This window comes from Cnephaeus nilssonii, assembly GCF_951640355.1.
Source record: "Cnephaeus nilssonii genome assembly, chromosome: 24".
Lineage (NCBI taxonomy): Eukaryota > Metazoa > Chordata > Mammalia > Chiroptera > Vespertilionidae > Cnephaeus > Cnephaeus nilssonii.
Window position 1 is genome coordinate 15,760,680 of NC_137095.1, and position 139,440 is coordinate 15,900,119.

Consider the following 139,440-nt stretch of genomic DNA (forward strand, 5'->3'; position numbering starts at 1 on the left):
AATGTTTTGTTTTATAACATATGCATTGATAGACAAAGGTGACTTCTGTTTTGGCAATTAAATTGCTATACTATGTCTAGTCGACATGTATTGTTTGGGGGGGGGTTATTGCCTTTGTGTTGTATTTTTTTTTCAGTAGATATCTTTGTTAAAGTGTAGAAATCATTGTCATTAATATGTTAAATGTGTAAATTTTTTCTTTCAATTTAGTTTTTGAATGTTAAGTTCTGGAGCCGAGCAGGGAGGTATCTGACTGCTGTATGTATAATAGACAAGCTTCTTATCACATCTTCACTTCCTAGGTGTATAGAAGAAATACCCTCTCTACATGCGCACATACGCGCGTGCACACACACGCACACACACAGAGTACATATGTTAATGTTGAACTATGGTAAAAAAATGTTTTGTTACCAATAGAAGTGTTACTTCACCCCCTAGTGTTTGATATCACTTGGGGTGAATGGGGGTGATTAATCTGACAAGATCTTTGTTTTTCTACCGTATACTCCTGTACATGTGCAGAGATTTCTGTCATTTTTAAAAAAATCTATTTCACCTGGAATTATAGCACATATGCTTCACATGCTTTTTTTTTGCTTGCTTGAAATGGTTCACCAGTCCTGCCTATTGTAATCTTCAAACTGTGTATTTATCTTTTAAAACGCCTGTTCATTGCTGATATACTTTCTAATATCAAACTTTTTGTATAATTAGATTTTTTTCTCTGAATATTGAACAAGGTTAGTGGATGTTTTCTGACCTCATCTAATATTTCTTCATATCTATTTTTGGTTTATGTCTATGACACGTAATCTGTCTATTGCATTGCATGTGGACCACCCAAAGTCAAATCCTCTTCCATCACCATATATTTGGCCCCCATTTTCCTTGACTACCTCTCCACCCACTTCCCAACAACATGGATGGACCTTGAGAATAGTATGCTAAGTGGAAAGTATTTTTACCTCACATTTTTATTTAGGCGTACAAGTAGATAGTAACCATGAAATTGTCATTTTATAGAAAAATACCTCAATTTAAGGGCCATGTTGTTATATATTATTTTCCCAGATGTGCTGAGGTTCATGATGGAATTCTTTTTTCTAAAGAACATTTACAGAATCTCTAAAATATATAATCCTGTAAATATTTTATTGTATATTTGTTCCTACCATTGTCTTTCAATAATAACACGGCAATAAAATTAAATGTACAACATACAATTAATTTACCCCAATATGGAAGAATAGTCTGGCCATCCTACCGAGTATGAATTTAAAACAAGATACAGTGTGAATTTGGTGTTTTTTGGGTGTGCCAAGTTTCCCAGTAGGTTTCTATTATTTTTTATTAAGATACTTTGAAAAGCGGTTTTAAATTCATAGCAAATTGAGGGGAAGGTACAAAGATTTCCCATATACCTCAGTCCCCACTCACATGCAATAATCAGCCCAACACGTAGGGTAATCATGCCTTTTACATCCATAAGGTGACATTCTGACATTGACATATATCCATTATGATATTTGGGTTATTTTCATTACCCTAAATCCTCTGTACTCTGCCTATTCATCCTTCCTTCTGTATTCTTTCTCTTTAACATTGAAGGAATTAGTTGCCTCATTAAACGGATTTTATACTACCTCTTGGAACTATACATAGTTGTGTATGTGTTCCCTTGGTCGCATGACAGTATTCAAGACAACTTTGTAAATAACAGGCAGATACACTTTTTAATTTCCAACATCTAGTCTTTCCAGATGTATATATTCTCTCCAAGTATGCTCTTGTAAATAATTCATTGTACAATTTCATGCTTTTATATTCTTGGAATGTGTGGTGGTTTCTTGAGCTGTATATATCCTTGCTCTTTGTGCATTTGCTAGGGGGCGGGTAAGAGGGAGTGGCCCTACACTTTTTGAAATAAGGCATTGTTTAGTGTTGTATTCTACATCAAAGACCTCAGTCCTCACTTTGTGGTTGTGTAGCTGATAGGGCATTATGTATTTTAATCATGGGACATGTATTTTAAAAGAATTACACAGCCACAGTCAGGACAATTTTGTAAATAGGCATATATATATACATACACATTTTAAACATCTAGTTTTTCTAGATGCACAGGGAGATTCGCAAAATTTTGTAAATATTTCATTGCATACTAGCGTAAGTTGGCTTCTGGTATGTTTGGCAATGTGTACTAGGTGGTGGTTAGTGATCATTTGATTCCCAGGCTGTGCGAACATTCTGGTGTGCAATGAGTTCCTGGAAGTGGGATCCTGAGATTGCCTTCATGTCTTCATCTCGTTAGGCTCTCGTGTAGAAGGAAAGGCTACACCGGATATGGACAACAGCAGTGGCACACCAGACATGTGTTGTGAAGCTTTAGGGAGAAAGGTGTGTGACGAGACCTGTCACTTTGTCACATTCAGATGTTCTCAGTGATGGAATCAGACATGGCAGCAACGCACATTGCTAAAGGAATTGCTATGTTGCTAGGCTAGATAAATAGGAACATATGCACATATGAAACATTAGTTTTAGGGGTATATATCTGGTAATGCTTTTTTTTCTCATTAGCTTATTGATTTTCATTTTGCTATGAAAGTTATCGATACCGTATTCTTACACTTCTAAAAGCCAGCCTCATGTTACATGTAAATGTGTTAATTTTGTATACGATAATTAAGCAACTCCCTATCTATTAATGTTTTCATTTATATGCCATCTGTATAAGAGAATTTCACTAGTTATGAATATTTTAATTCTCTGAGACCTCTAGAATTTTTCTGGTGAATTGCTATATTTGAATGTCATGATTTAATGTCAAAAGTGTATTGTATCTCAGTTGCCTATAATGTACATTATGAAAGTTTCTTAGAAAGATGGTCCAATCCAGTGTTGATTAAAGTATAAATCATCTCTTTGAATAGCATCTTGGCAATGACAATCAAAAGTGAATGCGTAAAACTGACTGCTGTGATTTTATCTATTCCAATTCAAATTTACAAAGTTTGAGAGTACATTATAAATTGAAAGAAACTTTGAACAACTGAAATACACGTTAGTTAAAGATAATGATTATAGTTTACTTAAATGGATATAATTTAAAGTGATAAAACTTTCTTATGTGGATGTGTGTTTTAAATTGATACTTAAAATTGTCATTTTTGAACAAAGATCAACAAATGTCTATTGACAAGGAGGTGTGTCCATGGGCCTCTACGTCATCTACCAGAAAAGCTAAGGGCAATGATTCAACATCAGTGTTACTATCATGGTGATGGTTTCGACCCTCTTTGGAATTTTTGTGCATGTGCTAGTTAAATAGTAAGCATCGCTCATCCATGTATTTGTATGTTGCTACATGACAATCTAAAGTGACTGAGTATGGAAGAGAAAGTTGTCTGGCCGACTATGGCAAAATCTCAATGTACAGACAGATGTGAATGGAAGGACTGCTTCTACTTTGTGCATTCAGAATTTTAAAAGTATTTCAAAAGGAACACTTAACAACAGGAATGTTAAAGGCACCGCTAACTTGTGCCTGTCATCCATCTTGCCTGTCAACACCTTGGGCATGTGTGGCCGTGGTGTCCGGCCTTGTATTGCCATTGGACCTGATTAATGCTGTTAAGAGATCAAGACGGCATGTGACTCAGAGACGAATGCAGCACAGAGCTGTACCGTGTGAGGAAGAGGAAGAAGGAGAATCGGTGACCCAAGGAGAGAAGAAGGGAGATTGCAGGTATGTGCTGAACAGTCGCATTTCTGTTGACAGACAGGCAGAAAACATTCATAACAACTATTGAAGATTGGGAGGATGGTTTTATTTTTTTATTGTAGTTCAGTCTGTCAAGGATTTCAAGTAGGCCTTTATCTAATTTGTATCTAAACTTGCCTATACTGTCTACTACGCAGGAGTGAAAAAGGAAAAGAAACTGAATTTGCGATAATGTGAGGACAACTAACATCGGGAACATTTGTCTTTCGGTGGAGTTCCTTGTTCCTTGAGGCTCAGCTGAACCACAGGTAAGAGGTTCTGGAACAAGAAGTGCTGTTGTAGGATGAGGCTCTAGTTGCAGGATTTCCGGCCCTGCCTGAGAACTAGGGAGCAGTTCTACCAGCGGGGTGTGAGCCTTGCCTTACAGTGTTTCTCTTCCCACCAGGAGAAGATGCATCGTTCTCGGGAAGGGCTCCACCACCCCGTCCTCACGCCGTGCCCCACTTCCATCCCTGGCCCAGGAGCGTCCCGGAGACATGCATGTAAGACAGACATTGATCCGAGTTTGCGCTGCCCTGGGACCCGGTGCCATAGGGCGGTTCTGACCCGTTGTCCTTTCCTCCGTGGCCCAGGGGATGCCGCGACAGAACAGACGCGTGCCAGTGCTTCTGCCAACACCTGAACACCGCCGTCTTCAGAGCGGCTCAGAGGTGCCCCTGGGCGTGGCCGTGGACACCGCCTGCCAGCTCGACGGAGTGAGAACGCTCCTGTCCAAGGTGACCTCGCGGGTGATGGCGAGAACTGTAAGCAGCATGTTGACTGTTGTCCTTGTTGCTGTGGGACTGGAACCAGGAGATGGAAAGCTGGAGACCTTAATACCGAAGCCCTGGACGTGCCGTTGCGAGGCCTCCTCCAGGGCTCCCATATATTTTATTTTACTTATTATAGCGTAGATTTACAATGTATTCATTAAAAATAGTCTTCTTTTTTAGATTTTAGGCGACATAGAAGTTTGTTAAGTATGTAGTTACTACCTTATGTACCTTTGTTTTCCTTTTAATTTTACCCTCCCCCCATGTCATATGTCTTTTTATTTTCCATTTAGATTGCATTCTATATTATTTTGTATTAGTTTCAGGTATACTGAAAAGTAACGTGTCCCCTCAATGTTTCTGGTACCCACCAGGACCCATATATACGGATCACAGTACGAATGACTGTACTCCCTACGCTATCATCTACTAATAGAGTTAGTGCGCACCCTTGTGGTGGTGCTCAGACATTGTAGGCAATTAGTGCTTTAGGCGCTTACACTGGCCACACATTTTCTCTGCATTAAACACGCTTTTATATCATTCCTTTTGAATTTATTCAACTAACTTGTTGAAAAAATTCCAATGAATTGGAATTTCTCTGGCTAAAAATACTCAATTTATATATAGACTCACGTTAGCTTTCCCCTCACTCTAGGTCCTTCTCATTAATCTGCCTCCCGCTGTTTGAGTTCAAACTGCACAACACTGTTCAGAGCTGTAGACTGTGAGGTGTCAGTGTCTTCATTCTGCTCACTGACCGCAGAGAAGCTCTTCTCAGCACTGCTCAGCACAATCACACGCTCACTGCTTCCTCATCACCTGCACCTTTGCATTTCATTTTCCCAGTTTCCTTGCATTATTAGTGTCACTGGTTTTTAAGAGCTTGTTTATGACTAAAGATGTTAACCATTTCTCATGCATTGCAAATGAAATACCATGTTTTTGTTACTATTTTACTCTGGTGTTTTACTTTTTGGTTGTATCAAACTTGTGTATTAAATATAATCATATGCTGTTTTATGCCTTTTGTGTTGGTGTTTTTCTTTTTAAAAACATGTTTACAATAGTATACATTTATGTCTATTTCCTTCTCCTTTTCGTCAGTTTTGTCATTTTATTTCTTTTTACACGCATCATTGCTACAGTTTTAAAAGCATTCCATACTCAAATTACGCACCTTGACCTAAACAGTTAACCACTGGTTTTAAATTCTGCCCTATCGTTGAAATCCCAAAATTCAGTCTGTTGACTCTGTTTCTGATCTCCTATTGATGCTTCAAAATTACTGATGCCTGTGACTCTTACCTAGTCTATTGAGTTCTATCTCATTTCTTTTCTTTTTCAGAATATTCCCTGTCTATACTCGCACTTTTTCTGTCACTTGATGCTTAAAATTATTTTGCAAGTTGGGAAAACATGCAGTTTTATTTCATTTGCACCAAACTAATTAGATTAACTAGGAGACAATAATCTTTTAAGTGAGACTTCCTATACAACTACAGGTATGTCTTTCCATTTTTAATCAATTTGATGTGTTGGCATACTGCTATTGTAGATCTTATTGTTGCCCATTTCCAAGCATTTCATAGTTAGGTAGTGATGTGATGATGCAACTCAGGTATTATTTTTTTACTGTTCTATAAAAGCCATTTGTGTATACTTTACTGGTGGCCTGTCATTAGTTCCAAAATTATGTGTATTCTTTTCAAAATACCTACGTATGGGATTTTTTTGAAATACATCCCGAATAGAATATGCACAGGCACTTTTACCTTTCAGTCTCCCATCCAAGAAATAGCATGTAAGACCTAGTTTTGTATATTATATATCAGTCTTTAGGAATGCCCGTCCTCCAAGTTTAATCATCAAGCAACCTGCTGAAGAGTAGAAACTAGTCACTTCAGAGTATCCCCTATGAAATACTGTGTTGTGTCTTAAAAGTTAGGTTCAAATCAGCCCGTGAATCCAGCATTCCATTTTGCGTGTTAATTTATCATGCTTTGACTCTGCAAACATCCTTGGGTGTTTTTTGTTTTCTTTCTTGATTTTTGTGGAGGAAATCAGGCCATTGACCCTGTAGAAATTAATGTCTTCCCTCTAGATAGCATCCCTGTGGTTGTGTTAACTGTTTTCCTCCATTCTCTGTGGTAGTTTTAAATGCTTTACTGGGCTGGTTTTGTTAATTCTCTTACCATTGATGATAGGAATATTACAGGAATGCATCTCATTGTAGTTCATTATAAGATCATTCCTGTATCACATGTTTTGAATCAACCTTTCACTTATGAAAGGTTTTCTTTAAAAAATCATAGCATCTTCATTTCATAATTCCCTCAAAGAGTAAAATCAAAGTATAAACTCGAAAGGATATATAGGATGAATGCTTTACCATTAATAATTATGGAATATTGAAATTTATATTACTGTCTGTCCAAAGGTATTTTGCTAGTATAACACTAGTATTACAATTACCAAATTACAGGATAAATTTTTACATTTCCCTATCTACCTAAATATCAAATAATAGGATTAGGACTGTCAACATTGAGTTCCTAGTTTGTGAATGTGGCCACTCTTTGTTTTATATCTTTATAACATCCTTCTGAGAGAGCTAATTTTACTAGCCGTTTCCAAAGTGCATTCATCTCAGAGTTCACTCAGTATCACGTGATTTATTCCGCACAAACAGCTAAAAAGGGCGCCTGGCCTAGCTGAGCACAGCACAGCTGCTTTTTCTGCCCTTGGTAGCACTTGAGGGATTCCTCCAATACCGGGAGCAGGCTATTGAGGTAGGACATAAGGACATAGACTTGCATACAGTAGGGGTGGAAGAGGTGTTGGCTATAGATACCAAGTGTTAAAGACCAAGTTATCTTCAATCATGGGGGTGGGGGGAGGCGGGTAGACAAATCAGGGAAGATTAATATATAGTCAAGATACAATGAACTCGGCTCTCAGTTTATTCACAGTAATTTCAGAGGTGTGGTGGCTTGAGTCCACAAAATCGTGGTGGTGGGAGTGTAACAGGTAAAGCTTGTATGCATAGGCATTTAGTATCCAGGGAGTTAATCTGCAGTGAATGCAGAGGACATCTTGTAATAGGCAGCCATAGAAGGGGTTGATGAATGTAATGGTGACGTCTGAAGGTATGAATGGAAGTGGTGGCAAACTGGCACATAGGAAGTGAAGCGAGCAAGGTGGCACTTACGGTGCTTTGATCACAAACACGAGGGTCCCTGGGATGCCCTCGGCGCTGGCTGAAACAGGATAGGACTTGGACCAGTTTTGTCAAACACAAGGGAGGGAATTAGTTGTGAATTGAACGTGTGATTATTATGGAATCAGAAATAGGACGGAAAATTTGCCTAATTACAAAAATCACCTTTTTAGGGGGATACTGGGAGTGGGGAAGGGATATAAGCCATCTCTATCAGGCCTTTGACAATTTCTAAAACTAATCTGGAGCTTCTCTATGCTTTTCTTTCCCCTCAGAATGATTTTGGGTAGCTCTTTTTAGGGCGATTTAAAATATACATATAAATTGCAAATCATAAGGGAGATGTGGGAGATTCTATGTAATTTTACAATCGTATGTCAAGAAGGTCATTGAAGTTGGCCCAATAGCCAGGCTGGAAATTTTTAAGGAAAGTCTGATTGGATAAAAGGCTAGAGAAAATCGGATGCACAATTGGGTGGATGTACACATGGATGGAACTATATACATCAGGGGGCCATTGAATGCACGGCTATAGAAGGAATGTTTTGAAAAGCAATGGGAGACGTGGATTGATGCACAGATTGAGAGATTCAATATATCAAGTGAAGGCGGAGATGGTTAGTGGTGTGTAGAAGGGTATGTTGGATGCCTGAACCTTGTCCACATACAGATTTATATGTGATTGCCAGATGGCTGGGTATTCATGGGTGAACATGGGAATCAGTGCATAGTTCCTCTAATTACATGCGTGATCGCATCATGGGTGGCTTTCAGGTCGTTGGACAGGTGGTTTGATGAATAGATTGATCTATGGATGGTATAAGAAGTTCATCATTGAAAATAGACACTGTAAAGTCACATGTAAAGTGGAATGAAAAGTGGAGGGGCTATTGAGGCATACCAGCTTAGTTTTTTTATTTATAAAATAAGCTTAGTGATGGGGTTCTCAAAATATTGTGATAAGAAAAAAGAAGCCAAAACCCTCAGTAGCAAAGATCACAAGAATAGTTTTAACAATGATTTTTAAAAAATATTTTAATATAAAAGTATTGTAATATCTTCTAGGGGAGGATCCAACAGCGCACTTGACCTTGTATTTGACGTTGGTGTATGCATGTGTCACATTTTCCCATATCTTCCACAGTTATAACTGAGGTGTTCCCAGTGTAAGACGTGAGACATCTTAGATGCTGACATTCCTAGATCAATCCAAATTGTAGTTCTTGTTGATCAGTTCTGTGGATTTGATCTTCGGAAATGCTGGTAAGAATCAGTATCGGTGGTGTACTGTGTCTGTGTTGTCCAGTGTGATGTGGAAACCCAGTTTTTTGTTTGTAGTCGTTTAAAATCTAAAACTGTACATGAGACACTGGGGGAGGGGGGTGGGATGAGGGCATGTGCCAGGTGGTAGGGGAGGCTGGGGGAAGGTCAATGGGGGGAAAAAGGAGACATATGTACTACTATATGTAATACTTTAAACAATAAAATAACATTAAAAAAATAAAAATAAAAAAATAAAACTGTATGTGAATTCCATACAGCCTATGATTGTCAAATTATAGAGTGCTTGCAAATCAGATACCCTAGAACCGTGGTCGGCAAACTGCGGCTCGCAAGCCACATGCGGCTCTTTGGCCCCTTGAGTGTGGCTCTTCCACAAAATACCACGGCCTGGGCGAGTCTGTTTCGAAGAAGTGGCGTTCGAAGAAGTTTTTAAGTTTAAAAAATTTGGCTCTCCAAAGAAATTTCAATCGTTGTACTGTTGATATTTGGCTCTGTAGACTCACGAGTTTGCCGACCACTGGGCTAGAAGGTATAAGAAGCCTCTTACCTCCTCACCATAGAATGTGATACTCTCTAGGCAGAGAACATAACCTCTGTATGCTCGGTCAATTTTAAATTCGTTCAAATGTTAAGATATTCTGGCATAAACCCGTGAATCGTGGATGGGTCAAGGAAGAGAAGGAAGGATGTCAGGCAGGTGGGGGAAAAGGGCAAAGGGGGGTGTAAAAAGAGACCAGAAAGCAAATCGACAAGGAAGTAGAATCAGACGCAGTTCGGATGGGCCTTCGTGAGAAGATGAGTTCTCAGTGCATGAGCTCAGCTATGGCCAGTAGGGGTAGGCAGACGTTGAGGAATGCTCCAGAATATTGCCTTGGTGGGAGTTGGTTCTGACTCTTTCGTTTGATGAGTGCATGAAGATTGTCCAAACATTGTCAAGCATTCCCTTTTTTTTTTCTTCTTTTTTTTGTCTCACAAGCATCTTCCATAAGCGAGGACCAAAGAGATTTTTGACTGCAGGTAAGAGCATGAAGACTTATCTTCTCATGTTGAGATACCCTCTTGGCTGTGTTGGTGATGGGTTCGATTCTTAGGTCCTGAGTTACTTGACACTGCATTTGTGTTTTCCTCCAACCTATTGTGTGGCCTATGTGATTATGTTGAGGTTATAGCCTAACCCCGGGTTTTAGTTAGTAAACAAGACTAAGACTACAAATCAAAATACAAGGAGTGTTGTGTGTTTTTTTCCAAGTGAAAACCATCAAATTGTACAAGAGGCATTCAGGAAAGCAGGGAAAATAGATACTGTGGGTATTTCCCTAATGGGGTTAGATTTTTTTGAAAGTTTTCCATGAAATGGTATATATACTTTGCAGCAGATATTATTAACATTTTCTTGGTACAATGGTACATCATCATTCTTTAAAAATATATATTTTATTGATTTCAGAGAGAAAGGGAGAGGGCAGAGAGAGAGAAATATCAATAATAAGAGAGAATCGTGGATCGGCTGCCTCCCGCATGCCCCCTACTGGAGATGGAGCCTACAACCCGGACATGTGCCCTGACCGGGAATAGAACCGTGACCTCCTGGTTCGTGGGGCGAAGCTCAACCACTGAGCTACACACACCAGCCAGGCTGTCCCATCATTTTTTTATTTTATTTTATTTTCTAAATACGTTTTTATTGATTTCAGAGAGGAAGTGAGAGGAAGAGAGAGAGAGAAACATCAGTGATGAGAGAGAATCATTGATCGGCTGCCTCCTGCAGGCCCCTAGTGGGGATTAAGCCCGCAACCCGGGCATGCGACCTGACTGGAATCAAACCATGATCCATGACCTCCTGGTTCATGGGTCAACATCTAACCGCTGAAGCATGCCATCTGGGCCATTTTATTTTATGTTTAACCCCAAATTGAAATACAAATTGTGAATAAGGAACACCGAAAATGGCGGTTTCAGCAATGCATTTGTGGTTGAATGACCTGAAAATAATTAGGAACGGGAAGGTGGGTACTCAAATCACAGCTGGGGCGGCAGGGGGAGGGGGGAGGGCAAAAATCATGGTTTCATCATTTTTGTGCACTGAAGCAAGCTAAGTTTTTGCAGCTTGGAGAGACTTAGTACCAGGCTCCTGGGTGTTGTTTTCCAGGGACTAGCAGTAACATCCTGGACCGCCAGGTGACCTCCTTGTGGTAGGAGGCATGGCTAGCTATATATATAAAAGCCTAAGCCACCATTTGACCAGTCGCTATGATGCACACTGACCACCAGGGGGCAGAACTGAGGAATCTCAGAGGGAAGGGGAGAGGGGTGAGGGTGGGAAGATTAACCAAAGATCTTATATGCATATTAGAGGCCTGGTGCACAGATTCCTGCACTGTTGGGGGTCCCTCAGCCTGGCCTGTGGGGATCGGGCCCAAACCAGCTCTCCAACATCCCCCGAGGGTCCCTGAATTGCAAGAGGGCGCAGGCCAGGCCGAGGGAGCTCACTGGTGCACGAATCCGTGCACCGGGCCTCTAGTCTAAGATAACCCTGTTTGTTTTCATTCGCCATATCTCCCTCTGTCCTCTCCCAGGTGGTGGATGTGTGGACAACAGGACCCTAGGCACCTTCCGAAGTGACCCCACCCTCAGCCTCACCCAGATGCTGTCTCGTTTCCCCCTCTGAGAAGCTCGCTGCGTCTCTGTTTCTCAAAAGGCACGGCTTTCCTAGAACTGACCTGCTGGCCGGCAAGTAATTGCCTGGACTGTGGCGCCACAGTGCTTCTCTGTGCTCTGAATATATGTCATGTGATTACTTCTATTGTCTTCTTGACCCCGTTGCATTTTGGGGGGTGGGGGGTGGAAAAATTCGTGTTTTACTTTAGAAATGGGGGTGGGAAATGTAATTGTGTAACCCATAGACACCACCTTGGTGACCCCCCACACACACACACCTCCCACCCCCACCCCACGATAGTCAGGCTTTCTCACAAGCTATGTGTCTCCCACGGGCCATTTTGGTACCCTTTGGGACATCCTTTGTTCCGAATTGGAGCCCACAGTTTCTGGTGGTATTTTTTCAGAGGTGGCCCAAACAAGATCCCCTTCCTATCTGTGTTCCTGCGATAAGCGATGGGTTGTTTTCCCTGTTGAGGGAGCCTGGTACGTTGCATTGTAGACCAGGTGTTGACGTTGACCAACTCTTCCCCAACGGCCCACCCGTAGACCTGAGTGCCACCACCACGTGGGTTGTGTTCAGGGGGAGCCAAGACCATTGCCCTGGCATTTTGAACCGTGGTGATACCGTCTTGTAGATGACCGGCTCCTTGGTATCCCTGGAATGGTCGTCTTTGGGATCCCCGTGAACACCACAAAGGTACCGCAGCGATTTCAAGGTCAAATCTCCGTGGCCCTTGATTTCCACTGGTTGTCCGCGTCGCCTCCGCGGGTTGAATGGAGATGGCGGAGTTTTATCAGTCTGTTTTCCTTGTCTTGTTTCTGGAACATAAACTCCTCTGTCTCGAGGGAACACCTACCTGCAACGCCCGACTTATCTCAGTAACAGCTTTACGCCTCGTACATGGAAACGGGGGCCGCCAAGAATGAATGGGTTAAAACAAACAAACAAACAAAAAAGAAGGAATGGGTTATGACCCAAGTTAACGTCGCCTGTGGCCATTCGTCGTCCACCTTCCATTTCTAGTTCCGAGGGGTGGACCGTAGTTAACCATTTGTGGTGTAGTGATGAGTCGCTGCTCTCGGCGTATCTATACGTTTATGTTGGGTTTATTTCACAAATGCGCCACCGTGTGCGATGGCCTGTGTGTGGCCACTGTTAATGTGTTTTGTTTTTTTAAGTATATGGTGGACATACTCTCAAACTGATAAATCTCCTTTCCCTGTAGACCTTTTATTGGGTGTCGTGCATATCACCATGGGTTCACCCACTCCTCTACTTGGGGACACGTCGGTTAACTGTGTTTCTTTGTGTTTGCCGCTGCATATAATGTTGTAATGTATATAATTATAGATCTATATTAACGCGCTCGTGCTCCTGATTCTCTCGTAAAACAGACTTCTAGACGGGGCATTGTTGTACCCTTCGTTCTGCATGCGTTTGATTTCAGTAGATATTGTGAAATTGCCCTTGCCATGTTTTCCAGGCCCGCACCCAGCTCTGGTGCGATGGCCGTGCTAATTTTCATGAGGAATTGGACACGATGGGTGTGATCGACCATTAAGCCGATCTAATAGGTGAAAAAAGTTACGCCCACTTTTTAGACAGTAAATGGCCATCGATCAAATAGACCCAATAGTGATAGGTGATTCATTAACCAACTAACAAAAAGTAGCCCCTCTTTTTCCTCTAGTCCCAAGACTCATCCTGGTTGTCAGAGGTAAAATCCATTGCCCTTTTCAAAATAAGATGCTCCTTGGAAGTTCATAAACTTCCTACGTATACCTTATGCCAGTGTTTATTTCTTTGACTTTTTAGTGTGGAAATCTAGATTTAGAGTTTCAAGAATCATACAGAAGAACCCCCCACCACCACCACCTTGGTTTTTTTCCTACTGTGTTGTGTTCTCTTTCTCTTACTTTCCCTCCAACTTATATATGTTTTTTTTTTAATCCTTGCCCGGGGATATGTTCCCATTGATTTTTAGAGAGAGTGGAAGAGAGAGGGAAAGACAGAGAGAAATATCGATGTGAGAGAAACACATCGATTGGTTGCCTCCTGCACGCGCCTCAACCAGGGCCCGAGCCGGGGAGAAGCCTGCAATCAAGGTACGTGCTCTTGACCGGAATCGAACCCGGGACCCTTCCGTCCACAGGCCGACGCTCTATCCACTGAGCAAAACTGGCTTAGGGCCCAACCTACTTTCTAGCATTTTCTTTTGATGTGTATTCTCTCCCTAGAAAACACTTCTTTTCTCTGTCTCATGCACTCCTCTGTTTTTAGAGTTACCTTGGAAGAGGAGAGGTGCGATGGTAGCCCATTCTTGATATAAGGCGTTCCGTTGCAAAAATGCAGTCACTGGCTCGTGGCGACAAAATCGTACAATCTGTGTGGCTCACTTAAGTGAGACCCCCCCTCATGCCCCCAGAATACTGTGTTGATATTACTATCTTCAAACTCTCCAACTTTTAAGAATTCTCCCGTTGTGTATCTGTAGGCTAAGTGTGATGAGTGTTTGCCGGAGGGATGGTAGTTTGTTGTCTCTAAGAACCAGCTTCCGTCCTAGTATTGATAGTCAAGGAAGACCAGTCTACGGATGAGTGGTAGATGGGAGAGCATACGCTTGTCACCAAGAGAGATGCCAGGAAAAGGAGTCGGGATTGTACGTGAGCAGCCTTTCCCGTCCCGCTCAGGTTCGGAACGGCGAGAAGAGTAAGGAGACTTGATTTTATGGAGGTTGGGGAAGAGGTTAAAAATGACCCTAATCAGCAAGGGGGCTTCGGTGAATAGGTGATGTGCCCCCCTCTTGCTTTCCTTCTGCCTCTTCATCCGCTGTTGGGACTTCATTTAGGACTTCTTTTTTTTTTTTTTTTTCATTTAGGACTTCTTCTTCTGACTTGATCACCTTTTTAAAAAATATCGCTGCTGGTTCTATGTGGAGTAGGGATAGATTCAAACAGAGCCTTGTAAAAAAATAAAAAAATAGTGATTCATGGTTATCGTCATTCATAAAGACTCTAGGTCAGTGGTTCCCAACCTTTTTTTTTTTTTTTTGGCCATACCCCACTTAAGCATCTCTAAAATCCTGAGACACACACACTCCCCCCCCCCCCCGCCCTCGGCCTCCGTGACATAGAATTCTCATTATTCAAAAAGTGAACTCCTGTTCAAGTGGAGGAAGCCTAAAAGGCCATGAACTTGGTCTAAAAAAGCTTCCAAAGAACATGGCATCCATGAGAGAGAAAAATAAAAGGACCAAATTTGGGACAGTGGACGGACTGAGGAAGAAATCACTAAGGAATTGTTAAAAAAAAAAAAAAGTGATATGACAAAATAACAAATAAACTTTCAAAACACATCATCGAGAACTGAAATGCCTCAATGTGTCACCATGTATATTTATAGGCTGCATATGAGGCCCCTAGAACCATAAGAAATGCAAAACATTCACTGTGAATAACTCATTCTCAAATTGCCCCCCCTTAAAAAAAGTCAAATTGCCCCCCTGTGGGGCGTGTGCCCCACGTTGGAAACCCCTGCTCTAAGTTACCTTCCTTCATTCATAAGGCTCAGAGACATTCCCACCCAGACCCCATTCTCTTAGTGGAGAGAGGGCTGATGGGTAGAGAGCATCAGAATGGATCCAGGATGAGAAACGGTAGATGTGGGATGAGACCGCTGTTGGTTGGCATTGAGGTCTGAAGTGTCTCGGGATTGGTCCCTTCGGGATGAGTGTGCGGAGCTGATGCCACGGGGAGCCGTGGCTTTGCCAGCCTGCCCACATCCATGTTGTCTTTATATCCTTATCAGTCATCCATTTCCCCGTGTTGATTCCTTTTTTTTTTTTCCCCCGTGGTGTGTTCTGCCTCCTTTTCCCAAAATACATATCTAAGAGCTCCTAGTTGACAGGGACATTTCCCCCCCCCTCATTGTCGTATTTTGATGCTGGAATGTCAGAACGTAAGCATTTTGTGACCATTGGTTCAAAGAAGTCGGTGTAGGAGTGAGTGAGAGGGGTCAGAAGTAATGAGAGACTACATAGCAATAAAGAAGCAATATTACCATTCACATAGATACGTGAGGTGTGTTTTCATATGTCAGTGACCCCAGGCTGTGTTTGTCCTCCTTCTGTCTTGCTTATTTCACTTGGAACATAATGCCCTGGGCCATTTCATGAATTCCTTCCTTTGGAATTCCTTCCTTTTCCTATTCCTTGGCTTATTGTAAATAATGTGTATATGAACATAGTAGTGGTAGTACAGATAAAACTCTTGGAGATCTTTCCTTTCCTGTGGCCGTCGGCCCAGGGTGATTGCTGCATGGTGTGGTAGTTCCATTTTAACCTCTGAGGAATCTTCGTGTTGTGCTCCACAGTGGTCGTGCCCATGTATATTCCCACCAATCTCGTACGAGGGTTTTTCTCTGCATACGCGTGAGTATGTACCTCCTGCCTTTCTGATAATAGACATCCTAACAAGGGTGACATGGTACCTCACTGTGCCCTTGAATTGTCCTCTCGATTAATGATGTTGAGTAACTTTTTTTTTAAGTCCCGCGGGGCCATATGTATGTCTTGGGGAAAGAAGGGTCTGTTTAGGTCCTGGGTCCTTGTCCGTTTTTAAACCGGGGTCTGTTTTTTTTGTGGGTTTTGCCTATCCAGTTGAGTTCCTTGCATATGTTGGGTGTGAACCCTTGATCAGATTTGTGGTTAACAAATTATTTCCGTCCATTCTATCGGTTGCCTTTTCCATGAGGTTAGGGTCTCCTTTTCTGAGCAGATGTTTTTCAGTGTGATAGTGTCTCACTTGTTTAGTTTTTCTTTTCTTTCTTTGTTTTTGTTTTGTTTGGTTTGGTTTTTTTTGCTTTTGGTGTCAAATCCGAAAGATGATGGCTGAGATCCATGCCAGGGAATTTACTCCCTGTGTTTCCTCATAGGAGTCTTAAATATTAGGATCTCTAGTTGCTTGTTGTCGTTGGTGCAAGATCGGAGTCCAGTCTCGTTCTTTTTATTTATGTATGTATGTATGTATGTATGTATTTTCACTCCTTTTTAAATGTGACTGTCCAGGTTTCCCAACATCATTGACTGAAGAGACTACCCTCCCCCTATTAAGAATTTTCGGCTCCGTAGCTGAAAAATTACCTGGCCATATGCGCAGAGCGTTGATTTCTGGTCTCTCCGTGCTGTTGCATTGCATTGATCTCTGTGTGTGTGTTCACGCGCAAACAAACCATACTGTTTTGATTAGTGTAGCTTTGTCACAGCGTTTGAAATTAGGGAGTGTGATGCCTCTGCCTGTTGAGGCCTCACAGAAATTTCAGGATTGCTTTTTCTATTTCTGTGGAAAGTGCCATGGGGATTTTGATAGATTGCATCGACAATGTAGGTCGCTTTGGGTAGTATGAATATTTTAACAATATTTATTCTCCCAGTCCACACACACGGAGTGTCTTTCCACTTATGTGCGTTCTTTTCAGATGGTTGGTGTATAGAAACAGAACTGGTTTATGTATATTAATTTTTTATTTTGGAACTAAACTGAGATTATTCTTTAAAAAAGTTTGTTGTTTTTGTTTTTTTTTTTGGTGGCATCTTGGAAGTTTTCTATATACGGTCATGTGCCACATAACAACAGTTCACTTAACAACGGACCACCCGTATTTTGGGGGTCCCATCAGATTAGAGTGGAGCTGAACAACTCCTCGCTTAGTGATGTCATCGTTGTCCTGTCATAGTATAAATCATTACTCATGTGTTTGTGGCGATCCTCATGTAAATAAACCCACTGCACTGCAGTTACATAAAAGTAAAGCAATACTATTCCTGTAGTAGGCCATGCCATTTAGGGTTTCAGATTTTCACCAAGTGTCATGTTAGCTTTGGCCTTGTCTTATAAGACCTTCTTTATGTTCACGTACATCCCTTTATACCCACTTTGCCGAGAATTTTTGTCATAAATAGATGTTGTGTTTGGTCAAGTGCTTTTTCTGTGTCTGTTAAGACGATTTTACGACGGTTTTAATCTTCATTTTGTTAATGCGGATGTCTAAACATCCATGACCCATCCCTTTTAATAAATGTCACTTGGTAGTGATATATGGCCCTTTCAGTGTATTGTTGAATTTGGTTTGCTAATATATTGCTGAGGTTTTTGCATCTATGTTCACTTAGGGATATTGGCATGTGATTTCATTTTCTTGTATTGTTCTTGTCTGATTTTTGTATCAGAATAATGCTGGTGGACGTGTTCCATTCTCTTCCTCTTTTTATTATTTTTGGAAGAGTTTGAGAAGGATTGCTATGAATTCTTCTTTAATTGTTTAGTAGAATTTACCAGTGAAACCCCTCTATTTCTAGACTTTGTTGGGCAGTTTTTTTATTGCTGCCTTAGTCTCCTGTTATAGTAATCGATCTATTTAGATTTTCTGTGGTTTTTTTTTTTGTGGTTCCGTTTTGGTAGGTTGTATGTTTCTAGGGATTTATCTATGTCTTCTTCTAGGTTGTTGAATTTGTGTGGCTTATAATTGTTCGTAGTGTAGTCATGTACCTCGTAACGATCTTTCGGTCAACAATGGACCTCCTATACAGGGTGGTCCCCTAAGAATATAGGAGAGCTGAAAATTCCTATTGCCTTGTGACCTGGTAGCCTTCCTAAAATTGTAGCATAACACATTAATGTTTTCTGGCAGTCTCAGCCTACAGAGAGTGGTACTTTCAGCTAGAAATGCCTTGAGGGCGCTTCACCTGGGACCCGTTGAGCTTCCCACAGCTATCTTCCCCTTGTAAACCAACGGTCGGATCCTCGTGGTTCTTGTGCAAGATGCTTTGCTGCGGTAACGCGTCAGAACACGTGAAGGAAAAAGGAGTTTGTTACTTAACAGGCCCCAGAGCAGAGAAGTCCCGTGAGAGGGCCCACAGTAAGTCCTAGGGTAGCGAGAGAGAAGCATGAGTCTGGGCTTCCGTTTTTCCTGCGGGCGTAGGGTTTTGCAGGCTCACTCACTCTTTCGTGGTGTATCTACAAGGTCAGAGCGAGAATTTAACGCATGGGAAGAGAAAAAAGCAAGGGGCCCAAATGGTCCGTTATCAGACTCAAGGAAGACCTAAAACAAAGGAACCTCCATTGGGGCAGGTGGTCTGGGTCTTTATCCAGTGTGTGGCCAGCAGTGTCTTTAAAAATAAGTGAACACGCAGAGAAGAAGCAGAGACCGTTTTGACGGTTGTCAGATGGGAGGGGCGTTGGGGAGATGGGTGAAAAAGGGAGTTAACAGCATAGTCATGGGGGTGGTCAAGTACAGCATAGGGAATCGAGATAGTCATATTCTGATAACTAGGTCCAGTGTCAGATGGTGAGGAATTTTATCCAGATGGTCACTTAGTAAGTTATGTAATGTCTATCATCTCTGGGGTGTACACCTGAAACTCGTAATATTGTATGTCACCTGTAACTGAAAATATTTAAAAAAGAGGATTATGTCAGGCACTTGCATTACCCAAAAAAATGCCAACTGTTGGGGCTCACACTACATGACTGTGGTGATGCTGACATAAAGAAGCCTGCTGGGCTGCCAGTCCATAAAAGTATATAGCGCATACATTCATAGTAGTAGACCATATCATGATGTCCGCGCAATAATAGTCTCTTAAGGACACATGTCTCAGAACATATCCTCCTCGTTAAGTGGCACATGACCGTGGTCTCTTGTGGTCCTCCGTGCTGTCAGTTGTCGTGTCTCTTCATTTGTAATTTTATTTGCGTCTTCTCTCTTATTTTCTTGGTAAGTATATGTAAACCTTTTTCTATTTTGGTTATCTTTATAAAAAAACCAGCTCTTCATTTCATTGATCTTTTCTATTATCTTTTTTTTTTTTGCCAGTAGACAAATTTTATTTTTTAAAATCTTCTTTTTTTAATCCTCACCCGAGAATATGTTTCCATTGATTTTTAGAGAGAGTGGAAGAGAGGGGGAAAGACATAGAGAAATATTGATGTGAGAGAAACACATCGATTGATTGGTTGCCTCCTGCACGAGCCTCGACCAGGGCCCGGGCCGGGGAGGAGCCTAAAACTGAGGTACATGCCCTTGACCGGAATCGAACCCAGGACCCTTTGGTCCTCAGGCCGATGCTCTATCCACTGAGCCAAACTGGCTAGGGCTTTATTATCTTTTTAGTCTCTCTTATTTTTTTTCCTGCTCTAATCTTCGTTACTTTCTCTTTTTTATTATATAAATTCTTTATTGTTTAACGTATTATATAACTCTCCTTTTTCCCCCATTGACCTCTCCCCAGCCGCCCCCACCCCCTTTGTTACTTTCTTCTGCTAACTTTGGGATTCATTTGTTTTTATTTTTTGTAGTTTCTTGATGTGAACTTAGTTTGTTTGAGATATTTTCCTTAATGTAGGTGTTTATTACAATAAACTTTTTTTTTTTTTTACAATAAACTTCTTGCTTAGAGCTATGTTTGCCGTGTACCGTACACTTCGGTACGTTATGTTTTTGCTTGCCTCAATATATTTTTTATGTCTTGGTTTCTTCTTTGATCCATTGGTTGTTCCCTCTCTTTTAATTATGAAAATTGACTTTGTGGGCTAGAGTGATCTTGGTTGGCAGTGTTTTTTTTTCCAGCACTTTGTCTACATCATCCCGCTGCCTTCCTGTTCTGCAATGCTTTTGCTGAAAATCGTGCTGCTGGTCTTAACAAGTTGCTTTCTCTTGCTGCTTTTAAGATTCTTTGCTACTCTTTCGCTTGTGACTAATTGATTATATATACGTCTTGGTGTTGGGTCTCTTTGGAGTCCTCTTTTTCAGTGCCTTCGGGATTCCTGAAAGGGAATGCCTATTTCTTATATGAGTTGTGGTCTGTAGCCAATATTAATGTAAATAGCCCTAATGCCCCTTTCTGTATCTCTTCCTCCTGGACTACTGTTACATGTGCATGAGTCCATCGGTTGGTGTCCCATAAAATCCCTTAAGCTCTCTTCACTTTTCATTCTATTTTTTTTTTCTTTTGGCCTCTCCGATTGGATGAATTACACGGCCCTGTCTTTCGCCCGTCCTCTCTTCCACGTCATCCACTCTGCTGTTGAACCCCTCTCGCGAACATCTCAGTTTAGTCGTCGTGTTCTTTAATTATGGGATTTCTGTCTGATACTTAAAAACTTCTCTCCCCGTTGGGCCACCCTCATTGTGTCTCTGCATTGCTCTTCTGACCTCAGTGAGCCTCTTCATGAACCTTACTTGTCAACTCTTACCAGGTTATGAATCTTATTTTCAACTCTTAACCAGAGACGTCCCTTCCCGCCATCTTATTAAGATCGGTGCCTGGAGGTTGTCCTTTTGTTTGGAACATACAGTCATGGGTTTCTTAATGTCCCTCGCGTCTCTTGTGTTGTTTCTGTGGGTTAGGTAACGAAGCCACCCTCCCAGTCTTGACAGAATGGTCTGCTGTAGGAGAGGAGCCTTGGCCATCAGCCCTGTCCCAAGTTCCTGGTTATCTCTCCACCCTTGGTGATGGTCCAAGTGTTCTCCATGGCCCCCGGTATTCGTGGGTGTGTTGAGGCTCCTCAGTGTTCCCAAGGGGAGATTCCCAGTCACCACGTGAGGGCAGACCGAAGAGAAAACTGTCCCAAGTGTCATGGGCCCACCCCATAGCCTTCTCTTGGAACGTAGCCGATGGACGGATGCCATCTTGAGCCCGATGAAGCCGTGTTTTTCCAAGTTGGCTCTTGCTTGTTTGTTTATCTGCATTGGAGGGTTTCGGGAAGAGAAAGAGAACCAACAACCTGCTCAACTTAAAGTGAAACGGGCTACTTATTTGACAGTCAATTAAACTATAGCTGTATGGTTCCTTGAGACGTATATGACCAAGTTAGGGTTAATCTTCTATGAAAAACTACCCCAAATTAATTCTTAAAAAAAAGGCAAGCATCCCGGTATCAGTGCGGCCAAGCCTGTAAGTGATCAACTCCTAAAAGAAAAGGTATTGTGAATGGCCAAGAGCATATAAAACAATGCCCAACCACATCCATGATGAAATAATTACAGATATCGAATAATAATTATAAATAGATACACACACACAATGAAACAAATCCACCATTGGTTGTCTTTTTTCACCTATTAGATTAAGAGGTACAAAGTGTGGAGAAATTTGGACTCCTGGTATGTTACCAGGGGAAATAGGCATTGGATGGAAATTAGCACGTTTTGACTCACAATTTTAGTCTTAGAAATTTACCTATAGGATGTAATAGGTATTGTTCAAAAATGTGTGTAAACTCAAGGGTACTCCCTGCAACCTTAGTTATACTTGTGAACGTGTGAGTTAACCTGTTTAACCCAGTCGCCATGCTTGGTGACCTAGTGATGATTCATTTATCCAATTGGCTTGTGTTCAGTTACTTAATAGTAATATGTGTTCTAAGTAATTGATATGAAAATCCAGGTGGTTGTTATTTTCCAAACGTTTGTTTTCCCACCAGTGATTGAGTTCCTGTGTTTCAGGCTTCCACCTTGTGTTTTGTTCATGTGAAATGATATATGTATGCGCTTCTTCGGATATGGTCAATAAACTAACTTTATAGGAAGAATAGTCAAACATGGTGATAGTTTGAGTTCTGTTCATTTTTTTTTTTTACTGTTTTATTTGTGGGAGTGTTGTGCGCCGTTTCAAATATATGTATTTCAGTTATATAGATAGCGCTTAATTGAGTTCTTAGTCGATGTACCACATGCTGAGATCAACACTATTTCACGGATTACTTCATCGAATACTTACAATAACCATGCTGAATACTTATAATAACCATTATCCCTTTTTAAAAAAAAATAGAGGTTAAGTTTGAGGTTGAGTTTGACGATACACTTCGTCCTGTTATTCACAACTTACTACAACCCACATCACATCACAACCTCTGGAAGGTAATCGTGAAACACATCACTATTTTGCTAAATTGATGGCGCGAAACCATCAATTTTGGGGAAACCCGCACATTTCCGAGGTCGTGTTCATTCTCCCTTGGCCTTTAGGGTCAGACCCATGAGAATTCCCAAGTGCAGTCCCTCGGGCGAAGAGGTGTAAGTAATGAGATGTGGCGGGAACAGGGCGTTGATTTCTGGCAAATTTTGTGGTGTCAAACTACAAAGAACGAATGACCTTCTAGAGCTGGGGGGCAGGGCAGTGCTTAGGAGGTGGGCCGCTGGGTTCCTCAGGAGAACAGGCCACAGAGCCCTGGGTGCCATGGGGACACCGGTCAAAGCCCGAGAGAAATGGCCAATAAGAGGAGTGTCACTCAACGAAAGACCACCAGCTTCGGAATAGACAGGGTGACAGGCAACGCCAAGGCCAATGCTGCAGAGAGCGGGGGTGGGTGGGGGGGAGCCGACCAGGATCTCCGAGTGAAGACGCAACCCCCACCCTTCAACACCAACTTCAACGTCATCATCTGTGGGAATATTTTTCCAACTGTGCTCGATGACCACACGGTCTGGATTCCCTACCCGCTTCGTGTAGGTTTCCCATAGTTATTCATCCCCCTCCCCTTTCCCCAGTTCTCTGTATTCATTCCAGCACTTTTCTGAACATCACACGTTGTGTCTTGCAAGGATAATGACTGGGGACGTCTGATCTGGCAGCTGAATCGTTGGCCCAAATGATAACCAGGGGAATTAAGACGTAAGTGTCACCCGGCGATGTCTCAACGGGGGCTAACGTATCTTTAGACATTGGACTGGTTCATGAAAGTCAGGAAGATGCTGTCACTAACTTCTTTTTATCTCCTGTTACTCTGAGGGACATGGACGATAGGAGAAACTCGGTGTCTCATCTAGAGAAAGCCGAAGGAGGAAGAGAAGACCCGGAGAGAGCCGTCGTGGTGGGTTCAGTTACATCGATCCAAGAGGAATGATGGGTGCCAAGCCGTGCGTCAGCTCTGGCTTTGAATTCGAAGCAATGGAGGAACGTTTGGACGCGATGATGAACCTCTTCAAGGATGAGGCAACTGATTGATGATGGTGAGGTATTTATACGAACATATGTTGTTAAACGAACATATGAATACATACATTCATATGTTGTTAAACGGACATATGAATACTGAATGGATAAATAGGGCCAAAAGTCAAGTTCTTGCCAACAGAAAACTAGTCAACACCAGGGCAGGATACTAACAATCAGCCTTTGACAATAATCACCATAATTGCTTCCTCCCGGAACCATCCAAAGATGGAACCCCTTTTTGTTTTTATTGATGGTAGAGAGAGAGAGAGGAGAATGGAGAGGGAGAGAGAAACATCGATTGGCTGCCACCTGCACGCCCCCTACTGGGGGTGGAGCCCAAAACCTCTTGGTTCATGGGTGACTTCTTGGCTCAACCAATGGATCCACACCTGCCTGGCGGGACCTTCATTCTTGACTCTTTCCTTTGTTCGATAAAAATCACTTTGACGTCTACTGTTAGAATGTCCACTGTCCATCTCCTGCTCTTCACTCATCATGTGGTGGAGAACCATGATGAAGAGAAGCCTGGCCGGGGAACTCTTGATTTGCTTGGGAGGGTCTTGTCTGGATGTGTGACGAACACCGTTGCCTGAGGACGCTGACGGACTCCTTCCAGATGTCCATCTGAGGTCCTGGCTCTCTAACGAGGGCAAATAAGGCTCTCAGAGCCTGGCTGTCGGTGACGACCTCTGGGTGACCACAGACATGGCTGCAGGCACGCCTTTCCTGTCTCGTGGGACAGTTCAGGACTGTGGCAGAGGACAGGTGAATAGGACAGTCCTGGTGTCCTGTCGAAGGAGGCGGTCTGCCCCTGTCGATGTCAACAGGGATCCAAGGCTGGCCTCCTTTTGCTCATTTGGAAGAGCATTGTAGAGGGGGACTGGTCTGTAGGAAATAGGTTCTGGAAGCACGAAGGCGGAAACAAAACAAACGTGGAATTAAGAGAAGGGTACTGAACGTCTCCTCAGTGTGGGGGGGGGGGGGGAGTAGGAAGCCCAGGCACGCGTGTGCTACTTTCTGGCAGTGGCATACATGTTAGTGCTTTGTTGTTGGTACTGCTGAGTATGTTCCAAGATGATATTTTTTGTTTGTTTTCTGTTCCATTGTTTGTTTTTTTTGCATTCCGACGGGCTAAGTGAGACCCTCCGCTTCAGCGACTGGAGGTGAGGCGTGTACCAGGATCCTGGGAGACGCCGTCACGTGCTCCAGGCCACATCTTCAGGTGTGTGTTCATCTTTTCAGTGGTTCTCTGGGTCATATCTTCATAACGTGCCATTTCTATGGTGATGGTCTTCACCCTCGTTTCTGAATGTAAACTTTCAGTTTATTTATTTTATTTCTTCTTCATCCTCGCTCGAGGATATTTTTCCAATTGATCTTTTAGAGAGAGAGGAAAAGAGAGGGAAAGACAGAGAGAGCCCTAACCCGTTTGGCTCAGTGGATAGAGCCTCGGCCTGTGAACTGAAGAGTCCCAGGTTTGATTCCAGCCAAGGGCACATGCCAGGGTTTCAGGCTCGATCCGCAGTAGGGTGGCGTGTAGAAGGCAGCCGATCAATGATTCTCTCATCATTGATGTTTCTCTCTCTCTCGCCCTCTCCCTTTCTCTCTGAAATCAATAAAAATATATTTTAAAAGAAGACAGAGAGAAACATCAACGTGATGTGAGAGAAATACATCAATTGATTGCCTCTTGCACATGCCCCAACCGGGGCCTGGGCTGCCTGCAACCAAGGTACTTGCCCTTGACCGGAATTGAACCCAGGAACCCTTGGTCAGCAGGCCAACACTCTCTCCACTGAGCCAAACTGGCTAGGGCTAAATTTCTATTTTGTATGAGTTTTGAGTAGACTGACAAGTGTAGAATTTGGGGAAATGGTTGATTTTTTTTTTTTACACAATTCTGGATTGCAGTGAAATAGCCTTTTGTGAGAATAAGCTATGTTTGGGAGTTTCCCTAACAGATTCTTATGGTTTCAGAATGTTGACCCATGTCTCCAGAACATTCTGGTCAGATCTATAACATCATTATGGATCATTGCTACTCTTCTCATCACTGAGATTTGACTTACATTAGTTAAAACAATTACTTTATTTTTATTTATTTTTTAAAAATATTTTTTATTGATTTCAGAGAGGAAGTGAGAGGGAGAGAGAGATGGAAACATCAATGATAAGAAAGAATCATGGATCGGCTGCTTCCTGCACACCCCCTACTGGGGATCGAGCCCGCAACCCGGGCATGTGCCCTTGACCGGAATCGAACCCAGGACCCTTAAGTCCACAGACTTTTGCTCTATCCACTGAGCCAAACAAGCTAGGGCAATTATTTTATTTTTAAATTGAAGTTATTCGATTGACATTATTAGTTCTTTGGAGGTGGAAAAGTACATGTTAAATTTATGAGATCTTTCTAAGGTCCCAAAGATTTTAAATGAAAACCACAAAGCCTTTCATTTTTCCCTTGGAAAAAAAAAAAAAGTTCAGTAGTCAACATGTGTTCATCCAGTAGAGAGACTATGACATTTCATAGGTTTACTCATTAATCATTATTTGTTGCTGACGTTGCAACATCCATCAGTAAGAACACAGGTCTGTCTGTTCCATGGCCCTTTTATACAGAAGGTTTTGTCACTGAGGCTTGCTTTTGAATATTTTAGGAACAGACAAACTCCGTTTTTCTCACCCACGGCTACTTGACAGTCTGGGTACCTTTCTCAACTGGGCATGGCATTTCGGTGCACTTGCCAGGTGCAGGGGCCGCCCAAGGCTCCCCACCAGCCGTGAAGAGACCACCTTCCTTTCCTTGGATGACGGGAGGCATGCGAGAGTCCTGGGAGCCGCGTGTCCGGGGTGTGACCCCGGCCTGTAGATCCCTGAGGAAGGTAAGCATTCCTCCCTCCCACAATCTGTCATTGGTGTGGGGAACTCGTCGATGTGCTAGAGGCAGCCTTTCCCAGTGTCCACAGTGGCCTGTGGGGTTGAGCTTCAAGGGTGGACGGAGTATCCCGCTTGCTATCAGACCCTGAGGTCATTGGCTCACTAGGTGAGCTGCCTAGACTGCCTCACCTAGACATCCGGCTTCACAGAACAAGCTGGGATCGATGATGACTCCCTAAAAAAAAAAACCAAACCAACATTCCTTGGAAAAGCTGAACAAAATGAGTGAGAACACATACCGTCGTCGTTCTCATCGAAAACTGAGGTCCGGCACGTTCCGTATCCAAGGGACAGGAGTGAGGGACAGCTTCCCTTGTCACACTCATGCACGCACTTCCAGGGCTTAAGCGCAGCTGCCTACCAGCCCACCTCATGGTGTCACACACGCCCAAAGTCACCCCAAGGAATAGCGGGACTGGATAGACAGGTGCAGGCTGTACCTGGGGAGCTGTTGGCATGTGTCTTGTGACCTGAGAGCGTGAATGAGTTTCTCAAATGTGCATGTGGTTTCTCTTCACGCTCCAGGTGGAGTCGTCATGAGAGGCCTGTTGTCCGCATAGAAGAGACCACCTTGCTCTCCACCTGGCGGTCGGACGTGGACGGGTCCTGGAAGAGTGTTGCCCCAGGTCTGCCTCATGCCCGTGGGGTGCTCAAGAAGGTAAGCCTTCCTGTGCCCCAAGGTCAGCCAATTGGCCACCATGTGTCTGAACCAAGCTCTGTGTCCACAACGTGCTGAGATCGATGATGACTCCCTAAAAAAAAAGCCAAACCAACATTCCTTGGAAAGCTGAACACAATGAGTGAGAACTACACCCGTCGTCGTTCTCATCGGAAACTGAGGTCCAGCACGTTCCGTATCCCAGGGACAGGAGTGAGGGACAGCTTCCCTTATCACACGCGAGCAGGCACCTCCCAGTTTAACATCCAAGAGAGTTATCTTGGTGTTGGTTGCCAGTTTTTCAAAAATATTTCTCTTGTTTATTTGAGAGAGGAAGGGGAGGGAAAGGGAGAGAAACATCAATGATGAGAGAATCACTGATTGGTTACCTCCTGCACTCCCCCTACTGGGGAAGGAGACCGCAGCCTGGGCATGTGCCCTGACTAAGAATGGAACCATGACCTCCTGCTTCATTGGTCAACACTCAACCCCTGAGCCACACCAGCCTGCCCACAGGGCTTCATTTTTCACGTGGGGAGGCATACACATAACACACACATTCATTTTTGAAACCCACCTGCACAAAGAATGTCACACCTGCCCTAACTCATGCCTCAGGGACAGGAGAAGGGATAATCAGATGCCAGGCCTCCGATAGGGAAGGAGAGGACAGGGAAGTTACCTGAGGACCCGGGCACATGACTCAAACGCACCTGTGCTTTGTGTCCACTTCTCAGGTGGAGCCGCGGCGCCAGGTTCTGCTTCGGCCAAGAAGAGAAGACTGTTGTTTGCCTGGATGGCTCGAGTCCCTGCGAGTCCAATTGTGGCCCTGAGTCGGCGTCGAGCCAGGATCCCTCGGGAAGGTAAGCGATGCTCTGCTCCTCGCTCGGCCATTAGCTTTTGGGTTTTGGAGCTGCTGGAAGCGGCTTGTTTGGGTGTCCAATGGCACCCGGGGTGTCCCTCCAACACTGGACTGAGTGCTCCTTGCTCAGTGGGGGACCTGGTCCCGCACGGCCCGGAGGACATTGAGGGCATTGCCACACCCTATGAGCCCCAAGTCCGCTTGCTCCATTGTTTAGAACGTGCTGGGATCGATGATGATTCCCCCCAAAAAAGCCAAACCAACATTCCTTGGAGCTGAACAAAATGAGTGAGAACACATACCGTCGTCGTTCTCATCGGAAACTGAGGTCCTGCACGTTCAGAGCCCCAGGACCAGGACTAGTGAGGGACTGCTTCCCTTGTCACACTCATGCACGCACCTCCAGGGCATAAGCCCAGCTGCCTACCTGGCCACCTCAATGTGTCATACACGCCCGTGGTCACCCCTAAGGGATGGAGGGACTGGATAGACAGGAGCAGGCTGTACCTGGGGAGCTGTTGGCATGTGTCTTGTGACCTGAGAGCGTGAATGAGTTTCTCAAATGTGCATGTGGTTTCTCTTCACTCTCCAGGTGGAGTCGTCATGAGAGGCCTGTTGTACACATAGAAGAAACCACCTTGCTCTCCACCTGGCGGTCGGACGTGGACGGGTCCTGGAAGAGTGTTGCCCCGGTCTGCCTCATGCCCGCGGGGCGCTCGAGAAGGTAAGCCTTCCTGTGCCCCAAGGTCAGCCAATTGGCCACCATGTGTCTGAACCAAACTCTGTGTCCACAACGTGCTGGGATCGATGATGACTCCCTAAAAAAAAAGCCAAACCAACATTCCTTGGAAAAGCTGAACAAAATGAGTGAGAACTACACCCGTCGTCGTTCTCATCGGAAACTGAGGTCCAGCACGTTCCGTATCCCAGGGACAGGAGTGAGGGACAGCTTCCCTTATCACACGCGAGCAGGCACCTCCTACTTTGTTAACATCCAAGAGAATTTTCTTGGTGTTGGTTGCCAGTTTTTCAAAAATATTTCTCTTGTTTATTTGAGAGAGGAAGGGGAGGGAGAGGGAGAGAAACATCAATGATGAGAGAATCACTGATTGGTTACCTCCTGCACTCCCCCTACTGGGGAAGGAGCCCGCAGCCTGGGCATGTGCCCTGACTAAGAATGGAACCATGACCTCCTGCTTCATTGGTCAACACTCAACCCCTGAGCCACACCAGCCTGCCCACAGGGCTTCATTTTTCACATGGGGAGGCATACACACACATTCATTTTTGAAACCCACCTGCACAAAGAATGTCACACCTGCCCTAACTCATGCCTCAGGGACAGTAGAAGGGACAATCAGATTCCAGGCCTCCGAGAGGGAAGGAGAGGACAGGGAAGTTACCTGAGGACCCGGGCACATGACTCAAACGCACCTGTGCTTTGTGTCCACTTCTCAGGTGGAGCCGCGGCGCCAGGTTCTGCTTCGGCCAAGAAGAGAAGACTGTTGTTTGCCTGGATGGCTCGAGTCCTGCGAGTCCAATTGTGGCCCTGAGTCGGCGCCGAGCCAGGATCCCTCGGGAAGGTAAGCGATGCTCTGCTCCTCGCTCGGCCATTAGCTTTTGGGTTTTGGAGCTGCTGGAAGCGGCTTGTTTGGGTGTCCAATGGCACCTGGGGTGTCCCTCCAACACTGGACTGAGTGCTCCTTGCTCAGTGGGGGACCTGGTCCCGCACGCCCCGGAGGACATTGAGGGCATTGCCACACCCTATGAGCCCCAAGTCCGCTTGCTCCATTGTTTAGAACGTGCTGGGATCGATGATGATTCCCCCCAAAAAAGCCAAACCAACATTCCTTGGAGCTGAACAAAATGAGTGAGAACACATACCGTCGTCGTTCTCATCGGAAACTGAGGTCCTGCACGTTCAGAGCCCCAGGACCAGGACTAGTGAGGGACTGCTTCCCTTGTCACACTCATGCACGCACCTCCAGGGCATAAGCCCAGCTGCCTACCTGGCCACCTCAATGTGTCATACACGCCCGTGGTCACCCCTAAGGGATGGAGGGACTGGATAGACAGGAGCAGGCTGTACCTGGGGAGCTGTTGGCATGTGTCTTGTGACCTGAGAGCGTGAATGAGTTTCTCAAATGTGCATGTGGTTTCTCTTCACTCTCCAGGTGGAGTCGTCATGAGAGGCCTGTTGTACACATAGAAGAAACCACCTTGCTCTCCACCTGGCGGTCGGACGTTGACGGGTCCTGGAAGAGTGTTGCCCCGGGTCTGCCTCATGCCCGCGGGGCGCTCGAGAAGGTAAGCCTTCCTGTGCCCCAAGGTCAGCCAATTGGCCACCATGTGTCTGAACCAAACTCTGTGTCCACAACGTGCTGGGATCGATGATGACTCCCTAAAAAAAAAGCCAAACCAACATTCCTTGGAAAAGCTGAACAAAATGAGTGAGAACTACACCTGTCGTCGTTCTCATCGGAAACTGAGGTCCAGCACGTTCCGTATCCCAGGGACAGGAGTGAGGGACAGCTTCCCTTATCACACGCGAGCAGGCACCTCCTACTTTGTTAACATCCAAGAGAATTTTCTTGGTGTTGGTTGCCAGTTTTTCAAAAATATTTCTCTTGTTTATTTGAGAGAGGAAGGGGAGGGAGAGGGAGAGAAACATCAATGATGAGAGAATCACTGATTGGTTACCTCCTGCACTCCCCCTACTGGGGAAGGAGCCCGCAGCCTGGGCATGTGCCCTGACTAAGAATGGAACCATGACCTCCTGCTTCATTGGTCAACACTCAACCCCTGAGCCACACCAGCCTGCCCACAGGGCTTCATTTTTCACATGGGGAGGCATACACACACATTCGTTTTTGAAACCCACCTGCACAAAGAATGTCACACCTGCCCTAACTCATGCCTCAGGGACAGGAGAAGGGACAATTAGATGCCAGGCCTCCGATAGGGAAGGAGAGGACAGGGAAGTTACCTGAGGACCCGGGCACATGACTCAAACGCACCTGTGCTTTGTGTCCACTTCTCAGGTGGAGCCGCGGCGCCAGGTTCTGCTTCGGCCAAGAAGAGAAGACTGTTGTTTGCCTGGATGGCTCGAGTCCCTGCGAGTCCAATTGTGGCCCTGAGTCGGCGCCGAGCCAGGATCCCTCGGGAAGGTAAGCGATGCTCTGCTCCTCGCTCGGCCATTAGCTTTTGGGTTTTGGAGCTGCTGGAAGCGGCTTGTTTGGGTGTCCAATGGCACCCGGGGTGTCCCTCCAACACTGGACTGAGTGCTCCTTGCTTAGTGGGGGACCTGGTCCCGCACGCCCCGGAGGACATTGAGGGCATTGCCACACCCTATGAGCCCCAAGTCCGCTTGCTCCATTGTTTAGAACGTGCTGGGATCGATGATGATTCCCCCCCAAAAAGCCAAACCAACATTCCTTGGAGCTGAACAAAATGAGTGAGAACACATACCGTCGTCGTTCTCATCGGAAACTGAGGTCCTGCACGTTCAGAGCCCCAGGACCAGGACTAGTGAGGGACAGCTTCCCTTGTCACACTCATGCACGCACCTCCAGGGCATAAGCCCAGCTGCCTACCTGGCCACCTCAATGTGTCACACACGCCCGTGGTCACGCCTAAGGGATGGAGGGACTGGATAGACAGGTGCAGGCTGTACCTGGGGAGCGGTTGGCATGTGTCTTGTGACCTGAGAGCGTGAATGAGTTTCTCAAATGTGCATGTGGTTTCTCTTCACTCTCCAGGTGGAGTCGTCATGAGAGGCCTGTTGTCCGCATAGAAGAGACCACCTTGCTCTCCACCTGGCGGTCGGACGTGGACGGGTCCTGGAAGAGTGTTGTCCCGGGTCTGCCTCATGCCCGCGGGGTGCTCGAGAAGGTAAGCCTTCCTGTGCCCCAAGGTCAGCCAATTGGCCACCATGTGTCTGAACCAAGCTCTGTGTCCACAACGTGCTGGGATCGATGATGACTCCCTAAAAAAAAAGCCAAACCAACATTCCTTGGAAAAGCTGAACAAAATGAGTGAGAACTACACCCGTCGTCGTTCTCATCGGAAACTGAGGTCCAGCACGTTCCGTATCCCAGGGACAGGCGTAAGGGACAGCTTCTCCTTCTCACACGTGAGCAGGCACCTCCCAGTTTGTTAACAACCGAGAGAATTTTCTTGGTGTTGGTTGCCAGTTTTTCAAAAATATTTCTTTTATTTATTTGAGAGAGGAAGGGGAGGGAGAGGGAGAGAAACATCAATGATGAGAGAATCACTGATTGGTTACCTCCTGCACTCTCCCTACTGGGGAAGGAGCCCGCAGCCTGGGCATGTGCCCTGACTAAGAATGGAACCATGACCTCCTGCTTCATTGGTCAACACTCAACCCCTGAGCCACACCAGCCTGCCCACGGGGCTTCATTTTTCACATGGGGAGGCATACACACACACATTCATTTTTGAAACCCACCTGCACACAGAATGTCACACCTGCCCTAACTCATGCCTCAGGGACAGGAGCAGGGACAATCAGATGCCAGGCCTACGAGAGGGAAGGAGAGGATAGGGAAGTTACCTGAGGACCCGGGCACATTACTCAAACGAACCTGTGCTTTGTGTCCACTTCTCAGGTGGAGCCGTGGCGCCAGGTTCTGCTTCGGCCGAGAAGAGAAGACTGTTGTCTGCCTGGATGGCCCGAGTCCCTGCGAGTCCAGTTGTGGCCCTGAGTCGGCGCCGAGCCAGGATCCCTCGGGAAGGTAAGCGATGCTCTGCTCCTCGCTCAGCCATTAGCTTTTGGGTTTGGAGGTGCTGGATGCGGCTTGTTTGGGTGTCCAATGGCACCCAGGGTGTCCCTCCAAAACTGGACTGAGTGCTCCTTGCTCAGTGGGGGACCTAGTTTAGCAGGCCCCTGAGGAGTCTAAGGGAATTGCCTCACCCAATGAGCCACAAGTCCGCTTGCTCCGTTACGTGCTGGGGTCAATGATGTTTCCCCCAAAAAAACCAAACCAACATTCCTTGGAGCTGAACAAAATGAGTGAGAACACATACCGTCGTCGTTCTCATCGGAAACTGAGGTCCAACACGTTCCGTATTCCAGGGACAGGAGTGAGGGACAGCTTCCCTTGTCTCACCCATGCACGCACTTCCGAGGGCCTCAGCATTTTAGCCTGTTCTGTCTGAGGGTCAGATGCTCCTCATACATGATTGTGTGTCCATGAAGCAAAGTACTGGGTAGGCATGCAGTCCTTGTAGGCATGGTGGCCATTGAGCGTTTCACCTGTAAGAGTTGGAGAGTGTGGCCTTGGCTCAGGGAGCTCATGGCATGGACCTGTGTTGTCCGTGTCTCCACTGGTGTGGTAGCCCCTGCAGCTTTGTTGGTTCGGAGTCATGGTTTGTGAACACCATGATCACCTTTCTGGTGTCATTTTGTTCTGCTTAGGGCATTTGGCGTAGTTGAGTTTATTTAACTTTTTAAAAATATTTATTGATTTCAGAGAGGAAAGGAGAGGGAGAGAGAGATAGAAACATCAACGATGAGAGAATCATGGACCAGCTGCCTCCTGCAAACACCCGACAGGGGATGGAGCCCGCAACCTGGGCATGTGCCCTTGACTAGAATCAAACCTGGAACCTTTCAGTCCGCAGGCCCACATTCTATCCACTGAGCCAAACTAGATAGGGCTGGCCTAGTTTTCATGTGTCATTTTCCGCTCAATATTGTTTCTTTTATTCTTTTGCCCCCTTACATGAACTCGGGCCCTGTGCAGCTAGTGTGTAATGGTACCACTGGTGTCGTTTTTCTTTTGGTGGTTGTTGTGTTTACATAAAGTGCCATTCTCCTTGTCGTTTTGCTGGGACAGTGTTCAAGGTGACCCCACATCCACGGTCATTAGGAGCACGTAGGAACCTAGCCGTGCTGCTTCTGTTTAGAGTGAGGGGATATTGAAGAGCGAGTCCTTGCCTTACCTTAGGAGCCCCAGCAGGTTAATAAGTCTCCATTTTTTCATGTTTTTGTACGTGATGGATCCTCCTTGGAAGCCAGGAAGGAATGGTGGATGGCGATCGGTGCCAGGGCTCGGTGTTCCCATGAGGAGGCTCCTGCCCACAACACAGGCCATCTATTCACACACCCACCTGCACGCATGATATCATGTTCCTTGAGTTTACACGTTCCTTGAGTTCCTTGAGAAATGCCTAGAGGAGGACATGGATGTTACGGACGGAACTGCGTACATAACTCAAAAGCACCTGTGATTTCTGTCCACTTCCCAGGTGGAATTGCCTCACAAGGTTCTGCATTTGCCCAGAAGAGAAGACCGTTCTCTGCCTGGAAGTCCTGAGGTCCCCAGGAGTCCCCGAGGATGGGTGACCCTAAGTGCACACCACGCCCAGAGACAGCTCAGGAAGGTACGCATTATCCTGCTCCAACTTGACAAATTACCTTCCTGATTTTTAGAGCTGCTGGAAGTGGCTTGTTTGGGTGTCTGAATGGCACCTGGGGTTTCCGTCCAACAGTGGACTGAGTATTCCTCTTGGTCAGTGATGGGATCTGCATCCTGCAGGCCCCTGGACGACTCTTGAGGTCATTGCCTCACCCAGTGAGCTGTAATACCAGCCTGGCTCAAATTGTAGAACATGCTGGGATCAATGACCCCAAAAATTCATTCCTTGGAGAGCTGAACAACATGAGTGAGAACTCATACTCTCCTCATTTTCTTTTTTTTCTTTTTTATTTTATTGATTTTTTTACAGAGAGGAAGGGAGAGGGATAGAGAGCTAGAAACATCGATGAGAGAGAAACATCGACCAGCTGCCTCCTGCATACCCCCTACCAGGGATGTGCCCGCAACCAATGTACATGCCCTTGACGAGAATCGAACCTGGGACCTTTCAGTCCACAGGCCGACGCTCTATCCACTGAGCCAAACCAGTTTCGGCTATTCTCATCATTTTCATCGGAAACTGAGGTCCAGCATGTTCAGAGCCCCAGACGTAAGAGGAGTGAGGGACAGGTTCCCTTGTCACACTCAGGCAGGCACCACCTCGAGTGTCAGCACCGCTGCCTACCTGGCTAAGCTCATGGTAACACACACGCCCTCAAGCAACCTGAGGGATAGAGGTACAAGATAGAAAGGTGCAGGGCTTACCAGGGGAATTTGGTCTTGTTTCCTGGGAACCTGGGTATGTTTTTCAACTGTGCATGTGATGTCTCTACACTTCCCAGGTGGAGTGGCTGTGTATACTCGCCATCAGCCATGAAGAGACAACCTTCCTTTCCGTTAATGATGAGCGGCGTGCGGAGTACTACGTGTGCACCCTGCCTGTGGTTCACTGAGGAAGGTAAGCATTTACCTGCTCCAAGTGGAGAAATTAATGTTCTGATTTGGGGAGCTGCTAGAGTCACAGGTTTGGGTGTCTGAATGGCACATGGGGTTTCCCTCCAAGTATTCCTCTTGCTCAGTGTTGGGGTCTGCATCCTGCAGTCCTTTGGAGGACTCTGAGGTCATTGCCTCACCCAATGAGCCATAATACCAGCCTGGCTCAAATTTTAGAACGTGCACAGATCAATGATGACCCCTAAAATTGCATTCCTTGGAAAGCTGAACAAAATGAGTGAGAACTCACCCCGTCGTCGTTCTCATCGGAAACTGAGGTCCAGCACGTTCAGTGCCCCAGGGACAGGAGGAGAGAGGGACAGCTTCCCTTGCCACACTTAAGCAGGCACCACCTAGAATGTTGGCACAGCTGCCTTCCTGGCTAACCTCATGGTACAACTACACCTGCAGTCATTGGCCAGGGATAGAGGTACCAGATAGACAGGGCTTACCTGGGGAGAATGCAGGCCTGGATATGGTTACATGGGTAGGTTTCTCAACTGTGCATGTGATTTCTCTACACTTCCCAGGTTGAGTGGCCATGTAGACTCGCCATCAGCCGTGAAGAAACCACCTTCCTTTCCGTTGATGATGGGCAGCGTGCGGAGTCCTAGAGGCCGTGTGTCCCAGGGTGTGCACCCTGCCTGGGAATTACTGAGGAAGGTAAGCATTTTCCTGCTCCAAGGAGAGAAATTAATTTTCTGATTTGGGGAGCTTCTAGAGTCACTGGTTTGGGTGTCTGAATGGCACATGTAGATTCCTTCCAACACTGTACTGAGTATTCCTCTTGCTTATTGTTGGAATCTGCATCCTGCACACTCTGGAGGATTCAGGACATTGCCTCACCCAATGAAACATAACACCATGCCGAAACCGGTTTGGCTCAGTGGATAGAGCGTCGGCCTGCGGACTCAAGGGTCCCGGGTTCGATTCCGGTCAAGGGCATGTACCTTGGTTGCGGGCACATCCCCAGTAGGGGGTGTGCAAGAGGCAGCTGATCGATGTTTCTCTCTCATCGATGTTTCTAACTCTCTATCCCTCTCTCTTCCTCTCTGTACAAAATCAATAAAATATATTTAAAAAAAAAACAGAAACATAACACCAGCCTGGCTCAAATTTTAGAAAGTGCACAGATGGATGAAGACACCAAAAATTACATTCCTTTGAGCTGAATAAAATAAGTGAGAACTATAAATGTCGTTGTTCTCATCTGAAATTGAGGTCCAGCACATTCAGAGCTCCAGGGACAGGAGGTATGAGGGACAGTTTCCCTTGCCACACTCATGCTTGCACCTCCAGGACGTAAGCCCAGCTGCCTACCTGGCCACCTCATTGTGTCACACACGACCGTGGTCACCCTAAGGGATGGAGGGACTGGATAGACAGGTGCAGGCTGTACCTGGGGAACGGTTGGCATGTGTCTTGTGACCTGAGAGCGTGAATGAGTTTCTCAAATGTGCATGTGGTTTCTCTTCACTCTCCAGGTGGAGTCGTCATGAGAGGCCTGTTGTCCGCATAGAAGAGACCACCTTGCTCTCCACCTGGCGGTCGGACGTTGACGGGTCCTGGAAGAGTGTTGCCCCGGGTCTGCCTCATGCCCGCGGGGCGCTCGAGAAGGTAAGCCTTCCTGTGCCCCAAGGTCAGCCAATTGGCCACCATGTGTCTGAACCAAGCTCTGTGTCCACAACGTGCTGGGATCGATGATGACTCCCTAAAAAAAAAGCCAAACCAACATTCCTTGGAAAAGCTGAACAAAATGAGTGAGAACTACACCCGTCGTCGTTCTCATCGGAAACTGAGGTCCAGCACGTTCCGTATCCCAGGGACAGGAGTGAGGGACAGCTTCCCTTATCACACGCGAGCAGGCACCTCCTACTTTGTTAACATCCGAGAGAATTTTCTTGGTGTTGGTTTCCAGTTTTTCAAAAATATTTCTCTTGTTTATTTGAGAGAGGAAGGGGAGGGAGAGGGAGAGAAACATCAATGATGAGAGAATCACTGATTGGTTACCTCCTGCACGCCCCCTACTGGGGAAGGAGCCCGCAGCCTGGGCATGTGCCCTGACTAAGAATGGAACCATGACCTCCTGCTTCATTGGTCAACACTCAACCCCTGAGCCACACCAGCCTGCCCACAGGGCTTCATTTTTCACATGGGGAGGCATACACACACATTCATTTTTGAAACCCACCTGCACAACGAATGTCACACCTGCCCTCACTCATGCCTCAGGGACAGGAGCAGGGACAATCAGATGCCAGGCCTCCGAGAGGGAAGGAGAGGACAGGGAAGTTACCTGAGGACCCGGGCACATGACTCAAACGCACCTGTGCTTTGTGTCCACTTCTCAGGTGGAGCCACGGCGCCAGGTTCTGCTTCGGCCAAGAAGAGAAGACTGTTGTTTGCCTGGATGGCTCGAGTCCCTGCGAGTCCACTTGTGGCCCTGAGTCGGCGCCGAGCCAGGATCCCTCGGGAAGGTAAGCGATGCTCTGCTCCTCGCGCGGCCATTAGCTTTTGGGTTTTGGAGCTGCTGGAAGCGGCTTGTTTGGGTGTCCAATGGCACCCGGGGTGTCCCTCCAACACTGGACTGAGTGCTCCTTGCTCAGTGGGGGACCAGGTCCCGGCACGCCCCGGAGGACATTAAGGGCATTGCCACACCCTATGAGCCCCAAGTCCGCTTGCTCCATTGTTTAGAACGTGCTGGGATCGATGATGATTCCCCCCAAAAAAGCCAAACCAACATTCCTTGGAGCTGAACAAAATGAGTGAGAACACATACCGTCGTCGTTCTCATCGGAAACTGAGGTCCAGCACGTTAAGAGCCCCAGGACCAGGACTAGTGAGGGACAGCTTCCCTTGTTACACTCATGCACGCACCTCCAGGGCATAAGCCCAGCTGCCTACCTGGCCACCTCAATGTGTCAAACACGCCCGTGGTCACCCCTAAGGGATGGAGGGACCGGATAGACAGGAGCAGGCTGTACCTGGGGAGCTGTTGGCATGTGTCTTGTGACCTGAGAGCGTGAATGAGTTTCTCAAATGTGCATGTGGTTTCTCTTCACTCTCCAGGTGGAGTCGTCATGAGAGGCCTGTTGTACACATAGAAGAGAACACCTTGCTCTCCACCTGGCGGTCGGACGTTGACGGGTCCTGGAAGAGTGTTGCCCCGGGTCTGCCTCATGCCCGCGGGGCGCTCGAGAAGGTAAGCCTTCCTGTGCCCCAAGGTCAGCCAATTGGCCACCATGTGTCTGAACCAAGCTCTGTGTCCACAACGTGCTGGGATCGATGATGACTCCCTAAAAAAAAAGCCAAACCAACATTCCTTGGAAAAGCTGAACAAAATGAGTGAGAACTACACCCGTCGTCGTTCTCATCGGAAACTGAGGTCCAGCACGTTCCGTATCCCAGGGACAGGAGTGAGGGACAGCTTCCCTTATCACACGCGAGCAGGCACCTCCTACTTTGTTAACATCCGAGAGAATTTTCTTGGTGTTGGTTGCCAGTTTTTCAAAAATATTTCTCTTGTTTATTTGAGAGAGGAAGGGGAGGGAGAGGGAGAGAAACATCAATGATGAGAGAATCACTGATTGGTTACCTCCTGCACGCCCCCTACTGGGGAAGGAGCCCGCAGCCTGGGCATGTGCCCTGACTAAGAATGGAACCATGACCTCCTGCTTCATTGGTCAACACTCAACCCCTGAGCCACACCAGCCTGCCCACAGGGCTTCATTTTTCACATGGGGAGGCATACACACACATTCATTTTTGAAACCCACCTGCACAACGAATGTCACACCTGCCCTCACTCATGCCTCAGGGACAGGAGCAGGGACAATCAGATGCCAGGCCTACGAGAGGGAAGGAGAGGACAGGGAAGTTACCTGAGGACCCGGGCACATGACTCAAACGCACCTGTGCTTTGTGTCCACTTCTCAGGTGGAGCCGCGGCGCCAGGTTCTGCTTCGGCCAAGAAGAGAAGACTGTTGTTTGCCTGGATGGCTCGAGTCCCTGCGAGTCCAATTGTGGCCCTGAGTCGGCGCCGAGCCAGGATCCCTCGGGAAGGTAAGCGATGCTCTGCTCCTCGCTCGGCCATTAGCTTTTGGGTTTTGGGGATGCTGGAAGCGGCTTGTTTGGGTGTCCAATGGCACCCGGGGTGTCCCTCCAACACTGGACTGAGTGCTCCTTGCTCAGTGGGGGGCCTGGTCCCGCACGCCCCGGAGGACATTGAGGGCATTGCCACACCCTATGAGCCCCAAGTCCGCTTGCTCCGTTGTTTAGAACGTGCTGGGATCGATGATGATTCCCCCCAAAAAAGCCAAACCAACATTCCTTGGAGCTGAACAAAATGAGTGAGAACACATACCGTCGTCGTTCTCATCGGAAACTGAGGTCCTGCACGTTCAGAGCCCCAGGACCAGGACTAGTGAGGGACAGCTTCCCTTGTCACACTCATGCACGCACCTCCAGGGCATAAGCCCAGCTGCCTAACTGGCCACCTCAATGTGTCAAACACGCCCGTGGTCACCCCTAAGGGATGGAGGGACTGGATAGACAGGAGCAGGCTATACCTGGGGAGCTGTTGGCATGTGTCTTGTGACCTGAGAGCGTGAATGAGTTTCTCAAATGTGCATGTGGTTTCTCTTCACTCTCCAGGTGGAGTCGTCATGAGAGGCCTGTTGTCCGCATAGAAGAGACGACCTTGCTCTCAACCTGGCGGTCGGACGTGGACGGGTCCTGGAAGAGTGTTGCCCCGGGTCTGCCTCATACCCGCGGGGCGCTCGAGAAGGTAAGCCTTCCTGTGCCCCAAGGTCAGCCAATTGGCCACCATGTGTCTGAACCAAGCTCTGTGTCCACAACGTGCTGGGATCGATGATGACTCCCTAAAAAAAAAGCCAAACCAACATTCCTTGGAAAAGCTGAACAAAATGAGTGAGAACTACACCCGTCGTCGTTCTCATCGGAAACTGAGGTCCAGCACGTTCCGTATCCCAGGGACAGGAGTGAGGGACAGCTTCCCTTATCACACACGAGCAGGCACCTCCTACTTTGTTAACATCCGAGAGAATTTTCTTGGTGTTGGTTGCCAGTTTTTCAAAAATATTTCTCATGTTTATTTGAGAGAGGAAGGGGAGGGAGAGGGAGAGAAACATCAATGATGAGAGAATCACTGATTGGTTACCTCCTGCACTCCCCCTACTGGGGAAGGAGCCCGCAGCCTGGGCATGTGCCCTGACTAAGAAAGGAACCATGACCTCCTGCTTCATTGGTCAACACTCAACCCCTGAGCCACACCAGCCTGCCCACAGGGCTTCATTTTTCACATGGGGAGGCATACACACACATTCATTTTTGAAACCCACCTGCACATAGAATGTCACACCTGACCTCACTCATGCCTCAGGTACAGGAGCAGGGACAATCAGATGCCAGGCCTACGAGAGGGAAGGAGGGACAGGGAAGTTACCTGAGGAACCGGGCACATTACTCAAACGCACCTGTGCTTTGTGTCCACTTCTCAGGTGGAGCCGCGGCGCCAGGTTCTGCTTCGGCCAAGAAGAGAAGACTGTTGTTTGCCTGGATGGCTCGAGTCCCTGCGAGTCCAGTTGTGGCCCTGAGTCGGCGCCGAGCCAGGATCCCTCGGGAAGGTAAGCGATGCTCTGCTCCTCGCTCGGCCATTAGCTTTTGGGTTTTGGAGCTTCTGGAAGCGGCTTGTTTGGGTGTCCAATGGCACCCGGGGTGTCCCTCCAACACTGGACTGAGTGCTCCTTGCTCAGTGGGGGACCTGGTCCCGCACGGCCCGGAGGACATTGAGGGCATTGCCACACCCTATGAGCCCCAAGTCCGCTTGCTCCGTTGTTTAGAACGTGCTGGGATCGATGATGATTCCCCCCAAAAAAGCCAAACCAACATTCCTTGGAGCTGAACAAAATGAGTGAGAACACATACCGTCGTCGTTCTCATCGGAAACTGAGGTCCTGCACGTTCAGAGCCCCAGGACCAGGACTAGTGAGGGACAGCTTCCCTTGTCACACTCATGCACGCACCTCCAGGGCATAAGCCCAGCTGCCTACCTGGCCACCTCAATGTGTCAAACACGCCCGTGGTCACCCCTAAGGGATGGAGAGACTGGATAGACAGGAGCAGGCTGTACCTGGGGAGCTGTTGGCATGTGTCTTGTGACCTGAGAGCGTGAATGAGTTTCTCAAATGTGCATGTGGTTTCTCTTCACTCTCCAGGTGGAGTCGTCATGAGAGGCCTGTTGTCCGCATAGAAGAGACCATCTTGCTCTCCACCTGGCGGTCGGACGTGGACGGGTCCTGGAAGAGTGTTGCCCCGGGTCTGCCTCATGCCCGCGGGGCGCTCGAGAAGGTAAGCCTTCCTGTGCCCCAAGGTCAGCCAATTGGCCACCATGTGTCTGAACCAAGCTCTGTGTCCACAACGTGCTGGGATCGATGATGACTCCCTAAAAAAAAAGCCAAACCAACATTCCTTGGAAAAGCTGAACAAAATGAGTGAGAACTACACCCGTCGTCGTTCTCATCGGAAACTGAGGTCCAGCACGTTCCTTATCCCAGGGACAGGAGTGAGGGACAGCTTCCCTTATCACACGCGAGCAGGCACCTCCTACTTTGTTAACATCCGAGAGAATTTTCTTGGTGTTTGTTGCCAGTTTTTCAAAAATATTTCTCTTGTTTATTTGAGAGAGGAAGGGGAGGGAGAGGGAGAGAAACATCAATGATGAGAGAATCACTGATTGGTTACCTCCTGCACTCCCCCTACTGGGGAAGGAGCCCGCAGCCTGGGCATGTGCCCTGACTAAGAATGGAACCATGACCTCCTGCTTCATTGGTCAACACTCAACCCCTGAGCCTCACCAGCCTGCCCACAGGGCTTCATTTTTCACATGGGGAGGCATACACAGACATTCATTTTTGAAACCCACCTGCACAAAGAATGTCACACCTGCCCTAACTCATGCCTCAGGGAAAGTAGAAGGGACAATCAGATGCCAGGCCTACGAGAGGGAAGGAGAGGACAGGGAAGTTACCTGAGGAACCGGGCACATGACTCAAACGCACCTGTGCTTTGTGTCCACTTCTCAGGTGGAGTCGTGGCGCCAGGTTCTGCTTCGGCCAAGAAGAGAAGACTGTTGTTTGCCTGGATGGCTCGAGTCCCTGCGAGTCCAATTGTGGCCCTGAGTCGGCGCCGAGCCAGGATCCCTCGGGAAGGTAAGCGATGCTCTGCTCCTCGCTCGGCCATTAGCTTTTGGGTTTTGGAGCTGCTGGAAGCGGCTTGTTTGGGTGTCCAATGGCACCCGGGGTGTCCCTCCAACACTGGAATGAGTGCTCCTTGCTCAGTGGGGGAACAGGTCCCGGCACACCCCTGAGGACATTGAGGGCATTGCCACACCCTATCAGCCCCAAGTCCGCTTGCTCCGTTGTTTAGAACGTGCTGGGATCGATGATGATTCCCCCCAAAAAAGCCAAACCAACATTCCTTGGAGCTGAACAAAATGAGTGAGAACACATACCGTCGTCGTTCTCATCGGAAACTGAGGTCCTGCACGTTCAGAGCCCCAGGACCAGGACTAGTGAGGGACAGCTTCCCTTGGTACACTCATGCACGCACCTCCAGGGCATAAGCCCAGCTGCCTACCTGGCCACCTCAATGTGTCAAACACGCCCGTGGTCACCCCTAAGGGATGGAGGGACCGGATAGACACGAGCAGGCTGTACCTGGGGAGCTGTTGGCATGTGTCTTGTGACCTGAGAGCGTGAATGAGTTTCTCAAATGTGCATGTGGTTTCTCTTCACTCTCCAGGTGGAGTCGTCATGAGAGGCCTGTTGTACACATAGAAGAGACCACCTTGCTCTCCACCTTGCGGTCGGACGTTGACGGGTCCTGGAAGAGTGTTGCCCCGGGTCTGCCTCATGCCCGCGGGGCGCTCGAGAAGGTAAGCCTTCCTGTGCCCCAAGGTCAGCCAATTGGCCACCATGTGTCTGAACCAAGCTCTGTGTCCACAACGTGCTGGGATCGATGATGACTCCCTAAAAAAAAAGCCAAACCAACATTCCTTGGAAAAGCTGAACAAAATGAGTGAGAACTACACCCGTCGTCGTTCTCATCGGAAACTGAGGTCCAGCACGTTCCGTATCCCAGGGACAGGAGTGAGGAACAGCTTCCCTTATCACACGCGAGCAGGCACCTCCTACTTTGTTAACGTCCGAGAGAATTTTCTTGGTGTTGGTTGCCAGTTTTTCAAAAATATTTCTTTTATTTATTTGAGAGAGGAATGGGAGGGAGAGGGAGAGAAACATCAATGATGAGAGAGAATCACTGATTTGTTACCTCCTGCACTCTCCCTACTGGGGAAGGAGCCCGCAGCCTGGGCATGTGCCCTGACTAAGAATGAAACCATGACCTCCTGCTTCATTGGTCAACGCTCCACCCCTGAGCCACACCAGCCTGCCCACAGGGCTTCATTTTTCACATGGGGAGGCATACACACACATTCATTTTTGAAACCCACCTGCACAAAGAATGTCACACCTGCCCTAACTCATGCCTCAGGGACAGGAGCAGGGACAATCAGATGCCAGGCCTACGAGAGGGAAGGAGAGGACAGGGAAGTTACCTGAGGACCCGGGCACATTACTCAAACGCACCTGTGCTTTGTGTCCACTTCTCAGGTGGAGCCGCGGCGCCAGGTTCTGCTTCGGCCAAGAAGAGAAGACTGTTGTTTGCCTGGATGGCTCGAGTCCCTGCGAGTCCAATTGTGGCCCTGAGTCGGCGCCGAGCCAGGATCCCTCGGGAAGGTAAGCGATGCTCTGCTCCTCGCTCGGCCATTAGCTTTTGGGTTTTGGAGCTGCTGGAAGCGGCTTGTTTGGGTGTCCAATGGCACCCGGGGTGTCCCTCCAACACTGGACTGAGTGCTCCTTGCTCAGTGGGGGACCTGGTCCCGCACGCCCCGGAGGACATTGAGGGCATTGCCACACCCTATGAGCCCCAAGTCCGCTTGCTCCATTGTTTAGAACGTGCTGGGATCGATGATGATTCCCCCCAAAAAAGCCAAACCAACATTCCTTGGAGCTGAACAAAATGAGTGAGAACACATACCGTCGTCGTTCTCATCGGAAACTGAGGTCCTGCACGTTCAGAGCCCCAGGACCAGGACTAGTGAGGGACAGCTTCCCTTGTCACACTCATGCACGCACCTCCAGGGCATAAGCCCAGCTGCCTACCTGGCCACCTCAATGTGTCACACACGCCCGTGGTCACCCCTAAGGGATGGAGGGACTGGATAGACAGGTGCAGGCTGTACCTGGGGAGCTGTTGGCATGTGTCTTGTGACCTGAGAGCGTGAATGAGTTTCTCAAATGTGCATGTGGTTTCTCTTCACTCTCCAGGTGGAGTCGTCATGAGAGGCCTGTTGTCCACATAGAAGAAACCACCTTGCTCTCCACCTGGCGGTCGGACGTTGACGGGTCCTGGAAGAGTGTTGCCCCGGGTCTGCCTCATGCCCGCGGGGCGCTCGAGAAGGTAAGCCTTCTTGTGCCCCAAGGTCAGCCAATTGGCCACCATGTGTCTGAACCAAGCTCTGTGTCCACAACGTGCTGGGATCGATGATGACTCCCTAAAAAAAAAGCCAAACCAACATTCCTTGGAAAGCTGAACAAAATGAGTGAGAACTACACCCGTCGTCGTTCTCATCGGAAACTGAGGTCCAGCACGTTCCGTATCCCAGGGACAGGAGTGAGGGACAGCTTCCCTTATCACACGCGAGCAGGCACCTTCTACTTTGTTAACATCCGAGAGAATTTTCTTGGTGTTGGTTGCCAGTTTTTCAAAAATATTTCTCTTGTTTATTTGAGAGAGGAAGGGGAGGGAGAGGGAGAGAAACATCAATGATGAGAGAATCACTGATTGGTTACCTCCTGCACTCCCCCTACTGGGGAAGGAGCCCGCAGCCTGGGCATGTGCCCTGACTAAGAAAGGAACCATGACCTCCTGCTTCATTAGTCAACACTCAACCCCTGAGCCACACCAGCCTGCCCACAGGGCTTCATTTTTCACATGGGGAGGCATACACACACATTCATTTTTGAAACCCACCTGCACACAGAATGTCACACCTGCCCTAACTCATGCCTCAGGGACAGGAGCAGGGACAATCAGATGCCAGGCCTACGAGAGGGAAGGAGAGGACAGGGAAGTTACCTGAGGACCCGGGCACATGACTCAAACGCACCTGTGCTTTGTGTCCACTTCTCAGGTGGAGCCGCGGCGCCAGGTTCTGCTTCCGTCAAGAAGAGAAGACTGTTGTTTGCCTGGATGGCTCGAGTCCCTGCGAGTCCAGTTGTGGCCCTGAGTCGGCGCCGAGCCAGGATCCCTCGGGAAGGTAAGCGATGCTCTGCTCCTCGCTCGGCCATTAGCTTTTGGGTTTTGGAGCTGCTGGAAGCGGCTTGTTTGGGTGTCCAATGGCACCCGGGGTGTCCCTCCAACACTGGACTGAGTGCTCCTTGCTCAGTGGGGGACCTGGTCCCGCACGGCCCGGAGGACATTGAGGGCATTGCCACACCCTATGAGCCCCAAGTCCGCTTGCTCCATTGTTTAGAACGTGCTGGGATCGATGATGATTCCCCCCAAAAAAGCCAAACCAACATTCCTTGGAGCTGAACAAAATGAGTGAGAACACATACCGTCGTCGTTCTCATCGGAAACTGAGGTCCTGCACGTTCAGAGCCCCAGGACCAGGACTAGTGAGGGACAGCTTCCCTTGTCACACTCATGCACGCACCTCCAGGGCATAAGCCCAGCTGCCTACCTGGCCACCTCAATGTGTCACACACGCCCGTGGTCACCCCTAAGGGATGGAGGGACCGGATAGACAGGAGCAGGCTGTACCTGGGGAGCTGTTGGCATGTGTCTTGTGACCTGAGAGCGTGAATGAGTTTCTCAAATGTGCATGTGGTTTCTCTTCACTCTCCAGGTGGAGTCGTCATGAGACGCCTGTTGTCCACATAGAAGAAACCACCTTGCTCTCCACCTGGCGGTCGGACGTTGACGGATCCTGGAAGAGTGTTGCCCCGGGTCTGCCTCATGCCCGCGGGACGCTCGAGAAGGTAAGCCTTCTTGTGCCCCAAGGTCAGCCAATTGGCCACCATGTGTCTGAACCAAGCTCTGTGTCCACAACGTGCTGGGATCGATGATGACTCCCTAAAAAAAAAGCCAAACCAACATTCCTTGGAAAGCTGAACAAAATGAGTGAGAACTACACCCGTCGTCGTTCTCATCGGAAACTGAGGTCCAGCACGTTCCGTATCCCAGGGACAGGAGTGAGGGACAGCTTCCCTTATCACACGCGAGCAGGCACCTCCTACTTTGTTAACATCCGAGAGAATTTTCTTGGTGTTGGTTGCCAGTTTTTCAAAAATATTTCTCTTGTTTATTTGAGAGAGGAAGGGGAGGGAGAGGGAGAGAAACATCAATGATGAGAGAATCACTGATTGGTTACCTCCTGCACTCCCCCTACTGGGGAAGGAGCCCGCAGCCTGGGCATGTGCCCTGACTAAGAAAGGAACCATGACCTCCTGCTTCATTGGTCAACACTCAACCCCTGAGCCACACCAGCCTGCCCACAGGGCTTCATTTTTCACATGGGGAGGCATACACACACATTCATTTTTGAAACCCACCTGCACACTGAATGTCACACCTGCCCTAACTCATGCCTCAGGGACAGGAGCAGGGACAATCAGATGCCAGGCCTACGAGAGGGAAGGAGAGGACAGGGAAGTTACCTGAGGACCCGGGCACATGACTCAAACGCACCTGTGCTTTGTTTCCACTTCTCAGGTGGAGCCGCGGCGCCAGGTTCTGCTTCGGCCAAGAAGAGAAGACTGTTGTTTGCCTGGATGGCTCGAGTCCCTGCGAGTCCAGTTGTGGCCCTGAGTCGGCGCCGAGCCAGGATCCCTCGGGAAGGTAAGCGATGCTCTGCTCCTCGCTCGGCCATTAGCTTTTGGGTTTTGGAGCTGCTGGAAGCGGCTTGTTTGGGTGTCCAATGGCACCCGGGGTGTCCCTCCAACACTGGACTGAGTGCTCCTTGCTCCTTGGGGGACCTGGTCCCGCACGCCCCGGAGGACATTGAGGGCATTGCCACACCCTATGAGCCCCAAGTCCGCTTGCTCCATTGTTTAGAACGTGCTGGGATCGATGATGATTCCCCCCAAAAAAGCCAAACCAACATTCCTTGGAGCTGAACAAAATGAGTGAGAACACATACCGTCGTCGTTCTCATCGGAAACTGAGGTCCTGCACGTTCAGAGCCCCAGGACTAGTGAGGGACAGCTTCCCTTGTCACACTCATGCACGCACCTCCAGGGCATAAGCCCAGCTGCCTACCTGGCCACCTCAATGTGTCAAACACGCCCGTGGTCACCCCTAAGGAATGGAGAGACTGGATAGACAGGAGCAGGCTGTACCTGGGGAGCTGTTGGCATGTGTCTTGTGACCTGAGAGCGTGAATGAGTTTCTCAAATGTGCATGTGGTTTCTCTTCACTCTCCAGGTGGAGTCGTCATGAGAGGCCTGTTGTCCGCATAGAAGAGACCATCTTGCTCTCCACCTGGCGGTCGGACGTGGACGGGTCCTGGAAGAGTGTTGCCCCGGGTCTGCCTCATGCCCGCGGGGCGCTCGAGAAGGTAAGCCTTCCTGTGCCCCAAGGTCAGCCAATTGGCCACCATGTGTCTGAACCAAGCTCTGTGTCCACAACGTGCTGGGATCGATGATGACTCCCTAAAAAAAAAGCCAAACCAACATTCCTTGGAAAAGCTGAACAAAATGAGTGAGAACTACACCCGTCGTCGTTCTCATCGGAAACTGAGGTCCAGCACGTTCCTTATCCCAGAGACAGGAGTGAGGGACAGCTTCCCTTATCACACGCGAGCAGGCACCTCCTACTTTGTTAACATCTGAGAGAATTTTCTTGGTGTTTGTTGCCAGTTTTTCAAAAATATTTCTCTTGTTTATTTGAGAGAGGAAGGGGAGGGAGAGGGAGAGAAACATCAATGATGAGAGAATCACTGATTGGTTACCTCCTGCACTCCCCCTACTGGGGAAGGAGCCCGCAGCCTGGGCATGTGCCCTGACTAAGAATGGAACCATGACCTCCTGCTTCATTGGTCAACACTCAACCCCTGAGCCTCACCAGCCTGCCCACAGGGCTTCATTTTTCACATGGGGAGGCATACACACACATTCATTTTTGAAACCCACCTGCACACTGAATGTCACACCTGCCCTAACTCATGCCTCAGGGACAGGAGCTGGGACAATCAGATGCCAGGCCTACGAGAGGGAAGGAGAGGACAGGGAAGTTACCTGAGGACCCGGGCACATGACTCAAACGCACCTGTGCTTTGTGTCCACTTCTCAGGTGGAGCCGCGGCGCCAGGTTCTGCTTCGGCCAAGAAGAGAAGACTGTTGTTTGCCTGGATGGCTCGAGTCCCTGCGAGTCCAGTTGTGGCCCTGAGTCGGCGCCGAGCCAGGATCCCTCGGGAAGGTAAGCGATGCTCTGCTCCTCGCTCGGCCATTAGCTTTTGGGTTTTGGAGCTGCTGGAAGCGGCTTGTTTGGGTGTCCAATGGCACCCGGGGTGTCCCTCCAACACTGGACTGAGTGCTCCTTGCTCCTTGGGGGACCTGGTCCCGCACGCCCCGGAGGACATTGAGGGCATTGCCACACCCTATGAGCCCCAAGTCCGCTTGCTCCATTGTTTAGAACGTGCTGGGATCGATGATGATTCCCCCCAAAAAAGCCAAACCAACATTCCTTGGAGCTGAACAAAATGAGTGAGAACACATACCGTCGTCGTTCTCATCGGAAACTGAGGTCCTGCACGTTCAGAGCCCCAGGACTAGTGAGGGACAGCTTCCCTTGTCACACTCATGCACGCACCTCCAGGGCATAAGCCCAGCTGCCTACCTGGCCACCTCAATGTGTCAAACACGCCCGTGGTCACCCCTAAGGGATGGAGAGACTGGATAGACAGGAGCAGGCTGTACCTGGGGAGCTGTTGGCATGTGTCTTGTGACCTGAGAGCGTGAATGAGTTTCTCAAATGTGCATGTGGTTTCTCTTCACTCTCCAGGTGGAGTCGTCATGAGAGGCCTGTTGTCCGCATAGAAGAGACCATCTTGCTCTCCACCTGGCGGTCGGACGTGGACGGGTCCTGGAAGAGTGTTGCCCCGGGTCTGCCTCATGCCCGCGGGGCGCTCGAGAAGGTAAGCCTTCCTGTGCCCCAAGGTCAGCCAATTGGCCACCATGTGTCTGAACCAAGCTCTGTGTCCACAACGTGCTGGGATCGATGATGACTCCCTAAAAAAAAAGCCAAACCAACATTCCTTGGAAAAGCTGAACAAAATGAGTGAGAACTACACCCGTCGTCGTTCTCATCGGAAACTGAGGTCCAGCACGTTCCTTATCCCAGGGACAGGAGTGAGGGACAGCTTCCCTTATCACACGCGAGCAGGCACCTCCTACTTTGTTAACATCCGAGAGAATTTTCTTGGTGTTTGTTGCCAGTTTTTCAAAAATATTTCTCTTGTTTATTTGAGAGAGGAAGGGGAGGGAGAGGGAGAGAAACATCAATGATGAGAGAATCACAGATTGGTTACCTCCTGCACTCCCCCTACTGGGGAAGGAGCCCGCAGCCTGGGCATGTGCCCTGACTAAGAATGGAACCATGACCTCCTGCTTCATTGGTCAACACTTAACCCCTGAGCCTCACCAGCCTGCCCACAGGGCTTCATTTTTCACATGGGGAGGCATACACACACATTCATTTTTGAAACCCACCTGCACAAAGAATGTCACACCTGCCCTAACTCATGCCTCAGGGACAGGAGCAGGGACAATCAGATGCCAGGCCTACGAGAGGGAAGGAGAGGACAGGGAAGTTACCTGAGGAACCGGGCACATGACTCAAACGCACCTGTGCTTTGTGTCCACTTCTCAGGTGGAGTCGCGGCGCCAGGTTCTGCTTCGGCCAAGAAGAGAAGACTGTTGTTTGCCTGGATGGCTCGAGTCCCTGCGAGTCCAATTGTGGCCCTGAGTCGGCGCCGAGCCAGGATCCCTCGGGAAGGTAAGCGATGCTCTGCTCCTCGCTCGGCCATTAGCTTTTGGGTTTTGGAGCTGCTGGAAGCGGCTTGTTTGGGTGTCCAATGGCACCCGGGGTGTCCCTCCAACACTGGACTGAGTGCTCCTTGCTCAGTGGGGGACCAGGTCCCGGCACGCCCCTGAGGACATTGAGGGCATTGCCACACCTTATGAGCCCCAAGTCCGCTTGCTCCGTTGTTTAGAACGTGCTGGGATCGATGATGATTCCCCCCAAAAAAGCCAAACCAACATTCCTTGGAGCTGAACAAAATGAGTGAGAACACATACCGTCGTCGTTCTCATCGGAAACTGAGGTCCTGCACGTTCAGAGCCCCAGGACCAGGACTAGTGAGGGACAGCTTCCCTTGTCACACTCATGCACGCGCCTCCAGGGCATAAGCCCAGCTGCCTACCTGACCACCTCAATGTGTCAAACACGCCCGTGGTCACCCCTAAGGGATGGAGAGACTGGATAGACAGGAGCAGGCTGTACCTGGGGAGCTGTTGGCATGTGTCTTGTGACCTGAGAGCGTGAATGAGTTTCTCAAATGTGCATGTGGTTTCTCTTCACTCTCCAGGTGGAGTCGTCATGAGAGGCCTGTTGTCCGCATAGAAGAGACCATCTTGCTCTCCACCTGGCGGTCGGACGTGGACGGGTCCTGGAAGAGTGTTGCCCCGGGTCTGCCTCATGCCCGCGGGGCGCTCGAGAAGGTAAGCCTTCCTGTGCCCCAAGGTCAGCCAATTGGCCACCATGTGTCTGAACCAAGCTCTGTGTCCACAACGTGCTGGGATCGATGATGACTCCCTAAAAAAAAAGCCAAACCAACATTCCTTGGAAAAGCTGAACAAAATGAGTGAGAACTACACCCGTCGTCGTTCTCATCGGAAACTGAGGTCCAGCACGTTCCTTATCCCAGGGACAGGAGTGAGGGACAGCTTCCCTTATCACACGCGAGCAGGCACCTCCTACTTTGTTAACATCCGAGAGAATTTTCTTGGTGTTTGTTGCCAGTTTTTCAAAAATATTTCTCTTGTTTATTTGAGAGAGGAAGGGGAGGGAGAGGGAGAGAAACATCAATGATGAGAGAATCACTGATTGGTTACCTCCTGCACTCCCCCTACTGGGGAAGGAGCCCGCAGCCTGGGCATGTGCCCTGACTAAGAATGGAACCATGACCTCCTGCTTCATTGGTCAACACTCAACCCCTGAGCCTCACCAGCCTGCCCACAGGGCTTCATTTTTCACATGGGGAGGCATACACACACATTCATTTTTGAAACCCACCTGCACAAAGAATGTCACACCTGCCCTAACTCATGCCTCAGGGACAGTAGAAGGGACAATCAGATGCCAGGCCTCCGAGAGGGAAGGAGAGGACAGGGAAGTTACCTGAGGACCCGGGCACATGACTCAAACGCACCTGTGCTTTGTGTCCACTTCTCAGGTGGAGCCGCGGCGCCAGGTTCTGCTTCGGCCAAGAAGAGAAGACTGTTGTTTGCCTGGATGGCTCGAGTCCCTGCGAGTCCAGTTGTGGCCCTGAGTCGGCGCCGAGCCAGGATCCCTCGGGAAGGTAAGCGATGCTCTGCTCCTCGCTCGGCCATTAGCTTTTGGGTTTTGGAGCTTCTGGAAGCGGCTTGTTTGGGTGTCCAATGGCACCCGGGGTGTCCCTCCAACACTGGACTGAGTGCTCCTTGCTCAGTGGGGGACCTGGTCCCGCACGGCCCGGAGGACATTGAGGGCATTGCCACACCCTATGAGCCCCAAGTCCGCTTGCTCCATTGTTTAGAACGTGCTGGGATCGATGATGATTCCCCCCAAAAAAGCCAAACCAACATTCCTTGGAGCTGAACAAAATGAGTGAGAACACATACCGTCGTCGTTCTCATCGGAAACTGAGGTCCTGCACGTTCAGAGCCCCAGGACCAGGACTAGTGAGGGACAGCTTCCCTTGTCACACTCATGCACGCACCTCCAGGGCATAAGCCCAGCTGCCTACCTGGCCACCTCAATGTGTCACACACGCCCGTGGTCACCCCTAAGGGATGGAGGGACCGGATAGACAGGAGCAGGCTGTACCTGGGGAGCTGTTGGCATGTGTCTTGTGACCTGAGAGCGTGAATGAGTTTCTCAAATGTGCATGTGGTTTCTCTTCACTCTCCAGGTGGAGTCGTCATGAGAGGCCTGTTGTCCGCATAGAAGAGACCACCTTGCTCTCCACCTTGCGGTCGGACGTGGACGGGTCCTGGAAGTGTGTTGCCCCGGGTCTGCCTCATGCCCGCGGGGCGCTCGAGAAGGTAAGCCTTCCTGTGCCCCAAGGTCAGCCAATTGGCCACCATGTGTCTGAACCAAGCTCTGTGTCCACAACGTGCTGGGATCGATGATGACTCCCTAAAAAAAAAGCCAAACCAACATTCCTTGGAAAAGCTGAACAAAATGAGTGAGAACTACACCCGTCGTCGTTCTCATCGGAAACTGAGGTCCAGCACGTTCCGTATCCCAGGGACAGGAGTGAGGGACAGCTTCCCTTATCACACGCGAGCAGGCACCTCCTACTTTGTTAACATCCGAGAGAATTTTCTTGGTGTTGGTTGCCAGTTTTTCAGAAATATTTCTCTTGTTTATTTGAGAGAGGAAGGGGAGGGAGAGGGAGAGAAACATCAATGATGAGAGAATCCTGATTGGTTACCTCCTGCACTCTCCCTACTGGGGAAGGAGCCCGCAGCCTGGGCATGTGCCCTGACTAAGAATGGAACCATGACCTCCTGCTTCATTGGTCAACACTCAACCCCTGAGCCACACCAGCCTGCCCACAGGGCTTCATTTTTCACATGGGGAGGCATACACACACATTCATTTTTGAAACCCACCTGCACAAAGAATGTCACACCTGCCCTAACTCATGCCTCAGGGACAGGAGCAGGGACAATCAGATTCCAGGCCTCCGAGAGGGAAGGAGAGGACAGGGAAGTTACCTGAGGACCCGGGCACACGACTCAAACGCACCTGTGCTTTGTGTCCACTTCTCAGGTGGAGCCGCGGCGCCAGGTTCTGCTTCGGCCAAGAAGAGAAGACTGTTGTTTGCCTGGATGGCTCGAGTCCCTGCGAGTCCAATTGTGGCCCTGAGTCGGCGCCGAGCCAGGATCCCTCGGGAAGGTAAGCGATGCTCTGCTCCTCGCTCGGCCATTAGCTTTTGGGTTTTGGAGCTGCTGGAAGCGGCTTGTTTGGGTGTCCAATGGCACCCGGGGTGTCCCTCCAACACTGGACTGAGTGCTCCTTGCTCCTTGGGGGACCTGGTCCCGCACGCCCCGGAGGACACTGAGGGCATTGCCACACCCTATGAGCCCCAAGTCCGCTTGCTCCGTTGTTTAGAACGTGCTGGGATCGATGATGATTCCCCCCAAAAAAGCCAAACCAACATTCCTTGGAGCTGAACAAAATGAGTGAGAACACATACCGTCGTCGTTCTCATCGGAAACTGAGGTCCTGCACGTTCAGAGCCCCAGGACCAGGACTAGTGAGGGACAGCTTCCCTTGTCACACTCATGCACGCACCTCCAGGGCATAAGCCCAGCTGCCTACCTGGCCACCTCAATGTGTCAAACACGCCCGTGGTCACCCCTAAGGGATGGAGGGACTGGATCGACAGGAGCAGGCTGTACCTGGGGAGCTGTTGGCATGTGTCTTGTGACCTGAGAGCATGAATGAGTTTCTCAAATGTGCATGTGGTTTCTCTTCACTCTCCAGGTGGAGTCGTCATGAGAGGCCTGTTGTCCGCATAGAAGAGACCACCTTGCTCTCCACCTGGTGGTCGGACGTGGACGGGTCCTGGAAGAGTGTTGCCCCGGGTCTGCCTCATGCCCGCGGGGCGCTCGAGAAGGTAAGCCTTCCTGTGCCCCAAGGTCAGCCAATTGGCCACCATGTGTCTGAACCAAGCTCTGTGTCCACAACGTGCTGGGATCGATGATGACTCCCTAAAAAAAAAGCCAAACCAACATTCCTTGGAAAAGCTGAACAAAATGAGTGAGAACTACACCCATCGTCGTTCTCATCGGAAACTGAGGTCCAGCACGTTCCGTATCCCAGGGACAGGAGTGAGGGACAGCTTCCCTTATCACACGCGAGCAGGCACCTCCTACTTTGTTAACATCCGAGAGAATTTTCTTGGTGTTGGTTGCCAGTTTTTCAAAAATATTTCTCTTGTTTATTTGAGAGAGGAAGGGGAGGGAGAGGGAGAGAAACATCAATGATGAGAGAATCCTGATTGGTTACCTCCTGCACTCTCCCTACTGGGGAAGGAGCCCGCAGCCTGGGCATGTGCCCTGACTAAGAATGGAACCATGACCTCCTGCTTCATTGGTCAACACTCAACCCCTGAGCCACACCAGCCTGCCCACAGGGCTTCATTTTTCACATGGGGAGGCATACACACACATTCATTTTTGAAACCCACCTGCACACAGAATGTCACACCTGCCCTCACTCATGCCTCAGGGACAGGAGCAGGGACAATCAGATGCCAGGCCTCCGAGAGGGAAGGAGAGGACAGGGAAGTTACCTGAGGACCCGGGCACATTACTCAAACGCACCTGTGCTTTGTGTCCACTTCTCAGGTGGAGCCGCGGCGCCAGGTTCTGCTTCGGCCAAGAAGAGAAGACTGTTGTTTGCCTGGATGGCTCGAGTTCCTGCGAGTCCAGTTGTGGCCCTGAGTCGGAGCCGAGCCAGGATCCCTCGTGAAGGTAAGCGATGCTCTGCTCCTCGCTCGGCCATTAGCTTTTGGGTTTTGGAGCTGCTGGAAGCGGCTTGTTTGGGTGTCCAATGGCACCCTGGGTATCCCTCCAACACTGGACTGAGTGCTCCTTGCTCAGTGGGGGACCTGGTCCCGCACGCCCCGGAGGACATTGAGGGCATTGCCACACCCTATGAGCCCCAAGTCTGCTTGCTCCATTGTTCAGAACGTGCTGGGATCGATGATGATTCCCCCCAAAAAAGCCAAACCAACATTCCTTGGAGCTGAACAAAATGAGTGAGAACACATACCGTCGTCGTTCTCATCGGAAACTGAGGTCCTGCACGTTCAGAGCCCCAGGACCAGGACTAGTGAGGGACAGCTTCCCTTGTCACACTCATGCACGCACCTCCAGCGCATAAGCCCAGCTGCCTACCTGGCCACCTCAATGTGTCAAACACGCCCGTGGTCACCCCAAAGGGATGGAGGGACCGGATAGACAGGAGCAGGCTGTACCTGGGGAGCTGTTGGCATGTGTCTTGTGACCTGAGAGCGTGAATGAGTTTCTCAAATGTGCATGTGGTTTCTCTTCACTCTCCAGGTGGAGTCGTCATGAGAGGCCTGTTGTACACATAGAAGAAACCACGTTGCTCTCCACCTGGCGGTCGGACGTGGACGGGTCCTGGAAGAGTGTTGCCCCGGGTCTGCATCATGCACCTGTGGCGCTCGAGAAGGTAAGCCTTCCTGTGCCCCAAGGTCAGCCAATTGGCCACCATGTGTTTGAACCAGGGCTCTGTGTCCACAACGTGCTGGGATCGATGATGACTCCCTAAAAAAAAAAGCCAAACCAACATTCCTTGGAAAAGCTGAACAAAATGAGTGAGAACTACACCCGTCGTCGTTCTCAGCGGTAACTGAGGTCCAGCACGTTCCGTATCCCAGGGACAGGAGTGAGGGACAGCTTTCCCTTCTTACAAGCAAGCAGGCACCTCCCAGTTTTTTAACATCCAAGGGAATTTTCTTTGTGTTGGTTGCCAGTTTTTCAAAAATAATTTTATTGCTTTTAGAGAGGAAGGGGAGGGAGAGGGAGAGAAACATCAATGATGAGAGAATCACTGATTGGTTACCTCCTGCACTTCCCCTACTGGGAAAGGAGCTTGCACTGACTAAGAATGAAACCATGACCTCATGGTTCATTGGTCAACGCTCCAACCCTGAGCCTCACCAGCCTGCCCACAGGGCTTCATTTTTCACAGGCATCCATATATGCAACAAACCAGCACACACAATGTCACACCTGCCCTCACTCATTCCTCAGGGACAGGAGAAGGGAAAATCAGATGCCAGGCTTATGAGAGGGAAGAGGACAGGGAAGTTACCTGAGGACCTGGCACATGACTCAAACGCACCTGTGCTTTGTGTCCACTTCTCAGGTGGAGCCGCGGCGCCAGGTTCTGCTTCGGCCAAGAAGAGAAGACTATTGTCTGCCTGGATGACCTGAGTTCCCGGGGGTCGAAGTGTGGCCCTGAATCAGCGATGTGCCTGGATCTCTCGGGAAGGTAAGCGATGCTCTGCTCCTCGCTCGGCCATTAGCTTTTGGGTTTTGGAGGTGCTGGAAGCGGCTTGTTTGGGTGTCCAATGGCACCCGGGGTGTCCCTCCAACACTGGACTGAGTGCTCCTTGCTCAGTGGGGGACCTGGGTCCCGCAGGCCCCGGAGGACATTGAGGGCATTGCCTCACCCAATGAGCTACAGGTCCGCTTGCTCCGTTGTTTAGAACGTGCTGGGATCGATGATGATTCCCCCCAAAAAAACCAAACCATCATTCCTTGGAGCTGAACAAAATGAGTGAGAACACATACCGTCGTCGTTCTCATCGGAAACTGAGGTCCAGCACGTTCAGAGCCCCAGGTTAGGAGGAGTGAGGGACAGCTCCCCCTTCTCACACTCGTGGTATCACACCAGCCCGCAGTCACTCCTCAGGGAAAGTGGGACCTGATGGACAGTTGCAAGGCTTCCGTGGGAGAATGTTTGACATGGATCTTGTTACCTTAGAACCTGGGCTGGATTTCAACCATGGGTGTGATTTCTCCTCACGTCCCAGGTGATGCTGCCAGCGAACACGTGCCCGGGAGGATGTTCTGGGAATCCTGTGCGTCTTGCTGATGGGATGGAGCCCTCGGAGCGAGGCAATCCAGGCCCTGTGTGTGTGCTGGATATCGTGATGGTAAACAGACTTCTTTGCCAAAACCAATCTGTGTTTTCTTTTACATTGCATTTATTGGGGTAACACTGATTCATAAGATTATGTAGGGTTCAGCTATTCAGTTCTATAATACATCGTCTGTATAGTGCAAGCATGTCAACTCAAAGGCTATCCTGGGCCAGATAAACAAGGTTTTAAAGTGTATGTGGCCGCAAGAAAACCAAAGCTTCAGTTTTCATCGAAACGTAGGTTTATTTCGATAGAGACATGCTCCATACAAAGGGCTGAATTATATGAGTTGTCGTTCGCATAAAATAATAGAACATTTTAATAAAACGTAACATTTGTTCTTGACCATTAACTTACCAGACACCGAATAACTGCACAAGTTAATAAGCATAATGCAAATAAACCTAGTTTTCTTGTTCTCCGAAAGTGAAATATTTCTTGTTGCGCACACCAAACAAGTCAGTCCAAGACTAATGCTGTGCCCATCAGCTGCTAAAATATCCGCTGCCAATATTAGTGGAGAGAAATGGTGCGCCTGCGTGTAAGGCGCGTAAGGGAAATGAATGCAACACGATGATAGTCATCAGTCATTAGCGAACGTTGTAGTTCGTTATTAATAATTATGTATAACAGGATATTGTAAAGATTAAGTTACGTAATTTTTATTTAAACGTTTCTTTCATGCTGTTCTATTGGCTGGGCCGCAAAAATATTCATTGTGGGCTGCATGCGGCCCGTGGCCCGCGAGTTTGACATGCTTGGTCTCTTGTATGGTTTGTTCACCACCCAAAGTCAGGTCTCCTTCCATCACCATTTATCTCCTCTTTATCCTCCTGTACCTCCCCCCACCTCCCTTTGCCACTGGTAATGGCCATACCGTTGTCTGTGTCTATGAGGGATTTTAGCTGTTCAATTCCTTTACCGTTTTTGGTTTTTTTTACCCAACTCCATAAGCCCCTCCCCTCTGACAGCTGTTGGTCTGTTCTCTGTGTGGATGAGTCTGTTTCTGCTTGGTTTGTTAGTTCATTGAGTTCATTAGAATCCACATACGCGTGAGGTCATGTGTTACTTGCCTTTCTCTGGTTAGCTTATTTTACTTAGCGTAATGTTCTCCAGGCCTGTCCAGCTGTCGCAGAAAGGTATGATTTTTTCTCTTTTTTACAGTTGTGTAGTACTCCATGTGTAAAGGTCTCACCTCTCTTTTATCCACTCGTGTAGTGACAGGCATGTGGGCTGCTTCCACATCGTGGTGGTTGTACAGAACGCGCAGTGAGCTGGGGGTGCATACATTCCTTCTGATTGGAGTTTTGGGGTTCTTGGGATATATAACAATTACAAATAACATCATCACCCTACACCAGCGTCTGAAGTTACAGAAAGCAGTAGCTGACAGGATCGAAGGCATAAAGAGGGAAAATCAGTGATAAAAACTGGACTCTTCAATACCCTCTTCTCAATCATTGAAGACCAGTTAAACAACGAATCAGTGGGGTTATAGAAAACTTGAGAATCTTACCAACCTACGTGAGCTGATATCTAGGTCACCCGGCAGCAGCAAAACCCAAATTATTTTCAAACACACCTAGAACATTCTCTATGGTAGAGCTATGCCAAGTCATAAAACGCCTCTGAATGAAGTTAAAAAAGATTGAAATATTGTTCTGGCCAGGATGGCTCAGTGGTTGAGCATTTACCTGTGAACCAGGAGGTCCGGGTTGGATTCCCAGTCAGGGCACACACCTGGGTTATGGGCTCGATTCCCAGTAGGGGGCGTGCGGGAGGCTGCCGATCGATGATTCTTTCTCATCATTGATGTTTCTGTCTCCCTCTCCCTTCCTCTCAGAAGTCAATAAAAATATATTTTAAAAAATAAATGAGATCCTTTAAAAAAAAATCAAGGTATACATATTTTAAAACATTGATCGGCTGCCTCCTGCACACCCTTTCCTGGGGATCAAGCCCATGACTCAGGCACGTGCCCTGACTGGGAATTGAGCCGGGGACCTCTTGCCTCCTGGGTCAACGCTCTACCACTGAGCCACACCGCCAGGCTGACCTTAGGGGTTTTTAAAGGCATTTTTCTGGCCACAGCATGGACCCAGATATTGTGGCTTTCCCTGTGTGCCGGGGTACGTTCCCCCAGAACACGCAGAAGGCAGGCGTGTAAGGATGTCCTCAGACTCCTGACCTTAGAAAGTGTGTCCCTCCCCTTCGCCAATGTCCGTTCTGTGTCCCTGCAGGTGGATTTGCTTCTCTGGGTGCTGACGTCGCCTCACCGCCAGCGTCGGCCACGCGACACCGCAGTCGTCCTTCTGCACGGAGCCTCCCCGCTGTCCCGTGTCGCCGCGGACCCCTCCTGCAGATAAGACATGCTTTGCTGAGCAATGGTGTGTTGGGCTGTCATCGCTGAGACTTTACTTTGGGCATGGTGACTTCCCTGGCTGCCACCTCACTCGGTCCCAAGAGGAAATGGTATCTGCACAGACACTCAAAGTGATGGGATGCCTCAGTGCTCTCATAGGTACCAATTGACAATTTTCATTGGCCGGTGGGGGAGGTACATTTTTTAAAAATAGGGTACAGGACAAAGAAATGCTGCATGATTCCCCCCTCAAAATTTCAAAGCAGATCTAAATTATTAAGTGCACTCCTCTCTCCTAATTCTCTCTTTTTTAAAAAAAATATTTTTATTGATTTCAGAGAGGAAGGGAAAGAGTGAGAGATAGAAACATCCATGATGAGAGAGAATCATTGATCGGCAGCCTCCTGCATGCCCCCTCCTGGGGATTGAGTCCTCAACCCAGGCATGTGACCTGACAGGGAATCGAACCAGAACCTTTTGGTTCATAGGTTGATGCTCAACCACTGAGCCACATGAGCCGGGCCCTAATTGTATCTCTGTTAAGGGAGTTTTGCACATACACGCACACGCACATGTACATGAACACGCAAGCTGTTTTGGGAGGGGGTTCTCTACGTGGGACCATATTGTACAATTCTCCCACACACAGTCTCTCCTTGAACAGTCTTCAACACCCTTTTTCTACTTCAGTAATGGACACCTGTGTCATTTATGGGATGACTGCTTTGTAGATTGGATGTAATCCCATGTTCTCTTAGACACTGAGGTTAGCACCACATTTCTGTGCAACGGACCTCCCTCTAGAGCAGTAATTTTGCATCTGTCCCCAGTATATCATCATCCATTACTCAGCCGCGGATACACTGGGGTTCAGAACCTGCACATTCTCAGTTTTGAAGATTATCACAAGATTTCCTTAATAACATGGGACCAACTGTTCTCACTCCAGTGGCAACCAATGAGATTGCCAGCGTTCCCCGGCCTCCCAGGTCGTGGGCTTCATGCATACGGAAACCTTTGCCAGTGCGAGAGCCCAAACTATTGTCTTCAGTTGTACGTCTTTTGTGTTTGGGTTCGCTCATTTTCTCACACGCCGATCAGCCATCTGCGTCTTCTCGTTTTCTCTCTCTGTCTAACTGTGGTGGCGGGCGGTGCTGGGAGGCTTCCATCCGTTCCTTATTTCGAAGCGCTCCTTTGTGATCGGGCCAGGAAGCTTCCGGCTGTCAAGCATTACAGACAGTCCTCACGCCCTCTCGAACCTCGTTTGTGCTGTGAGACTGTGTCCAACTGTTCTGTGTCCGCCTACAGCCGTGTTCGCTTGTGTGGCTTCCGAGTCTCGCGTCATTTCGGAAAGCTGTTTGCACGGATTCCATGAAACTCGTCACCTATGTTAACTTCTAATTCTTTTCTGTTTTCTTTACAATTCCAATCCTTCAATCATGAGGGGAAAAAAATTTTTTTTTTTAATTTGAAATCGTGATGTTGCCAAGTGACTTGCCACGACTTGCGGTTATTTGCCGATCATTGCCCACCTGTCTGTGACGCCATCTGCACTGGCGCTGTATCGCCATCGGTGACTCGGCTCCATTTCTGTTCTGTGATCTGTGTGTCTCCTCTCCTGCCTCCGGTTGTCTCATGTGTCTTCTCGTTGGAAGAAATTACAGTTTAGACTGCAATTTCCTCAACTGTAATAAATTAATTTGTGGGAAAAAGTGGTTCTTAATCATGTATGTTTTCCTATTCGAGGACAAGGTACGTCTTTCTCTTCTATCCTTTTAATTACAGTTTCGGATGGATGTTCAGTTTGGAATGGGGGTGTTTCTTTCCGCTTATTTTCTTTCTTGATCTATATATATTTATATATATTTTGGTATCTGAAGGTTTTGTTTTGGGGGTGGGTACGTAATCTCCTTTCTCTTTCTTGTGGCTTTTCAGATTTTTTTTTTCAAAGTACATACTAATTCCTTTGCAAATATTGGTAGTTTTGTTGGTCCCCTTTGATTTGAGTTATGCTTATTAATTTCCCTGACTGGTATTTCCAGGACACTCAAACCAGTTGTAGAAATATCACTCATCCTTGACTGAATCAGATCTTAATGGAATGTGTCTTGGGTTTACCCAGAACATTGTTGCTGATCTGTTTTCCAGAGAGACTCCAAACATTTTCTTTTTAAAGAATATATTTTTATTGATTTCAGAGAGGAAAGGAGAGGGAGAGAGCTAGGGCCCATGCCCAGGCAGTGCGTGTGCAGGAGGCAGCCGATTGGTGATTCTCTCTCATCATGGATGTTTCTGTTTCTCTTTCCCTTTCCCTGAAATCAGTAAAAACATATTAAAGAAAATGGGGAAATAAAATTGTCTTGATCCAGAGAAGACAAGGCTGTCTATGTAGAAAATTCCGAAGAATCTACAAAACAAAACAAAAACATCTAAATGCATAGAACAAGGATATAGGATGCAAATTCGAAATAAATTTTAAAAAACCATGTACGTCAAAGAAAATGTGCATGTGTATATAAATAGCATATAAATACATATTTATATACTGAAGTAAGAAATGCAGAAAATGCAAAACTGATGAGAGAAGTCAAAGTAGATTTCAATAATGGACAAGACGCAAATAACTTGGTGTTCATGGTGGATTGGAAGATTCAATATTGTTTAGAGGTCACTTCTTCCCAACTCAGATTGAATTAAATCTGTAGATTCAGTGACATCTCATTGAGAATCCCAACAGGTCCTTTGACAGACATCAACAAATTAACTCTTAAGGTTTTATGGAAAGACAAGAGCGTCACCACAATACTGAAGAACCAATTTGGAGGGTTCACCCCTACCTTATTTCAGAACTTTTACTGTAAACATACCGTCATCAAGATAGCATGGCATTGGCACGTGAGTAGACAACATAGACCAGTAGTTGGGAACAGAAATCAGAAGCAGGCACACAGGAGCACCAAGGAAATCCAGTCCATACAGTCTTTTCGGGAAATAATGCCAGAACAGGAGGATGTCCTCCGGCAAGAAGGGGGCCTAGCCCCAGACCTTACCCGTGTTCATGAGAGATTGGAAGTTAATTACAAAAGTTAACCCGCAGTCGACCTCAGAACCTCACGTGAAATGCAAAATGACAGAGGAGGAGATCTAAGTGACCTCAGGCTTTGTTAACACGTTTTAGATACCATGCCAAAGGCACAAACACAAAGAGAAGAGGAAACGGTAGACGTCATTAAAATGGTTGATGAAACACAACACGGGTTGGGAGCAGACACTGTCGAGGCTTATCTGATAAAGGTCTTCTCTCCGCGTGTACAAAGAGCGCTTACAACTCGGCACCCGTTAAACGTGGGCCTAAGATCTGAATGTTCCCCTGAACACACAGGTGACAGATAACCAGATGGGACGATGCTTCCATTGGGGTGATGAGCATTAAACACACAGGCGCCCTACGCTCCTAGGAGAACGGCTACAAGCCAACGCCCTGGCAGTGCCCGTAGTTGGGGAAGAAAGACCCAGGCGACAAACGATCATTAATGGCGAGCAAGGAAAGTGTACCCAGCTGCTGTGCTCCTCGGCACGACCCACATTTGTTCACAACTCACGTCCATGCCAACACCAGCACATGAACACTTAGAACAGCTTTATTCATAATTCCCAGAAACAGAGAGAAACCCAAGATACCTTACAGAAATGAATTGATGGAGGGGGGGTGGGGCGGGGAATCCCCACACACTGTGATATATCCACGTAGAGAAAGAGACACGGTGAATTTTAAATGCATTTTGCTCACCGGAAAAGGAGCCGGTCCGAAAAGGAGGCACGGAGTGTCTCTCCCCCTCCCCCCGCCCCCCGTTTATGTGACATTCTGGAAAGTACACAACTAAAGAAACAATCACAACACCAGTGTCTGTAGCGGGAGGGTGAGGACAGCAGGTAAAGCCCGGTGCATCTCTTTTGTGTGACACTGTAATGGTGTACCTGTGACGTTGAACTTGACAGCACGCTGAGGGGGCGTCACCATCCACACGTGTTTTTACAGTCTGTGCTCATCCATTTCAGAGAGCGGGAGGGAGGAGGAGAGAGGGATAGAAACATCAGTGATGCAAGAGAATCACTGATGGGCTGCCTCCTGTAACCATTGGGGCGGGGGTAGTTTCCACATTGATTTTATTTTTAGTAGTAATGCTCATTTCTACCTGTCTTCTGCACGTCCCACACTGGCGATCGAGCCCGCAACCCAGGCATGTGCCCTGACCGAGAATCGAACCGTGACCTCCTGGTTCATTGGTCGATGCTCACCCGCTGAGCCCCGCCGGGCGGGCTCTCATGTTTAACATCCATGTGGGCATGCATTTACACATAAGCAGGTGTAGATATGTGAATATATATACACAGCGACTGGTCGTGTCTGTAGGTCCTGCCCTGCAGCTGACCCAGCCTGGACACAAAGACGTTCCAGCGATAACAGCTACTAGAAGCCGTGTCGTGGTTCCCAATACCGCTTTCCGGTGACAGACAGGGTGGCTTCTAGGAATGGGCAGAACATGGAAAGGACGACGGGGGTATTTTGTAGCGCCAGAAAGTAAGCAAGAGCTACACACACACACACACACACATGTACGTGCACACGCACACGCACACAGAAGTGTGCCAAAAGTTACACAGGAACACAACCCTAAGACCTTCCAATGGTTAAAGCTGGCACGATGTGAACAAAATACGTAGCTTGGCACTGGATTCTAACCTAAAGTACATAATCCATATTCACAAATCCACACAAATATAAAACAAAAAACCTGAAGAAATAGCCTAGCCAGCGTGGCTCAGTGGGTGAGCGTCGACCTATGTACCAGGAGGTCAGGGTTCCATCCCTGGTCAGGGCACATGCCTGGGTTGCAGGCTCGATCCCCAGTGTGGGGCGTACAGGAGGCAGCCGATCAGTGATTCTCTCTCATCACTGATGTTTCTCTCTCTCTCTCCCTCCCAGTCCCTTCCTCTCTGAAATCAATAAACATGTATCTATAAAGAAATTTAAACATAAGGAAATATTTAGACAAATCCCACTTGACAGCCTACACAACACAGGAGCGATTGTCCTCAAAACCAGAGGACCGTCAAAAACAAGACAAATCTGACGAAGTGTCACAAGCGAGAACAGCCTCACTAGGCATGCCAGTTAACTGTAGGGTGGCACCTCGGTGGGATCCTGGAATGGCAGCAGGACATTCAGTAAAAACCAGGGAGATCTCAAATCGTAAGCTTTAGTTAATAACAGCGTATCCACATGCATTAATTGTGTGGCCAATGATCCATACTAATAGAAGATGTTAACGTTAAGTGAAATGGGGTGTAGATGTTTGGGAACCCTCTATTCCATCTTCACCTTTTTTTATAAATCTAAATCTATTATGAAATAGCGTCTATTTTTATTTATCTTTTAAATACATTTTTTTTATTGATTTCAGAGAGGAAGGGAGAAGGAGGGAGAGAGAGAGAAACATCAATGATGAGAGAGAATCATCGATCGGCTGCCTCCTGCACGCCCCCTACTGGGGATCGAGCCAGCAACCCAGGCATGTGCCCTTGACCGGAGTCCAACCCAGGACCCTTTAGTCAGACTTAAGCCAAACCAGCTAGGTTGAAATAAGTCTCTTTTTAAAAGGAATTTAAAAACCAATCAATGTAATTCATTACAGTAACATAAGTGAGGGGAAACTTTTAGGTGATCATCTCAAAAATAAAAGCATTCAAGAAAATACAAAACCATTTTCTCCTTAATTTCATGGAAACTAGTAATTGAGCATTAAAAAAAGAGATAGAAGTTAATTTACAGAAGCAATCAATTGCAAAGTCACTGATATTGGAGATATTGAAAGTTTTCCTACTGAGATAGGGAGCAAAACAGAAAATTTCTGTCCACCATTTCTGATCAGCACTATTCTGGGTTGTCCTAACGCAATAATTCATAGAAAAGGAATAGACAGTGGATAAGGATCATCAATGAAAAGACATACAGTTTATTATTTACAAACACCAAAATAGTGCCTATGTGTGTGTGTGTTAGTATGTTTTATATGTAGAGCTATCTACCTAGAGAACCCCAAATAATCCGCACACAATTATATTAAGGAAGCGAATTTAGCAGAGTTACCATATTCATCAGCAAATAAGTACCATGAAACGTTGGTCTATGTGAAATAACACATGAAAAGTGACCACGTAGAAATATAACATTTCCAGGAACATCAGAAATAGCAGTTATGGAGGAAAAGATCACGGCGCACTGGAAAGCATGATTGAAAGGAAGTTCACATGCCTTGCACACGAGGGAATATAGCATACATATTCAGATTGGCATATGCAATTACATAATAGGTGTTAATTCTGCCCCCGATTCACTTTAAAGATTAAATGCAGCCCTAACCGGTTTGGCTCAGTGGATAGAACTCGGCCTGTGGACTGAGGGGTCCCAGGTTCGATTCCGGTCAAGGGCATGTACCTTGGTTGCAGGCACATCCCCAGTAGGGAGTGTGCAGGGGGCAGCTGAATCGATGTTTCTCTCTCATCGATGTTTCTAGCTCTCTGTCCCTCTCCCTTCCTCTCTGTAAAAAATCAGTAAAATATATGTTTTTTAAAAGATTAAATGCAATAATCTCACTCAGGTCTTTGGAAACTATCAGTCTGATTTCAAGAAGTACGTAAGCCTGCTGGCTTATTTTTAATTTTTGGCCTATTTTTTATTTCAGAGAGGAAGGGAGAGGGAGGGAGAGATAAAAATCAGTGATGAGAGAGAATCATCCATGGGCTGCCTCCTGCACGCCCCCCCCCCCCCCCCTTACTGGGGATCGAGCCTGCAACCCAGGCATGTGCCCTGACCCGGAATTCAGCCCTGACCTCTGGGTTCATGGGTCATCGCTGAACCACTGAGCCATGCCAGTTGGGCTGATTTCAGGTTATTTCCATGTGTTATATTCATGAATCATGTTTCGACAAGGAATATGCAAGGATCCTGGCCATCCCTAGAATACTCCTAGTCCCCATGAACAAATGTACTCCCCAGTACACAATTAAACCAAAATTCATACAAATATGCCCTAAATACGTAGACATGAATGCATAGACATTGATTTTTAGAGAGAGAAGGGAGAGAGAGAGATAGGAACATCAATGATGAGAGAGAATTACGGATCGGCTGCCTCCTGCACGCCCCCTACTAGGGATGGAGCCCACAACCTGGGCCTGTGCCCTGACCCGGAATCAAACGGTGACCTCCTGGTTCATAGGTTGATGCTCAACCACTGAGCCACCCCGGCAGGGCTGCCCAGACTAACTTGACCGAACCTGCCAAAACTCCGATCCTCATTCGAACACGGGTTTGAGGCCCACATGGATATCTAAGGGAACGGTCATGGCCTGGGTCGTGAGGACATTTGATGACAAACATTTAGGCTGATGAACCAGGTCTGGTGCCATCCTTGGGAGGGGAGGTAGGCGTGTCGCAATATTCCGTTGCTGTAGGTGCCACAGCTTCACCCACTCATGCCTCCTTCCATAGCTCTGCCCTTGTCAATAACACCCGCAATGCACACGGGTGCACATATCTCTTCCAACTCGCGTTTGTGGGTCTCCTGGGCGCTTGGCTAGTTCAGCGGCCAATACCCTTCCTTGCACGCTCAGCCACGCCCCTGGGAGGGGCACCCCTGAGCATCCCTATTGGTGCAAATGTGCCCGGTGGGCGGGGCCACCGCGTGCCTGCATCTCCACCCCTACTGGCCCCGCCCTTTCCTGGGCTGGGCCAGCCTGACGCGCACGGCCCTCTGGTTGTTCTGCGCTCTGCAGCCTTGGGTGGGAGCTCCCCGTTTTCCCCACGTGAGGGCAGCCAGGCGCGTGGACACGGCCGGGTCCCCCGACGGCACGCTTTCCCTGCACCGGGCGGCCCTGCAGGTGGGTAGCGCTGTGTTCCTCTGACGGCGCCTTCCTTCGGGAGCGCAGGCCCTCGTGCGCGCAGCCAGGTGGGAGCCATGCGCCCTGAAATGCTTGCACCTGCGCCAGGTCCGAGGCGGTGGGCTCGGCGCTCCTGTTTGTGCGGGGGACGAGTGTAGGGCCCTGCCCGGGTAGGAGGGGTGGGGGTGGGGGTGGGGGTGCGCAGGGGGCCGGGAACCTGGAGGGAGCGCCGGCTCCCTGCTCTCCGGGTTCCGGGCGCATTGGAACAACGACCTTCGCCTGGGCCTCCTCCCCGGAGGGCGCTCCGGTTCCCGGCCTTCTCTGTGCCCTCACGCCCTTCGTCTGTGTTCACGGCTGCCTAGACAGCTTTATCCTTTGCTGTGGTCCCCCTCGTTTATTTTTGCCTTTCTTCTTCTTCTTCTTTTTGTAAAGAAATTTTTTGTGAGTTTATTTGAGCCAAAATGACGACAATTGCAGGGAAGCAAAATCTCAACGGATTGGGATAATGCTCCGGGGAAGGGAGCGGTTATTTTTGCTTTTCTTAAAGCCTTCGCTTTGGATGTCATTCTCATTCATTCTCTCTCTCTCTCTCTCTCTCTCTCTCTCTCTCTCTCTCTCGTTTCCAAGACCAACGTTAAGGTGCTTTACCCAGTGTGGACAGTTTCAGGTCTTACATTTAAGTCTTTGTTTTATTTTGAGTTGGTGTGTGTGTGTGTGTGTGTGTGTAGGGTGTAACGTGGGTCTAATTTCATTGGTGTGTTGTTTTTTTGGTGATTTTTTGTTGTTGTTTTTTGTTTGTTTGTTTTTTGCACATGGGTATCCAGTTTCCCCGGCACTGTTTATTTATTTTTAAATATATTTTTATTATTGATTTAAGAGAGGAAGGAAGAGCCCTAACCGGTTTGGCTCAGTGGATAGAGCATTGGCCTTCCAACTGAAGGGTCCCAGGTTCGATTCCGGTCAAGGGTGTGTACCTTGGTTTCGGGCACATCCCCAGTGGGAGGAGGCAGCCAATCAATGATTCTCTCTTATCATTGATGTTTCTTTCTATCTCTCCCTCTTCCTTCCTCTCTGAAATCAATAAAAAATATATTTAAAAAAAGAGAGAGAGGAAGGAAGAGGGAGAGATAGAAACATCAATGATGAGAGAGACCCTTGGATCCGCTGCCTCCTGCACACCCCAGATGGAGCCGGCAACCCCCGTATATGCCCTGATGGTTGCACGGAAATCGAACCGGGACCTCCTGGTTCATAGGTTGACCCTCAGCCACTGAGCCATGCCAGCCGGGCCCCAGCACTATTTATCGAGGAGACTTTTTCCTGTTTTGTACTGTGGACGAAAAGGGAGCACATGCTGACCTGCCTAACTTTGGGAAGGCCTGGGTGGTGGCCTTGAGAACTCAGAGACAAAGGATGGTCTGAAATGAAAACCTTTTCATGAAAAGGCAGTTTATGGTGGGTCTCCTGTCCTAGGCCAGTATGTACTCGAGGGTTTATTTCTAGGCGCTGTGTGTTTGATGGTAGCAGGATACTGTTTTTGTTGTTATTTTTTTAATCCTCATCACAGGATATTTTTTTCCATTGATTTTTAGAGAGAGTGGAAGGGAGGGAGGAGGAGGAAGAGAGATAAAAAAAATCGACCCCTACCAGTGCTGGGGAACCTGTCCTTGACCAGGAATCGAACCCAAGATACTTCAATCCTTGGGCAGCGCTTCAACCACTGAGTCAAACTGGCCAGGGCAGAATGTACTGTTTTGATTACTATAACTTTGTAATATAGTTTGAGGTCAGGAAGTGTGAGGCCTCCAGCTTTAATATGGTTCCTCAATATTTCTTTGACTTTTGGGGGGTTTATTTGTGTGTGTGTTTTTGGGTTTTTTTTGTTTATTTGTTTGTTTTCTACTTCGGTGAAAAATGTCATTGGAATTTTGATAGAGATTCATGGAATCTGGAGATCTGTTTGGGTCATCTGGACATTTTAGCAATATTAATTCTGTCAACTCATTAGCATAAAACACATTTTCATATAATTGTGTCACCTTCCATTTCTGTCATCAATGTGTGCTTTTTTGTTTTGTTTTGTTTTAATATATTTTATTGATCATTTTAAAGAGAGGAAGGGAGAGGGAAAGAGAGAAACATTGATCAGCTGCCTCCTGCACACTCCCTACTGGTGATGTGCCCACAACCAAGGTACACGCCCTTGACCGGAATCGAACCTGGGACTCTTGAGTCCGCAGGCCGACGCTCTATCCACTGAGCCAAACCGGTCAGGGCTGTCATCAGAGTTTTACAATTCTCTGTGTACAGGTCTTTTACTTCCTTGGTTAGGTTTGTCCCTATGTATTTTGTTCCTTTTGTTGCTGTTGTAAATGAGATTGTATAATTAATTTTCTTTTCTTATGGGGAGGCAAGGTGTTTTTTCATTTCGGTATTTTTGCCTTTTTCTTCGGGCCTGCAAGATTTCTGCTGAGAAATCCACTTGTCTTTTCCGAGTTCCCTGATATGTGATAAGTAGCTTTTGCGATTCCAGGTCTTTTGAATTTTCATACAAAGTTTTGGATTATTCGTTCTACTTCTGTGAAAAATGTCTGGTATTTTGATAGGGTTGCATTTAATTTTTAGATTGGTTTGGGTACTGTGGACATTTTAATAATGTAAACTCTTTCAGTCCATGAGCATGGTATATATTTCCATTTATTAGCATCTTCTTCCATTTTTTTTTCCTTTCTTTATTGTCTTATAATTTCCTGAGTACAGGTCTTTTTACCTCCTTAGTTGAATTTATTCCCAGGTATTTCGGTGCGTTTTGTTGATGCAGTTGTAAATGGGATTATTGTCTTAGTTTCACTTTCTGGTAGTTCATTATTGGTGTGCAAAAGTGCAACTGATTTCTGAATACAGGGTTGGACAGAAGGATGTTTACAGTTGTTCATATGGAAAATAATAAAATAATAATAATAATAATATAAATAATAATAACATCTTATGCATCTGCATAACTGAAACGTAACTTTTGCCCAACCCGGTATTTATTTTGCATCCTGCTACACCAGTGAATTCATTAATCAGTTCTAGGATTATTTTTTTGTGTGTGTGGAATCTTTGGTATTCTTAATAAATAAGTATGTCAGCTGCAAATAATGTCAGTCTTACCCTCTTCCTTTCGAATTTGGGTTTCATTTATTTCTTCTTGTCTGATTGCTGTGGCTAGGGCTTCCGGTACTGTGTTGGAAAAGAGTGGGAACCGTGAACATGGCTATTTTGTTTCTGATCTTAAGGGAAGCACTTTTAGTTTTTCCTCATGGAGTCTGATGTTGGCTGAGGGTTTGACATACATGGCTTTTACACGTATGTTCCCTCTGTTTTCACTTTGCTGAGAGATTTTAATCAGAAACGCATGCAAGGTTTTGTCCAATGCTTTCTCGAAAGGTATGGCTATAGGATCACATGATTTTTATTTTTCGTTTTGTGTTTGCGTGGTATGTCACATGAATTGATTCGCAGGGGTTGAACCATCCTTGCATCCTGGCAATAAATCCAGCCAGATCGTGGCGTATGATGATTTTAATATATTTATGGGTTCGGTGTGCTAATACTTTGTTGAGGACTTTTGCGTCTACGTTCTTCAGGGAGGTCGGCCTCTAGTGTTCTTTCTTTGTAGTGTCTTTGCCTGGAACAGAAATGAAAGGTGCATGGATATCCACGTGCCACAGAGTTAATCGTCTGTGATTTTGTGGTGTCATTCTCTGTTTTACAATGACCAATAGGGCTCCCTCGGTGTTCTGCCTCAAGCCAGTTGTTTTAATGCCAGAAACGATGAGTGTGGCTTCTCTTCACCTTTCCTGACAAACGCTGTGTGTGTCCAAAGTGAAAGTAGAATGGTGACTTACTTTTGTTGGTCTTCAGTCAGTAGTGATCAGCTTTACATTGTTCATTTCTTCCATCTATTATTTATGTATTCATTCTTTCATTCGTTTTTGGAAGGATGTCACCACACAAAGCAGCGAAGAACATTAGCTTCAGTTCCCAGAGTGAAGAAATAGTAGTGTAGACCACCGTCTTTCTCCTCTTTCCCCAGGTCATGTTCCGAAAAGAAAAAAAAAAAAAGGTCTTCACTTGGCCTAGAGCTTCCTGGGCTCTGTCTGTCCGGCTCCTTCCCGAGTCGGAACCGTGCAGCTCTCCAGCCCACCTTGCTCTGCCCTCAGTCCCAGGAAACATGTCTGGTGAGCAAACGACGCGTGTGCAGTGGTACCGATGCCCGTGATGTGACGTTCCTTCCTTGGGTCAATGATGAGAACACATTGTCTCGAAGAGAGATGATGACTAACAAACTATTCTCAGAATCAGTCTTGAGGCCCAGTCCAGGGGACAGCTTAGTGGCGCCATGTTTGGGAGCCTTGTTTCCCTCTCTGGAGCAGTGGGATTGGGTTCTCGAGGCAACTTAAAACATGGCTCGTTCAAGCTTATCGCGTCTTTAGGTTTGCCATCGTTTTCCCACAAAGGCCATACTGGAGGCTAATCTTCAAAACTCCTCTCTCCTTGTGTCTTTCAGTCTGACAGTTCTTACAAAGTGGTGGTGGTTGCCCTCGGGTTTAAGGTGAGTGGATGTCATCTCTCTAGGATGGAGGCCAAATAGTATACAGTGGTCGGCAAACTCATTAGTCGACAGAGCCAAACATCAACAGGACAACGATTGAGATTTCCTTGGAGAGCCAAATTTTTTAAACTTAAACTTCTTCGAACGCCACTTCTTCAACATAGACTCGCCCAGGCCATGGTATTTTGTGGAAGAGCCACACTCGAGGGGCCAAAGAGCCACAGGTGGCTCGCGAGCCGCAGTTTGCCGACCACTGGTATATGAGCATGAGGAGGAGGCTTGCTTTCAGGCAGTCACGTCTGTATGCTCTCTGGAACCTCCGTAGTCATGGCAGCTACAGCATTCTTTGTGATTCTCAGTCCTTGGACCCACGAAAGCCACAGATTTCCCTCTCCTATCTGCTATGAGTCGGACAGACAGGGGGCTCAATTGTTTTTCAGTGGGGTCCTGAGCAACTGTCGTGTGGGTTTGCGTAGAGCTGGAGGACCCTAACTCTCCGCTCCATCCTTTACGGATGCTCAGTGTCACGGTCAGTGCTGGGATTTCACACGATTCTTGTGTCCCAGAGTCCCATGCCTGTGGTGTCCAGAGAGAGAACTTCAACAATGACCCCTGCCCATGAGCGTTTGTAGCCAGTGTTGGGCTTGGGATAACTGAATGTGATCTTTCGGAAAACAGTGTGTACCATGTCCATGGACTCAGTGGCGGGATTTTGAAAATCCTCTCTTGCCCCCTGTTGGTTTATTGACTTCTTCTCCGTCACCAGATTTAGGCCACTGGTGCACAGTGCCCAGTGTTTGTCTCCTGTTACCATGGCCCGGAACAGGGCTGCATAGAAATCAACTTGTGAAATCAGGTGATAGGCAGGTTTTTGAGACTCTTTCTTTTCTTTTTTATCCCCCTGTAATCTTCACCTGAACACTGAGGATACTTCTTTCATTGATTTTTAGAGAGTTGGAATAGAGGGGGTAGGGAAATGGAGAAAGAGAGAGAAACATTGATATGAAAGAGATACATCAATTGGTTGCCTCTTGCACGAGCCCCCAAAGGTGCCGGTCGTTGAACCTGCAACCCAGCTAAGTGCTCTTGTCTGGGAAGCAACCCCGTGACCCTCCTGTGTACAGGCCGACGATTTGACCACCGAGCCCCTCAGGCCAGCTGGAGAATACTTCTACATCTTTGTTGCGTCTTCACTTTGATCTCTGTTTTCACAAAAGTGAGGTTTGCACTTGTAAACGCCAGTGAGGAACAACATGCGTTCCTTCTTGGCTGATGAGGTGGATGTGATCAGTAACTCGGAACGGAGAGGATACTTCTGGTGTTTAAGCCCCTGACGTCAGGGTTTCCATGGAACATAGCAAATGTGAAAATCGGATGGTGTCCTGTTATCTGTGGGCCAATGTTATTGTTCTGTCTTTCTCTACTTCACTGTACACTGAGGAGTAGCCCAGGGTCTCGTCCAAACCCTATCTGTTTCCGTGCTTGGGGGGACCAGTATGGTTTCCCTTCACGTTTCACGACAAATGCAAAGAGTATGTGTACGCACATAGTAAGAGGTATATGCTCATTTCATTATTCGCTTTAATCACTACTTCCAAGTCTATAATTAGTTAATCAATTCATTGATTGGTTAATAAATGCTGGAACAGCCTTTAGCATCTAAAGGATAAAGACCAATAGCGTCGGTCAAAAGGGGTGAAAACGGTTCTTTAGAAGACTTCGCTGTATTTTTGTGCAGGTCATGTTCTGGGGGAAAAAGGTTTTCATTTGGCCTAGAGCTTCCTGGGCTCTCCGTCAGGCTCCTGCCAGAGTCGGAACAATGCATCTCTCCAGTCCACCTTGCTCTGTCTTCAGGAAGCGTCTCGGGTGAGCATATGAGCAAACAGTCGTACCGATGTGTGCAAAGTGCTGTCTCTGGGTCAATGATGTCTAGGCAGTCTCCATCTTGAAGAGAGATGATGACATAAATATCGGGCACAACAGGATTTCTCTGAGGCCCAATTAGATGACAGTTTGGTGGCACCATGTTGGGGAGTCTTAGGTTTCTCCCCAGCGATGGGATTGGGTACGGGAGGCAGGCATCTTCCTGAGAGAATAGCACATGCCTCTCCCCGATCACTGCTCCATGCACATGGCCTGCTCCATGTTCACAGATGTGTTTGGTGCCCCAGAGTTATGCACTGAGAGCAAGACCAGAGGCCGCCTGTTAAACCACACCTCTCCTCTGGTTGTGTCTTGCAGTGCGGCCATCTCTGCAGATGGTGGTCGTGGCCGTCACGTACAAGGTGAGTGGCTGTATTTTGTGTTGGACAGAGAGCACATGTGCATGCGACTAAGCAGGAGGCTCACTTTGGGCCATAGAGGCCCTTGTACTATATTCTCGGTGCCTCTAAGTACGAGGGAATGGGCCGATCCAAAGCCAAAGGAGTCCCTCCTCTCTGAAAGGAATCCAACTGAAAGGGGGCTGAGTGCACTTTACTGTGGGGCCCCTGACAGAGTCATGTGATAAGTAAAGGGCATGATCACCACACCTCCCCTATTCTATCCTCTCCTGAATGGATTCTGAAAGTCCTGGTCATTGTTGGTATCTCGTCCGATTCCTGTGTCCAAGGAGACCTCGGCCAGGCATGAGCAGTATGGCTCCTCTTGTACTTTCTTGGAAACCCTAAGGGTGTGTGTTGTGAGAATCATATTCCTGGTTATTTTTTCTTTTGGTGGAATCCATAGTGCTTCGATTTCCATTGGCACATTATTTATGTGATTTTTTTTAGTGGTTTATTTGTTCATATTGTTTCATTCATTTGCTGTTTTACTGGTTTAGGGAGTGGTCATTACCGCCTAAATGAACAAGTTTTCTTAGAATTCGTGTCCTGCGTTAGAACAAGCTAGGTCTTTAGAAGGCGTGTTACTCCTCTTTTCAGGTCGAGTTCCAAAAAAATGTCCTTCATTTGGCCCAGAGCTTCCTGGGCTCTGTCTGTCAGGCTCCTCCCGAGTCGGAACCGTGCAGACCTCAAGCCCACCTTGCTGTGCCCTCAGTCCCGGGAAGCATATCTGGTGAGCAAACGAGTGTGCAGTTGTACCGATGCCTGCAGAGTGTCTTTGTTGGGTCAATGATGACAACCCTTAATCTTGAAGTGAGGTGATGACATAAAAATCATGCTCAATAGGATTACGCTGAGGCCCAGTAAGGTGCCTTTTTGGGGGCACCATGTTGGGGAGTCTTAGGGTTCTCCCCAGGCATGCGATTGGGTTCTCGAGGTGGGCAGACTCTTGAGAGAATGCCGCGTGCCACTCCCCGATCACTGTTCCGTGCACATGGCCTGCACCATGTTCACGGATGTGTTTGGTGCCCAGAGTTATGCACTGAGAGCAAGACCAGAGGCCGCCTGTTAAACCAGACCTCTCCTCTGGTTTGTCTTGCAGTGCGGCCATCTCTGCAGATGGTGGTCGTGGCCGTCACGTTCAGGGTGAGTGGCTGTCTTTTGTGTTGGACAGAGAGCACATGTGCATGAGCCTAACAGGAGGCTCTCTTTGGGCCGTAGAGACCCTCGTACTCCATTCTTGGTGCCTGTAGCTCCTTGGGCCTGGGCCGACCAAAGCCAAAGATGTCCCTCCTATCATAAAGGAATCGGACTGAAAGGGCGTTCATTATCATGTGATGTGTGCACGGCTTGAGCACCATACCATCCCTGTCCTCTCCTGAGTGGATGCTGAATGTCACAGTCAGTGTTGGCATATCACAGGGTTGTTGTGGCCAAGCGGACCCTGCCCTGGAGTGAGCACAGGGCTTGTCCTCAGCCTTTTTGGAAAACGCCGTGAGTATGTGTGTAGTGAGAATCCTGTGGCTGGTGGCTTGTGTTCCCATGGAATCCATGGTGCCCCGCGTTCCATTGGAGCATTTCCTGCTTTTGTTATGGATTTCTTTGCTCTTTCATTTCTTGGTTGTTGGCCTGATCATGTGCACATAAGCTGACATCGTGCCTTAGCTTCATTTCGCAGAGGGCAGAGATAGGTCCCTTAGCGGCCGTCCTACTCCTCTTTGTCCAGGTGATGTTCTGGGGGAAAATGGTGTTTCCACGGGCCCAGAGCCTCCTGGGTCTGTCAGGCTCCTTCCACAGTGGGAAGCACGCAGCTCTGAAGCCCACCTTGCTGTGTCCTCGGTCCCCGGGCACGTCTCCGGTGAGCATAAGCGCGTGTCCTGTCTCCTATTTGCGGGAAGTGCTGTCTCTGGGTCAATGATGTCTAAGCGGTCTGGGCCTTGAAGAGAGGTGATGACATAAAAATCCTGCACAAAAGGATTACGCTGAGGCCCCCTGTGGGTGACAGTTTGTTGGCACCGTTTTGGGGAGTCTTAACTTAGGTTTCTTCCCAGCGATGGGATTGGGTAGTGGAGGCAGGCATCTCCCTGAGAGAATGGCGCATGCCTCTCCCCCATCGCTTCTACGTGATCGTAGCCTTCTCCGCGTTGAGCGGAGACTTTGGTGCCCAGTAGGCCCTCAAAGGTGGCCATCACGGAGGCCGACTCTTAAAACAAAACGTCTCTCCTCTGGTTGTGTCTTGCAGTGCGACCATCTCTCCAGATGGTGGTCGTGGCCTTCACGTTTCAGGTGAGTGAATGGATGACTTTGTATTGACCACAGAGCACATGTGCATGAGTCTAAGCAGGAGGCTCACTTAAGGCCATAGAGGCCCTTGTACTATATTCTCGGTGACTCTAAGTCCGTGGGAATGGGCTGATCCAAAGCCATAGACGCCCCTCCTCTCTGAAAGGAATGCGACTGAAAGGGGGCTAAGTGCTCTTTCCTTTGGGGCCCATGATAGTGTCATGTGATAATCATGTGATAAGTGCAGGGCATGAGCACCACACCTTCCCCTATTCACTCCTCTCCTGAATGGATGCTGAATGTCCTGGTCAGTGTTGGTATCTCGTCCGATTCCTGTGTCCAAGGGGACCACGCCCAAGCAGGAGCAGTATGGCTCCTCTTCTGCTTTCTTGGAATCCCTAAGCGTGTGTGTTTTGAGAATCGTATTGCTGGTTATGTTTTGTTGTTGTTGTGGAATCCATTGTGACTCGATATCCATTGGCGCATTATTTTTGTGATTCCTTATTATTTGTTTATTTGGTCATATTCTCTCGTTTCTTTGCTTTTTTACTTGTTTTTGGAGTGGTCATTAGCACATAAATGTACAAATTTCCCTAGAATTTCTGGGCTTCATTGGAACAAGCTAGGTCTTTAGAAGGCGTGTTACTCCTCTTTTCAGGTCGAGTTCCAAAAAAATGTCCTTCATTTGGCCAAGAGCTTCCTGGGCTAAGTCTGTCAGGCTCCTTCCCCAGTCCGAACCGTGCAGCCCTCAAGCCCACCTTGCTGTGCCCTCAGTCCCGGGAAGCATCTCTGGTGAGCAAACGAGTGTGCAGTTGTACCGATGCCTGCAGAGTGCCTTCGTTGGGTCAATGATGACAACCCTTAATCTTGAAGTGAGGTGATGACAGAAAAATCATGCTCAATAGGATTACGCTGAGGCCCAGTAAGGTGCCTTTTTGGTGGCACCATGTTGGGGAGTCTTAGGGTTCTCCCCAGCGATGGGATTGGGTTCTCGAGGTGGGCAGACTCTTGAGAGAATGCCGCGTGCCTCTCCCCGATCACTGCTACTTGCACATGGCCTGGTCCAGGTTCACGGATGTGTTTGGTGCCCAGTAGTTATGCACTGAGAGCAAGACCAGAGGCCGCCTGTTAAACCAGACCTCCCCTCTGGTTGTGTCTTGCAGTGCGGCCATCTCTGCAGATGGTGGTCGTGGCCTTCACGTTCAAGGTGAGTGGCTGTCTTCTGTGTTGGACAGAGAGCACGTGTGCATGAGCCTAAGGAGGAGGCTCTCTTTGGGCAGGGGAGACCCTCGTACTCCATTCTTGGTGCCTGTAGCTCCTTGGGCCTGGGCCGACCAAAGCCAAAGATGTCCCTCCTATCATAAAGGAATCGGAGTGAAAGGGCGTTCATTATCATGTGATGTGTGCACGGCTTGAGCACCATACCATCCCTGTCCTCTCCTGAGTGGATGCTGAATGTCACGGTCACTGTTGGCATATCACATGGTTCTTGTGGCCAAGCGGACCCTGCCCTGGAGTGAGCACAGGGCTTGTCCTCAGCCTTTTTGGAAAACGCCGTGAGTATGTGTGTAGTGAGAATCCTGTGGCTGGTGGCTTGTGTTCCCATGGAATCCATGGTGCCCCGCTTTCCATTGGAGCATTTCCTGCTTTTGTTATGGATTTCTTTGCTCTTTCATTTCTTGGTTGTTGGCCTGATCATGTGCACATAAGCTGACATCGTGCCTTAGCTTCATTTCGCAGAGGGCAGAGATAGGTCCCTTAGCGGCCGTCCTACTCCTCTTTGTCCAGGTGATGTTCTGGGGGAAAATGGTGTTTCCACGGGCCCAGAGCCTCCTGGGTCTGTCAGGCTCCTTCCACAGTGGGAAACACGCAGCTCTGAAGCCCACCTTGCTGTGTCCTCGGTCCCCGGGCACGTCTCCGGTGAGCATAAGCGCGTGTCCTGTCTCCTATTTGCGGGAAGTGCTGTCTCTGGGTCAATGATGTCTAAGCGGTCTGGGCCTTGAAGAGAGGTGATGACATAAAAATCCTGCACAAAAGGATTACGCTGAGGCCCCCTGTGGGTGACAGTTTGTTGGCACCGTTTTGGGGAGTCTTAACTTAGGTTTCTTCCCAGCAATGGGATTGGGTAGTGGAGGCAGGCATCTCCCTGAGAGAATGGCGCATGCCTCTCCCCCATCGCTTCTACGTGATCGTAGCCTTCTCCACGTTGAGCGGAGACTTTGGTGCCCAGTAGGCCCTCAAAGGTGGCCATCACGGAGGCCGACTCTTAAAACAAAACGTCTCTCCTCTGGTTGTGTCTTGCAGTGCGACCATCTCTCCAGATGGTGGTCGTGGCCTTCACGTTTCAGGTGAGTGAATGGATGACTTTTGTGTTGGCCACAGAGGACATGGGCATGAGACTAAGCAGGAGGCTCACTTTGGGCCATAGAGGCCCTTGTACTATATTCTCGGTGACTCTAAGTCCGTGGGAATGGGCTGATCCAAAGCCAAAGACGCCCCTCCCCTCTGAAAGGAATGCGACTGAAAGGGGGCTAAGTGCTTTTTCCATGGGGGCCCGTCACAGAGTGATGTCATAATCATGTGATAAGTGCAGGGCATGAGCACCACACCTCCCCTATTCTCTCCTCTCCTGAATGGATGCTGAATGTCCTTGTCAGTCTTGGAATCTCGCCAGATTCCTGTGTCCATGGGGACCTCGGCCAGGCAAGAGCAGTATGGCTCCTCTTCAGCTTTCTTGGAAACCCTAAGGGTGTGTGTTGTTCGAATTTAATTGCTGGTTATTTTTTGTTTTTCATGTAGTATCCATACTACCCCAATATCCATTGGTAGATTTCTAATGGGATTCCTGATTATGTGTTTATTGGTTCATATTGTTTAGGTCATCCTCTCTTTTCCTGGTTTGGGGGGAGTTCACAGGCGCATAAATGAACAAGTTCCTGTAGAGTTCGGGACCCATAAGAACAAGCTAGGTCTTTAGAAGGCGTGTTACTCCTCTTTTCAGGTCATGTTCCCAAAAAAATGGCCTTCATTTGGCCCAGAGCTTCCTGGGCTCTATCTGTCAGGCTCCTTACCGAGTCGGAACCATGCAGACCTCAAGCCCACCTTGCTGTGCCCTCAGTCCCGGGAAGCATCTCTGGTGAGCAAACGAGTGTGCAGTTGTACCGATGCCTGCAGAGTGCCTTCGTTGGGTCAATGATGACAACCCTTAATCTTGAAGTGAGGTGATGACATAAAAATCATGCTCAATAGGATTACGCTGAGGCCCAGTAAGGTGCCAGTTTGGTGGTACCATGTTGGGGAGTCTTAGGGTTCTCCCCAGCGATGGGATTGGGTTCTCGAGGTGGGCAGACTCTTGAGAGAATGCCACGTGCCTCTCCCCGATCACTGCTCCGTGCACATGGCCTGCACCATGTTCACGGATGTGTTTGGTGCCCAGTAGTTATGCACTGAGAGCAAGACCAGAGGCCACCTCTTAAACCAGACCTCTCCTCTGGTTTGTCTTGCAGTGTGGCCATCTCTGCAGATGGTGGTCGTGGCCTTCACGTTTCAGGTGAGTGGATGGCTTTTGTGTTGGACACAGAGCACGTGTGCATGAGTCTAAGCAGGAGGCTCACTTAAGGCCATAGAGGCCCTTGTACTATATTCTCGGTGACTCTAAGTCCGTGGGAATGGGCTGATCCAAAGCCATAGACGCCCCTCCTCTCTGAAAGGAATGCGACTGAAAGGGGGCTAAGTGCTCTTTCCTTTGGGGCCCATGATAGTGTCATGTGATAATCATGTGATAAGTGCAGGGCATGAGCACCACACCTTCCCCTATTCACTCCTCTCCTGAATGGATGCTGAATGTCCTGGTCAGTGTTGGTATCTCGTCCGATTCCTGTGTCCAAGGGGACCACGCCCAAGCAGGAGCAGTATGGCTCCTCTTCTGCTTTCTTGGAATCCCTAAGCGTGTGTGTTTTGAGAATCGTATTGCTGGTTATGTTTTGTTGTTGTTGTGGAATCCATTGTGACTCGATATCCATTGGCGCATTATTTTTGTGATTCCTTATTATTTGTTTATTTGGTCATATTCTCTCGTTTCTTTGCTTTTTTACTTGTTTTTGGAGTGGTCATTAGCACATAAATGTACAAATTTCCCTAGAATTTCTGGGCTTCATTGGAACAAGCTAGGTCTTTAGAAGGCGTGTTACTCCTCTTTTCAGGTCGAGTTCCAAAAAAATGTCCTTCATTTGGCCCAGAGCTTCCTGGGCTAAGTCTGTCAGGCTCCTTCCCCAGTCGGAACCGTGCAGCCCTCAAGCCCACCTTGCTGTGCCCTCAGTCCCGGGAAGCATCTCTGGTGAGCAAACGAGTGTGCAGTTGTACCGATGCCTGCAGAGTGCCTTCGTTGGGTCAATGATGACAACCCTTAATCTTGAAGTGAGGTGATGACATAAAAATCATGCTCAATAGGATTACGCTGAGGCCCAGTAAGGTGCCTTTTTGGTGGCACCATGTTGGGGAGTCTTAGGGTTCTCCCCAGCGATGGGATTGGGTTCTCGAGGTGGGCAGACTCTTGAGAGAATGCCGCGTGCCTCTCCCCGATCACTGCTACTTGCACATGGCCTGGTCCAGGTTCACGGATGTGTTTGGTGCCCAGTAGTTATGCACTGAGAGCAAGACCAGAGGCCGCCTGTTAAACCAGACCTCTCCTCTGGTTGTGTCTTGCAGTGCGGCCATCTCTGCAGATGGTGGTCGTGGCCTTCACGTTCAAGGTGAGTGGCTGTCTTCTGTGTTGGACAGAGAGCACGTGTGCATGAGCCTAAGGAGGAGGCTCTCTTTGGGCAGGGGAGACCCTCGTACTCCATTCTTGGTGCCTGTAGCTCCTTGGGCCTGGGCCGACCAAAGCCAAAGATGTCCCTCCTATCATAAAGGAATCGGAGTGAAAGGGCGTTCATTATCATGTGATGTGTGCACGGCTTGAGCACCATACCATCCCTGTCCTCTCCTGAGTGGATGCTGAATGTCACGGTCAGTGTTGGCATATCACATGGTTGTTGTGTCCAAGCGGACCCTACCCTGGAGTGAGCATAGGGCTTGTCCTCAGCCTTTTTGGAAAACGCCGTGTGTATGTGTGTAGTGAGAATCCTGGGGCTGGTGGCTTGTGTTCCCATTGAATCCATGGTGCCCCGCGTTCCATTGGAGCATTTCCTGCTTTTGTTATGGATTTCTTTGCTCTTTCATTTCTTGGTTGTTGGCCTGATCATGTGCACATAAGCTGACATCGTGCCTTAGCTTCATTTCGCAGAGGGCAGAGATAGGTCCCTTAGCGGCCGTCCTACTCCTCTTTGTCCAGGTGATGTTCTGGGGGAAAATGGTGTTTCCACGGGCCCAGAGCCTCCTGGGTCTGTCAGGCTCCTTCCACAGTGGGAAGCACGCAGCTCTGAAGCCCACCTTGCTGTGTCCTCGGTCCCCGGGCACGTCTCCGGTGAGCATAAGCGCGTGTCCTGTCTCCTATTTGCGGGAAGTGCTGTCTCTGGGTCAATGATGTCTAAGCGGTCTGGGCCTTGAAGAGAGGTGATGACATAAAAATCCTGCACAAAAGGATTACGCTGAGGCCCCCTGTGGGTGACAGTTTGTTGGCACCGTTTTGGGGAGTCTTAACTTAGGTTTCTCCCCAGCGATGGGATTGGGTAGTGGAGGCAGGCATCTCCCTGAGAGAATGGCGCATGCCTCTCCCCCATCGCTTCTACGTGATCGTAGCCTTCTCCGCGTTGAGCGGAGACTTTGGTGCCCAGTAGGGCCTCCAAGGTGGCCATCACGGAGGCCGACTCTTAAAACAAAACGTCTCTCCTCTGGTTGTGTCTTGCAGTGCGACCATCTCTGCAGATGGTGGTCGTGGCCTTCACGTTTCAGGTGAGTGAATGGATGACTTTTGTGTTGGCCACAGAGGACATGGGCATGAGACTAAGCAGGAGGCTCACTTTGGGCCATAGAGGCCCTTTTACTATATTCTCGGTGACTCTAAGTCCGTGGGAATGGGCTGATCCAAAGCCAAAGACGCCCCTCCTCTATGAAAGGAATGCGACACAAAGGTGGCTAAGTGCTCATTCCTTTGGGGCCAAGGACACTGTCATGTGATAATCATGGGATAAGTGCAGGGCATGAGCACCACACCTTCCGCTATTCGCTCCTCCTGAATGGATGCTGAATGTCCTTGTCATTGTTGGTATCTCGTCCGATTCCTTGTCCAAGGGGACCACGCCCAAGCAGGAGCAGTATGACTCCTCTTCTGCTTTCTTGGAATCCCTAAGCGTGTGTGTTTTGAGACTCGTATTGCTGGTTATGTTTTGTTATTGTTATGGAATCCATTGTGACTCGATTTCCATTGGCACATTATTTTTGTGATTTCTCATTATTTGTTTATTTGGTCATATGGTATCATTTATTTGCTTTTTTTCTTGTTTTTGGAGTGGTCATTAGCACATGAATGTACAAATTTCCCTAGAGTTTCTGGGCTTCTTTGGAACAAGCTAGGTCTTTAGAAAGCGTGTTACTCCTCTTTTCAGGTCGAGTTCCAAAAAAATGGCCTTCATTTGGCCCAGAGCTTCCTGGGCTCTGTCTGTCAGGCTCCTTCCCCAGTCGGAACCGTGCAGACCTCAAGCCCACCTTGCCGTGCCCTCAGTCCCAGGAAGCATCTTTGGTGAGCAAAGGAGTGTGCAATTGTACCGATGCCTGCAGAGTGTTTTTGTTGGGTCAATGATGACAACTCATAATCCTGAAGTGAGGTGATGACATAAAAATCATTCTCAATGGGAGTACGCTGAGGCCCAGTAAGGTGCCAGTTTGGTGGCTCCATGTTGGGGAGTCTTAGGTTTCTCCCAGCGATGGGATTGGGTACTGGAGGCAGGCAGCTTCCTGAGAGAATGGCGCATGCCTCTCCCCAATCGCTTCTACGTGATCGTAGCCTTCTCTGCGTTCAGCGGAGACTTTGGTACCCAGTAGGGCCTCAAAGGTGGCCATCACGGAGGCCGACTCTTAAAACAAAACGTCTCTCCTCTGGTTGTGTCTTGCAGTGCGACCATCTCTCCAGATGGTGGTCATGGCCTTCACGTTTCAGGTGAGTGGATGACTTTTGTGTTGGACAGAGAGCACGTGTGCATGAGACTAAGCAGGAGGCTCTCTTTGGGCCATAGAGGCCCTTGTACTATATTCTCGGTGACTCTAAGGCCGTGGGAATGGGCTGATCCAAAGCCAAAGGCGTCCCTCCTCTCTGAAAGCAATGCGACTGAAAGGGGGCTAAGTGCTCCTTTTTGTGGGGCCCATGATAGTGTCATGTGATAAGTACACGGCCTGAGCACCACACCTCACCTATTCTCTCCTCTCCTGAATGGATGCTGAATGTCCTGGTCAGTGTTGGTATCTCGTCCGATTCCTGTGTCCAAGGGGACCACGCCCAAACAGGAGCATTATGGCTCCTCTTCTGCTCTCTTGGAATCCCTAAGGGTGTGTGTTTTGAGAATCGTATTGCTGGTTATGTTTTGTTGTTGTTGTGGAATCCATTGTGACTCGATTTCCATTGGTGCATTATTTTTGTGATTCCTTATTATTTGTTTATTTGGTCATATTCTTTCGTTTCTTTGCTTTTTTACTCGTTTTTGGAGTGGTCATTAGCACATAAATGTGCAAATTTCCCTAGAATTTCTGGGCTTCATTGGAACAAGCTAGGTCTTTAGAAGGCGTGTTACTCCTCTTTTCAGGTCGAGTTCCAAAAAAATGGCCTTCATTTGGCCCAGAGCTTCCTGGGCTCTGTCTGTCAGGCTCCTCCCGAGTCGGAACCGTGCAGACCTCAAGCCCACCTTGCTGTGCCCTCAGTCCCGGGAAGCATCTCTGGTGAGCAAACGAGTGTGCAGTTGTACCGATGCCTGGAGAGTGCCTTCGTTGGGTCAATGATGACAACCCTTAATCTTGAAGTGAGGTGATGACATAAAAATCATGCTCAATAGGATTACGCTGAGGCCCAGTCAGGTGCCAGTTTGGTGGCACCATGTTGGGGAGTCTTAGGGTTCTCCTCCGCGATGGAATTGGGTTCTCGAGGCGGGCAGACTCTTGAGAGAATGCCGCGTGCCTCTCCCCAATCACTGCTCCGTGCACATGGCTTGCTCCATGTTCACGGATGTGTTTGGAGCCCAGTAGTTATGCACTGAGAGCAAGACCAGAGGCACCTGTTAAACCAGACCTCCCCTCTGGTTGTGTCTTGCAGTGCGGCCATCTCTGCAGATGGTGGTCGTGGCCTTCACGTTCAAGGTGAGTGGCTGTCTTTTGTGTTGGACAGAGAGCACGTGTGCATGAGACTAACAGGAGGCCCTCTTTGGGCAGGGGAGACCCTCGTACTCCATTCTTAGCGCCTGTAGCTCCTTGGGCATGGGCCGACCAAAGCCAAAGATGTCCCTCCTATCATAAAGGAATCGGACTGCAAGTGTGCTATGTGTCATGTGATATGTGCACGGCTTGAGCACCATACCACCCCTGTCCTCTCCTGAGTGGATGCTGAATGTCACGGTCAGTGTTGGCATATCACATGGTTGTTGTGTCCAAGCGGACCCTACCCTGGAGTGAGCATAGGGCTTGTCCTCAGCCTTTTTGGAAAACGCCGTGTGTATGTGTATAGTGAGAATCCTGGGGCTGGTGGCTTGTGTTCCCATGGAATCCATGGTGCCCCGCGTTCCATTGGAGCATTTCCTGCTTTTGTTATGGATTTCTTTGCTCTTTCATTTCTTGGTTGTTGGCCTGATCATGTGCACATAAGCTGACATCGTGCCTTAGCTTCATTTCGCAGAGGGCAGAGATAGGTCCCTTAGCGGCCGTCCTACTCCTCTTTGTCCAGGTGATGTTCTGGGGGAAAATGGTGTTTCCACGGGCCCAGAGCCTCCTGGGTCTGTCAGGCTCCTTCCAGAGTGGGAAGCACGCAGCTCTGAAGCCCACCTTGCTGTGTCCTCGGTCCCCGGGCACGTCTCCGGTGAGCATAAGCGCGTGTCCTGTCTCCTATTTGCGGGAAGTGCTGTCTCTGGGTCAATGATGTCTCAGCGGTCTGGGCCTTGAAGAGAGGTGATGACATAAAAATCCTGCACAAAAGGATTATGCTGAGGCCCCCTGTGGGTGACAGTTTGTTGGCACCGTTTTGGGGAGTCTTAACTTAGGTTTCTCCCCAGCGATGGGATTGGGTAGTGGAGGCAGGCATCTCCCTGAGAGAATGGCGCATGCCTCTCCCCCATCGCTTCTACGTGATCGTAGCCTTCTCCGCGTTGAGCGGAGACTTTGGTGCCCAGTAGGGCCTCCAAGGTGGCCATCACGGAGGCCGACTCTTAAAACAAAACGTCTCTCCTCTGGTTGTGTCTTGCAGTGCGACCATCTCTCCAGATGGTGGTCGTGGCCTTCACGTTTCAGGTGAGTGAATGGATGACTTTTGTGTTGGCCACAGAGGACATGGGCATGAGACTAAGCAGGAGGCTCACTTTGGGCCATAGAGGCCCTTTTACTATATTCTCGGTGACTCTATGTCCGTGGGAATGGGCTGATCCAAAGCCAAAGACGCCCCTCCTCTATGAAAGGAATGCGACACAAAGGTGGCTAAGTGCTCATTCCTTTGGGGCCCATGACAGTGTCATGTGATAATCATGGGATAAGTGCAGGGCATGAGCACCACACCTTCCGCTATTCGCTCCTCCTGAATGGATGCTGAATGTCCTTGTCATTGTTGGTATCTCGTCCGATTCCTGTGTCCAAGGGGACCACGCCCAAGCAGGAGCAGTATGACTCCTCTTCTGCTTTCTTGGAATCCCTAAGCGTGTGTGTTTTGAGACTCGTATTGCTGGTTATGTTTTGTTATTGTTATGGAATCCATTGTGACTCGATTTCCATTGGCACATTATTTTTGTGATTTCTTATTATTTGTTTATTTGGTCATATGGTATCATTTATTTGCTTTTTTTCTTGTTTTTGGAGTGGTCATTAGCACATGAATGTACAAATTTCCCTAGAGTTTCTGGGCTTCTTTGGAACAAGCTAGGTCTTTAGAAAGCGTGTTACTCCTCTTTTCAGGTCGAGTTCCAAAAAAATGGCCTTCATTTGGCCCAGAGCTTCCTGGGTTCTGTCTGTCAGGCTCCTTCCCCAGTCGGAACCGTGCAGACCTCAAGCCCACCTTGCCGTGCCCTCAGTCCCAGGAAGCATCTTTGGTGAGCAAAGGAGTGTGCAATTGTACCGATGCCTGCAGAGTGTTTTTGTTGGGTCAATGATGACAACTCATAATCCTGAAGTGAGGTGATGACATAAAAATCATTCTCAATGGGAGTACGCTGAGGCCCAGTAAGGTGCCAGTTTGGTGGCTCCATGTTGGGGAGTCTTAGGTTTCTCCCAGCGATGGGATTGGGTACTGGAGGCAGGCAGCTTCCTGAGAGAATGGCGCATGCCTCTCCCCAATCGCTTCTACGTGATCGTAGCCTTCTCTGCGTTCAGCGGAGACTTTGGTACCCAGTAGGGCCTCAAAGGTGGCCATCACGGAGGCCGACTCTTAAAACAAAACGTCTCTCCTCTGGTTGTGTCTTGCAGGGCGACCATCTCTCCAGATGGTGGTCATGGCCTTCACGTTTCAGGTGAGTGGATGACTTTTGTGTTGGCCACAGAGCACGTGTGCATGAGACTAAGCAGGAGGCTCTCTTTGGGCCATAGAGGCCCTTGTACTATATTCTCGGTGACTCTAAGGCCGTGGGAATGGGCCGATCCAAAGCCAAAGGCGTCCCTCCTCTCTGAAAGCAATGCGACTGAAAGGGGGCTAAGTGCTCCTTTTTGGGGGGCCCATGATAGTGTCATGTGATAAGTACACGGCCTGAGCACCACACCTCACCTATTCTCTCCTCTCCTGAATGGATGCTGAATGTCCTGGTCAGTGTTGGTATCTCGTCCGATTCCTGTGTCCAAGGGGACCACGCCCAAACAGGAGCATTATGGCTCCTCTTCTGCTCTCTTGGAATCCCTAAGGGTGTGTGTTATGAGAATCATATTGCTGGTTATGTTTTGTTGTTGTGGAATCCATTGTGACTCGATTTCCATTGGCGCATTATTTTTGTGATTCCTTATTATTTGTTTATTTGGTCATATTCTTTCGTTTCTTTGCTTTTTTACTCGTTTTTGGAGTGGTCATTAGCACATAAATGTGCAAATTTCCCTAGAATTTCTGGGCTTCATTGGAACAAGCTAGGTCTTTAGAAGGCGTGTTACTCCTCTTTTCAGGTCGAGTTCCAAAAAAATGGCCTTCATTTGGCCCAGAGCTTCCTGGGCTCTGTCTGTCAGGCTCCTCCCGAGTCGGAACCGTGCAGACCTCAAGCCCACCTTGCTGTGCCCTCAGTCCCGGGAAGCATCTCTGGTGAGCAAACGAGTGTGCAGTTGTACCGATGCCTGCAGAGTGCCTTCGTTGGGTCAATGATGACAACCCTTAATCTTGAAGTGAGGTGATGACATAAAAATCATGCTCAATAGGATTACGCTGAGGCCCAGTCAGGTGCCAGTTTGGTGGCACCATGTTGGGGAGTCTTAGGGTTCTCCTCCGCGATGGAATTGGGTTCTCGAGGCGGGCAGACTCTTGAGAGAATGCCGCATGCCTCTCCCCAATCACTGCTCCGTGCACATGGCTTGCTCCATGTTCACGGATGTGTTTGGAGCCCAGTAGTTATGCACTGAGAGCAAGACCAGAGGCACCTGTTAAACCAGACCTCCCCTCTGGTTGTGTCTTGCAGTGCGGCCATCTCTGCAGATGGTGGTCGTGGCCTTCACGTTCAAGGTGAGTGGCTGTCTTTTGTGTTGGACAGAGAGCACGTGTGCATGAGACTAACAGGAGGCCCTCTTTGGGCAGGGGAGACCCTCGTACTCCATTCTTAGCGCCTGTAGCTCCTTGGGCATGGGCCGACCAAAGCCAAAGATGTCCCTCCTATCATAAAGGAATCGGACTGCAAGTGTGCTATGTGTCATGTGATATGTGCACGGCTTGAGCACCATACCACCCCTGTCCTCTCCTGAGTGGATGCTGAATGTCACGGTCAGTGTTGGCATATCACATGGTTGTTGTGTCCAAGCGGACCCTACCCTGGAGTGAGCATAGGGCTTGTCCTCAGCCTTTTTGGAAAACGCCGTGTGTATGTGTGTAGTGAGAATCCTGGGGCTGGTGGCTTGTGTTCCCATGGAATCCATGGTGCCCCGCGTTCCATTGGAGCATTTCCTGCTTTTGTTATGGATTTCTTTGCTCTTTCATTTCTTGGTTGTTGGCCTGATCATGTGCACATAAGCTGACATCGTGCCTTAGCTTCATTTCGCAGAGGGCAGAGATAGGTCCCTTAGCGGCCGTCCTACTCCTCTTTGTCCAGGTGATGTTCTGGGGGAAAATGGTGTTTCCACGGGCCCAGAGCCTCCTGGGTCTGTCAGGCTCCTTCCAGAGTGGGAAGCACGCAGCTCTGAAGCCCACCTTGCTGTGTCCTCGGTCCCCGGGCACGTCTCCGGTGAGCATAAGCGCGTGTCCTGTCTCCTATTTGCCGGAAGTGCTGTCTCTGGGTCAATGATGTCTCAGCGGTCTGGGCCTTGAAGAGAGGTGATGACATAAAAATCCTGCACAAAAGGATTATGCTGAGGCCCCCTGTGGGTGACAGTTTGTTGGCACCGTTTTGGGGAGTCTTAACTTAGGTTTCTCCCCAGCGATGGGATTGGGTAGTGGAGGCAGGCATCTCCCTGAGAGAATGGCGCATGCCTCTCCCCCATCGCTTCTACGTGATCGTAGCCTTCTCCGCGTTGAGCGGAGACTTTGGTGCCCAGTAGGGCCTCCAAGGTGGCCATCACGGAGGCCGACTCTTAAAACAAAACGTCTCTCCTCTGGTTGTGTCTTGCAGTGCGACCATCTCTCCAGATGGTGGTCGTGGCCTTCACGTTTCAGGTGAGTGAATGGATGACTTTTGTGTTGGCCACAGAGGACATGGGCATGAGACTAAGCAGGAGGCTCACTTTGGGCCATAGAGGCCCTTTTACTATATTCTCGGTGACTCTATGTCCGTGGGAATGGGCTGATCCAAAGCCAAAGACGCCCCTCCTCTATGAAAGGAATGCGACACAAAGGTGGCTAAGTGCTCATTCCTTTGGGGCCCATGACAGTGTCATGTGATAATCATGGGATAAGTGCAGGGCATGAGCACCACACCTTCCGCTATTCGCTCCTCCTGAATGGATGCTGAATGTCCTTGTCATTGTTGGTATCTCGTCCGATTCCTGTGTCCAAGGGGACCACGCCCAAGCAGGAGCAGTATGACTCCTCTTCTGCTTTCTTGGAATCCCTAAGCGTGTGTGTTTTGAGACTCGTATTGCTGGTTATGTTTTGTTATTGTTATGGAATCCATTGTGACTCGATTTCCATTGGCACATTATTTTTGTGATTTCTTATTATTTGTTTATTTGGTCATATGGTATCATTTATTTGCTTTTTTTCTTGTTTTTGGAGTGGTCATTAGCACATGAATGTACAAATTTCCCTAGAGTTTCTGGGCTTCTTTGGAACAAGCTAGGTCTTTAGAAAGCGTGTTACTCCTCTTTTCAGGTCGAGTTCCAAAAAAATGGCCTTCATTTGGCCCAGAGCTTCCTGGGTTCTGTCTGTCAGGCTCCTTCCCCAGTCGGAACCGTGCAGACCTCAAGCCCACCTTGCCGTGCCCTCAGTCCCAGGAAGCATCTTTGGTGAGCAAAGGAGTGTGCAATTGTACCGATGCCTGCAGAGTGTTTTTGTTGGGTCAATGATGACAACTCATAATCCTGAAGTGAGGTGATGACATAAAAATCATTCTCAATGGGAGTACGCTGAGGCCCAGTAAGGTGCCAGTTTGGTGGCTCCATGTTGGGGAGTCTTAGGTTTCTCCCAGCGATGGGATTGGGTACTGGAGGCAGGCAGCTTCCTGAGAGAATGGCGCATGCCTCTCCCCAATCGCTTCTACGTGATCGTAGCCTTCTCTGCGTTCAGCGGAGACTTTGGTACCCAGTAGGGCCTCAAAGGTGGCCATCACGGAGGCCGACTCTTAAAACAAAACGTCTCTCCTCTGGTTGTGTCTTGCAGGGCGACCATCTCTCCAGATGGTGGTCATGGCCTTCACGTTTCAGGTGAGTGGATGACTTTTGTGTTGGCCACAGAGCACGTGTGCATGAGACTAAGCAGGAGGCTCTCTTTGGGCCATAGAGGCCCTTGTACTATATTCTCGGTGACTCTAAGGCCGTGGGAATGGGCCGATCCAAAGCCAAAGGCGTCCCTCCTCTCTGAAAGCAATGCGACTGAAAGGGGGCTAAGTGCTCCTTTTTGGGGGGCCCATGATAGTGTCATGTGATAAGTACACGGCCTGAGCACCACACCTCACCTATTCTCTCCTCTCCTGAATGGATGCTGAATGTCCTGGTCAGTGTTGGTATCTCGTCCGATTCCTGTGTCCAAGGGGACCACGCCCAAACAGGAGCATTATGGCTCCTCTTCTGCTCTCTTGGAATCCCTAAGGGTGTGTGTTATGAGAATCATATTGCTGGTTATGTTTTGTTGTTGTGGAATCCATTGTGACTCGATTTCCATTGGCGCATTATTTTTGTGATTCCTTATTATTTGTTTATTTGGTCATATTCTTTCGTTTCTTTGCTTTTTTACTCGTTTTTGGAGTGGTCATTAGCACATAAATGTGCAAATTTCCCTAGAATTTCTGGGCTTCATTGGAACAAGCTAGGTCTTTAGAAGGCGTGTTACTCCTCTTTTCAGGTCGAGTTCCAAAAAAATGGCCTTCATTTGGCCCAGAGCTTCCTGGGCTCTGTCTGTCAGGCTCCTCCCGAGTCGGAACCGTGCAGACCTCAAGCCCACCTTGCTGTGCCCTCAGTCCCGGGAAGCATCTCTGGTGAGCAAACGAGTGTGCAGTTGTACCGATGCCTGCAGAGTGCCTTCGTTGGGTCAATGATGACAACCCTTAATCTTGAAGTGAGGTGATGACATAAAAATCATGCTCAATAGGATTACGCTGAGGCCCAGTCAGGTGCCAGTTTGGTGGCACCATGTTGGGGAGTCTTAGGGTTCTCCTCCGCGATGGAATTGGGTTCTCGAGGCGGGCAGACTCTTGAGAGAATGCCGCATGCCTCTCCCCAATCACTGCTCCGTGCACATGGCTTGCTCCATGTTCACGGATGTGTTTGGAGCCCAGTAGTTATGCACTGAGAGCAAGACCAGAGGCACCTGTTAAACCAGACCTCCCCTCTGGTTGTGTCTTGCAGTGCGGCCATCTCTGCAGATGGTGGTCGTGGCCTTCACGTTCAAGGTGAGTGGCTGTCTTTTGTGTTGGACAGAGAGCACGTGTGCATGAGACTAACAGGAGGCCCTCTTTGGGCAGGGGAGACCCTCGTACTCCATTCTTAGCGCCTGTAGCTCCTTGGGCATGGGCCGACCAAAGCCAAAGATGTCCCTCCTATCATAAAGGAATCGGACTGCAAGTGTGCTATGTGTCATGTGATATGTGCACGGCTTGAGCACCATACCACCCCTGTCCTCTCCTGAGTGGATGCTGAATGTCACGGTCAGTGTTGGCATATCACATGGTTGTTGTGTCCAAGCGGACCCTACCCTGGAGTGAGCATAGGGCTTGTCCTCAGCCTTTTTGGAAAACGCCGTGTGTATGTGTGTAGTGAGAATCCTGGGGCTGGTGGCTTGTGTTCCCATGGAATCCATGGTGCCCCGCGTTCCATTGGAGCATTTCCTGCTTTTGTTATGGATTTCTTTGCTCTTTCATTTCTTGGTTGTTGGCCTGATCATGTGCACATAAGCTGACATCGTGCCTTAGCTTCATTTCGCAGAGGGCAGAGATAGGTCCCTTAGCGGCCGTCCTACTCCTCTTTGTCCAGGTGATGTTCTGGGGGAAAATGGTGTTTCCACGGGCCCAGAGCCTCCTGGGTCTGTCAGGCTCCTTCCAGAGTGGGAAGCACGCAGCTCTGAAGCCCACCTTGCTGTGTCCTCGGTCCCCGGGCACGTCTCCGGTGAGCATAAGCGCGTGTCCTGTCTCCTATTTGCCGGAAGTGCTGTCTCTGGGTCAATGATGTCTCAGCGGTCTGGGCCTTGAAGAGAGGTGATGACATAAAAATCCTGCACAAAAGGATTACGCTGAGGCCCCCTGTGGGTGACAGTTTGTTGGCACCGTTTTGGGGAGTCTTAACTTAGGTTTCTCCCCAGCGATGGGATTGGGTAGTGGAGGCAGGCATCTCCCTGAGAGAATGGCGCATGCCTCTCCCCCATCGCTTCTACGTGATCGTAGCCTTCTCCTCGTTGAGCGCAGACTTTGGTGCCCAGTAGGGCCTCCAAGGTGGCCATCACGGAGGCCGACTCTTAAAACAAAACGTCTCTCCTCTGGTTGTGTCTTGCAGTGCGACCATCTCTCCAGATGGTGGTCGTGGCCTTCACGTTTCAGGTGAGTGAATGGATGACTTTTGTGTTGGCCACAGAGGACATGGGCATGAGACTAAGCAGGAGGCTCACTTTGGGCCATAGAGGCCCTTTTACTATATTCTCGGTGACTCTAAGTCCGTGGGAATGGGCTGATCCAAAGCCAAAGACGCCCCTCCTCTATGAAAGGAATGCGACACAAAGGTGGCTAAGTGCTCATTCCTTTGGGGCCAAGGACACTGTCATGTGATAATCATGGGATAAGTGCAGGGCATGAGCACCACACCTTCCGCTATTCGCTCCTCCTGAATGGATGCTGAATGTCCTTGTCATTGTTGGTATCTCGTCCGATTCCTGTGTCCAAGGGGACCACGCCCAAGCAGGAGCAGTATGACTCCTCTTCTGCTTTCTTGGAATCCCTAAGCGTGTGTGTTTTGAGACTCGTATTGCTGGTTATGTTTTGTTATTGTTATGGAATCCATTTTGACTCGATTTCCATTGGCACATTATTTTTGTGATTTCTTATTATTTGTTTATTTGGTCATATGGTATCATTTATTTGCTTTTTTTCTTGTTTTTGGAGTGGTCATTAGCACATGAATGTACAAATTTCCCTAGAGTTTCTGGGCTTCTTTGGAACAAGCTAGGTCTTTAGAAAGCGTGTTACTCCTCTTTTCAGGTCGAGTTCCAAAAAAATGTCCTTCATTTGGCCCAGAGCTTCCTGGGCTCTGTCTGTCAGGCTCCTTCCCCAGTCGGAACCGTGCAGACCTCAAGCCCACCTTGCTGTGCCCTCAGTCCCGGGAAGCATCTCTGGTGAGCAAACGAGTGTGCCGTTGTACCGATGCCTGCAGAGTGCCTTCGTTGGGTCAATGATGACAACCCTTAATCTTGAAGTGAGGTGATGACATAAAAATCATGCTCAATAGGATTACGCTGAGGCCCAGTCAGGTGCCAGTTTGGTGGTACCATGTTGTGGAGACTTAGGGTTCTCCCCAGCGATGGGATTGGGTTCTCGAGGCGGGCAGACTCTTGAGAGAATGCCACGTGCCTCTCCCCGATCACTGCTCCGTGCACATGGCCTGCTCCATGTTCACGGATGTGTTTGGAGCCCAGTAGTTATGCACTGGGAGCAAGACCAGAGGCCACCTGTTAAACCAGACCTCCCCTCTGGTTGTGTCTTGCAGTGCGGCCATCTCTGCAGATGGTGGTCGTGGCCTTCACGTTTCAGGTGAGTGAATGGATGACTTTTGTGTTGGCCACAGAGGACATGGGCATGAGACTAAGCAGGAGGCTCACTTTGGGCCATAGAGGCCCTTTTACTATATTCTCGGTGACTCTATGTCCGTGGGAATGGGCTGATCCAAAGCCAAAGACGCCCCTCCTCTATGAAAGGAATGCGACACAAAGGTGGCTAAGTGCTCATTCCTTTGGGGCCCATGACAGTGTCATGTGATAATCATGGGATAAGTGCAGGGCATGAGCACCACACCTTCCGCTATTCGCTCCTCCTGAATGGATGCTGAATGTCCTTGTCATTGTTGGTATCTCGTCCGATTCCTGTGTCCAAGGGGACCACGCCCAAGCAGGAGCAGTATGACTCCTCTTCTGCTTTCTTGGACTCCCTAAGCGTGTGTGTTTTGAGACTCGTATTGCTGGTTATGTTTTGTTATTGTTATGGAATCCATTGTGACTCGATTTCCATTGGCACATTATTTTTGTGATTTCTTATTATTTGTTTATTTGGTCATATGGTATCATTTATTTGCTTTTTTTCTTGTTTTTGGAGTGGTCATTAGCACATGAATGTACAAATTTCCCTAGAGTTTCTGGGCTTCTTTGGAACAAGCTAGGTCTTTAGAAAGCGTGTTACTCCTCTTTTCAGGTCGAGTTCCAAAAAAATGGCCTTCATTTGGCCCAGAGCTTCCTGGGCTCTGTCTGTCAGGCTCCTTCCCCAGTCGGAACCGTGCAGACCTCAAGCCCACCTTGCCGTGCCCTCAGTCCCAGGAAGCATCTTTGGTGAGCAAAGGAGTGTGCAATTGTACCGATGCCTGCAGAGTGTTTTTGTTGGGTCAATGATGACAACTCATAATCCTGAAGTGAGGTGATGACATAAAAATCATTCTCAATGGGAGTACGCTGAGGCCCAGTCAGGTGCCAGTTTGGTGGCTCCATGTTGGGGAGTCTTAGGTTTCTCCCAGCGATGGGATTGGGTACTGGAGGCAGGCAGCTTCCTGAGAGAATGGCGCATGCCTCTCCCCAATCGCTTCTACGTGATCGTAGCCTTCTCTGCGTTCAGCGGAGACTTTGGTACCCAGTAGGGCCTCAAAGGTGGCCATCACGGAGGCCGACTCTTAAAACAAAACGTCTCTCCTCTGGTTGTGTCTTGCAGTGCGACCATCTCTCCAGATGGTGGTCATGGCCTTCACGTTTCAGGTGAGTGGATGACTTTTGTGTTGGCCACAGAGCACGTGTGCATGAGACTAAGCAGGAGGCTCTCTTTGGGCCATAGAGGCCCTTGTACTATATTCTCGGTGACTCTAAGGCCGTGGGAATGGGCCGATCCAAAGCCAAAGGCGTCCCTCCTCTCTGAAAGCAATGCGACTGAAAGGGGGCTAAGTGCTCCTTTTTGGGGGGCCCATGATAGTGTCATGTGATAAGTACACGGCCTGAGCACCACACCTCACCTATTCTCTCCTCTCCTGAATGGATGCTGAATGTCCTGGTCAGTGTTGGTATCTCGTCCGATTCCTGTGTCCAAGGGGACCACGCCCAAACAGGAGCATTATGGCTCCTCTTCTGCTCTCTTGGAATCCCTAAGGGTGTGTGTTATGAGAATCATATTGCTGGTTATGTTTTGTTGTTGTGGAATCCATTGTGACTCGATTTCCATTGGCGCATTATTTTTGTGATTCCTTATTATTTGTTTATTTGGTCATATTCTTTCGTTTCTTTGCTTTTTTACTCGTTTTTGGAGTGGTCATTAGCACATAAATGTGCAAATTTCCCTAGAATTTCTGGGCTTCATTGGAACAAGCTAGGTCTTTAGAAGGCGTGTTACTCCTCTTTTCAGGTCGAGTTCCAAAAAAATGGCCTTCATTTGGCCCAGAGCTTCCTGGGCTCTGTCTGTCAGGCTCCTCCCGAGTCGGAACCGTGCAGCCCTCAAGCCCACCTTGCTGTGCCCTCAGTCCCGGGAAGCATCTCTGGTGAGCAAACGAGTGTGCAGTTGTACCGATGCCTGCAGAGTGCCTTCGTTGGGTCAATGATGACAACCCTTAATCTTGAAGTGAGGTGATGACATAAAAATCATGCTCAATAGGATTACGCTGAGGCCCAGTCAGGTGCCAGTTTGGTGGCACCATGTTGGGGAGTCTTAGGGTTCTCCTCCGCGATGGAATTGGGTTCTCGAGGCGGGCAGACTCTTGAGAGAATGCCGCGTGCCTCTCCCCAATCACTGCTCCGTGCCCATGGCTTGCTCCATGTTCACGGATGTGTTTGGTGCCCAGTAGTTATGCACTGAGAGCAAGACCAGAGGCACCTGTTAAACCAGACCTCCCCTCTGGTTGTGTCTTGCAGTGCGGCCATCTCTGCAGATGGTGGTCGTGGCCTTCACGTTCAAGGTGAGTGGCTGTCTTTTGTGTTGGACAGAGAGCACGTGTGCATGAGACTAACAGGAGGCCCTCTTTGGGCAGGGGAGACCCTCGTACTCCATTCTTAGCGCCTGTAGCTCCTTGGGCATGGGCCGACCAAAGCCAAAGATGTCCCTCCTATCATAAAGGAATCGGACTGCAAGTGTGCTATGTGTCATGTGATATGTGCACGGCTTGAGCACCATACCACCCCTGTCCTCTCCTGAGTGGATGCTGAATGTCACGGTCAGTGTTGGCATATCACATGGTTGTTGTGTCCAAGCGGACCCTACCCTGGAGTGAGCATAGGGCTTGTCCTCAGCCTTTTTGGAAAACGCCGTGTGTATGTGTGTAGTGAGAATCCTGGGGCTGGTGGCTTGTGTTCCCATGGAATCCATGGTGCCCCGCGTTCCATTGGAGCATTTCCTGCTTTTGTTATGGATTTCTTTGCTCTTTCATTTCTTGGTTGTTGGCCTGATCATGTGCACATAAGCTGACATCGTGCCTTAGCTTCATTTCGCAGAGGGCAGAGATAGGTCCCTTAGCGGCCGTCCTACTCCTCTTTGTCCAGGTGATGTTCTGGGGGAAAATGGTGTTTCCACGGGCCCAGAGCCTCCTGGGTCTGTCAGGCTCCTTCCAGAGTGGGAAGCACGCAGCTCTGAAGCCCACCTTGCTGTGTCCTCGGTCCCCGGGCACGTCTCCGGTGAGCATAAGCGCGTGTCCTGTCTCCTATTTGCCGGAAGTGCTGTCTCTGGGTCAATGATGTCTAAGCGGTCTGGGCCTTGAAGAGAGGTGATGACATAAAAATCCTGCACAAAAGGATTACGCTGAGGCCCCCTGTGGGTGACAGTTTGTTGGCACCGTTTTGGGGAGTCTTAACTTAGGTTTCTCCCCAGCGATGGGATTGGGTAGTGGAGGCAGGCATCTCCCTGAGAGAATGGCGCATGCCTCTCCCCCATCGCTTCTACGTGATCGTAGCCTTCTCCGCGTTGAGCGGAGACTTTGGTGCCCAGTAGGGCCTCCAAGGTGGCCATCACGGAGGCCGACTCTTAAAACAAAACGTCTCTCCTCTGGTTGTGTCTTGCAGTGCGACCATCTCTCCAGATGGTGGTCGTGGCCTTCACGTTTCAGGTGAGTGAATGGATGACTTTTGTGTTGGCCACAGAGGACATGGGCATGAGACTAAGCAGGAGGCTCACTTTGGGCCATAGAGGCCCTTTTACTATATTCTCGGTGACTCTATGTCCGTGGGAATGGGCTGATCCAAAGCCAAAGACGCCCCTCCTCTATGTAAGGAATGCGACACAAAGGTGGCTAAGTGCTCATTCCTTTGGGGCCCATGACAGTGTCATGTGATAATCATGGGATAAGTGCAGGGCATGAGCACCACACCTTCCGCTATTCGCTCCTCCTGAATGGATGCTGAATGTCCTTGTCATTGTTGGTATCTCGTCCGATTCCTGTGTCCAAGGGGACCACGCCCAAGCAGGAGCAGTATGACTCCTCTTCTGCTTTCTTGGAATCCCTAAGCGTGTGTGTTTTGAGACTCGTATTGCTGGTTATGTTTTGTTATTGTTATGGAATCCATTGTGACTCGATTTCCATTGGCACATTATTTTTGTGATTTCTTATTATTTGTTTATTTGGTCATATGGTATCATTTATTTGCTTTTTTTCTTGTTTTTGGAGTGGTCATTAGCACATGAATGTACAAATTTCCCTAGAGTTTCTGGGCTTCTTTGGAACAAGCTAGGTCTTTAGAAAGCGTGTTACTCCTCTTTTCAGGTCGAGTTCCAAAAAAATGTCCTTCATTTGGCCCAGAGCTTCCTGGGCTCTGTCTGTCAGGCTCCTTCCCCAGTCGGAACCGTGCAGACCTCAAGCCCACCTTGCTGTGCCCTCAGTCCCGGGAAGCATCTCTGGTGAGCAAACGAGTGTGCCGTTGTACCGATGCCTGCAGAGTGCCTTCGTTGGGTCAATGATGACAACCCTTAATCTTGAAGTGAGGTGATGACATAAAAATCATGCTGAATAGGATTACGCTGAGGCCCAGTCAGGTGCCAGTTTGGTGGTACCATGTTGTGGAGACTTAGGGTTCTCCCCAGCGATGGGATTGGGTTCTCGAGGTGGGCAGACTCTTGAGAGAATGCCACGTGCCTCTCCCCGATCACTGCTCCGTGCACATGGCCTGCTCCATGTTCACGGATGTGTTTGGAGCCCAGTAGTTATGCACTGGGAGCAAGACCAGAGGCCACCTGTTAAACCAGACCTCCCCTCTGGTTGTGTCTTGCAGTGCGGCCATCTCTGCAGATGGTGGTCGTGGCCTTCACGTTTCAGGTGAGTGAATGGATGACTTTTGTGTTGGCCACAGAGGACATGGGCATGAGACTAAGCAGGAGGCTCACTTTGGGCCATAGAGGCCCTTTTACTATATTCTCGGTGACTCTATGTCCGTGGGAATGGGCTGATCCAAAGCCAAAGACGCCCCTCCTCTATGAAAGGAATGCGACACAAAGGTGGCTAAGTGCTCATTCCTTTGGGGCCCATGACAGTGTCATGTGATAATCATGGGATAAGTGCAGGGCATGAGCACCACACCTTCCGCTATTCGCTCCTCCTGAATGGATGCTGAATGTCCTTGTCATTGTTGGTATCTCGTCCGATTCCTGTGTCCAAGGGGACCACGCCCAAGCAGGAGCAGTATGACTCCTCTTCTGCTTTCTTGGACTCCCTAAGCGTGTGTGTTTTGAGACTCGTATTGCTGGTTATGTTTTGTTATTGTTATGGAATCCATTGTGACTCGATTTCCATTGGCACATTATTTTTGTGATTTCTTATTATTTGTTTATTTGGTCATATGGTATCATTTATTTGCTTTTTTTCTTGTTTTTGGAGTGGTCATTAGCACATGAATGTACAAATTTCCCTAGAGTTTCTGGGCTTCTTTGGAACAAGCTAGGTCTTTAGAAAGCGTGTTACTCCTCTTTTCAGGTCGAGTTCCAAAAAAATGGCCTTCATTTGGCCCAGAGCTTCCTGGGCTCTGTCTGTCAGGCTCCTTCCCCAGTCGGAACCGTGCAGACCTCAAGCCCACCTTGCCGTGCTCTCAGTCCCAGGTAGTATCTTTGGTGAGCAAAGGAGTGTGCAGTTGTACCGATGCCTGCAGAGTGTCTTTGTTGGGTCAATGATGACAACTCATAATCCTGAAGTGAGGTGATGACATAAAAATCATTCTCAATGGGAGTACGCTGAGGCCCAGTAAGGTGCCAGTTTGGTGGCTCCATGTTGGGGAGTCTTAGGTTTCTCCCAGCGATGGGATTGGGTACTGGAGGCGGGCAGCTTCCTGAGAGAATGGCGCATGCCTCTCCCCAATCGCTTCTACGTGATCGTAGCCTTCTCTGCGTTCAGCGGAGACTTTGGTACCCAGTAGGGCCTCAAAGGTGGCCATCACGGAGGCCGACTCTTAAAAACAAAACGTCTCTCCTCTGGTTGTGTCTTGCAGTGCGACCATCTCTCCAGATGGTGGTCATGGCCTTCACGTTTCAGGTGAGTGGATGACTTTTGTGTTGGCCACAGAGCATGTGTGCGTGAGACTAGGCAGGAGGCTCTCTTTGGGCCATAGAGGCCCTTGTACTATATTCTCGGTGACTCTAAGGCCGTGGGAATGGGCTGATCCAAAGCCAAAGGCGTCCCTCCTCTCTGAAAGCAATGCGACTGAAAGGGGGCTAAGTGCTCCTTTTTTGGGGGCCCATGATAGTGTCATGTGATAAGTACACGGCCTGAGCACCACACCTCACCTATTCTCTCCTCTCCTGAATGGATGCTGAATGTCCCGGTCAGTGTTGGTATCTCGTCCGATTCCTGTGTCCAAGGGGACCACGCCCAAACAGGAGCAGTATGGCTCCTCTTCTGCTCTCTTGAAATCCCTAAGGGTGTGTGTTTTGAGAATCGTATTGCTGGTTATGTTTTGTTGTTGTTGTGGAATCCATTGTGACTCGATTTCCATTGGCGCATTATTTTTGTGATTCCTGTTATTTGTTTATTTGGTCATATTCTTTCGTTTCTTTGCTTTTTTACTCGTTTTTGGAGTGGTCATTAGCACATAAATGTACAAATTTCCCTAGAATTTCTGGGCTTCATTGGAACAAGCTAGGTCTTTAGAAGGCGTGTTACTCCTCTTTTCAGGTCGAGTTCCAAAAAAATGGCCTTCATTTGGCCCAGAGCTTCCTGGGCTCTGTCTGTCAGGCTCCTCCCGAGTCGGAACCGTGCAGCCCTCAAGCCCACCTTGCTGTGCCCTCAGTCCCGGGAAGCATCTCTGGTGAGCAAACGAGTGTGCAGTTGTACCGATGCCTGCAGAGTGCCTTCGTTGGGTCAATGATGACAACCCTTAATCTTGAAGTGAGGTGATGACATAAAAATCATGCTCAATAGGATTACGCTGAGGCCCAGTCAGGTGCCAGTTTGGTGGCACCATGTTGGGGAGTCTTAGGGTTCTCCTCCGCGATGGAATTGGGTTCTCGAGGCGGGCAGACTCTTGAGAGAATGCCGCGTGCCTCTCCCCAATCACTGCTCCGTGCACATGGCCTGCTCCATGTTCACGGATGTGTTTGGTGCCCAGTAGTTATGCACTGAGAGCAAGACCAGAGGCACCTGTTAAACCAGACCTCCCCTCTGGTTGTGTCTTGCAGTGCGGCCATCTCTGCAGATGGTGGTCGTGGCCTTCACGTTCAAGGTGAGTGGCTGTCTTTTGTGTTGGACAGAGAGCACGTGTGCATGAGACTAACAGGAGGCCCTCTTTGGGCAGGGGAGACCCTCGTACTCCATTCTTAGCGCCTGTAGCTCGTTGGGCATGGGCCGACCAAAGCCAAAGAAGTCCCTCCTATCATAAAGGAATCGGACTGCAAGTGTGCTATGTGTCATGTGATATGTGCACGGCTTGAGCACCATACCACCCCTGTCCTCTCCTGAGTGGATGCTGAATGTCACGGTCAGTGTTGGCATATCACATGGTTGTTGTGTCCAAGCGGACCCTACCCTGGAGTGAGCATAGGGCTTGTCCTCAGCCTTTTTGGAAAACGCCGTGTGTATGTGTATAGTGAGAATCCTGGGGCTGGTGGCTTGTGTTCCCATGGAATCCATGGTGCCCCGCGTTCCATTGGAGCATTTCCTGCTTTTGTTATGGATTTCTTTGCTCTTTCATTTCTTGGTTGTTGGCCTGATCATGTGCACATAAGCTGACATCGTGCCTTAGCTTCAGTTCGCAGAGGGCAGAGATAGGTCCCTTAGCGGCCGTCCTACTCCTCTTTGTCCAGGTGATGTTCTGGGGGAAAATGGTGTTTCCACGGGCCCAGAGCCTCCTGGGTCTGTCAGGCTCCTTCCAGAGTGGGAAGCACGCAGCTCTGAAGCCCACCTTGCTGTGTCCTCGGTCCCCGGGCACGTCTCCGGTGAGCATAAGCGCGTGTCCTGTCTCCTATTTGCGGGAAGTGCTGTCTCTGGGTCAATGATGTCTAAGCGGTCTGGGCCTTGAAGAGAGGTGATGACATAAAAATCCTGCACAAAAGGATTACGCTGAGGCCCCCTGTGGGTGACAGTTTGTTGGCACCGTTTTGGGGAGTCTTACCTTAGGTTTCTCCCCAGCGATGGGATTGGGTAGTGGAGGCAGGCATCTCCCTGAGAGAATGGCGCATGCCTCTCCCCCATCGCTTCTACGTGATCGTAGCCTTCTCCAAGTTGAGCGGAGACTTTGGTGCCCAGTAAGCCCTCAAAGGTGGCCATCACGGAGTCCGACTCTTAAAACAAAACGTCTCTCCTCTGGTTGTGTCTTGCAGTGCGACCATCTCTCCAGATGGTGGTCGTGGCCTTCACGTTTCAGGTGAGTGAATGGATGACTTTTGTGTTGGCCACAGAGGACATGGGCATGAGACTAAGCAGGAGGCTCACTTTGGGCCATAGAGGCCCTTTTACTATATTCTCAGTGACTCTATGTCCGTGGGAATGGGCTGATCCAAAGCCAAAGACGCCCCTCCTCTATGTAAGGAATGCGACACAAAGGTGGCTAAGTGCTCATTCCTTTGGGGCCCATGACAGTGTCATGTGATAATCATGGGATAAGTGCAGGGCATGAGCATCACACCTTCCGCTATTCGCTCCTCCTGAATGGATGCTGAATGTCCTTGTCATTGTTGGTATCTCGTCTGATTCCTGTGTCCATGGGGACCACGCCCAAGCAGGAGCAGTATGACTCCTCTTCTGCTTTCTTGGAATCCCTAAGCGTGTGTGTTTTGAGACTCGTATTGCTGGTTATGTTTTGTTATTGTTATGGAATCCATTGTGACTCGATTTCCATTGGCACATTATTTTTGTGATTTCTTATTATTTGTTTATTTGGTCATATGGTATCATTTATTTGCTTTTTTTCTTGTTTTTGGAGTGGTCATTAGCACATGAATGTACAAATTTCCCTAGAGTTTCTGGGCTTCTTTGGAACAAGCTAGGTCTTTAGAAAGCGTGTTACTCCTCTTTTCAGGTCGAGTTCCAAAAAAATGTCCTTCATTGGGCCCAGAGCTTCCTGGGCTCTGTCTGTCAGGCTCCTTCCCCAGTCGGAACCGTGCAGACCTCAAGCCCACCTTGCCGTGCCCTCAGTCCCAGGAAGCATCTTTGGTGAGCAAAGGAGTGTGCAATTGTACCGATGCCTGCAGAGTGTCTTTGTTGGGTCAATGATGACAACTCATAATCCTGAAGTGAGGTGATGACATAAAAATCATTCTCAATGGGAGTACGCTGAGGCCCAGTAAGGTGCCAGTTTGGTGGCTCCATGTTGGGGCGTCTTAGGTTTCTCCCAGCGATGGGATTGGGTACTGGAGGCGGGCAGCTTCCTGAGAGAATGGCGCATGCCTCTCCCCAATCGCTTCTACGTGATCGTAGCCTTCTCTGCGTTCAGCGGAGACTTTGGTACCCAGTAGGGCCTCAAAGGTGGCCATCACGGAGGCCGACTCTTAAAACAAAACGTCTCTCCTCTGGTTGTGTCTTGCAGTGCGACCATCTCTCCAGATGGTGGTCATGGCCTTCACGTTTCAGGTGAGTGGATGACTTTTGTGTTGGCCACAGAGCACGTGTGCATGAGACTAAGCAGGAGGCTCTCTTTGGGCCATAGAGGCCCTTGTACTATATTCTCGGTGACTCTAAGGCCGTGGGAATGGGCTGATCCAAAGCCAAAGGCGTCCCTCCTCTCTGAAAGCAATGCGACTGAAAGGGGGCTAAGTGCTCCTTTTTTGGGGGCCCATGATAGTGTCATGTGATAAGTACACGGCCTGAGCACCACACCTCACCTATTCTCTCCTCTCCTGAATGGATGCTGAATGTCCTGGTCAGTGTTGGTATCTCGTCCGATTCCTGTGTCCAAGGGGACCACGCCCAAACAGGAGCAGTATGGCTCCTCTTCTGCTCTCTTGAAATCCCTAAGGGTGTGTGTTTTGAGAATCGTATTGCTGGTTATGTTTTGTTGTTGTGGAATCCATTGTGACTCGATTTCCATTGGCGCATTATTTTTGTGATTCCTGTTATTTGTTTATTTGGTCATATTCTTTTGTTTCTTTGCTTTTTTACTCGTTTTTGGAGTGGTCATTAGCACATAAATGTACAAATTTCCCTAGAATTTCTGGGCTTCATTGGAACAAACTAGGTCTTTAGAAGGCGTGTTACTCCTCTTTTCAGGTCGAGTTCCAAAAAAATGTCCTTCATTTGGCCCAGAGCTTCCTGGGCTCTGTCTGTCAGGCTCCTCCCGAGTCGGAACCGTGCAGACCTCAAGCCCACCTTGCTGTGCCCTCAGTCCCGGGAAGCATCTCTGGTGAGGAAACGAGTGTGCAGTTGTACCGATGCCTGCAGAGTGCCTTCGTTGGGTCAATGATGACAACCCTTAATCTTGAAGTGACGTGATGACATAAAAATCATGCTCAATAGGATTACGCTGAGGCCCAGTCAGGTGCCAGTTTGGTGGCACCATGTTGGGGAGTCTTAGGGTTCTCCCCAGCGATGGGATTGGGTTCTCGAGGTGGGCAGACTCTTCAGAGAATGCCACGTGCCTCTCCCCGATCACTGCTCCGTGCACATGGCCTGCTCCATGTTCACGGATGTGTTTGGTGCCCAGTAGTTATGCACTGAGAGCAAGACCAGAGGCCACCTCTTAAACCAGACCTCTCCTCTGGTTTGTCTTGCAGTGCGGCCATCTCTCCAGTTGGTGGTCGTGGCCTTCACGTTTCAGGTGAGTGGATGACTTTTGTGTTGGCCACAGAGCATGTGTGCATGAGACTAAGCAAGAGGCTCTCTTTGGGCCATAGAGGCCCTTGTACTATATTCTCGGTGACTCTAAGGCCGTGAGAATGGGCTGATCCAAAGCCAAAGGCGTCCCTCCTCTCTGAAAGGAATGCGAATGAAAAAGGGCTAATTGCTCCTTTTTTGGGGGGCCCATGATAGTGTCATGTGATAATCATGTGATAAGTGCAGGGCATGAGCACCACACCTTCCCCTATTCTCTCGTGTCCTGAATGGATGCTGAATGTCCTGGTCAGTGTTGGTATCTCGTCCGATTCCTGTGTCCAAGGGGACCACGCCCAAGCAGGAGCAGTATGACTCCTCTTCTGCTTTCTTGGAATCCCTAAGGGTGTGTGTTTTGAGAATCGTATTGCTGGTGATGTTTTGTTGTTGTTGTGGAATCCATTGTGACTCCATTTCCATTGGCACATTATTTTTGTGATTCCTTATTATTTGTTTATTTGGTCATATTGTTTCATTTCTTTGCTTTTTTACTTGTTTTTGGAGTGGTCATTAGCACATAAATGTACAAATTTCCCTAGAATTTCTGGGCTTCATTGGAACAAGCTAGGTCTTTAGAAGGCGTGTTACTCCTCTTTTCAGGTCGAGTTCCAAAAAAATGTCCTTCATTTGGCCCAGAGCTTCCTGGGCTCTGTCTGTCAGGCTCCTTCCCCAGTCGGAACCGTGCAGACCTCAAGCCCACCTTGCTGTGCCCTCAGTCCCGGGAAGCATCTCTGGTGAGCAAACGAGTGTGCCGTTGTACCGATGCCTGCAGAGTGCCTTCGTTGGGTCAATGATGACAACCCTTAATCTTGAAGTGAGGTGATGACATAAAAATCATGCTCAATAGGATTACGCTGAGGCCCAGTCAGGTGCCTTTTTGGTGGCACCATGTTGGGGAGTCTTAGGGTTCTCCCCAGCGATGGGATTGGGTTCTCGAGGTGGGCAGACTCTTGAGAGAATGCCGCGTGCCTCTCCCCGATCACTGCTACTTGCACATGGCCTGGTCCAGGTTCACGGATGTGTTTGGTGCCCAGTTGTTATGCACTGAGAGCAAGACCAGAGGCCGCCTGTTAACCAGACCTCTCGTCTGGTTGTGTCTTGCAGTGCGGCCATCTCTGCAGATGGTGGTCGTGGCCTTCACGTTCAAGGTGAGTGGCTGTCTTCTGTGTTGGACAGAGAGCACGTGTGCATGAGCCTAAGGAGGAGGCTCTCTTTGGGCAGGGGAGACCCTCGTACTCCATTCTTGATGCCTGTAGCTCCTTGGGCCTGGGCCGACCAAAGCCAAAGATGTCCCTCCTATCATAAAGGAATCGGACTGAAAGGGCGTTCATTATCATGTGATGTGTGCACGGCTTGAGCACCATACCATCCCTGTCCTCTCCTGAGTGGATGCTGAATGTCACGGTCAGTGTTGGCATATCACAGGGTTGTTGTGTCCAAGCGGACCCTGCCCTGGAGTGAGCATAGGGCTTGTCCTCAGCCTTTTTGGAAAACACCGTGTGTATGTGTGTAGTGAGAATCCTGGGGCTGGTGGCTTGTGTTCCCCTGGAATCCATGGTGCCCCGCTTTCCATTGGAGCATTTCCTGCTTTTGTTATGGATTTCTTTGCTCTTTCATTTCTTGGTTGTTGGCCTGATCATGTGCACATAAGCTGACATCGTGCCTTAGCTTCAGTTCGCAGAGGGCAGAGATGGGTCCCTTAGCGGCCGTCCTACTCCTCTTTGTCCAGGTGATGTTCTGGGAAAAATGGTGTTTCCACAGGCCCAGAGCCTCCTGGGTCTGCCAGGCTCCTTCCAGAGTCGGAAGCACGCAGCTCTGAAGCCTACCTTGCTGTGTCCTCAGTCCCCGGGCACGTCTCCGGTGAGCATAAGCGCGTGTCCTGTCTCCTATTTGCGGGAAGTGCTGTCTCTGGGTCAATGATGTCTCAGCGGTCTGGGCCTTGAAGAGAGGTGATGACATAAAAATCCTGCACAAAAGGATTACGCTGAGGCCCCCTGTGGGTGACAGTTTGTTGGCACCGTTTTGGGGAGTCTTAACTTAGGTTTCTCCCCAGCGATGGGATTGGGTAGTGGAGGCAGGCATCTTCCGAGAGAATGGCACATGCCTCTCCCCCATCGCTTCTACGTGATCGTAGCCTTCTCCGCGTTGAGCGGAGACTTTGGTGCCCAGTAGGGCCTCCAAGGTGGCCATCACGGAGGCCGACTCTTAAAACAAAACGTTTCTCCTCTGGTTGTGTCTTGCAGTGCGACCATCTCTGCAGATGGTGTTCGTGGCCTTCACGTTTCAGGTGAGTGAATGGATGACTTTTGTGTTGGCCACAGAGCACGTGTGCATGAGACTAGGCAGGAGACTCTCTTTGGGCAATAGAGGCCCTTGTACTATATTCTCTGTGACTCTTAGTCCGTGGGAATGGGTTGATCCAAAACCAAAGTTATCCCTTTTCTCTGAAAGTATTGCGACTGAAAGGGGGCTAAGTGCTCTTTCCTTTGGGGCCCATGACAGTGTCATGTGATAATCATGTGATAAGTGCAGGGCATGAGCACCACACCTTCCCCTATTCACTCCTCTCCTGAATGGATGCTGAATGTCCGGGTCAGTGTTGGCATCTCGTCCGATTCCTGTGTCCACGGGGACCACGCCCAAGCAGGAGCAGTATGGCTCCTCTTCTGCTCTCTTGGAATCCCTAACGGTGTGTTTTTTGAGAATCGTATTGCTGGTTATGTTTTGTTGTTGTTGTGGAATCCATTGTGACTCGATTTCCATTGGCGCATTATTTTTCTGATTCCTTATTTGTTTATTTGGTCATATTCTTTCGTTTCTTTGCTTTTTTACTTGTTTTTGGAGTGGTCATTAGCACATAAATGTACAAATTTTTCTAGAATTTCTGTGCTTCCTTGGAACAAGCTAGGTCTTTAGAAGGCGTGTTACTCCTCTTTTCAGGTCGAGTTCCAAAAAAATGTCCTTCATTTGGCCCAGAGCTTCCTGGGCTCTGTCTGTCAGGCTCCTCCCGAGTCGGAACCGTGCAGACCTCAAGCCCACCTTGCTGTGCCCTCAGTCCCGGGAAGCATCTCTGGTGAGGAAACGAGTGTGCAGTTGTACCGATGCCTGCAGAGTGCCTTCGTTGGGTCAATGATGACAACCCTTAATCTTGAAGTGACGTGATGACATAAAAATCATGCTCAATAGGATTACGCTGAGGCCCAGTCAGGTGCCAGTTTGGTGGCACCATGTTGGGGAGTCTTAGGGTTCTCCCCAGCGATGGGATTGGGTTCTCGAGGTGGGCAGACTCTTCAGAGAATGCCACGTGCCTCTCCCCGATCACTGCTCCGTGCACATGGCCTGCTCCATGTTCACGGATGTGTTTGGTGCCCAGTAGTTATGCACTGAGAGCAAGACCAGAGGCCACCTCTTAAACCAGACCTCTCCTCTGGTTTGTCTTGCAGTGCGGCCATCTCTCCAGTTGGTGGTCGTGGCCTTCACGTTTCAGGTGAGTGGATGACTTTTGTGTTGGCCACAGAGCATGTGTGCATGAGACTAAGCAAGAGGCTCTCTTTGGGCCATAGAGGCCCTTGTACTATATTCTCGGTGACTCTAAGGCCGTGAGAATGGGCTGATCCAAAGCCAAAGGCGTCCCTCCTCTCTGAAAGGAATGCGAATGAAAAAGGGCTAATTGCTCCTTTTTTGGGGGGCCCATGATAGTGTCATGTGATAATCATGTGATAAGTGCAGGGCATGAGCACCACACCTTCCCCTATTCTCTCGTGTCCTGAATGGATGCTGAATGTCCTGGTCAGTGTTGGTATCTCGTCCGATTCCTGTGTCCAAGGGGACCACGCCCAAGCAGGAGCAGTATGACTCCTCTTCTGCTTTCTTGGAATCCCTAAGGGTGTGTGTTTTGAGAATCGTATTGCTGGTGATGTTTTGTTGTTGTTGTGGAATCCATTGTGACTCCATTTCCATTGGCACATTATTTTTGTGATTCCTTATTATTTGTTTATTTGGTCATATTGTTTCATTTCTTTGCTTTTTTACTTGTTTTTGGAGTGGTCATTAGCACATAAATGTACAAATTTCCCTAGAATTTCTGGGCTTCATTGGAACAAGCTAGGTCTTTAGAAGGCGTGTTACTCCTCTTTTCAGGTCGAGTTCCAAAAAAATGTCCTTCATTTGGCCCAGAGCTTCCTGGGCTCTGTCTGTCAGGCTCCTTCCCCAGTCGGAACCGTGCAGACCTCAAGCCCACCTTGCTGTGCCCTCAGTCCCGGGAAGCATCTCTGGTGAGCAAACGAGTGTGCCGTTGTACCGATGCCTGCAGAGTGCCTTCGTTGGGTCAATGATGACAACCCTTAATCTTGAAGTGAGGTGATGACATAAAAATCATGCTCAATAGGATTACGCTGAGGCCCAGTCAGGTGCCTTTTTGGTGGCACCATGTTGGGGAGTCTTAGGGTTCTCCCCAGCGATGGGATTGGGTTCTCGAGGTGGGCAGACTCTTGAGAGAATGCCGCGTGCCTCTCCCCGATCACTGCTACTTGCACATGGCCTGGTCCAGGTTCACGGATGTGTTTGGTGCCCAGTTGTTATGCACTGAGAGCAAGACCAGAGGCCGCCTGTTAACCAGACCTCTCGTCTGGTTGTGTCTTGCAGTGCGGCCATCTCTGCAGATGGTGGTCGTGGCCTTCACGTTCAAGGTGAGTGGCTGTCTTCTGTGTTGGACAGAGAGCACGTGTGCATGAGCCTAAGGAGGAGGCTCTCTTTGGGCAGGGGAGACCCTCGTACTCCATTCTTGATGCCTGTAGCTCCTTGGGCCTGGGCCGACCAAAGCCAAAGATGTCCCTCCTATCATAAAGGAATCGGACTGAAAGGGCGTTCATTATCATGTGATGTGTGCACGGCTTGAGCACCATACCATCCCTGTCCTCTCCTGAGTGGATGCTGAATGTCACGGTCAGTGTTGGCATATCACAGGGTTGTTGTGTCCAAGCGGACCCTGCCCTGGAGTGAGCATAGGGCTTGTCCTCAGCCTTTTTGGAAAACACCGTGTGTATGTGTGTAGTGAGAATCCTGGGGCTGGTGGCTTGTGTTCCCCTGGAATCCATGGTGCCCCGCTTTCCATTGGAGCATTTCCTGCTTTTGTTATGGATTTCTTTGCTCTTTCATTTCTTGGTTGTTGGCCTGATCATGTGCACATAAGCTGACATCGTGCCTTAGCTTCAGTTCGCAGAGGGCAGAGATGGGTCCCTTAGCGGCCGTCCTACTCCTCTTTGTCCAGGTGATGTTCTGGGAAAAATGGTGTTTCCACAGGCCCAGAGCCTCCTGGGTCTGCCAGGCTCCTTCCAGAGTCGGAAGCACGCAGCTCTGAAGCCTACCTTGCTGTGTCCTCAGTCCCCGGGCACGTCTCCGGTGAGCATAAGCGCGTGTCCTGTCTCCTATTTGCCGGAAGTGCTGTCTCTGGGTCAATGATGTCTCAGCGGTCTGGGCCTTGAAGAGAGGTGATGACATAAAAATCCTGCACAAAAGGATTACGCTGAGGCCCACTGTGGGTGACAGTTTGTTGGCACCGTTTTGGGGAGTCTTAACTTAGGTTTCTCCCCAGCGATGGGATTGGGTAGTGGAGGCAGGCATCTTCCGAGAGAATGGCACATGCCTCTCCCCCATCGCTTCTACGTGATCGTAGCCTTCTCCGCGTTGAGCGGAGACTTTGGTGCCCAGTAGGGCCTCCAAGGTGGCCATCACGGAGGCCGACTCTTAAAACAAAACGTTTCTCCTCTGGTTGTGTCTTGCAGTGCGACCATCTCTGCAGATGGTGTTCGTGGCCTTCACGTTTCAGGTGAGTGAATGGATGACTTTTGTGTTGGCCACAGAGCACGTGTGCATGAGACTAGGCAGGAGACTCTCTTTGGGCAATAGAGGCCCTTGTACTATATTCTCTGTGACTCTTAGTCCGTGGGAATGGGTTGATCCAAAACCAAAGTTATCCCTTTTCTCTGAAAGTATTGCGACTGAAAGGGGGCTAAGTGCTCTTTCCTTTGGGGCCCATGACAGTGTCATGTGATAATCATGTGATAAGTGCAGGGCATGAGCACCACACCTTCCCCTATTCACTCCTCTCCTGAATGGATGCTGAATGTCCGGGTCAGTGTTGGCATCTCGTCCGATTCCTGTGTCCACGGGGACCACGCCCAAGCAGGAGCAGTATGGCTCCTCTTCTGCTCTCTTGGAATCCCTAACGGTGTGTTTTTTGAGAATCGTATTGCTGGTTATGTTTTGTTGTTGTTGTGGAATCCATTGTGACTCGATTTCCATTGGCGCATTATTTTTCTGATTCCTTATTTGTTTATTTGGTCATATTCTTTCGTTTCTTTGCTTTTTTACTTGTTTTTGGAGTGGTCATTAGCACATAAATGTACAAATTTTTCTAGAATTTCTGTGCTTCCTTGGAACAAGCTAGGTCTTTAGAAGGCGTGTTACTCCTCTTTTCAGGTCGAGTTCCAAAAAAATGTCCTTCATTTGGCCCAGAGCTTCCTGGGCTCTGTCTGTCAGGCTCCTTCCCCAGTCGGAACCGTGCAGCCCTCAAGCCCACCTTGCCGTGCCCTCAGTCCCAGGAGGCATCTCTGGTGAGCAAACGAGTGTGCCGTTGTACCGATGCCTGCAGAGTGCCTTCGTTGGGTCAATGATGACAACCCTTAATCTTGAAGTGAGGTGATGACATAAAAATCATGCTCAATAGGATTACGCTGAGGCCCAGTCAGGTGCCTTTTTGGTGGCACCATGTTGCGGAGTCTTAGGGTTTTCCCCAGCGATGGGATTGGGTTCTCGAGGTGGGTAGACTCTTGAGAGAATGCCGCGTGCCTCTCCCCGATCACTGCTCCGTGCACATGGCCTGCTCCATGTTCACGGATGTGTTTGGTGCCCAATAGTTATGCACTGAGAGCAAGACCAGAGGCCACCTGTTAAACCAGACCTCTCCTCTGGTTGTGTCTTGCAGTGTGGCCATCTCTGCAGATGGTGGTCGTGGCCTTCACGTTCAAGGTGAGTGGCTGTCTTTTGTGTTGGACAGAGAGCACGTGTGCATGAGCCTAAGGAGGAGGCTCTCTTTGGGCCGTAGAGACCCTCGTACTCCATTCTTGGTGCCTGTAGCTCGTTGGGCATGGGCCGACCAAAGCCAAAGATGTCCCTCCTAGCGTAAAGGAATCGGAGTGCAAGTGCGCTAAGTGTCATGTGATATGTGCACGGCTTGAGCACCATACCACCCCTGTCCTCTCCTGAGTGGATGCTGAATGTCACGGTCACTGTTGGCATATCACATGGTTGTTGTGTCCAAGCGGACCCTGCCCTGGAGTGAGCATAGGGCTTGTCCTCAGCCTTTTTGGAAAACACCGTGTGTATGTGTGTAGTGAGAATCCTGGGGCTGGTGGCTTGTGTTCCCCTGGAATCCATGGTGCCCCGCTTTCCATTGGAGCATTTCCTGCTTTTGTTATGGATTTCTTTGCTCTTTCATTTCTTGGTTGTTGGCCTGATCATGTGCACATAAGCTGACATCGTGCCTTAGCTTCAGTTCGCAGAGGGCAGAGATGGGTCCCTTAGCGGCCGTCCTACTCCTTTTGTCCAGGTGATGTTCTGGGAAAAATGGTGTTTCCACGGGCCCAGAGCCTCCTGGGTCTGCCAGGCTCCTTCCAGAGTCGGAAGCACGCAGCTCTGAAGCCCACCTTGCTGTGTCCTCAGTCCCCGGGCACGTCTCCGGTGAGCATAAGCGCGTGTCCTGTCTCCTATTTGCCGGAAATGCTGTCTCTGGGTCAATGATGTCTCAGCGGTCTGGGCCTTGAAGAGAGGTGATGACATAAAAATCCTGCACAAAAGGATTACGCTGAGGCCCCCTGTGGGTGACAGTTTGTTGGCACCGTTTTGGGGAGTCTTAACTTAGGTTTCTCCCCAGCGATGGGATTGGGTAGTGGAGGCAGGCATCTTCCGAGAGAATGGCACATGCGTCTCCCCCATCACTTCTAGGTGATCTTAGCCTTCTCCGCGTTGAGCGGAGACTTTGGTGCCCAGTAGGGCCTCCAAGGTGGCCATCACGGAGGCCGACTCTTAAAACAAAACGTTTCTCCTCTGGTTGTGTCTTGCAGTGCGACCATCTCTCCAGATGGTGGTCGTGGCCTTCACGTTTCAGGTGAGTGAATGAATGACTTTAGTGTTGGCCACAGAGCACGTGTGCATGAGACTAGGCAGGAGACTCTCTTTGGGCAATAGAGGCCCTTGTACTATATTCTCTGTGACTCTACGTCCGTGGGAATGGGTTGATCCAAAAAAAAAGTTGTCCCTTTTCTCTGAAAGTATTGCGACACAAAGGTGGCTAAGTGCTCTTTCCTTTGGGGCCCATGACAGTGTCATGTGATAATCATGTGATAAGTGCAGGGCATGAGCACCACACCTTCCCCTATTCACTCCTCTCCTGAATGGATGCTGAATGTCCGGGTCAGTGTTGGCATCTCGTCCGATTCCTGTGTCCAAGGGGACCACGCCCAAGCAGGAGCAGTATGACTCCTCTTCTGCTCTCTTGGAATCCCTAAGCGTGTGTGTTTTGAGAATCATATTGCTGGTTATGTTTTGTTGTTGTTGTGGAATCCATTGTGACTCGATTTCCATTGGCGCATTATTTTTCTGATTCCTTATTATTTGTTTATTTGGTCATATTCTTTCGTTTCGTTGCTTTTTTACTTGTTTTTGGAGTGGTCATTAGCACATAACTGTACAAATTTTTCTAGAATTTCTGGGCTTCATTGGAACAAGCTAGGTCTTTAGAAGGCGTGTTACTCCTCTTTTCAGGTCGAGTTCCAAAAAAATGTCCTTCATTTGGCCCAGAGCTTCCTGGGCTCTGTCTGTCAGGCTCCTTCCCCAGTCGGAACCGTGCAGCCCTCAAGCCCACCTTGCTGTGCCCTCAGTCCCGGGAAGCATCTCTGGTGAGCAAACGAGTGTGCCGTTGTACCGATGCCTGCAGAGTGCCTTCGTTGGGTCAATGATGACAACCCTTAATCTTGAAGTGAGGTGATGACATAAAAATCATGCTCAATAGGATTACGCTGAGGCCCAGTCAGGTGCCAGTTTGGTGGTACCATGTTGTGGAGACTTAGGGTTCTCCCCAGCGATGGGATTGGGTTCTCGAGGTGGGCAGACTCTTGAGAGAATGCCGCGTGCCTCTCCCCGATCACTGCTCCGTGCACATGGCCTGCTCCATGTTCACGGATGTGTTTGGAGCCCAGTAGTTATGCACAGGGAGCAAGACCAGCGGCCACCTGTTAAACCAGACCTCCCCTCTGGTTGTGTCTTGCAGTGCGGCCATCTCTGCAGATGGTGGTCGTGGCCTTCACGTTTCAGGTGAGTAAATGGATGACTTTTGTGTTGGCCACAGAGGACATGGGCATGAGACTAAGCAGGAGGCTCACTTTGGGCCATAGAGGCCCTTTTACTATATTCTCGGTGACTCTATGTCCGTGGGAATGGGCTGATCCAAAGCCAAAGACGCCCCTCCTCTATGAAAGGAATGCCACACAAAGGTGGCTAAGTGCTCATTCCTTTGGGGCCCATGACAGTGTCATGTGATAATCATGGGATAAGTGCAGGGCATGAGCATCACACCTTCCGCTATTCGCTCCTCCTGAATGGATGCTGAATGTCCTTGTCATTGTTGGTATCTCGTCCGATTCCTGTGTCCACGGGGACCACGCCCAAGCAGGAGCAGTATGACTCCTCTTCTGCTTTCTTGGACTCCCTAAGCGTGTGTGTTTTGAGACTCGTATTGCTGGTTATGTTTTGTTATTGTTATGGAATCCATTGTGACTCGATTTCCATTGGCACATTATTTTTGTGATTTCTTATTATTTGTTTATTTGGTCATATGGTATCATTTATTTGCTTTTTTTCTTGTTTTTGGAGTGGTCATTAGCACATGAATGTACAAATTTCCCTAGAGTTTCTGGGCTTCTTTGGAACAAGCTAGGTCTTTAGAAGGCGTGTTACTCCTCTTTTCAGGTCGAGTTCCAAAAAAATGGCCTTCATTTGGCCCAGAGCTTCCTGGGCTCTGTCTGTCAGGCTCCTTCCCGAGTCAGATCCGTGCAGACCTCAAGCCCACCTTGCCGTGCCCTCAGTCCCAGGAAGCATCTTTGGTGAGCAAAGGAGTGTGCAATTGTACCGATGCCTGCAGAGTGTCTTTGTTGGGTCAATGATGACAACTCATAATCCTGAAGTGAGGTGATGACATAAAAATCATTCTCAATGGGAGTACGCTGAGGCCCAGTAAGGTGCCAGTTTGGTGGCTCCATGTTGGGGAGTCTTAGGTTTCTCCCAGCGATGGGATTGGGTACTGGAGGCAGGCAGCTTTCTGAGAGAATGGCGCATGCCTCTCCCCAATCGCTTCTACGTGATCGTAGCCTTCTCTGCATTCAGCGGAGACTTTGGTACCCAGTAGGGCCTCAAAGGTGGCCATCACGGAGGCCGACTCTTAAAACAAAACGTCTCTCCTCTGGTTGTGTCTTGCAGTGCGACCATCTCTCCAGATGGTGGTCATGGCCTTCACGTTTCAGGTGAGTGGATGACTTTTGTGTTGGCCACAGAGCACGTGTGCATGAGACTAAGCAGGAGGCTCTCTTTGGGCCATAGAGGCCCTTGTACTATATTCTCGGTGACTCTAAGGCCGTGGGAATGGGCTGATCCAAAGCCAAAGGCGTCCCTCCTCTCTGAAAGCAATGCGACTGAAAGGGGGCTAAGTGCTCCTTTTTTGGGGGCCCATGATAGTGTCATGTGATAAGTACACGGCCTGAGCACCACACCTCACCTATTCTCTCCTCTCCTGAATGGATGCTGAATGTCCTGGTCAGTATTGGTATCTCGTCCGATTCCTCTGTCCAAGGGGACTACGCCCAAAAAGGAGCAGTATGGCTCCTCTTCTGCTCTCTTGGAATCCCTAAGCGTGTGTGTTTTGAGAATCGTATTGCTGGTTATGTTTTGTTGTTTTTGTGGAATCCATTGTGACTCGATTTCCATTGGCGCATTATTTTTCTGATTCCTTATTATTTGTTTATTTGGTCATATTCTTTCGTTTCTTTGCTTTTTTACTTGTTTTTGGAGTGGTCATTAGCACATAAATGTACAAATTATTCTAGAATTTCTGGGCTTCATTGGAACAAGCTAGGTCTTTAGAAGGCGTGTTACTCCTCTTTTCAGGTCGAGTTCCAAAAAAATGGCCTTCATTTGGCCCAGAGCTTCCTGGGCTCTGTCTGTCAGGCTCCTTCCCCAGTCGGAACCGTGCAGACCTCAAGCCCACCTTGCTGTGCCCTCAGTCCCGGGAAGCATCTCTGGTGAGCAAACGAGTGTGCCGTTGTACCGATGCCTGCAGAGTGCCTTCGTTGGGTCAATGATGACAACCCTTAATCTTGAAGTGAGGTGATGACATAAAAATCATGCTCAATAGGATTACGCTGAGGCCCAGTCAGGTGCCAGTTTGGTGGTACCATGTTGGGGAGACTTAGGGTTCTCCCCAGCGATGGGATTGGGTTCTCGAGGTGGGCAGACTCTTGAGAGAATGCCACGTGCCTCTCCCCGATCACTGCTAAGTGCACATGGCCTGCTCCGTGTTCACGGATGTGTTTGGAGCCCAGTAGTTATGCACTGGGAGCAAGACCAGAGGCCACCTGTTAAACCAGACCTCTCCTCTGGTTGTGTCTTGCAGTGTGGCCATCTCTGCAGATGATGGTCGTTGCCTTCACGTTTCAGGTGAGTGGATGACTTTTGTGTTGGACAGAGAGCACGTGTGCATGAGACTAAGCAGGAGGCTCTCTTTGGGCCATAGAGGCCCTTGTACTATATTCTCGGTGACTCTAAGGCCGTGAGAATGGGCTGATCCAAAGCCAAACGCGTCCCTCCTCTCTGAAAGGAATGCGACTCAAAGGGGGCTAAGTGCTTTTTCCATGGGGACCTGTCACAGAATGATGTCATAATCATGTGATAAGTGCAGGGCATGAGCACCACAGCTCCCCTCTTCTCTCCTCCTGAATGGGTGCTGAATGTCCTGGTTAGTGTTGGTATCTCGCAGGATTCCTCTGTCCAAGGGGACCTCGACCAGGCATGAGCAGTATGGGTCCTCTTGTGCTTTCTTGGAATCCCTAAGGGTGTGTGTTTTGAGAATCGTATTGCTGGTTATGTTTTGTTGTTGTGGAATCCATTGTGACTCGATTTCCATTGGCACTTTATTTTTGTGATTCCTTATTATTTGTTTATTTGGTCATATTCTTTCGTTTCTTTGCTTTTTTACTTGTTTTTGCAGTGGTCATTAGCACATAAATTTACAAATTTCCCTAGAATTTCTGGGCTTCATTGGAACAAGCTAGGTCTTTAGAAGGCGTGTTACTCCTCTTTTCAGGTCGAGTTCCAAAAAAAATGTCCTTCATTTGGCCCAGGGCTTCCTGGGCTCTGTCTGTCAGGCTCCTTCCCGAGTCGGAACTGTGCAGACCTCAAGCCCACCTTGCTGTGCCCTCAGTCGCAGGAAGCATCTCTGGTGAGCAAACGAGTGTGCCGTGGTACCGATGCCTGCAGAGTGCCTTCGTTGGGTCAATGATGACAACCCTTAATCTTGAAGTGAGGTGATGACATAAAAATCATGCTCAATAGGATTACGCTGAGGCCCAGTAAGGTGCCTTTTTGGTGGCACCATGTTGGGGAGTCTTAGGGTTCTCCCCAGCGATGGGATTGGGTTCTGGAGGCGGGAAGACTCTTGAGAGAATGCCGCGTGCCTCTCCCCGATCACTGCTCCGTGCACATGGCCTGCTCCATGTTCACGGATGTGTTTGGTGCCCAATAGTTATGCACTGAGAGCAAGACCAGAGGCCACCTGTTAAACCAGACCTCTCCTCTGGTTGTGTCTTGCAGTGTGGCCATCTCTGCAGATGGTGGTCGTGGCCTTCACGTTCAAGGTGAGTGGCTGTCTTTTGTGTTGGACAGAGAGCACGTGTGCATGAGCCTAAGGAGGAGGCTCTCTTTGGGCCGTAGAGACCCTCGTACTCCATTCTTGGTGCCTGTAGCTCGTTGGGCATGGGCCGACCAAAGCCAAAGATGTCCCTCCTAGCGTAAAGGAATCGGACTGCAAGTGCGCTAAGTGTCATGTGATATGTGCACGGCTTGAGCACCATACCACCCCTGTCCTCTCCTGAGTGGATGCTGAATGTCACGGTCACTGTTGGCATATCACAGGGTTGTTGTGTCCAAGCGGACCCTGCCGTGGAGTGAGCATAGGGCTTGTCCTCAGCCTTTTTGGAAAACACCGTGTGTATGTGTGTAGTGAGAATCCTGGGGCTGGTGGCTTGTGTTCCCCTGGAATCCATGGTGCCCCGCTTTCCATTGGAGCATTTCCTGCTTTTGTTATGGATTTCTTTGCTCTTTCATTTCTTGGTTGTTGGCCTGATCATGTGCACATAAGCTGACATCGTGCCTTAGCTTCAGTTCGCAGAGGGCAGAGATGGGTCCCTTAGCGGCCGTCCTACTCCTCTTTGTCCAGGTGATGTTCTGGGAAAAATGGTGTTTCCACGGGCCCAGAGCCTCCTGGGTCTGCCAGGGTCCTTCCAGAGTCGGAAGCACGCAGCTCTGAAGCCCACTTTGCTGTGTCCTCGGTCCCCGGGCACGTCTCCGGTGAGCATAAGCGCGTGTCCTGTCTCCTATTTGCCGGAAGTGCTGTCTCTGGGTCAATGATGTCTAAGCGGTCTGGGCCTTGAAGAGAGGTGATGACATAAAAATCCTGCACAAAAGGATTACGCTGAGGCCCCCTGTGGGTGACAGTTTGTTGGCACCGTTTTGGGGAGTCTTAACTTAGGTTTCTCCCCAGCGATGGGATTGGGTAGTGGAGGCAGGCATCTTCCGAGAGAATGGCACATGCCTCTCCCCCATCGCTTCTACGTGATCGTAGCCTTCTCCGCGTTGAGCGGAGACTTTGGTGCCCAGTAGGGCCTCCAAGGTGGCCATCACGGAGGCCGACTCTTAAAACAAAACGTTTCTCCTCTGGTTGTGTCTTGCAGTGCGACCATCTCTGCAGATGGTGGTCGTGGCCTTCACGTTTCAGGTGAGTGAATGGATGACTTTTGTGTTGGCCACAGAGCACGTGTGCATGAGACTAGGCAGGAGACTCTCTTTGGGCAATAGAGGCCCTTGTACTATATTCTCTGTGACTCTAAGTCCATGGGAATGCGTTGATCCAAAACCATAGTTGTCCCTTTTCTCTGAAAGTATTGCGACTGAAAGGGGGCTAAGTGCTCTTTCCTTTGGGGCCCATGACAGTGTCATGTGATAATCATGTGATAAGTGCAGGGCATGAGCACCACACCTTCCCCTATTCACTCCTCTCCTGAATGGATGCTGAATGTCCGGGTCAGTGTTGGCATCTCGTCCGATTCCTGTGTCCAAGGGGACCACGCCCAAGCAGGAGCAGTATGGCTCCTCTTCTGCTCTCTTGGAATCCCTAAGCGTGTGTGTTTTGAGAATCATATTGCTGGTTATATTTTGTTGTTGTTGTGGAATCCATTGTGACTCGATTTCCATTGGCGCATTATTTTTGTGATTCCTTATTATTTGATTATTTGGTCATATTCTTTCGTTTCTTTGCTTTTTTACTCGTTTTTGCAGTGGTCATTAGCACATAAATGTACAAATTTCCCTAGAATTTCTGGGCTTCATTGGAACAAGCTAGGTCTTTAGAAGGCGTGTTACTCCTCTTTTCAGGTCGAGTTCCAAAAAAATGTCCTTCATTTGGCCCAGAGCTTCCTGGGCTCTGTCTGTCAGGCTCCTTCCCGAGTCGGAACCGTGCAGACCTCAAGCCCACCTTGCTCTGCCCTCAGTCCCGGGAAGCATCTCTGGTGAGCAAACGAGTGTGCCGTTGTACCGATGCCTGCAGAGTGCCTTCGTTGGGTCAATGATGACAACCCTTAATCTTGAAGTGAGGTGATGACATAAAAATCATGCTGAATAGGATTACGCTGAGGCCCAGTCAGGTGCCAGTTTGGTGGTACCATGTTGTGGAGACTTAGGGTTCTCCCCAACGATGGGATTGGGTTCTCGAGGTGGGCAGACTCTTGAGAGAATGCCACGTGCCTCTCCCCGATCACTGCTCCGTGCACATGGCCTGCTCCATGTTCACGGATGTGTTTGGTGCCCAGTAGTTATGCACTGAGAGCAAGACCAGAGGCACCTGTTAAACCAGACCTCTCCTCTGGTTGTGTCTTGCAGTGCGGCCATCTCTGCAGATGGTGGTCGTGGCCTTCACGTTCAAGGTGAGTGGCTGTCTATTGTGTTGGACAGAGAGCACTTGTGCATGAGACTAACAGGAGGCCCTCTTTGGGCAGGGGAGACCCTCGTACTCCATTCTTAGCGCCTGTAGCTCCTTGGGCATGGGCCGACCAAAGCCAAAGATGTCCCTCCTATCATAAAGGAATCGGACTGCAAGTGTGCTATGTGTCATGTGATATGTGCACGGCTTGAGCACCATACCACCCCTGTCCTCTCCTGAGTGGATGCTGAATGTCACGGTCAGTGTTGGCATATCACATGGTTGTTGTGTCCAAGCGGACCCTACCCTGGAGTGAGCATAGGGCTTGTCCTCAGCCTTTTTGGAAAACGCCGTGTGTATGTGTGTAGTGAGAATCCTGGGGCTGGTGGCTTGTGTTCCCATGGAATCCATGGTGCCCCGCGTTCCATTGGAGCATTTCCTGCTTTTGTTATGGATTTCTTTGCTCTTTCATTTCTTGGTTGTTGGCCTGATCATGTGCACATAAGCTGACATCGTGCCTTAGCTTCATTTCGCAGAGGGCAGAGATAGGTCCTTTAGCGGCCGTCCTACTCCTCTTTGTCCAGGTGATGTTCTGGGGGAAAATGGTGTTTCCACGGGCCCAGAGCCTCCTGGGTCTGTCAGGCTCCTTCCAGAGTGGGAAGCACGCAGCTCTGAATTCCACATTGCTGTGTCCTTGGTCCCCGGGCACGTCTCCGGTGAGCATAAGCGCGTGTCCTGTCTCCTATTTGCGGGAAGTGCTGTCTCTGGGTCAATGATGTCTAAGCGGTCTGGGCCTTGAAGAGAGGTGATGACATAAAAATCCTGCACAAAAGGATTACGCTGAGGCCCCCTGTGGGTGACAGTTTGTTGGCACCGTTTTGGGGAGTCTTAACTTAGGTTTCTCCCCAGCGATGGGATTGGGTAGTGGAGGCAGGCATCTCCCTGAGAGAATGGCGCATGCCTCTCCCCCATCGCTTCTACGTGATCGTAGCCTTCTCCAAGTTGAGCGGAGACTTTGGTGCCCAGTAGGCCCTCCAAGGTGGCCATCACGGAGTCCGACTCTTAAAACAAAACGTCTCTCCTCTGGTTGTGTCTTGCAGTGCGACCATCTCTCCAGATGGTGGTCGTGGCCTTCACGTTTCAGGTGAGTGAATGGATGACTTTTGTGTTGGCCACAGAGGACATGGGCATGAGACTAAGCAGGAGGCTCACTTTGGGCCATAGAGGCCCTTTTACTATATTCTCAGTGACTCTAAGTCCGTGGGAATGGGCTGATCCAAAGCCAAAGACGCCCCTCCTCTATGTAAGGAATGCGACACAAAGGTGGCTAAGTGCTCTTTCCTTTGGGGCCCATGACAGTGTCATGTGATAATCATGGGATAAGTGCAGGGCATGAGCATCACACCTTCCGCTATTCGCTCCTCCTGAATGGATGCTGAATGTTCTTGTCATTGTTGGTATCTCGTCCGATTCCTGTGTCCACGGGGACCACGCCCAAGCAGGAGCAGTATTACTCCTCTTCTGCTTTCTTGGAATCCCTAAGCGTGTGTGTTTTGAGACTCGTATTGCTGGTTATGTTTTGTTATTGTTATGGAATCCATTGTGACTCGATTTCCATAGGCACATTATTTTTGTGATTTCTTATTATTTGTTTATTTGGTCATATGGTATCATTTATTTGCTTTTTTTCTTGTTTTTGGAGTGGTCATTAGCACATGAATGTACAAATTTCCCTAGAGTTTCTGGGCTTCTTTGGAACAAGCTAGGTCTTTAGAAAGCGTGTTACTCCTCTTTTCAGGTCGAGTTCCAAAAAAATGGCCTTCATTTGGCCCAGAGCTTCCTGGGCTCTGTCTGTCAGGCTCCTTCCCGAGTCAGATTCGTGCAGACCTGAAGCCCACCTTGCCGTGCCCTCAGTCCCAGGAAGCATCTTTGGTGAGCAAAGGAGTGTGCAATTGTACCGATGCCTGCAGAGTGTTTTTGTTGGGTCAATGATGACAACTCATAATCCTGAAGTGAGGTGATGACATAAAAATCATTCTCAATGGGAGTACGCTGAGGCCCAGTAAGGTGCCAGTTTGGTGGCTCCATGTTGGGGAGTCTTAGGTTTCTCCCAGCGATGGGATTGGGTACTGGAGGCAGGCAGCTTCCTGAGAGAATGGCGCATGCCTCTCCCCAATCGCTTCTACGTGATCGTAGCCTTCTCTGCGTTCAGCGGAGACTTTGGTACCCAGTAGGGCCTCAAAGGTGGCCATCACGGAGGCCGACTCTTAAAACAAAACGTCTCTCCTCTGGTTGTGTCTTGCAGTGCGACCATCTCTCCAGATGGTGGTCATGGCCTTCACGTTTCAGGTGAGTGGATGACTTTTGTGTTGGCCACAGAGCACGTGTGCATGAGACTAAGCAGGAGGCTCTCTTTGGGCCATAGAGGCCCTTGTACTATATTCTCGGTGACTCTAAGGCCGTGGGAATGGGCTGATCCAAAGCCATAGACGCCCCTCCTCTCTGAAAGCAATGCGACTGAAAGGGGGCTAAGTGCTCCTTTTTGGGGGGCCCATGATAGTGTCATGTGATAAGTACACGGCCTGAGCACCACACCTCACCTATTCTCTCCTCTCCTGAATGGATGCTGAATGTCCTGGTCAGTGTTGGTATCTCGTCCGATTCCTGTGTCCAAGGGGACCACGCCCAAACAGGAGCATTATGGCTCCTCTTCTGCTCTCTTGGAATCCCTAAGGGTGTGTGTTTTGAGAATCGTATTGCTGGTTATGTTTTGTTGTTGTTGTGGAATCCATTGTGACTCGATTTCCATTGGCGCATTATTTTTCTGATTCCTTATTATTTGTTTATTTGGTCATATTCTTTCGTTTCTTTGCTTTTTTACTCGTTTTTGGAGTGGTCATTAGCACATAAATGTGCAAATTTCCCTAGAATTTCTGGGCTTCATTGGAACAAGCTAGGTCTTTAGAAGGCGTGTTACTCCTCTTTTCAGGTCGAGTTCCAAAAAAATGTCCTTCATTTGGCCCAGAGCTTCCTGGGCTCTGTCTGTCAGGCTCCTTCCCCAGTCGGAACCGTGCAGACCTCAAGCCCACCTTGCTGTGCCCTCAGTCCCGGGAAGCATCTCTGGTGAGCAAACGAGTGTGCCGTTGTACCGATGCCTGCAGAGTGCCTTCGTTGGGTCAATGATGACAACCCTTAATCTTGAAGTGAGGTGATGACAGAAAAATCATGCTCAATAGGATTACGCTGAGGCCCAGTCAGGTGCCAGTTTGGTGGCACCATGTTGGGGAGTCTTAGGGTTCTCCCCAGCGATGGGATTGGGTTCTGGAGGCGGGCAGACTCTTGAGAGAATGCCGCGTGCCTCTCCCCAATCACTGCTCCGTGCACATGGCCTGCTCCATGTTCACGGATGTGTTTGGAGCCCAGTAGTTATGCACTGAGAGCAAGACCAGAGGCACCTGTTAAACCAGACCTCTCCTCTGGTTGTGTCTTGCAGTGCGGCCATCTCTGCAGATGGTGGTCGTGGCCTTCACGTTCAAGGTGAGTGGCTGTCTTTTGTGTTGGACAGAGAGCACGTGTGCATGAGACTAACAGGAGGCCCTCTTTGGGCAGGGGAGACCCTCGTACTCCATTCTTAGCGCCTGTAGCTCCTTGGGCATGGGCCGAGCAAAGCCAAAGATGTCCCTCCTATCATAAAGGAATCGGACTGCAAATGTGCTATGTGTCATGTGATATGTGCACGGCTTGAGCACCATACCACCCCTGTCCTCTCCTGAGTGGATGCTGAATGTCACGGTCAGTGTTGGCATATCACATGGTTGTTGTGTCCAAGAGGACGCTGCCCTGGAGTGAGCATAGGGCTTGTCCTCAGCCTTTTTGGAAAACGCCGTGTGTATGTGTGCAGTGAGAATCCTGTGGCTGGTGGCTTGTGTTCCCATGGAATCCATGGTGCCCCGCGTTCCATTGGAGCATTTCCTGCTTTTGTTATGGATTTCTTTGCTCTTTCATTTTTGGTTGTTGGCCTGATCATGTGCACATAAGCTGACATCGTGCCTTAGCTTCATTTCACAGAGGGCAGAGATAGGTCCCTTAGCGGCCGTCCTACTCCTCTTTGTCCAGGTGATGTTCTGGGGAACAATGGTGTTTCCACGGGCCCAGAGCCTCCTGGGTCTGTCAGGCTCCTTCCAGAGTGGGAAGCACGCAGCTCTGAATTCCACCTTGCTGTGTCCTCGGTCCCCGGGCACGTCTCCGGTGAGCATAAGCGTGTGTCCTGTCTCCTATTTGCGGGAAGTGCTGTCTCTGGGTCAATGATGTCTAAGCGGTCTGGGCCTTGAAGAGAGGTGATGACATAAAAATCCTGCACAAAAGGATTACGCTGAGGCCCCCTGTGGGTGACAGTTTGTTGGCACCGTTTTGGGGAGTCTTAACTTAGGTTTCTCCCCAGCGATGGGATTGGGTAGTGGAGGCAGGCATCTTCCGAGAGAATGGCACATGCCTCTCCCCCATCGCTTCTACGTGATCGTAGCCTTCTCCGCGTTGAGCGGAGACTTTGGTGCCCAGTAGGGCCTCCAAGGTGGCCATCACGGAGGCCGACTCTTAAAACGTCTCTCCTCTGGTTGTGTCTTGCAGTGCGACCATCTCTGCAGATGGTGGTCATGGCCTTCACGTTTCAGGTGAGTGGATGGCTTTTGTGTTGGCCACAGAGCACGTGTGCATGAGACTAGGCAGGAGACCCTCTTTGGGCCATAGAGGCCCTTGTACTATATTCTCGGTGACTCTATGTCCGTGGGAATGGGTTGATCCAAAACCAAAGTTGTCCCTTTTCTCTGAAAGTATTGCGACTGAAAGGGGGCTAAGTGCTCTTTCCTTTGGGGCCCATGATAGTGTCATGTGATAATCATGTGATAAGTGCAGGGCATGAGCACCACACCTTCCCCTATTCACTCCTCTCCTGAATGGATGCTGAATGTCCGGGTCAGTGTTGGCATCTCGTCCGATTCCTGTGTCCAAGGGGACCACGCCCAAGCAGGAGCAGTATGGCTCCTCTTCTGCTCTCTTGGAATCCCTAAGCGTGTGTGTTTTGAGAATCGTATTGCTGGTGATGTTTTGTTGTTGTTGTGGAATCCATTGTGACTCGATTTCCATTGGCGCATTATTTTTGTGATTCCTTATTATTTGATTATTTGGTCATATTCTTTCGTTTCTTTGCTTTTATACTTGTTTTTGTAGTGGTCATTAGCACATAAATGTACAAATTTCCCTAGAATTTCTGGGCTTCATTGGAACAAGCTAGGTCTTTAGAAGGCGTGTTACTCCTCTTTTCAGGTCGAGTTCCAAAAAAATGTCCTTCATTTGGCCCAGAGCTTCCTGGGCTCTGTCTGTCAAGCTCCTCCCGAGTCGGAACCGTGCAGACCTCAAGCCCACCTTGCTGTGCCCTCAGTCCCGGGAAGCATCTCTGGTGAGCAAACGAGTGTGCCGTTGTACCGATGCCTGCAGAGTGCCTTCGTTGGGTCAATGATGACAACCCTTAATCTTGAAGTGAGGTGATGACATAAAAATCATGCTCAATAGGATTACACTGAGGCCCAGTAAGGTGCCGGTTTGGTGGCACCATGTTGGGGAGTCTTAGGGTTCTCCCCAGGCATGGGATTGGGTTCTCGAGGCGGGCAGACTCTTGAGAGAATGCCGCGTGCCTCTCCCCGATCACTGCTCCGTGCACATGGCCTGCTCCATGTTCACGGATGTGTTTGGTGCCCAGTAGTTATGCACTGAGAGCAAGACCAGAGGCACCTGTTAAACCAGACCTCCCCTCTGGTTGTGTCTTGCAGTGCGGCCATCTCTGCAGATGGTGGTCGTGGCCTTCACGTTCAAGGTGAGTGGCTGTCTTTTGTGTTGGACAGAGAGCACGTGTGCATGAGCCTAAGGAGGAGGCTCTCTTTGGGCAGGGGAGACCCTCGTACTCCATTCTTGGTGCCTGTAGCTCCTTGGGCCTGGGCCGACCAAAGCCAAAGATGTCCCTCCTATCATAAAGGAATCGGACTGCAAGTGTGCTAAGTGTCATGTGATGTGTGCACGGCTTGAGTACCATACCATCCCTGTCCTCTCCTGAGTGGATGCTGAATGTCACGGTCAGTGTTGGCATATCACATGGTTGTTGTGTCCAAGCGGACCCTGCCCTGGAGTGAGCATAGGGCTTGTCCTCAGCCTTTTTGGAAAACACCGTGTGTATGTGTGTAGTGAGAATCCTGGGGCTGGTGGCTTGTGTTCCCCTGGAATCCATGGTGCCCCGCTTTCCATTGGAGCATTTCCTGCTTTTGTTATGGATTTCTTTGCTCTTTCATTTCTTGGTTGTTGGCCTGATCATGTGCACATAAGCTGACATCGTGCCTTAGCTTCAGTTCGCAGAGGGCAGAGATGGGTCCCTTAGCGGCCGTCCTACTCCTCTTTGTCCAGGTGATGTTCTGGGGGAAAATGGTGTTTCCACGGGCCCAGAGCCTCCTGGGTCTGCCAGGCTCCTTCCAGAGTCGGAAGCACGCAGCTCTGAAGCCCACCTTGCTGTGTCCTCGGTCCCCGGGCACGTCTCCGGTGAGCATAAGCGCGTGTCCTGTCTCCTATTTGCGGGAAGTGCTGTCTCTGGGTCAATGATGTCTAAGCGGTCTGGGCCTTGAAGAGAGGTGATGACATAAAAATCCTGCACAAAAGGATTACGCTGAGGCCCCCTGTGGGTGACAGTTTGTTGGCACCGTTTTGGGGAGTCTTAACTTAGGTTTCTCCCCAGCGATGGGATTGGGTAGTGGAGGCAGGCATCTTCCGAGAGAATGGCGCATGCCTCTCCCCCATCGCTTCTACGTGATCGTAGCCTTCTCCGTGTTGAGTGGAGACTTTGGTGCCCAGTAGGGCCTCAAAGGTGGCCATCACGGAGTCCGATTCTTAAAACAAAGCGACTCTCCTCTGGTTGTGTCTTGCAGTGCGGCCATCTCTGCAGATGGTGGTCGTGGCCTTCACGTTTCAGGTGAGTGGATGACTTTTGTGTTGGACAGAGAGCACGTGTGCATGAGACTAAGCAGGAGGCGCTCTTTGGGCCATAGAGGCCCTTGTACTATATTGTCGGTGACTCTAAGGCCCTGGGAATGGGCTGATCCAAAGCCAAAGACGCCCCTCCTCTCTGAAAGTAATGCGACTCAAAGGGGGCTAAGTGCTTTTTCCATGGGGGCCCGTCACAGAGTGATGTCATAATCATGTGATAAGTGCTCGGCTTGAGCACCACAGCTCCCCTATTCTCTCCTCTCCCTGAATGGATGCTGAATGTCCTTGTCAGTGTTGGAATCTCGCCAGATTCCTGTGTCCATGGGGACCTCGGCCAGGCAAGAGCAGTATGGCTCCTCTTCAGCTTTCTTGGAAACCCTAAGGGTGTGTGTTGTGAGAATCAGATGGCTGGTTATTTGTCTTCATCTAGAATTCATAGTTTCCAGATTTTTACTGATGTATTTGTTGCTTTTATTATTTATATAATTATTTGTTTGTGTACTTATTTTATTATTTCACCTACTCCTTTACTGGTTTTTTAACATCTTGCCTTAGCTTCCGTCCTCAGAAGCATGAAGTAGGGCCTTTAGAAGCCGTCTTACTCCTCTGTCTCTAGGTCAGGGCTTGAACAGAACGTCTTCATTTGGCCCAGAGCTTCCTGGGCTCTGTCTGTCATGCTCCTTCCCGAATCGGAACCGTGCCCCTCTCCAGCCCACCTTGCTCTGATCTCAGTCCCAGAAAACATCTCTGGTGAGCAAACGAGTGTGCAGTGGTACCGATGATGCCTGCGCCGGGCTTGGTTGGGTCAAGGATGAGAACGCATGGTCTCGAAGAGAGATGATGACCAAAACAAATGTTCAGTGTGAGTGATCTGAGACCCTGTGTCTGTGACCCTTTTGAGGCGCCACATTGGGGCGTCTCTCTTCCCAGGGAAACAATGGAGTTGAGTTCCTGAGGTGAGCAGTGCCTGTGGGGAATCCCATGTGCCTCTCCAGGACCTGTTTCTCGTGAATGTGGCCGGCTCCTGTTCACGGGCTCTTGGAGGTGTTCTCCCAGAAGGCCGTACTGCAGGGCCGTTTTTACTAATTCTTTTTTCTCTGTCACTGTGTCTTGCAGAGTGACCATCTGGAAAATGGTGGCTGGTGCCTTGACCTTTAAGGTGAGTGGATGTCCTTTGTCTTATGTGGGAGCAGGTGTGCCCTTGGGTAGTACGATGTTTGCATCCTCTTTTTGTTACTATTGATTTTATGGAGAAATTGAGGGGGGGCGGGGAGAGAGAAATTGAGATTCATTTATTTGGGATGGAAACATCAGCAGGTTCCCTCTCATCCCCCCGCCTTGTCCGGGGCTGGAACCCAAAATCTGGGTCTCTGTGTCCTACTCTGAATTGAGCCGCAAGGTTCTGGTTCATGATGAGAGAGAATCATTGATGTTTCTGTCACTCTCTGCCTCTCCCTTCCCCTGGGAAATCAGTAACAGTATGTTGACACAATGACCGTGGAACGCATTCCGGCTCTTTGTGATTTTTTTCTACACTCAGTGTTTTCTAATCTCCGTCTTTGCTTTGCTTTTTGTCATGTTTCGCCAAGACAGAGGGCTGAAACGAGGTCTGTCACTTCCGGGGCCAGGGGTGAGTACCTCCGCGGGACCTTTTGGAATTGATGTGGCACGTGCCCTGTGACCGTCCTGCGCTCTCTGTCCGTGCCTGTGAGGGCGTGGGTGGGGAACCTTTTTCCTGCCAAGGGCCATGTGGGTATTGATACCATCATTTGGGGCCATACAAATTAGCCTGCTGTTTGGTCCAACATGTAATTAACTCACTCCTAATGCCTTGGCAGGGCCAGGCCACATCACTTCATGGGCCTCATAGAGCCATGGACCGATGTTCCCCACCCCAGTTTTAGAGCCTTATTTGAAAATATTTTCTCCATTTTCTTCTTTAAGACCCTCACCCAGCTTACCTACATCATCAAATCTTTATAATTTCTTCTTCCATCTTCACTGTTGTTGTTTTTTTCCTTTGATGAAAAAATAGAGAAATGGAGAGTTTTCAGCAACTGTACCAAAAACTATTGTAGCGAAAACCAAACGTGCCAAAATATTATCAGAGTTGCGTGATCTGTTGAATTATTCAGATTTCTGAATAGCACCTTCATGGCTCATAGGTTTTTGTGTTCACACTGCACTCTATTTCCATTCCTCTTTGACTCTTTCAGGATTGACATGGATGAATTGTTTCTCCTTTTTCCAATATGAAAAATTGTATGCAAAATTGTGCTGATGTCTCTACAACCCTGGAGATTTTCTGTGATGAAATTTGCATGTTTGTTTTTCTTGTTTGTTCCCTTGTTGCTTTCAGTTTGATACCCCACACATGAGTGAAATGATGGGGTGCTTTGCTTTGCCTGTCTGTCGTGTATCACGTAGCATGATACTCTCAAGGTCCATCCATGTTGTTGCCAATGGCAAGTATTTTGTCCTTGCTTCTGGCTGAGTAGTACTCCATGGTGTACGTGTACCACGTCTGCTTTACCCAGTCCTCTATCGAGGGACAATTCGGTTGTTTCCATGTCTTGGCCACCATGAATAATGCTGCAATGGACATTGGGTTGCATATGCCTTTGTGAATAAATGTTTTCAGGTTTTTTGGGTAGATGCCCAGAAGACGGATTGCTGAGTCATATGGTAAGTCTATTTTTCATTTTTTTGAAGACCCTCTCTCCTGTTTCCCGTGGTGGCTGTACCAATTTATATCCCCACCAGCAGTGAGTGAGAGTTCCCTTTCCCCACAACCTCTGCAGCACTGAAACCGCTTGTCTTGTTGATGACGGCCAGTTTAACAGGCGTGAGGTGGAACTCGTTGTGGTTTTGGGTGGCATTTCCCCGATGGCTAGTGAGGTAGAGTGTCTTTTCATGTCTCTGTTGTCCATTTGTGGGTCTTTGGGGAGAGTGTGTGTGTCCTCTGCCCGTTCTTCTATTGGATTGTTGGTTTGGTGTTGAGTGGTGTGAGTTCTCTATATATTTTGACTATGAATCCCTTATCAGGGCTCTGGTTTGCAGATGTCTTATTCCCATTGGATCGGTTGCCTTTTTTGTCTTTTTGGCCATCTGTGAATCCCTCATAGACACGGACAACAGTGTGGTGATGACCAGAGGGAAGAGGTGTCAGGGTAAAGGGGGTCAAATATATGATGACGGAAGAGGATTTGGCTTTGGGTGGTAAACACACAATGGAATATTCAGATGTTGTATCATAGAATAGTACCGTCGAAACCATTTATTAAATGTCACCCCAATACATTTAATGGACACAATAAGGTTTTACAACCTCGAATGTTGACAAAGATGTGCCATAATCAGAACTCACAGAGAATGTTGAAAGAAGATAACATGGGTCAGCTACTTTGGTGGGGGTGGGGAGGGGAAGGTTGTAATATTTCTTTTGAAACACAAAATAGTTCAAATGTCAGTACTGCTTTGGGTTTTTTAAAAAAGGATTTATTAGCAGTAGCCATTGGAGGCAGATGGAGATAGCATCATTATTTCTGTCTAAAACTTGAAATACCTCTGTCTAGGAGAAGAGTGGTCCCTGCATTTCCTGGCAAGTGGTATTGAAGGTTGAGTGTTGCCTGGGACCTAGTGATTAATGCCATGGGGCTAAATGAACTCTTTTCTTGGCCATTTTCTGTCCCTGGTTCTATCAAGTAGTACTAATTCGTGTATTAATTTATTACACGATGTTTCCTTATTTCCATTAGAAATCAATAGGAGACATGGCTCTTGAAAATCCTTCAATATTTGAATACTGAAATTAGCACTTACAACCTATTCATTAGTCAAAAGATAGGGAAAGAAGTTGCCGGGCTGGGTGAAAATGGTGAAGGGATTAAGCAAGGAACACACAAACAGAGAAAAACTCATCATCACAGGCAACCGTGTGGTGATGGCCGGAGGGAAAGAGTGGTTGGGGAGGTAGAAGAGCGTAGAAGAGGAGATAAGTGGTGAAGGAAGGAGACTTGACTTGGGGTGGTGAACACACAATGCAGTGTACAGATGACGTGCCATAGAATTGTACACCTGGAACCTGTATAATTTTATTAACCAATGTCACCCCAATAAATTCATTAAAAAAAAAACTGTTTTGAATGTAATGATCTAATAAAATTATTCTTTCTCCCTGAAAAAAACAAACAGTATTTTGAACTGAATCAAGATGAAAACATAGCATATCAAAATGTATGGGATGCTGCTAAAGCTGTATTTAGGGGCAGAATTATAGCACTGAAATGTCTGTCTTAGAAAGAAGACAGATTTCAAACCAGTGACTTTACAGTTGACTCTTGAACAACACAGGGTTGATCTGCATGGATCTACTTATATGTAGACATTTTCCCCCAATCACTATATTGTAAAATTCTTTGGAGATTTGGAAAAACCTGGAAAAAAAAATGGCAGGTAGGTGAACCGTGTAGAAAATTTTTTTCCAAGTTAGGTATGTCACAAATACACCACATACATGTACACGTGGGTCAGTTTTATTCTTTACCAGCATAGAACATGCAGATAAAGCGTGACGGTTCATAGCGGCCCACGCTGACCTGCGGTGCCCACGGTGCCCGTGTGATCCCCTTGCCGCCGCCTTTGGGTGACGCTGGTCATTCTGTGTGTGAGCCGTTTGTCTCTCGTGTCAGTTGTCTGACGCAGTAAAATGTGATCTCTGTGGTTCTCCGTGTTTTTCATCGTGTTCAGTGCAAAACCGTAGCCTCGGATAACACCATGGGGCCCCCAGGAAGTGCCCCGGCGCCGCTGGACTGAGCCGAGGGAGACGTCACAACGTGAGCTGCGTGGTGTGAGCTGTGCGGCGGCGGCGGCGGCGGCGGTCGGATGGTTCAAGGGAAAGTCACGGGGAAGGAGAAGAAGAGGAGGCCGCGGGCGGAGGCAGCTGGGGGCAGGCCGCGGGCGCGCAATTCTTTTGGACCTTCCTCTGCATCGGGCCGCGGTCACGCGGCGCAGGATCCATGGCGATGAGAGGACGCGCGCCTATGACCCAGGGATGGTTCCAGAGCAAAGCGGAGGCCTGAGGGCCGCGGGGAGCCGCGGGCGGGAAGGATCCGGAGCTGAAGATGCGGCGTCAGCAAGGACGATGGGCAGTTTTGGAAAGAGTTTTGCTTTTTTAAAAAAAGGAAATGTCAGAGCGATGGCGGTCGTGTCGGAGGGCCAAGTGGCAGCGGGCAAGTTTGGGGAACCAACCGGGAAGAGCGTGAGGAGGAGACAGGACAGCTGCTGGCGGGCTGAGTGCGGGCGCACCCACTCGGCCGGAGGGAGAGACGTGAGCACGGGATGGAAGGCGCGAGGCTGGGCGGCCTCCGCTGCGTGTGCAAAGGTGGGCTGACAGCGGGCGGAGCGCTGAGGGAAGACAGACAGACAGACACCAGCTTGGGTTGGACGACAGAGACCTGGACAGAGAGCCGTCCTCTGGGTGGATTCCATCGATGCGCTGCCTCTGGAGTGAGAGGCCTGGGCCGGAGGGACGGCGCCCTCCCCGTGGGAACATCCGTGGGGTCAGCCGCGTCGGGAGGACGCTCAGGAGCGCTGGGCGCAGGAAAGGTCGCTGAGCGATGGAAGGAAGCGCCGGAGAGAGGCAACACCGGGGGGCCTGGGCGGGCGAGGCCGTCAGAGAGAGGGCCCCGCGAGCCGTGAGTCCGAACCGTCCATCCCCGCGGGAGAGAACCGGTCCCGTCCGGTGCCGTGCACATCACTTCTCAGGACTTCAGGAGCCAATCACAGACATCATGAAGCGGAGCGCGGGGGCCCGCGGAGGGCGCGGGCGGCGGGTCTTGGAGACACTGCGGAGCGAGGGACCCCCCAGGAGTGCGCGGGAGACGGACGGACGGACGGCGTGATGGCCGCGGGAGCTGGACGAGGAGGAGGGAGGAGATGGACGCTGACTTGTCTTGGAGCGTGAGCGGCGGAGCAGAGCGGTGGGCACCGGCCGGAAACAGAGAAGCGCACGGCGGAGGGACGGGCAGGAGTGACGGATGGTTTTCTTTCGGAAAGTTACACGGAGCGCGCGCCTGCCTCCCGGCTTCCCCTCCGCCTCCTCCTCCGCCACCGCCGCCCACCGTGGAGGCGAGAGGACGGAAGCCCCAGGACCGGCTCCTGAGCGGTGAGCTCTCCCTCCTCAGCCCCTGGTCGCCGAGCGGAGCGGGTCAGGGTCCAGTGCGAGCACATGGACGGCGCCCGGGCGAGGTGAGTGCGATTCCCATGGGAGAGCGTGTCCCTGTCCGTGTCCGTGTCCGTGTCCGTGTCCGTGCTGTGCGGTGACTGAGGAAGGCGGTCGCGGGCGGGAGGCCGTGGTCTCCTAACGGGAAAGGGTGCGCCCGCTCCGTGCCCCACGGGGAGGCCGGGCCTCCTGCCTGTGGCCGCCCCGTTCCCAGGCTTATGCTGTGGAAACCGGGAACTCGCTCTCACGGCACCCTCGTCCCCGACACCAGTGTGGGCGCCGCGTGGGCCGGGGGGGTGGGCGGGCCCTGCGGCTCCAGGCAGACGGTTCACAAAGGCGCCAGGGTGTCCCGCCGCCTGTGGTAGGAACACGGGCTGAAGCAGCACCAGGACGCGCACAGGATGCGCACGGGAAGGTCACGTTCCCCGCAGCGCCCCGGGCAGCTGCAGGCTTTTCTAGTTACGTTTTGGGGGCGTCTAAACTTAAAACACCCATTTCTTTTACTCGGCAGGGGTCCGTGCCCCTCACTCTCATGTTGTTCAAGGGCCAACTGTGTTTTCACTGTATTTACTCTGATAGGGAAAGAAAAGGACAGAAATACTTTATAGAAAACTATACAATATCCCTTAGGAGCATAAATCAAAACGATTATTACAAAAATGGTGAAGGAAATGGGGCCGTGTATAGGAATGCTCCCTGGCCAGGGGTTTATTTCACATTTATGTTTCCATTAGAGTGTGACATCCAATGTTATATTGGTTCCAGGTGTACAGCTTAGTGATGAGACGAAGAGGTCACCCCGTTAGGTCTCGTGCCACCTGACACCATCATAGTCATCACACTTCAGTGACTCCTCGTGCTGCGTTCACATCCCGGGACAATGTCTGTAACCAGCGAGCGGTGCTGCGGTGCTTTGTCATCCCTCTCATCCTGTCACCCACCCCTTTCCCCTCCCACCATCTCACAACATCAGTTGGTTCTCTGCATCTGCAAGTTTGTTTCTGTTTTGTTTATGTTGTTCGTTTTAGATTCCACATCTAAGTGAAATCGTACGCTGTTTGTATCTGTCGACTGACTTCACTGAGCGGAGACCCTCTAGGTCCATCCGTGCTGTCACAAACGGCAGGATTTCACTCTGTGTGGCTGTGTCCATTCCATGGCAGAGACGCACCAGGCCTTCTTTACCTTTTGTCTTTGATGGACACTCGGTTCGCGTCCATAGCTTGTAAAGAATGCTGCACTGAACACAGCGGTGCAGTGTGTGTGTGTGTGTGTGTGTGTGTGTGTGTGTGTGTGTGTGTGTGTGTTTTAATAAATACTGGGAAGGGAGCCCGGCCGTGTGGCCCAGTGGTTGAGCGTCAACCTGTGAACCAGGAGGTGACTGTTCAATTGCTGGTGGAGGCTCAATCTCCAGCAGGGGGCGTGCAGGAGGCAGCCGATCCATGATTCTCTCTCATCATGGATGTTTCTCTCTCTCTCTCCCTCTCCCTTCCTCTCTGAAAGCAATATAAAAACACATTTTTATTTCAAAACAACAACACAGCTTCCTCAGTGTGGGCAGGCGCTCTCTGTGCCCGATCAGCCCTTCCCCGACGGGCGGGGCCTGCTCTGGACTTGGGCCTCCGTGAGGTGGGGCTTGAGGGACAGACATGTCAGGTGGAAGCTGGGCCTGCGGTCCCTCGGCCAGCGGACCAGGACCCCCGGGACCCCCGTCGTCCTCGAGGGAAGAAGCCCTTGGGCACCAGCGAGCGCCCCGACAACCGGCAGAATTCTTACCAAACACTGGAGCCCGGAACAGAACCCTGTGGTCACAGTGCCCGCCGCCGCCCACCTCCCCCAGGCCGCCGGCTCCCTGGCTGGGCAGAGACATGTCAGACGGCCAGGCCCAGCCGGGCTGCTCCTGGAGAAACCACCCGCCCAGCGAGCGCCCCAGCCCGGCGGGCGGCTTGGCCGGCCTGGGCCCCTGGCGCTGCTCGGCACTCGGGCGGCACGCCAAGCTGCTGGAGACGGAGAAGTCGTCCTCGGTCCTGTCCTTCCACTGGAAGGAGGAGCACCTGCTGCGGAGGCAGCTGGGCCTCCTGGACGCCATGAAGAAGCACGAGGCCAGCGCCCGGCTCACGGAGCAGAAAGCCTTCTACCGGCGCTGCCACGCACAGCGGCAGCGGGTCGAGCTGGCCCACGCCCGGCTGCGGGGCGACCGGGACCTGGTCCAGCGGCTCACCTGCCAGAACAGGTGGTCCTACTCCTCCGGCACCTCGGACGAGAGCGGGGCGGCCGTGCGGGCCATCGTGCAGGGCCAGCTGGGGAGCGAGGGCGCGGGGTCGCGCCCGTGCAGCCTGGAGTCCGCCCAGCACTCCCCGCCCACCGGGGGTGGTCGGCCGGGGGAGGCCGGGGCCCGGGCCGCTGCCAGGGGCGCCATCGAGGCAGAGGAGCCACGGTGGGCGCTCGCTGTCGACGCCCAGCGTCGCCCGGAGCCCGCGGCCCAGCCGAGCGAGCTCCCCGGGCAGGATCACCGCCAAGCCCCAGAGGCTGGCCGGCAGCCAGAAGGCAAGCTGCTGCTCTACGTGATCCGCGGGGACCTGGGTGTGGAGCAGCCCAAGAAGAAAAGGCCGCGGCCCAGGGACAAACGGGGGCCCGGCGGGTGTGCGAACAGCCCCGGTGCAGTGACTTGTGGGACGTGAGCCAATCTGGTTTGGCGGCAGCTGGCGGAGGGGACGGGCATGGGAACCCGGCTCTGAGGTCTGACCTTCTCACAATAAAAACCATCCAATGAGAAAGAACCAGCCGCCTTGTCCCTCGGCCCCGCACCCCCAGGTGAGCCCCAGGGTCTTGCATTTGCTCACGATGTGCGTGAAGCCCACTGACCCGACCGGCTGGGTGCAAGGCCCCGTGGGAGGCAGAGGCCCTGGTTTCTAGCTTTTTTGCTAGAAAGGTCTGTCGGTGCAGTGGCCCCGGGCGGTCTGGCGAAGCCCTTCACCGCTGGAGACCGGTCTCCTCGCCGGAACCGGGAACGTGAGGGTTGGACAAGACGACCTTTTAGGTGTTGCCTTTGGCCCTAAATGTCCCCAGTGCAGTGCCTTTAATGTGTCACAAAAGCAGGTTTGGGGGGCTGCCCTGGGGCAAGATGCACACCTTCCGGCCCTTGTTCCCACTTTTCTCTGAAAACAGCACCAGTATTTTTGTTATTTTTAAATTTTTTTTAATTGCATTTACTAGAAGCCCAGTGCACAGATTCGTGCACCAGTGGGGTCCCCTGTCTTGGCCTGCGGGGATCAGGCTGACACCGGCTCTCTGACATCCCCCGAGGGGTCCCGGATTGCGAGAAGGCAGTTCTCGGGTGACGCACCCCGGAATTGGGCTCCCTCCTCTGGTTCCGGGAACGCCACCCGAGAACCACAGCTGCCAAGTCACTGCAGCTCTGCAGCTCTTGCGTGGAGCGTCTGCCCCCTGGTGGCCAGTGTGCATCATAGCTACCGGTCGGCCGGTCGCTTAGGCTTTTATATGTATAGATTGGGGTGGCATTGGCTAAAATTACATAGGTTTTAGATGTGCAGTGTTAGGATACAGCATGTCTGTTGTACTGTGTGTTCACCACCCAGAGTCTGTCTAGTCTTCTTCCCTCACCGCTTATCCCCCTAAAGTCCTTTTATTATTAGCCAGACGGTCAGGAGGCAAACAGATGTAGGAAGTGGCGCTGTTACGTGGGAATGAACACCAGTGGGGCGCTCGGGAAACACTGGGCGCTTTTCCTGGGTGTTGCTGGTGTGTTTCCGGGTGTGTGTTAAAGAGCGACTTTAAGAAAACAAAAAGCTGCCAAATGCCCATGACTTCCTGTCTCCCTCCGCGTTCCCCACGCGTCCCCCTCTGAAGGCGGAGAGGGCGTGTCCGTGAGGCCGCAGACTTGGACTTGTGCACAGTTTGGGGCACTTGGGTGAGGGACAGAAGGAAGTGGAGGTGGTGCCCGTCTCAGCTGCTTTACAGTTTTTACTGCGTTTATCGGGGTGACACTGGTAGATAAAACTGTTCCAGTCGCAGAGCTCCATACAACAGCATCGGATACCGTATTGTGTGGTCCCCACCCCAAGCCAAGTCTCCTTCCGACACCATGTGTCCCCTTTACCCTCTTCTTTTCTACCCCCCCCCACCTCCCCCCGTAATCTCCATACTATTTGGGTGTCTTTCTTAACCCCTTCACCTCTCCCCCCTCCCCCCTCCCCCCCCCCACCTCCTCTTCCACCTGGCAAACCTGTTGGAGTCGGTTCTGTGGTGTGTGCCTTTGCTGTTTCCGATTCCCCGTAGACGTGAAGTCACAGACGCCTTTCTTCCTGGCTTATTTCTCTGAGCACAAGGCCCTGTGGGTGTGGCCGACCTTGGCTTTTCAGAGGGTGGAGCCCTAGTCCACCACGGCGCCCTCCTCTCTTACCCCTTCCTCTGTGGATGGGCACCGAGGCTGCCGCCGCCGTGGGCGTGTGGGCGTGAGTGGGGTTGCTTCCGATAAAGACCCACAATGCAATGCTGGGTCCTTCGTTCTCGTGGTTTAAGGTCTCTCCTGCCCAGGAAGTACTGCGACCCCTTCCCGTCCCTTCACGCAGTCCCGTTTCCTCTCTGAAGTGAGTCTCTTGCAGGCAGCATACCTAAGGGCCTTGCTTTTGCTCCCCATCCAGCCCCCCCCCCCCCCATGCCTTCTGATCGGAGCATTTAACGTTTGCATCGGAAGTATAGGTGTGTTTTGTCCGGCCCATCACTCGCCCGGCAGCGTGTCCAACAGGGAGCTCACCGGTGGACCAAGGAAGGAGCGGCCCGAGACGGGACCTGGGGGTGAGTAACTGGATAAACGTGTGGCGCCTTATTCAGCTTTGGGGCCTTTTACAGGGTCTCAGACACTGGTTTGGGGCGGGGGGGGGAACTCCTCTCCTGGAGGTTCCTGTGCTTTCATTGGGGGCGTATTTCCTTGCCTCTTGGGGCCCTGCCTGAGGACGAGGCAGAGCGGCTTCCCCCCGCGCCCCCCCCCCCCGGTCTTGGTGGAGGGGCAGGGGTAGTGGGCGCCCGGTGGGTCCGTCACGGAGCTGGGCCTGCAGTTGCCGGGCGGGCGGTGTGGGCTCTGCACCTCCTCCCGCAGCTGAGCCTTCACTGCTGTTTGCAGGACGAGGACTTACCTGCAGGCAGGGCGGCCGTGAGGACGGGCCCCCCACTGGAGGCTGCGGGGCCTGGGCCCCCAGGACTTGCTTTCCTGGAGCGGGTGCGTCCCTCCTGGGGCACCGGCGTGAGTGAGGGGCCTGGGGGTGGGGTGTCCCCGAGAAGCCGGACGGGGCACAAGGCCAGCTGCCGCTGTCGGCTCTGTGACGAGTGTTTCGGTGGTTTAGCTGGT

The 139,440-nt window shown here is 49.6% G+C and overlaps 7 protein-coding genes and 1 long non-coding RNA gene across 14 annotated transcripts in view; all 8 read left to right on the top strand.

Annotated features, from left to right (window-relative positions):
• SNRPN (small nuclear ribonucleoprotein polypeptide N) overlaps window positions 1–5,562 on the top strand; it is a 22,482-nt gene extending 16,920 nt beyond the window's left edge. For all 4 annotated transcript variants that reach the window (XM_079764193.1, XM_079764192.1, XM_079764190.1 and 1 more), the window contains 4 exons: window positions 1–3,751; window positions 3,925–4,035; window positions 4,173–4,269; window positions 4,360–5,562. The exon at window positions 1–3,751 is cut by the window's left edge and continues 9,176 nt beyond it. The gene's annotated coding sequence lies outside the window, so the exon portion shown is untranslated. The remainder of the gene's footprint in view (window positions 3,752–3,924; window positions 4,036–4,172; window positions 4,270–4,359) is intronic.
• Window positions 5,563–8,914: 3,352 nt separating this feature from the next.
• On the top strand, window positions 8,915–22,267 carry LOC307095080. Its single transcript, XR_013813174.1, has 3 exons — window positions 8,915–9,022; window positions 10,020–10,060; window positions 11,620–22,267. It is a non-coding gene; the product is annotated as an uncharacterized lncRNA (long non-coding RNA).
• A 4,198-nt stretch (window positions 22,268–26,465) lies between these two features.
• LOC307095067 (uncharacterized protein) lies at window positions 26,466–30,369 on the top strand (the record flags this gene model as incomplete). The annotated part of the gene is made up of 6 exons (XM_079764230.1): window positions 26,466–26,585; window positions 27,166–27,298; window positions 28,036–28,161; window positions 28,753–28,884; window positions 29,619–29,743; window positions 30,335–30,369. The coding sequence occupies exons 2-6, from the start codon at window positions 27,276–27,278 to the stop codon at window positions 30,367–30,369; spliced, it is 441 nt and encodes a 146-aa protein (XP_079620356.1). The 5' UTR covers window positions 26,466–26,585; window positions 27,166–27,275.
• Window positions 30,357–39,588, top strand: LOC307094988 (uncharacterized protein). Its single transcript, XM_079764204.1, has 11 exons — window positions 30,357–30,467; window positions 31,202–31,327; window positions 31,919–32,051; window positions 32,789–32,914; window positions 34,431–34,565; window positions 35,383–35,498; window positions 36,064–36,196; window positions 37,018–37,150; window positions 37,885–38,010; window positions 38,603–38,735; window positions 39,470–39,588. The coding sequence occupies exons 1-4, from the start codon at window positions 30,445–30,447 to the stop codon at window positions 32,882–32,884; spliced, it is 378 nt and encodes a 125-aa protein (XP_079620330.1). The 5' UTR covers window positions 30,357–30,444; the 3' UTR covers window positions 32,885–32,914; window positions 34,431–34,565; window positions 35,383–35,498; window positions 36,064–36,196; window positions 37,018–37,150; window positions 37,885–38,010; window positions 38,603–38,735; window positions 39,470–39,588.
• Window positions 39,589–44,960: 5,372 nt separating this feature from the next.
• On the top strand, window positions 44,961–49,083 carry LOC307095072 (uncharacterized protein). The gene is made up of 6 exons (XM_079764241.1): window positions 44,961–45,073; window positions 45,807–45,932; window positions 46,524–46,656; window positions 47,390–47,515; window positions 48,101–48,233; window positions 48,968–49,083. The coding sequence occupies exons 3-6, from the start codon at window positions 46,634–46,636 to the stop codon at window positions 49,061–49,063; spliced, it is 378 nt and encodes a 125-aa protein (XP_079620367.1). The 5' UTR covers window positions 44,961–45,073; window positions 45,807–45,932; window positions 46,524–46,633; the 3' UTR covers window positions 49,064–49,083.
• A 593-nt stretch (window positions 49,084–49,676) lies between these two features.
• On the top strand, window positions 49,677–52,252 carry LOC307095085 (uncharacterized protein). Its single transcript, XM_079764260.1, has 4 exons — window positions 49,677–49,811; window positions 50,546–50,671; window positions 51,264–51,396; window positions 52,131–52,252. The coding sequence occupies exons 1-4, from the start codon at window positions 49,789–49,791 to the stop codon at window positions 52,224–52,226; spliced, it is 378 nt and encodes a 125-aa protein (XP_079620386.1). The 5' UTR covers window positions 49,677–49,788; the 3' UTR covers window positions 52,227–52,252.
• Window positions 52,253–52,925: 673 nt separating this feature from the next.
• On the top strand, window positions 52,926–83,700 carry LOC307094840 (uncharacterized protein). 4 transcript variants are annotated; one of them, XM_079763920.1, is made up of 12 exons: window positions 52,926–52,980; window positions 53,714–53,839; window positions 54,431–54,563; window positions 55,297–55,422; window positions 56,014–56,146; window positions 56,846–56,971; window positions 57,516–57,638; window positions 59,867–60,147; window positions 72,014–72,158; window positions 72,488–72,532; window positions 74,271–74,398; window positions 74,686–74,736. In XM_079763920.1, exons 1-4 carry the CDS (start codon window positions 52,958–52,960, stop codon window positions 55,390–55,392), a joined length of 378 nt encoding a protein of 125 aa, XP_079620046.1. In that variant the 5' UTR covers window positions 52,926–52,957; the 3' UTR covers window positions 55,393–55,422; window positions 56,014–56,146; window positions 56,846–56,971; window positions 57,516–57,638; window positions 59,867–60,147; window positions 72,014–72,158; window positions 72,488–72,532; window positions 74,271–74,398; window positions 74,686–74,736. The 4 variants fall into 4 exon arrangements, with proteins under 4 accessions (XP_079620046.1, XP_079620049.1, XP_079620047.1 ...); XM_079763923.1 differs by lacking the exons at window positions 72,014–72,158; window positions 72,488–72,532; window positions 74,271–74,398; window positions 74,686–74,736 and adding an exon at window positions 83,682–83,700 and having other exon boundaries at window positions 59,867–60,013; XM_079763921.1 differs by lacking the exons at window positions 72,014–72,158; window positions 72,488–72,532; window positions 74,271–74,398; window positions 74,686–74,736 and adding an exon at window positions 82,985–83,008 and having other exon boundaries at window positions 59,867–60,013.
• A 42,956-nt stretch (window positions 83,701–126,656) lies between these two features.
• LOC307094841 (uncharacterized protein) lies at window positions 126,657–133,579 on the top strand. The gene is made up of 5 exons (XM_079763924.1): window positions 126,657–126,695; window positions 127,277–127,408; window positions 127,792–127,835; window positions 128,966–129,008; window positions 129,443–133,579. The coding sequence occupies exons 1-5, from the start codon at window positions 126,669–126,671 to the stop codon at window positions 129,509–129,511; spliced, it is 315 nt and encodes a 104-aa protein (XP_079620050.1). The 5' UTR covers window positions 126,657–126,668; the 3' UTR covers window positions 129,512–133,579.
• The last annotated feature ends 5,861 nt before the right edge of the window (window positions 133,580–139,440 follow it).

Excerpts from the sequence above, each read along its gene's own strand:
- LOC307094988 (XM_079764204.1), top strand. The coding sequence starts at position 30,445 with ATGCCCGCGGGGCGCTCGAGAAG. Across the intron at positions 31,328-31,918 it reads AGCCAGGATCCCTCGGGAAG|GTGGAGTCGTCATGAGAGGC; the intron begins GTAAGCGATGCT and ends TTCACTCTCCAG. Across the intron at positions 32,052-32,788 it reads CCCGCGGGGTGCTCGAGAAG|GTGGAGCCGTGGCGCCAGGT; the intron begins GTAAGCCTTCCT and ends TCCACTTCTCAG.
- LOC307094841 (XM_079763924.1), top strand. The coding sequence starts at position 126,669 with ATGGTGGTCGTGGCCTTCACGTTCAAG. Across the intron at positions 126,696-127,276 it reads TCGTGGCCTTCACGTTCAAG|GTGATGTTCTGGGGGAAAAT; the intron begins GTGAGTGGCTGT and ends CTCTTTGTCCAG. Across the intron at positions 127,836-128,965 it reads TCGTGGCCTTCACGTTTCAG|AGTGACCATCTGGAAAATGG; the intron begins GTGAGTGGATGA and ends TGTGTCTTGCAG.
- LOC307094840 (XM_079763923.1), top strand. The coding sequence starts at position 52,958 with ATGCCCGCGGGGCGCTCGAGAAG. Across the intron at positions 52,981-53,713 it reads CCCGCGGGGCGCTCGAGAAG|GTGGAGCCGCGGCGCCAGGT; the intron begins GTAAGCCTTCCT and ends TCCACTTCTCAG. Across the intron at positions 53,840-54,430 it reads AGCCAGGATCCCTCGGGAAG|GTGGAGTCGTCATGAGAGGC; the intron begins GTAAGCGATGCT and ends TTCACTCTCCAG.
- LOC307095072 (XM_079764241.1), top strand. The coding sequence starts at position 46,634 with ATGCCCGCGGGACGCTCGAGAAG. Across the intron at positions 47,516-48,100 it reads AGCCAGGATCCCTCGGGAAG|GTGGAGTCGTCATGAGAGGC; the intron begins GTAAGCGATGCT and ends TTCACTCTCCAG. Across the intron at positions 48,234-48,967 it reads CCCGCGGGGCGCTCGAGAAG|GTGGAGCCGCGGCGCCAGGT; the intron begins GTAAGCCTTCCT and ends TCCACTTCTCAG.
- LOC307095085 (XM_079764260.1), top strand. The coding sequence starts at position 49,789 with ATGCCCGCGGGGCGCTCGAGAAG. Across the intron at positions 49,812-50,545 it reads CCCGCGGGGCGCTCGAGAAG|GTGGAGTCGCGGCGCCAGGT; the intron begins GTAAGCCTTCCT and ends TCCACTTCTCAG. Across the intron at positions 50,672-51,263 it reads AGCCAGGATCCCTCGGGAAG|GTGGAGTCGTCATGAGAGGC; the intron begins GTAAGCGATGCT and ends TTCACTCTCCAG.